We start from the raw sequence: 138,735 nt of genomic DNA on the forward strand, positions 1-138,735 counted from the left end.
CTTCTTTCTTTTGATTTGATATCCAAGTTTTCTTTTCCATTTCATTCTCATTACCATGTTTACGTTATCTTTTCTCACTCTAAGCTACTTTAAACTTCTTGTAGTAAGCAGATCACATAGCTTAAATAAATAAAAATATTTAGTTTCTTAACTATAAAATGCAAGTAGGTTGAAAGTTTTATATTTTTCAGGGAACTAAATAAAAATCACACATGATTTTTAAGTTTTCATGGGAAGGCATGCTCACTCTTGTGGCAGAGACTTTAATACATAGGTTTGATGATTTAATGACTTAGATGAGATAATATTATTACTGGACGCATTGATCAACCAAGGCTCTTCAACAAGGAATGAAATCTTCTCTAGATTAAATATTTAAATATAGGGCTTTCTATTTATGCCAGAACAGGAGAGAGAAAGATAAAGAAGGGACATCTTGTGTGAAAAGGATTAAAGGAGGCTGCAATGACCATTCTCTGGTAGCCTACCTTGTCATTTGAATGTTTATTAGAAAATGGAAAATAGGATGGTGAAATCTGAAAACAATATGGTGTGTTTTTTTCATTTTCAAGGACCATGGATTTCCATAAATTATTTTCAGATAAAGATGTTTTAAATTGATGACACAAAGCAGCGGCAGTCTTAGTGAGTCAGTAAATTGATGAGCAAGCTTTACTGAGTACACCGTGTACGCAGAACTCGACAGCGGCTATTTTAGGGAAAGCATTGTCAATATTAATGCTGATGACTCCCTTTGGGAATAAATTGGTGACAGTGAGTTTCCAAAATAAAGCCAAGCCTGTTTTAACATTTTCATGTTATATGTTCTTTTCAAATTATTACAATATTTGGAAATTAGGGTTTATATTTTAATAATGCAGTTGACCTTGGGGTCAGAAAAAAATAAACATTAATGTTATATTACTATCTGTTTTTCTCCACATAGGATTTAGAATAAAATAGGACATTTGGAGACCCTCTGCACACAGATATAGAGTTGGACTTGTTAAAATTGACTTTCATGGTCTTTTGCTTTGTTGGTTTATGACCATTAGAAAAAGAAAGAAAATCTGGTGTTTGGGGGCAAAGGTGCTTTGTAGCTTCATCCTTTATCCCAGAAATCAAGAATATTTTTTTTGAAATCTAACTGTAGTAGTCTGGCCATCAGGAAACCTTGAAAGCTATCCCGGAGGCTGTTTTCTGTGTCTTTGGCAAAAAGCAGGGAGTCTTGTTTGAGATGGCAAGAAAAGATTTACATAAGGCATCTGATTCTGAGAAAAGGGATTACTTAAAGGTACAAGAGAAGTGTTTGGAACCCAAACAGGAATTTAGAAGGCTTTTTCAGTGTTACCATTTGAAAAAACCTTGTTGTTTTCAGGTTGATAAGGTATCTAATCATTTGGACAGAGAGCTCAATCCCTTCTGCTCAGAGATTCAGAAATCTGACCTACAAAGAGCCTCGCTCCACCAATGGGAGGTAATGTTATGATTTCGTTCCCCTACAACCACCTCTGAAACTGTGCTGGCAGATTTCCCTCCTGTGCAATGAGGCTGCTGACCTTGATGGTCTCAAAGTCCTCTTTCAGCTCTAAGGGTCAGAAGGTTTTTCAGCTCACTTTTCATTTTCTCCCACATAGCCCATATTTACTAACATTTTTAAAACGGATATACATTATTCATTAGTGTAAGTGTTTGCACAGCTGCCTGAATGCTTGTATGTTTATTTGTGTTCCTATTGTCTAATTTATACTAGAACTTCTAGGGAAGCAGGGACCATGTCTTATTTGTTTGATCTCAGCACCCAATCCATTGAAACATGTGTTGTAGGAAAAACGATGAAAAAGTGTGTGTGTGTGTGTGTGTGCGTGTGTGTGTTTATAGATAGATCAATGGTATGGTTTCCAAGTTCGGAAACACATAAAATGTATATGAATGTGGTTATGGGAGACTGGCTAGAAGTACACAGAAACAGAGAATGGGGAAAGAGGGGACACTTATTCTAAATCAAGATTTCCATTTTCCTAGACTTTACAGTGTCTTGATGTTTTATCCAAATATGCCGAAGTAAAGGAAGCAGAGCATAAATCTTCTCCCTACTGACATATTCTGGATTTATGTCATTTGCTATTTTTCCAAAAAGTCTGAAAATTTCCAAGGGTAGAGCCATTAATCTGTGACTGAAGAGACAGATGGACTAAAGAAAAAGAAGCCCTGCTACATCTCCTAGAAAAACAATTATATAGGGGTACAGAGAAGGCCTTCAATTGAGAACATGTCCATTCACAAGTCCATGAAAGCAAAAGAATGTAGAATTCCAGTCTTAGCATACAAATTATTTTGTGGAGTTACCATTGCAGTACTTGAATTTGATTAAAAAGTCCGTGATTTACCACTAGGCTTAGAGTACCATGTTTGTTGGACTAAAAATCATGTGAGAGAAGATCAGAGGGTCAGGTCTAGTTAATTTCTCAGTTTTATGATTCCTTTTCCCTCCAACGTTGCTGTATTATCTATCACTGTCATGTTTGGTCAATACAGTTGTAACTGTAGTAATGATGCATTTGGCAACTGAGATAATTCTTATCTCATTTGAAGGGTAACTCAGATGACTGTCTTGCATTCTTATCATCAGTTACTTCATGTCTTACCCCAGGGGGCATGCCATCTATGAAGCATCTTCTGCCATCCTCCTTTCTATGGTCCCCCCTCCAGTCTGGAACAACTGCCAATCACCTGGCAATTGTCTGTCATTGTAGCACCTTCTATTTTCATATATCTCAGTGGAATGACCTCTTTGTCTATCTTTAAGTTTCTTGAGAGTTCAGCAGCGTGGTGTGTTCATTTGGGACACATCATCTGTCCCTGGTTCCAGGATGTTCATATGGAAGATGCTCAAAACATGGTACATAAATAACTGACAGTCTAGATGAAAGGATAAATTCTATGTGCTACCTCGATAGTGATCTAATTTGATGTAACTCATACTGGGATACTCTTAGAAATGATACCTTGGGATACCTTATGTTTTTATTTTTTTCTTCTTACACTATTTTGTTGACTCAAATCCCTGTCAAGATAACTGGGAAATTTACTCACAGAAACAAGCTATTTCCATTTATAAGAACTCTATCAGAAGAATATGTGGCTACAACCTAAAAGTAGCAACAAATTTCCAAACCCATAGAATGTACAACACCAAGAGTGAACCCTAAGGTAGACTATGGACTTTGGGTGATTATGATGTGTCAACGTAGGTTCATTAATTCTAACAAATGTACCACTCTGGTCAGGGATGTTGATAATGGGGGAGACTGTGCATGTGTGGGGGCAGGAAATCTCTGCACCTTCCTCTCAATTTTGCTATGAACCTGAAACTGCTCTTAAAAAGTAAAGTCTTCGAGACGTCCCTGGTGGTGCAGTGGTTAAGAATCCACATGCCAATGCAGGGGACAAGCGTTCAAGCCCTGGTCCGGGAAGATCCCACATGCTGTGGGCAGCTAAGCCCATGCACCGCAACTGCTGAACCTGTGTGTCACAACTACTGAAGCCCACACACCTAGAGCCTGTACTCTGCAACAAGAGAAGCCACCGCAATGAGAATCCTGTACGCCGCAACAAAGAGCAGCCCCCACTTGCTGCAACTAGAGAAATCCCGCATGCACCAACGAAGACCCAACACAACCAAAAAGAATAAATAAATTTAAAAAATAAAAAAAATAAAGTCTTCAAGCCTTTGGATGCCCACTGTACTCTAAGCTTTTGGAATCAATCCATCAAATCCATCAGTGTGTCTGAACTCCTCTAACACAGAGCTTGGTACATAATAGAAACTCAATAAATAACTGTAAAATGTGTGGCAAAGACTATGTAGCAATTGAATGAGTCTGGAGATTAAATATATACAGAAAAAAAGTTTTAAAAATATAGCAATAAACACTCTACTTAAGATAAGGCATATTCCACCATGCCTCCACCTCACAAAGTCCAATGTGGAGACTCATAGCTGTGCTTCCCAACCTCACTCACAATTCCCTGGGGTGTGTGTGGGTGTGGGTGTGTGTGTGCGTGTGTTTCCATGTTGACATCTAAGAGGTCTCTGCTGGCACATCCTGCCTCCTCCATTACTGAGTGATCTGCTCGACTCGAATACTGGCTGATTTTCTTTCCTTGTCATGATGATATCTCTCTGTCTCCCTGGGTGGGATCTCTTGTGTGTCCCTGAACTCCACTGTCCTCTATGCTGGGTGGCTGATTTCCCACCTGAAATGAATTCTTTCCCAGACATCTAGGACATTGGGGATACCCAGGTATCTATAGAAGTTTGGGAATTTTTTTCTAATCTGTCCTGTAATTTCTGTACACCTTATGACCACTTTCACTCATGTCAATGCCCCAGCTTCCATCACTCTGAGGTCCAGTATCTTGTATTCTCTGCTCTGTCACCATAAGGCAAAACTTCTGGCATCTATCAGCCATAGCTTATGAACATCTCTGCTACTGGGACATATTTGTAAAAGAAACCAGTTATTATCTTTTTGAGCACTTTATTCAACAAGTAAACAATGATGAAGTCTTTAGAAAAACAAAGAATTAACAGCAATCACATATCCTAGATTCTCTGATTCAGTTTATGTTTCAACTGTTTTATTCTTCTGTCCCACAAGTGAGCTGATACTTAGAATAAATGCATTGGTTTATTCCATGAACATGGTTACCAGATAATCATAGGTTATACCAACTTTGAACCTAATTGAGAAGTGAGGTAAAAATGAAGTAGCCAGATGTTTTCAGAAGGAAAAGATTATTGAATAGAAATATCCTCCAGATTTGGTTTCAAAGGCAGAGGGAAAGTAAGTGGGACAGTCATCATCATTACCAAATAATACATGATTGCCAGATTTCTCAAAGCTAGCCAAATATTGATTGGAAAAAAAGTTTTTTGAAGGGCAAAATCAAGTAAACTACTCTCAAATGTTTTAAGATATTCACGAGCTAAATTTTAATGCTAAGAACAGATAGTTGCATTTAATGTTTAAAACAGATATATTCTGGGGCGTGGGATGGTGTTTTTGAAAAATAATATCATCTTTGGAAGAAGAGATGTTAATATTTTCAAATTCTGTTCACCTACTCAATTAGTTTTGGCCATCACAACTATTTTATGAGCACCCACTGGAAACAAAGGGTCAACCAGGTCTTATGCAATTACAGTCCTTAAGCTATGGACGTGAAATAAGGAAAAACATTCTGTAGTTGATTATGCATCCTTGGTGTCCAGTGTTGCATTCGGGTGGTTTCAGTGGGCTCCATTTTAAACAAGCAGCAATTCGTACAACCTTAATATCATCTCCTGATACTCAATTGAGATAAGGTTGGGTTTGGAGATTGGCTTAAGGGAATTACCTAAATAGTTTATTTTGTTTTGCTGTCTTTCAGGTATCCTACTTCATGCTAAAAAATGTTAACATTATAACCTAAACTGAAGTAAGACACTAACCCATGTTTAGCTGCATTTGAGTCTTTGCTGTAATAAATCTGAGTCTATGGTGTGATAAATGATTCATAGTTTTGGTGGAAGGGATTTCCAGCTAGACTACAGAATATAAAAGCAAAATGTATGAATTCTGCCATCAGAAATCGTTATCATTTAGCCTATTTAACCATGCTATCATGATCTTTAAAGAAACTTTCTAAACCATAATCCCATGAAAACCTAAATCTTCCACAAACTACAAAAATTGGATATATGCCAAATGATATCCTGGATACTGGAAAAGCAAATTCCCATAAAATGTTGTATTTACTTCTGAATTTTAATTAAGTGATAAGGAAGCCACATAAATAAAAACAAGCTATCTCATAGGCTGATGCTTCAGGTATAACAAATATTTCATGGTTGGCTTCTCTGTCTTTTTGTTTTCATTGACCTAAATGCTAAGTCTATCCAATTCTTGTTTCTATCATTCAGTGTTAAATAATAACGACTTTCGTCAGAGTTGAAAAGATAACCGGCCCATAAATTAGAAAATCAATTTAAATTCTTTATAGCTGTATGTAATTCATTTATTCATTTAAAATATATTTATTTGGAAAATAGTTGTTTTGCTAACCGCCTGCCAGCCATTGTGTAAGGTATTCAGACAGAAGCGAGTGAAAGAGAAAGACTGCCTTCCCATATGGAGTATATAGATCAATGAGATATGGATTAGTGAGCATGTAGAAAAACTAAATAAGTAAACCAATAACAATAATAATAAATTCTCTGGGAGGGGGGAAACTGCTGACAGTATCAGTGAATATTTCTCTGAGGTAACAAACTGACACCTAAAGGAAGATTCAGCCATGCAAACAAATAGGTAAAGAGGTAAAGAGCATTCTGGACAGAAGGAATAGCATAAGCAAAATAATTCGATCATGGAAGAGCTTAGATAATTTCAAGAACTGAAAGGAGGCGGATTTGATTGGAGTAGAGAGAGTAGATGGGCCACAAGGTAAAATGATGGAGGACTTGCAGGACAAGACAAGGAGTCTGGAAACCAGTCCAATAATTTTAAGTTGGAGAGAGAGATCAGATGTGCTTTCACTTTATGGAACTGCTGTGTGAGAAATGAACTGAAGGAAGCAAGGTAAAAACAGAAACAAAGATAGCAGGGATCACATTTAGTAGGCTAAGAAAAGAGTCCGCTCAAAATGTGATAATGGCTTGGATGAAGATAATATAATAGAGAAGTAAATAAGAACAGATGTGAGATATATTTTGGACGGAGAACTGGTAGGATGTGCTGATTGATAGAACATGAAGCATGAGAAGAAGGGGAGGAAGGCATGAAGCATGTCTACTGGGAATATGGGTTGAACCATTGAGTAGATGGTGGTGCAGTTTACTAAAGACCTGGGAGGAACAGATTTGGGGATGAGGATCCAAGTCCACTTTTGGATTTGGTGGGTTTAGGATGCACTTCAGACATCCGTGGGCACTCTTATATATGTCTTGAGCTCAGTGGAGAAGTCTAGGTTGGAACTGTGTATTTGGGTAGTTAACGTTGCATGTTCAAGCCATAGAACTGAATGATGATACCTAGAGAAAAGGAAAAATGTAGGGTGAGAAAAAGAGCAGACCAGGAATTAAGCCCTGAAGAATTACATTTTAAAGCTGAGTCATGGAGTAGAATCTGGAAAAAGAGACTTAGGAGTCTACAAAGAGATAGTATGTTTAAAGAAGGAGGGAATGACTCATGATGTGGAATGCTGTTCATTGCTCTTTAAAAAAAAATTTTAAAAAGCCTTGGATTTGGATTTGGAAACAAGAAGGCTTTAGTGATCCTGATAAGAGCTGTTTCAGTGGCCTGCCTGGAACAGATGCAAGATAGTGGTAGGAGAGTGGGAAGTAAGTAAGTGGAGACAGAACACATTATAAACAAATTGTTTCTGGGAATAAAAACAATAGTTGCAGAGGTTTGCAGGGACAAGTCAGAGTATTTTGTTGTTTTATTTTAAATATTGGAGGTATAAGAGATTGCTTTGGAAGGATGGAAGGATGCAGTGGAAAAGGGGAGACTGGTAATGCCACAGAGAGAAGAGATACTGAAAGAATAACATTCTTGATGGACTGAGAAGTAGATGAGGGCTTTCTGGAATCTTTGACTAAGGAAATAACACTTTACTCAATTTTTTCTATCTTCCTTTTTTCTCGAGTGATTATTATTTTCATCTTTTTCTTCTCCTCCTCCTCCACCTTCTTCTTCTTCTCCTCCTCCTCCTCCTTCTCCTTCTCCTTCTCCCTCTCCTTCTCCTCCTCCTCCTCCTCCTCTTCCTCCTCCTCCCCTCCCCTCCCCTCCCCCTCCTCCTCCCCCTCCTCCTCCCCCTCCTCCTCCCCCTCCCCTCCCCCTCCCCTCCCCCTCCTCCTCCCCCTCCTCCTCCCCCTCCTCCTCCTCCTCCCCCTCCTCCTCCTCCTCCTCCTTCTTCTATATATATATTTTTTGGAAAGATTCTTCTCCCTGTATCTTTAAAGAACCTGGTAGCTTCTACCTTCCACTCCCCGAATGAGTATTTAAGAATGAGCAAATATATGTACATCTTACCTATATAAATATGTACATTCTTGTATGTCAGGTAACTTTTGAGTCTGTCTATTCTATTTCTTTATTTTCCCTTAAAATTTGCACTACAACATTATTTGTTTATGATGCCATTAATGTTAATACTCAGGAAAAGATAGTTGGTTTGCTACAAATAAAAAATAATCCTGAAGAATGCTGACTTGTTTCTCAAAAAATGTTTCAAGAATAATTCAGTTAACAATAAACATTCATTAATCTCTTTCTAAATATTAGGCATTGTGATAAATCATGGAAGAGATCCCAAATTATTTACCTATAGCAAACACTAGGAAATCATATGATATTTAATAGCATGTATTTCATTTACTTCTGCTACTCCTGACTTCTAATACTCTTATTCTTTTTTTAAAATTTTATCATATTTTATTATATACTTTTGTTTTTGTTTTTTTATTTTATTGTTTTATTGAAGTATAGTTGATTTACAATGTTGTGTTAGTTTCAAGTGTATGGCAAAGCGATTCAGTTATATATATATCTACTCTTTTTCAGATTCTTTTTCTTTATAGGTTATTACAAAATATTGAGTATAGTTCTCTGTGCTATACAGTAGGTCCTTGTTTGTTATCTACTTTCTATATAGTCGTGTGTAGATGTTAATCCCAAACTCCTAATTTATCGCTCCCCCACCCCTTTCCCCTTTGGTAACCGTAAGTTATTTTTTCTACGTTAAATCTACTCACTGAAATAGGATATGTGTCTCAATTTATTTGTATGCACTTTTTAATTTGTATGCTCATTTACTCACTCTTTCATTCACTTTTGTATATAGCACTAACCCATAAATGATTTAACATTGCTTACAGAGTGACTTAAAGTGTAATAATTCAAATAATATTAAAATATATAATAAAATATCTTATATTTTAATAAAATTAAAAATTGCGTACAAAAATAGAGACACATACCCTATTCCTATGGGTAGGTTTAAATTTGGTGTAGGGATTTTAATTTGGAGGTAGGGGAGTAGAGAACAGTAATAACTATAGCACAAGACAAAGCTTAGTATTTGAGAAGTATGTACAGTATTTTTAAAAAATGTCTAAAGAGGGAGAATACAATGTTTTTAATGGAAGGGGAAGTAGCATTTTGAGAGTTGAGATAAGCCTAAATTGACTTACAGGATTAAAACACGTTTTTAAAATTAGCACCATGCTCTAACCAACTGAGCTAACCAGCCAGCTGATAAAACCAAAAAATTTTAAACCTCATTGAAATAGTATGCAATCCCATGGTGGAGAAATTGTATTATGGAAAAAAAAAACATACAGATGAAAATAAAAATTCATATCATTTTATAAAATTATTAAAATTTTACCAACTGGAGGAAGAGCTGGGGAAGGAAAGACATTTTCAGGCTAAGAGAACATCGTGGCAAAGTCAAGAAGGGGGGAGAGAACAACAGGAGTTGGGAATAATGGGTGATTTAACAAATAGTGTGGTTGCTCATGACTGGAAATACAGATTTGGTTTTTAGCATGGAAGCCTTGAATGCTCATCTGAAGAATTTTAATGGACTTCTGAAGGATCAGGACAGGATATCCTGTATTTGGTTTTTCATTTTAGGATGCCTAGTGTGGTGATGGCACATGACAAATACAAGGGGGAATGGATGGTGGAATTAGGAAACCAGTTAGGCTTCTTCTTGCAAAAACCCAGACCTGAGCCATTGGCTTCATAGTGGGAATGAAAAAGTAGAGAAGACTGAGTGACACACTGCAGAATGAAAAATTTTCTAGATCTGGCAAGTGAATGTGGGAGAAAAATAAAAGGTTACTCCAAAGTTTTGAACTTGAGTGCCAGGCAGGTTGGTGAAATGGAGATAGGAAAGTCAGAAGAACTCATTGCAGTGACAGAAGAACAATGAGTTTCATTCTGAGCTTGTGGAGTTTCTGATGTCAGAGTCTGGCAGGGAGTTGATAATATGGTGAGAAGGGCAGGGCTAGAGATCATGAATTTGGGCACCTTGGTATCAAGGTGGTAGATAAAGCCATGGAAGGATTAGCATTATGAGGAAATTACACAGCTGGAGAAAGTAAAAAAAAAAAAAAAAGAATAGTAAACAAAAAGTTAATGTTTCATTGTATTTCTTCCCTTTCCTTTACAGTCCTAAAAATTGACATCTCGGGACAGACTGATTTTTTTAATAGGGGGAATTGATAATATGCATGGGTGGACAAAGAGATCTTGCATGTATGTATTAGTATTAAGAGTATTGACCGCAAATGTGGATCCTGGAAACAAGCTTAGAGTAGAAGACAGCTGTTATTTTTTTTTAATTTATTAGAAATAATTTCAATGTGTGTAACTGTTTGAATATAGTAAATTGTAGTTGAGGTTATGAGATGTATTGGGTTGGACAAAAAGTTCATTTGGGTTTTCCATAGCATCTTACAGAAAAGCCCAAACAAACTTTTTGGCCAACCCAATATTGTATAAGATTACTCTTATATTAAATACTAGTAGAACTTAGGTTTCTTTTTTAAAAACTAGCTAATGGGTTCTAAAAATGGGAATTGGGAGGGTCTGAACAGCTGGAAAGCAGATGGGGGTTAGGGTGGGGTGAATAGAAAAGTCATTACTAAGAGACATGTTTAATCTTATGGTCTTCTGTTTGATTTGGTGACTTTATAGTGGGATTTGAGACATCGTTTTGGCAGCCAGATGGATTTGGGTTCTGTTGTAAAATTTATGGGCAGTACAATGTGACTTTGCAGAGAATGATAGAGTCTGTTGTCATAAATTCTCTGCATAAGAACTTCTTTTACCAAATTGTACACACATAACAAGTTTAATAAAGGATGCTAAAGCATTTAAATTGTGGTATTCCTGCAGGGTCTTTTAAAGGTAACATTACAGAGAGAGCTTCCTGTGCATCTTGTAGAAAGTAGTCCCTATATCACCTGTTCCATTAGTTTCTATGCTCTTTGTCTTCTCCCTAGTACTTATCTACATACATAATATTATAGCACACATTGCTATGTCCATTTGTTCATTGACTGTCGACTGCCCTAGATCCTAAGATCACTGACATAGGCACCTGGCACTTCTTGTTCATTGTTGTGAGTGTCTCATGTTGTGCCTGATCCAAAGTAGAGCTCAATAAATACCTGTGCGCTGACTAACAGCTGACTGAAGGATAAGAGATGGTTGTTTTCTCTATTAGTAAGTATGGACCTTGAAAAGAGAGATTGTTCCTTGTTCTCTCCAATTTAACCCTTCCCCTATCCATCCCTTCTCCCTTCCTCATTCATTTACTTGCTCTTTTATGTGTGGGACAGGATTCCCAGCACCTTGAACAGTGCCTGAGACACAACACTGGCACTTGACAAGTATTTACTGAATTTGTGAATATATGTATTCATTCACTCCTTCACCTGTCAAGCCCTATGTGTATGTGTACATCTTCTTTATACTAGACATTCTTCTGGGTCCTAAGTGTGTAAGGAATATCTGTACTAAAAAAACCCAACTCAATTACAGGCTAAGGAGTAGAGTAACTGCTCTGTTAGAGGGGTGCCCTTCGGGCTTTATGAGCAGAGAAGAAGGTCACCTAATCAGACAATGGGGAGGAAAGGTGTATGGACAGAAGGGAGTATCAGTGAAGGCTTCCTTGAGCTGAGAATTTAAGGAGACTCACAGACCTCATAAAGGCCCATAAATATAAACCAAATTGAATTAAATGCATATTATCTCTGAGCAATTGAGGAAATTTTAATACTGTGGTTTTTTAAATGTGGGTGACATGGGCTGAAGTAGATATATCAGTATAAATTGGAGAGCTTTCTAAAAAGAAACATCTCCTTCCCTTTCTCATATCTGAGATTCTGTCATGCAGAAGGCATATATTTTGACAAAGCATCAAAGATAATTTTATACAGTCCCTTCCCCCCACCTCCCCCTGGTAAACCAACCCTAGCCTAATAGATTGGTATTAGCCTAATACTGCCATCTGAGATAGTGATTTTATATCCTGAAAGAATAAAAAATTTTTGTATTTTTTTCTGCGTTATTCTTTACTTAATAGTTTGAATATATTTATAGATTTTAAAGTGTTACTTTAAATACCTCTCAATTTACATGTCCTTTAAGAAGAACTATTCCTTTATTTAGAATAACTTTGACATAAGGCATTTTAAATGGTAGTACATATGAGTAAGATATAAAACATAAAGTTTCCTATTGGAATGATGTAAGAGGGAAATATAAGTGGGCCATGTGTATATTTACTTACATATATACATATGTTTAAGGTCCATCAACAACTAGCAAACAGATGTCTGTGTTGAAAACTCTTCAAGTTGATGTTATGTTTACTAGACTGATGGGTTCTGTTTTCATTCAAAGCTCTTAGCACATGTTTATTGAACCTTACAAAATGACACTGTACTTGTGTTTATTCTTTTCTCCTAAGATTCATTTTTGTTATTGTTCAAAGACTTTTTGATGTTCCAACAGCCCCTAATTGATGGCAGTTGAATACATTGTTGTTAACTAATTATGACTAATTCTGTCCAAATTTTAATTTACTAGCTAAAAGATTCAGAGGAACATATTTAACTTTCATATTGAAAAAGAACAGGGTCCTCAGTATTCCTAATGACTGGGAGAAAAGGAGCTCCCCTTAAACCTTTAGCATGAAACTTTTATGTATACAATTTTGAAGGTGGAACTTTTGGAGAAATATTTCATTCCTGTTGCTATTAAGATAATTATTTTCTCTGCTTTAAATTAAAATTTTTTCAGAGAAAGTGAAAAATGTGGAGTTTCCAAATCCAAACTTGATTTGAAATGTGTAATATATATAACTCACTGTGATATACACATGAATAAATGTTAATTATATTTTCATATCTAGACCCCCAACAGTATCTGTCTGCTAACCTTCTTTCTCAGTTGGTGGTGGAGAATGATATCTTGATTAGATTTTATAATTTCTTTCTTTTTAAATTTTTTAAATTAATTTTATTTATTTTTTTATGGAGCAGGTTCTTATTAGTCATCAATATTTTACACATCAGTATATACATGTCAATCCCAATCGCCCAATTCGTCACACCACCACCCCCAGCATCCCGCCTCTTTCCCCACTTGGTGTCCATATGTTTGTTCTCTACATCTGTGTCTCAATTTCTGCCCTGCAAACAGGTTCATCTGAACCATTTTTCTAGGTTTCACATATATGCATTAATATACAATATTTGTTTTTCTCTTTCTGACTTACTTCACTCTGTATGACAGTCTCTAGATCCATTCACATCTCAACAAATGACCAATTTTGTTCCTTTTATGGCTGAATAATATTCCATTGTGTATATGTACCACATCTTCTTTATCCATTCATCTGTCGATGGGCATTTAGGTTGCTTCCATGACCTGGCTATTGTAAATAGTGCTGCAATGAACATTGGGGTGCATGTGTCTTTTTGAATTATGGTTTTCTCTGGGTATATGCCCAGTAGAGGGATTGCTGAATCATATGGTAATTCTATTTTTAATTTTTTAAGAAACGTCCATACTGTTCTCCAGAGTGGCTATATCAATTTACATTCCCACCAACAGTGCAAGAGGGTTCCCTTTTCTCCACACCCTCTCCAGCATTTGTTGTTTGTAGATTTTCTGATGATGCCCATTCTAACTGGTGTGAGGTGATACCTCATTGTAGTTTTGATTTACATTTCTCTAATAATTAGTGATGCTGAGCAGCTTTTCATGTGCTTCTTGGCCATCTGGATGTCTTCTTTGGAGAAATGTCTATTTAGGTCTTCTGCCCATTTTTAGATTGGGTTGTTTGTTTTTTTAATATTGAGCTGCATGAGCTGTTTATATATTTTGGAGATTGATCCTTTGTCTCTTGATTCGTTTGCAAATATTTTCTCCAACTCTGACGGTTGTCTTTTTGTCTTGTTTATGGTTTCCTTTGCTGTGTAAAATCTTTTAAGTTTCATTAGGTCCCATTTGTTTATTTTTGTTTTTATTTCCATTACTCTAGGAGGTGGATCAAAAAAGATCTTGCTGTGATTTATGTCAAAGTGTGTTCTTCCTATGCTTTCCTCTAAGAGTTTTATAGTGTCTGGTCTTACATTTAGGTCTCTAATCCATTTTGAATTTATTTTTGTGTATGCTGTTAGGGAGTGTTATAATTTCATTCTTTTACACGTAGCTGTCCAGTTTTCCCAGCACCACTTATTAAGGAGGCTGTCTTTTCTCCATTGTATATGCTTGCCTCCTTTGTCATAGATAAGTTGACCATATGTGTGTGGGTTTATCTCTGGGCTTTCTATCCTTTTCCATTGACCTATATCTCTCTTTTTGTGCCAGTACCATATTGTCTTGATGACTGTAGCTTTGTAGTATAGTCTGAAGTCAGGGAGTCTGATTCCTCCAGCTCTGCTTTTTCCCCTCAAGACTGCTTTGGCTATTCGGGGTCTTTTGTGTCTCCATACAAATTTTAAGATTTTTTGTTCTAATTCCGTAAAAAATGCCATTGATAATTTGATAGGGATTGCATTGAATCTGTAGATTGCTTTGGGTAGTAGAGTCATTTTCACAATATTGATTCTTCCAGTCCAAGAACATGGTATATCTCTCCATCTGTTGGTATCATCTTTAATTTCTTTCATCAGTGTCTTATAGTTTTCTGCATACAGGTCTTTTTTCTCCCTAGGTAGGTTTATTCCTAGATATTTTATTCTTTTTGTTGCAGTGGTAAATGGGAGTGTTTCCTTAATTTCTCTTTCAGATTTTTCATCATTAGTGTACAGGAATGCAAGAGATTTCTCTGCATTAATTCTGTATCCTGCAACATTACCAAATTCATTGATTAGGTCTAGTAGTTTTCTGGTGGCATCTTTAGGATTCTCTATGTACAGTATCATGTCATCTGCAAACAGTGACAGTTTTACTTCTTCTTTTCCTATTTGTATTCCTTTTATTTCTTTTTCTTCTCCGCTTGCTGTGGCTACAACTTCCAAAACTATGTTGAATAATAGTGGTGAGAGTGGACATCCTTGTCTTTTTCCTGATCTTAGAGGGAATGCTTTCAGTTTTTCACCATTGAGAATGATGTTTGCTGCGGGTTTGTCATATATGGCATTTATGATGTTGAGGTAGGTTCCCTCTATGCCCACTTTCTGCACAGTTTTTATCATAAATCGGTGTTGAATTTTGTCAAAAGCTTTTTCTGTATCTATTGAGATGATCATATGGTTTTTATTCTTCAATTTGTTAATATGGTGTATCACATTGATTGATTTGCGTATATTGAAGAATCGTTGCATCCCTGGGATAAATCCCACTTGATCATGGTGTATGATCCTTTTAATGTGTTGTTGGATTCTCTTTGCTAGTATTTTGTTGAGGATTTCTGCATCAATATTCATCAGTGGTATTGGTCTCTAATTTTCTTTTTTTGTAGTATCTTTGTCTGGTTTTGGTATCAGGTTGATGGTGGCCTCATAGAATGAGTTTGGGAGTGTTCCTTCCTCCGCAATATTTTGGAAGAGTTTGAGAAGGATGGGTGTTAGCTCTTCTGTACATGTTTGATAGAATTCACCTGTGAAGCCATCTGGTCCTGGACTTCTGTTTGTTGGAAGATTTTTAATCACAGTTTCAATTTCATTACTTGTGATTCATCTGTTCATATTTTCTATTTGTTCCTGGTTCAGTCCTGGAAGGTTATACCTTTCTTAGAATTTGTCCATTTCTTTAGGTTGTCCATTTTATTGGCATAGAGTTGCTTATAGTAGTCTCTTAGGATGCTTTGTATTTCTGTGGTGTCTGTTGTAACTTCTTTTTCATTTCTAATTTTATTGATTTGAGTCCTCTCCCTCTTTTTCTTGATGAGTCTGGCTAAAGGTTTATCAATTTTGTTTATCTTCTCAAAGAACCAGTTCTTAGTTTTATTGATCTTTGCTGTTGTTTTCTTTGTTTCTATTTCATTTATTTCTGCTCTGATTTTTGTGATATCTTTCCTTCTGCTATGTTTGGGTTTTGTTTGTGCTTCTTTGTCTAGTTCCTTTAGGTGTAAGGTTAGATTGTTTATTTGAGTTTTTTATTGTTTCTTGAGGTAGGCTTGTATAGCTACAAACTTCCCTCTTAGAACTGCTTATGCTACATCCCATAGGTTTTGGATTGTTGTGTTTTCATTGTCATTTGTCTCTAGGTATTTTTTGATTTCCTCTTTGATTTCTTCAGCGATCTCTTGGTTATTTAGTAACGTATTGTTTAGCCTCCATGTGTTTGTATTTTTTACGTTTCTTTCCCTGTAATTGATTTCTAATTACAATTGTGGTGTTGTGGTCTGAAAACATGCTTGATATGATTTCAGATTTCTTAAATTTACTGTGGCTTGATTTGTGACCCAAGACCCTGGGGAATGTCCATGCTCACTTGAGAAGGAAGTGTAATCTGCTGTTTTTGGAAAGAATGTCCTATAAATATCAATTAAATCTATCTAGTCTATTGTGTCATTTAAAGTTTCTGTTTCCTTATTTATTTTCATTTTGGATGATCTGTCCATTGGTGTAAGTGACGTGTTAAAGTCCTCCAGTATTATTGTGTTACTGTTGATTTCCTCTTATATAGCCGTTGCCTTATGTATTGAGGTGCTCCTATGTTGGGTGCATATATATTTATAATTGTTATATCTTCTTCTTGGATTGATCCCTTGATCATTATGTTGTGTCCTCCTTGTCTCTTGTAACATTCTTTATTTTAAAGTCTATTTTATCAAATATGAGTGTTACTACTCCAGCTTTCTTTTGATTTCCATTTGCATGGAATATCTTTTTCCATCCCCTCACTTTCAGTCTGAATGTGTCCCTAGGTCTCAAGTGGGTCTCTTGTAGACAGCATATATATGGGTCTTGTTTTTGTATCCATGCAGCAAGCCTATGTCTTTTGGTTGGAGCATTTAATCCTTTCACGTTTAACGTAATTATCGATATGTATGTTCCTATGACCCTTTTCTTAATTGTTTTGGGTTTGTTTTTGTAGGTCCTTTTCTTCTCTTGTGTTTCCCACTTAGAGAAGTTCCTTTAGCATTTGTTGTAGAGCTGGTTTGGTGGTGCTGAGTTCTCTTAGCTTTTGCTTGTCTGTAAAACTTTTGATTTCCCCATCAAATCTGAATGAGATCCTTGCCGGGTAGAGTAATCTTGGTTGTTGGTTCTTCCCTTTCATCACTTTAAGTATATCATGCCACTCCCTTCTGGCTTGTAGAGTTTCTCCTGAGAAATCAGCTTTTAACCTTATGGGAGTTCCATTGTATGTTATTTGTCGTTTTTCCCTTGCTGCTTTCAATGATTTTTCTTTGTCTTTAATATTTGCCAGTTTGATCGCTATGTGTCCTGGCGTGTTTCTCCTTGGGATTTTCCTGTATGGGACTCTCTGCGCTTCCTGGACTTGGGTGGCTATTTCCTTTTCCATGTTATGGAAGTTTTCGACTATAATCTCTTCAAATATTTTCTCGGGTCCTTTCTCTCTCTCTTCTCTTTCTGGGGCCCCTATAATGCAAATGTTGTTGTGCTTAATGTTGTCCCAGAGGTCTCTTAAGCTGTATTCATGTCTTTTCATTCTTTTTTCTTTTGTTCTCTTCTGTGGCAGTGAATTCCACCAGGTCACTTATCCGTTCTTCTGCCTCAATTCTTCTGCTATTGATTCCTTTTAGTGTAGTTTTCATTTCAATTATTGTATTGTTCATCTCTGTTTGTTTGTTCTTTAATTCTTCTAGGTCTTTGTTAAACATTTCTTGCATCTTCTTGATCTTTGCCTCCATTCTTTTTCCGAGGTCCTGGATCATCTTCACTATCATTTTTCTGAATTCTTTTTCTGGAAGGTTGTCTATCTCCACTTAATTTAGTTGTTTTTCTGGAGTTTTATCTTGTTCCTTCATCTGGTACATAGCCCTCTGCCTTTTCTTTTTTTTTTTTTTTTGCGGTACGCGGGCCTCTCACTGTTGTGGCCTCTCCCGTTGTGGAGCACAGGCTCCAGACACGCAGGCTCAGTGGCCATGGCTCACAGGCCCAGCCACCCTGTGGCCTGTGGGATCTTCCCGGACCGGGGCATGAACCCATGTCCCCTGCATTGGCAGGCGGACTCTCAACCACTGCGCCACCAGGGAAACCCAGCCCTCTGCCTTTTCATCTTGTCTATCTTTCTGTGAATATGGTTTTTGTTCCACAGGCTGTTACTGTGGAGTGTCTCCTGCAGAGGTGGGAGGTGGCTCTGTCTCACCGTGAGGACAAGGACACTGGCAGCAGAAGTTCTGGGAAGTACTCCTTGGCATGAGCCATCCCCGACTCTGCCATTAGCCCTCAATTTCTTAATTTTTTTAACTTAAAAGTTTTGTTTCAATCCTGTTCATTTTGAATTTCCAAAGTCAAGTCTGACTTAAAGGCCCTCTTATCCTTTCCCTCTTTCACAAGCTCCATCTATTTTCTCCAATTGCTTCCTCTCTGCCCCTGCTCTGTGTGCGAGTGTGTGTTTAGAAGTAGATATGGTTAAGGATGTGGTGAAGGTGATATGGAGGGGAAGGCATTCTGGTCTTACCATAGAATCCCCTCTTCCATTTCAAGTTTATCTGCTATCCTGGGGCCTAGAGATTGCCAAAATTATGCTTAATCTAGTAATTGCTTTTAAGTAAAGCTCAATATATGGAAATGGTTTACTTGAACTTTTAAAGTTATAGAAATCCAACTTCAAAATACACCTCTTATTGTTTTTCTTTTGATATTTTTCATTCTTTTCCAATTCTTCACTTCATATTCTTTCCTTCAATGACTCAGCACTGTTTGTGCCATAAGAAGAATCATCTTGTTTTATGAACTATTTCATTTTGTGCTCTCCTCAATTCTGCCTTTAGTTGAAATAAGTCTTTCGGGAAACTCTTGTTTCTCCCTGGTAGATTCTACCAATTGTACAGAGTGAATTATGCAAGTAGCTATAGAAATTATTAGTAATAGCATGTCAGATTTTATGTGTCACAATAAGGATGACATTTTTCTTAGTAAAAGCCTTCAAATAGTGTATTTGATACAGCCTGTCAAAATGTTTGTGTCTGTGGAGACGTTTAGAACATGGCATACCTATTTCTGAGTGTATATTATTAGAAGAATCATCTGCTGAATGTGTGATGAAAATTTAGTCCCGCCAGGAAATTGTGTGTTAAGACTGACATGCCACCTCCAACTTACGTCACCATTGGATTCAAATCACATAGGTTTGGCACAGCTAAGTGACCGTCTTTAAAATATTCATGACATTCTCATCCTCTGGGTCATTGTGTTCCTATTCACATTCAAATAAATTCCTTATTAATTATATAGTTTGCTTCAATAGTATTTTTGGTGTACAGATGTATTCATGAATATTATGCAGTCTTTCCTAGAACAGCCAGATGGTAGAGTTAGCCAAATTCCCTTGGCTAATTAATGCTTAGATGTGGCTTTTATCACACTAGAGCAGAACTTCTGTGACTTTGGGGTAAGTCTCTTCAGCCCACAGTAGATTGGATGCTGTTGAAGAACACACCAGAAGTAGTTCTCTGCACGGATGGAGCTTCTACTCTGAAAGAAGTAGTACATACAGATATAAACAGAGATTCCAATTAGTACTAATAAAGTGAAAATTATATTGGTGTGGGCTAAGAGATGTTGAGTAATGAATTAACTTCAAAAGTAATAGGAGGTAATAACAGCATTTGAAGAACAGATTGTGTTGGATTAAGAGTTTTTTCATTGAAGGAAAAGTTATGGGTTGGGAGGAGGGAAGAAGGGCTTTGATAGACCAGTGACCTGTGATGTCATGGAGGTGAGGAAGGCAGAGTTAGAAAGCTGTGATCCTGGATACAAAGTGGAATCTGTGGGGTAGGGTGCTGTTGTACAAAGAGTGGAAACCAGCAAGGGTAAATGGCAGAGAAGTGAATCTGGGAAGATGCCGAGCAGTTGGAAGAGACCCATGAAACACACAATCGGTGGAGTTTTTTATTCTGTAAACAGGTGGGTTCTTGAGTCACAGAGCAACATGATCAAACCAATGTTGGCGCAAGATGAATGTCACATGAAGGAAAATAGAGATTCTAGAGGTAGGGGATCTCTTTACATGATGATGGTTGTTTTTCTTTTTTAAAAGCCTTTCATTTCTAACACATAATAGGAAAGTTTTACAGGTACATGTGGAAAATATGCATGATCACAACTGAGGGTGCAAAAAACCTAAACAGATAGTTCACTGTCTGTTAGCTGGTATATAAACCAAAATTAACTGGAAGTCACAGCTGTTGTTTTAGGATGTTTTACAGTTTTAGGCATTTAATTTTTTTGAAGTAGAATTTTAAATTATGTAAAATATTTACATAGTTCCAAGTCAAACTAGGAAAAAATTCACTATAGTCTTGTTTCTTTCCCTCATCTATTAATCCTTTCCCCCTATTCCCTGAATAAGCAAAATCTTATTGCTTTTTGTTACATGGTATCTATTTTGAAAATTTAATAAAAACATATATATGTGTATACATACACATATACAACCCCTTTTTCTTACACACATAGTGTCAGTCTATAAATAATATTTAGTCCTCTTTTCCACTTAAAATGTATTCTAGAGCTGTCTATATCTATCTATCTATCTTTCTATCTATCTATCTATCATCTATCTATCTAGGATATAGACATTTATCTTTTTTCTTTAGAGCTGCATAGTACTGCTTCAAGTGAATGTACAATAGATTTTTTAACCAGTTCCCTATTGATGGATCTTTAATTAATGCCACAACTAATAGCCTTGCTTATGGAATATTTTGTATATTTGACAGGACCTACAAGTGAGATCTGAAAGTCAAAGGTTAATACATAGATAAATTAGCTAAAGATTTTCAAATTCTTCTACATAGGAATGCATCATTTTGTATTACTGTAACAGTGAATGAGAGCATTTATTTTCTAAGAACTGCCTCTATAGAGCATTTTCTCAATCTTTTAGATTTTTACCAATTGGATAGTTAAACATGGTATTTCATTATAGTTTAATTTGCTTTCTATAATTTTAAGTGAAGGTGGGCATTATTCATATGTTTAAGAGTAATTTGCATTTTTGCATGTGAATCATGTTTTTATATAATTTCTCCATTTTTCTATTGGAGTATTGGTCTTTTAATTCCAAGTTTTGTAGTTTTTCATAAATAAGGTATTATCCATTTATAATTTAGTACACATATTTTTTTCCATTTTTATTTATATTTTTCATTGTTTTTGGGTTTTGCTATATTATTTGTCAATAATTTCTTGTTTTGCTCTGGCTTTTGAATATTTGCAGGTTATAAAGTAATTTACCTGTGCTTTCTTCTAATACTTGTATGGTTCTGCATTTGAATTCAGAGCTCTGATCCATTTGGAATTTATCTTGGTTTTGGTGTAAGATAAAGCTGATTTTTTATATAACCATACAATTGTTACCACATGAGTTATTAATAAGTCCATATTTTCCTCCACTGATTGATATGCTGCCTTCGTTGTCTACTAAGTGTTTGTATGTAAAAAGTCTATTGATTCTTCTTTTTGTTTCATTGACCTTTCTATTCGTGTACAAATACCACTATTTTTATTTTAGTGGCTTTACAATATGTTTGAAATTTTGGTATAGGTAGACTCTCTTTTCATCTCCTGTGTGTTTTGCTTTTTACTTGGGAGGTTTTCTGGCAATTTCTACTGGTTTATTATATCATATAATCTTTGTAATAAATTTTTCTTCTCTAAGAAAATTGATGGCATTTTTTTGTTGTGATCACTTTACATTTATAATTTTACCTATAGAAAATAAATGACATTTTTTATGATGTTGAATTTTTCTATTCAAGAGCATAGTATATCTTTCAAGTTGTTCTTTTGCATCTTTGAGAGAATCTTATATTTTTCCTGATATAAGCTTTAAATATTGTATTTAATTTATGCTTAGTTATCTCATTTTTATTTTCAATATATTAATGGGATCTTCCATTATATTTATGCACAATAATTATTTTTTGTAACTATGAAGGCTCTTAAATTCTCTGCACTAATTTTCTATTCTTCTAGTCTTGTGGCAGCTTTTCCATTGGTGCTTTTGTTGTTTTTAGATATCTCATCATGCCATGGACAAATGGAGATAGTTTTCTCTTCTTCTTAAAAATCTTATGCTTTTAATTGTTGTTTCTTTTCTAACTGCTTTGTCAAGTAAATCCAATACAATTAAATAGTTAAATAGTAGCAGAGGTAGGAGGGTTTTTTTGTTCCCTTTACATGAATGCTTCTAATTTCCTCATTGAGGTGCTAATTTAAAGCTGAAATGCACATCAGCCTTTAAGGAAACTACTTATTTTTTAAAAATCATAAATTAGTAGTTGATGTGTCAAATGCATTTTGCTAAAAATATCATCTCTATTCAGATGAGTATATGATTTTTTCTTTATATATCTTGATTTGATGAATTACATTAAAGGATTTCCTAATATTGGAACCCTCTTGCTTTCTTGAATAAACTTTACTTATTTCTCAAATGATTACTTTTTAATTTTCATCTTTCAGTTTTCTTTTAAAATCTTTCTGTTATTATTAACTTCATTTTTTATAGTAGTTTAAAGTTCACAGCAAAACTGAGGGACAGCTGCAAAGATTTCAAAGATTCTGCAAAGATTTCTGCAAAGAATTCAAAGATTCTCCTGCCCTTATACATGCACAGCCTCCCCATTATCAATATCCCCCACCAGAGTGGTAGATTTGCTACAACTGATGAACCTACACTGACACATCATAATCACCCAAAGTCAATAAGTTTACATTATGGTTTACTTTTGGTGTTATACATTCTATGAGTCTGAACAAATGAGTAATAACATGTATTCATCATTATGGTATCATACAGAGTATATTCACTGCCCTAAAAGTCCTCTGTGCTCTGCTGTACCCCCATCCCAAACTCTGACAACCACTGATCTTTTTACTGTCTCCATAGTTGTACATATTCCAGAATATCATATAGTTGGAATCAGAGAATTTGTATCCTTTTCAGATTGGCTTCTTTCACTTAGTAATATGCATTTAACATTCCTCCATGTCTTTTCAGACATGGTATGACCATAACAATTTTCCATTAGAGAAAGAATATAAACAATTTTGTCCTAGTGCCTAATATAGAGTAAATGCAGAAAGAGAAATAGTCTATTTGTACTATATACCCAATATTTTATAGTATTTGTATAAAAATTAAGCAAGAGAATATATTAAACCAAAATTTTATTTTAGAAATCATCAGAAAAATTGCTCAGTAATTTATGTAATGACTGAAAGCAACTTTCAAAGATACGAAATTAAATCCAAACTCTAGTGCTTTGTGTGTGTGTGTGTGTGTGTGTGTGTGTGCACACGTGTGTGCCTACGGTGTTAGTCTATTTATCTGCCACACATATGGGTTACTAATGTCCTAATGCTTTCCTATAATTTTGGGTTAAATGAAACTGATTTTCCCTTTGATACAGGAAGGATTGTTCAGTGATGCAGGGTGAAAAGTTTGGCAAAGAAATGAAAAAAAAACATTTGAAACATTTCAATGAAATGAAGAGTGAAATCAATCTACCACATCAACACTTTTTATTACTTTGAGTAATTTTTACGCTGTTGAAATGTTATTTTGAATGCACATCATTTGAGTTAGTAATAACTGCATTCCCACAATACATTTTGTGAGTAATTGTGTGTCCTTCTACTTTAGCTATTTCTTTACAAATGTGCAGTAGTCATTTTAAAAAAAGTTTGTAAAAAAGACTGCCACTAAAGTTAAAAAAATCTAAGTATTGAATTTATTGATATTCAAACAAAAATGATAAAATACATCTCTCTTGGATTGAAAAAGTGGGAAAAATATTTATTAATTTCATTCTCTCTGTATCATCTTGATAATATCAAAAGACTGGACCACTAAACTGAGGGCACATTTGATGTAGCAAGGTTAGGAGATCTATGAATCTATTTCTCAGAGGCATTCTTTGAAGAAAGATTCTGAAATATTTGGTTTTGTTTGTGTGAATTTTGAGTTTTCTGCCAAATCTCTACTCACTAATGAGCTGTCACCTTTCAACAGTGAGTTTCAAGTGTCATTTGTCATTTGAGTGGCAATGATTTCAATATTAATATTATTTAAAATGAATATTTTTTCTTAATTTGTACAGAAGTATAACCTTTATAGACCAACCTAACATTAGCATATTACATGCTAGCTTATCTATCTGTTTTTTCTTTAAATGCAAAATATGCTATTATTAAAAATTGTTTTTTGATAATGTAAACATACTAATTGTAATCAGGTTTTTATTCTGTGTGTGTGTGTGTGTGTGTGTGTGTGTGTGTGTGTGTGTATTTAAGATGCCCTTAATATGAATGAGAAAAAAATTGTATTGAAAGGAGACAAGTATTCTCTTAGAATAATTTCCTTGAAACTTTCATGATTCTGGTGCTGACAAGTGAATTTAAATATGAACATTCCTTTTCAGTGTAGTTACCTCTTAAGTCTAGTGTAATAGTACAGTGAAATCCACACTAATTAAACACTTTATTCCCAAAGGGATAATATGTCATTCCAAGCAAATACTAAAGGATCCTTCCTGATTTATTGTAATCCAATTATATGCTAAGTTTTAAAGCCTTTTTTCTTTAGCAGTGGTTTGAATAACCAACAATTTTGTTCACATTGTTCTTCTGGCTTGTTTTATATCCATTTTAATAAATATGCATTGTGGTGTCTAATTTAGAAAAAGTGTTGTTTGAAGTTTAAATCATCCTATAAAGAATTACATAGGAAATATAAAACCATACATTATAGTAGAATCTTGATATTAAGTAATTACTAAAACTTTATTCAGTAAGAGGAATTGAATATGAAGTAGATTGTTTTGGTTATCTGTCACCACATAATGAACTACTACAAAATTTACCAGCTTAAAATAACAACTTGTTTTCTCTCGTGGTTGTGTGGATTGATTGGGTGAGTTCAGTGGTGCTTGCTAAATGTCTCTCATGCAATTGCAGTCAGATATCAGCTAAGGCTACAATCATCTGAAGTCTTGACTGAACTGGACATACAAGATGGCTCACTTACATGGCTGGCAGTTGATGCTAGCTGTCTTCTGGTGCATGTACATGTGAGCTCTTCATGTGGCTTGGGATTCTTACACCATGGCAGCTGGGTTCTGAGATGGAGTGTTCCAAAGGTGAGCATTCCAAGACGCTCATCTTCAATAACTTTAATTTATATTTCAATCACACATCTTAATTTCTTATGAGATTAAGGCTATTGAAAGAAATGAATGTTATTGAAGATGGAGAAACCAAAAACTCTGAAGATAGGATTTGGGGTGGTTGTCCATAGGAACAATAAACTTATCTAGGAAAATGGGAGAAACTGGAATTGAAAGAAGGATATGGGTCAGTTGAAGATTCACAGATCTTTTGAACTCTAAAAGAGTTTACTATTTTACTTCTAAATACATCAAAACCACTTCTTAACACCTTGTTTTAACCTAGCATCCAATCTCCTTCCTTCCTTCCTTAATACTTGCTCTGTGGCTTCAGTGAGACATCAAGTACCTTAATCCCTTCATTCATTTTTCCTCAATTATGGCTTCTCATGTCTTTGTAAACCAGCTTAGACTTTGTGAATCAGTATAATATTTCAATGATTTCCTCACAAAACTCCTAATTTCCTGGCTGTCTTTTTTTTACTACCATTTCCTGCATCAAATAACCATAATCTTTTCCCTTCACAAAGAAAGTCACGCAAGCATGCAAGAGGTAGCCTTCAAAAATATTTTTTCTTCAACGTGAGCTGGACTTTTATTTCCATGGAGTAGACTACTATCTTATTGTTAAGCTTCCTGTCTCTCCTTACAGTAACCGTTCCAAATCTTTATTGTGTCAGCATTACCATTCAATTCATATTTCATAACTTTCAGAAAAGAATAGCCTCTTACATGAAACAAAACAGGCCATCCTACAGCCCGAACCTCACACCACCATATGCATAAACATCTGCATCCATCTTTCTCTTGTGTCTCAGAATAAGATTTTTCTAGTCAAGGAAAATTCTTCCATCTAGAACCAAGCCCCTCCCTTCTCCTCTGAAACTGCGATCTTTCTACTTTTCTCTCCTGGATTTTTCTTCTCTTATGGACTAAACTGCTTTCTTTCTCCCAAGGATTTCAGCATTAGCCCCTTTTTCTTCATACTCTTACTGGACTCCATGAACAACCGTAATTTCAATGACAATCCACTTGTATATAACTCTCTAATCTCTGCCTCTCTCCTGAATCCCTCTTCTTATTTCCAACTCATATCTGAATGCTTATTGGGCATTTGTACTTTGATCCCATTATCCTTCAAGCTCAAACTATCCTAAGCCTAACCTACATGACCTCCAACCTTTATTCCAAACCCATTCATTACTTTCATTCCCCCTTCTCAGTGACTAACATCATCCTCTAACAAGTGCCTAGATAAGAAACCTTCGAGTTATTCTACTTTCCTTAATCTTGCCCCTAACCATAAATCAATTAATAACCAAGTCCCAATATTTCTGCCTCCTTAATATACCTTATATTTGTTCTTTCCTTTCTAAACACACTGCCACTGCATTCTCTCAGGTCCCTGTCACTAGTTGCTTTCTGAAATTTCCTATTTTTTTCTACCTCCATCCTTGTTTGCTTCCAATCTATCTTCTACATGGTTGGGAGGATCTTAAAGGCCAATATAAAGGCATCTCTATTGCCTATAGGTTGGAGTCCAAGCTCTTTGGCATCTCATAGAAGGCCTTTCTTGTTGGAGCCTTCCCTTCCCTTCCTAGGATCACCTTCCACAGTCCCCGTTTAGCACCTGTACTCTGGTCCAATAAAATTGCTAGAATACTGAACATCTTTCTTAAAATTTTTAATATGCTTTGTTCTCTCCAATATGAGTGGCTTCCTTTCTCCTCTTTTATTCCTGAGTGAATACTGACCATTTAAGACTCATTTCAAAGGTTGTCTCCTTTCTGAAGGCTTTGTTCTTATTTTTCTTTTTTTTTTAATTTTATCTTTTTTTTTTACAGAAGGTTCTAATTAGTTATCTATTTTGTACATATCAGTGTATATATATCAATCCCACTCTCCCAATTCATCCCATCACCACTTCCTCCCCGCATTTCCATATGTTTGGTCTCTATATCTATGCCTCTATTTCTGCCTGGCAAACTGGTTCATTTGTACCATTTTTCTAGATTCCACATATATGCGTTAATATACGATATTTGTTTTTCTCTTTCTGACTTACTTCACTTTGGATGACAGTCTCTATGTCCATCCACGTCTCTACAAATGACCCAATTTCGTTCCTTTTTCTGGCTGACTAATACTCCATTGTATGTATGTGTGTGTATATATATATATATATGTATGTATATATATATATACACATATATATATGTACTCCATTGTATGTATGTATATATATATATATGTACTCCATTGTATGTATGTGTGTGTATATATATATATGTATGTATGTGTGTATATATATATATATATATATATATATATATATATATATATACCACATCTTCTTTATCCATTTGTCTGTCAGTGGGCATTTAGGTTGCTTCCATGACCTGGCTATTGTAAATAGTGCTGCATTGGACACTGGGGTGCATGTGTCTTTTTGAATTATGGTTTTCCCTGGGTATATGCCCAGTAGTGGGGTTGCTGGGTCATACGGTAATTCTATTTTTAGTTTTTTAAGGAAACTCCAGACTGTTTTCCATAGTGGCTGTATCAATTTACATTCCCACCAACAGTGCAAGAGGGTTCCCTTTTCTCCACACCCTTCCAGCATTTGCTGTTTGTAGATTTTCTGATGATGCCCATTCTAACCTGTGTGTGATGATACCTCATTGTAGTTTTGATTTGCATTTCTCTAATAATTAGTGATGTTGAGCAGCTTTTCATGTGCCTCTTGGCCATCTGTATGTCTTCTTTGGAGATATGTCTATTTAGGTCTTTTGATTAGGTTGGTTTTTTTTAAATATTGAACTGCATGAGCTGTTTATATATTTTTTATTAGGTTGTTTGTTTTTTTTAATATTGAACTGCATGAGCTTTTTATATATTTTGGAGATTAATCGTTTGTCCGTTGATTTGATTGCAAATATTTTCTCCCATTCTGAGGGTTGTCTTTTCGTCTTGTTTATAGTTTCCTTTGCTGTGCAAAAGCTTTTGAGTTTCATTAGGTCCCATTTGTTTATTTTTTTAATTTCCGTTACTCTAGGAGGTGGGTCAAAAAAGATCTTGCTGTGATTTAAGTCAAAGAGTGTTCTTCCTGTGTTTTCCTCTAAGAGTTTTATAGTGTCCAGTCTTACATTTAGGTCTTAAATTTGAGTTTATTTTTGTCTATGGTACTAGGTCATGTTCTACTTTCATTCTTTTACATGTAGCTGTTCAGTTTTCCCAGCACCCCTTATTGAAGAGACTGTGTTTTCTCCATTGCATATCCTTCCTTCCTTTATCATAGATTAATTGAGCATAGGTACATGGGTTTATCTCTGGGCTTTCTATCTTGTTCCATTGATCTATTTTTCTATTTTGGTGCCAGTACCATATTGTCTTGATTACTGTAGCTTTATAGTATAGTCTGAAGTCAGGGAGTCTGATTCCTCCAGCTCCATTTTTTTCCCTCAAGGGTCTTTTGTGTCTCCATATAAATTTTACGTTTTTTTGTTCTAGTTCTGTAAAAACTGCCATTGGTAATTTGGTAGGGATTGAATTGAATCTGTAGTTTGCTTTGAGTAGTAAAGTCATTTTCACAATATTGATTCTTCCAATCCAAGAACATGGTATATCTCTACATCTGTTTGTGTCATCTTAGATTTCTTTCATCATTTTCTGAGTACAGGTATTTTACCTACTTAGGTAGGTCTATTCCCAGGTATTTTATTCTTTCTGTTGCAGTGGTGAATGGGATTGTTTCCTTAATTTCTCTTTCTGATCTTTCATTGATGGTGTATTGGAATGCAAGAGATTTCTGTGCATTGATTTTGTATCCTGCAACCTTACCAAATTCATTGATTTGCTCTAGTAGTTTTCTGTTGGCATGTTTAAGATTCTCTATGTATAATATCATGTCATCTGCAAACAGTGACAGATTTACTTCTTCTTTTCCAATTTGTATTCCTTTTATTTCTTTTTCTTCTCCGATTGCTGTGGCTAGGACTTCCAATACTATCTTGAATAATAGTGGCGAGACTGGACATCCTTGTCTTTTTCCTGATCTTAGAGGAAATGCTTTCAGTTTTTCACCATTGAGAATGATGTTTGCTGTGGGTTTGTCATATATGGCATTTATGATGTTGAGGTAGGTTCCCTCTATGCCCACTTTCTGCACAGTTTTTATCATAAATCGGTGTTGAATTTTGTCAAAAGCTTTTTCTGTATCTATTGAGATGATCATATGGTTTTTATTCTTCAATTTGTTAATATGGTGTATCACATTGATTGATTTGCGTATATTGAAGAATCCTTGCATCCCTGGGATAAATTCCGCTTGATCATGGTGTGTGATCCTTTTAATGTGTTGTTGGATTCTCTTTGCTAGTATTTTGTTGAGGATTTTTGCATCTATATTCATCAGTGATATTGGTCTGCAATTTTCTTTTTTTGTAGTATATTTGTCTGGTTTTGGTATCAAGGTTATATTGGCTTTATAGACTGAGTTTGGGAGTGTTCCTTCCTCTGCAATTTTTTGGAAGAGTTTGAGAAGGGTGGGTGTTTGCTTTTCTCTCAGTGTTTGATAGAATTCACCTGTGAAGCCATCTGGCCCTGGACTTTCGTTTGTTGGAAGATTTTTAATCACAGCTTCAATTTCATTACTTGTGATTGGTCTGTTCATATTTTATATTTCTCCCTGGTTCAGTCTTGGATGGCTATACCTTTCTAAGAATTTGTCCATTTCTTCCAGGTTGTTCATTTTATTGGCATAGAATTGCTTGTAGTAGTCTCTTATGATGCTTTGTATTTCTGTGGTGTCCATTGTAACTTCTCCTTTTTCACTTCTGATTTTATTGATTTGAGCTTTTCTCAGAGCACCAGCTTTTAGTTTCATTCATCTATGCTATTGTTTTCTTTGTTTCTATTTCATTTCTTTCTGCCCTGATCTTTATGATTTCTTTCCTCCTACTAACTTTGAATTTTGTTTGTTCTTCTTTCTCTAGCTCCTTTAGGTGAGAGGTTAGACTGTTTATTTGAGATCTTTCTTGTTTCTTTTTTTAAAATTTTTTGCAATACGCGGGCCTCTCACTGTTGTGGCCTCTCCCTTTGCGGAGCACAGACTCTGGACACACAGGCTCAGCGGCCATGGATCATGGGCCCAGCCGCTCCGCAGCATGTGGGATCTTCCCGGACCGGGGCATGAACCCGTATCCCCTGCATTGGCAGGTGGACTCTCAACCACTGCGCCACCAGGGAAGCCCGAGACTTTTCTTGTTTCTTGAGGTAGGATTGTATTGCTGTAAACTTCCCTCTTAGAACTGCTTTTGCTGCATCCCATATGTGCTGTTATTTTTCTTTCATTATTCTATTCCTTGATTAGTACTTACCTCCTTGTCACACCAATAAGTCTGCTCATGTCCCACCAAAACAGGTCCTTGAGAGCAGAGATTTTGTTTTATTCATCTAGTACTGAGCCTGGTACAATATATACTTGTTGATTAAATGACCCTCAGATGCCCTGGAGTGATGTGAGTTTCAAGAAAATTTTACTTGAATAAAGTACAAGAAAAAGAGCTATGTTATATCAATATTGTTTTTCTAACCTTTTTCTCCTTGAGAAGATTCTGGCTCTTTGGGTTGGTAGATAAAGATTATGTAGTTTGATAAGTGAGTGGCAACATCAGTGAGATTTTTGTTAGAGCTGATTGGGATGATTTAAATGGAAAGGGATTTTGAAAATAAATTTCAAATCTACTTCTAAAGCTTAAAATAATAAGCATTCATTCTTTTTTCTTTAAACTCGCATCATTGCAAAGGTCAATAACTCAGTAACTTAGGAATCAAATACCTGAAAGTAGACAATAAATGTTATTGATTGTATTGATTTATCCTTTATAGAGAATTTTATTACCAAAGCATTGATTTCTACAGTGAAGTAGAAAGAGTTTTGTTATGGAACCATCTTCAATGAACAAGAAATAAACTTTACTAATCCAGATTTTAGCATCCGTCTGTAAGAGAAAACGCATTGGCTTTAGCAAAAAAACTCTGCATTGTCAAAACCACTGAGAGCTTCCATGAGAGAGGCCACATGTGGTTATGTAAACATGGAGAAAGCATTTTAAATTATGGGGATGACCCCAATTTCTGGCTAAGAGATATATAGTGTAGTGATTTTGTTTAGTATTTTTCAGCCATCTGTAAATCAGACTGCCTTTTCCTCCCTATGGGAACCAAGACTCTATCAAGTAAACAAACAAACAAACTTACTTCACTGAGAAAAATGGAAATTATTTCATGCTCTTTGTTGTTTATTTCTTTCGTTTCTCTTCTCTTCCCTCTTCCACTTTCTCTCCTTCCTCCCTCCTCTTCCTCCTCCTCCTCCATCTTGTTCTCCCTGTATTCTCCCTCTCCTTCTTCCTTCATTCCTCTCCTTCTCTTTTTTCCTTCTCCTTCTTTCTCCTCTTCCTCCTCCTTCTCCGCCTTCTTCTTCTTCTCTCCTTCTTCTCCTTCTTCCTTTTCTCCTTCTTCTTCTTCTTCCTCTTCCCCTTCCCCTTCCCCTTCTCCTTCTCCTTCCCCTTCTCCTTCTTCTTCTTCTTCTTCGTCTTCTTCTTCTTCTTCTTCTTCTTCATCAACTCCTAATACATACAAACTTACAATGTGTAGGCACCAACAGCCTTTCTTATTTAAATCAAGACTACAGTCTTACCCCCAAATTACATAGATATAATCCAGGAGTTGACATGATACTAGATTTTTAACATTATTGATTTTTATCTTCATTATTTGTCAAGTTCTTCAACTTTGCATTTGGCATAATTTCTGTTTCTCATTTGGGCACTAAACCCAAGAAATGACTCATTTGTGACAAAATATTACCTTTAGATGCTCTATCTTTGTTTCTTTCCAAAGCTCAACAACAAATTTCTGTTTCAAAACAACATACTAATATCAGGATTCTCTTAGAGCATATTTGTCCTATAAATTCAATTAATAAAATCAACCCTCATTTTCATACCTGTTTAAGCCATTTTAATGGCATTAAGAGAATAGCATATGTCAGAAGTGTCTCGGATCTGAGGAAGGGTATAGAATTACAATAATCTGCCTAGACCTATTGATCTAGTGAAGCCAGAAATGTTCCTTTAAAAAGAAGGGAGTACGGTGAGAAGACCACCTACAAGGAAGGAAGGAAAGAAATTGTGGACAAAGCCAAAGTATATGGTGGGAAGAGTAATATGTTGGTCACTCATGCAGCTCTCTTGGTTTTCCTTCTAGCTCCTTCATTCCTGGTTTATATTTGATATTCTATTCTTTTCCTTAGACCTATACTACTATCTTTATTTTTCTCAATTTTCTGACTTCTGTATTTCTCTCTTTGCCCAGTAAAAAGACAGTGGAAGTGTCCTGAGTCTGAGAGGAGTGGGTAAGCTTATGTCAGATGCTTTTGGAATGAAAACAAGCTGTAAGAATCTTGAGTTGTGACCTCTACAACGAAAGAGAATGAAAAATAGCCAAATCTCCACATGAGAGAGATGTTGGACTATTTTACAGTGATAACCCCGTCTGATTTGTATGAAGTAAGCAAGTTTTCTCTCCAAGAGTTCAAAAAAGCATATTCAAATATTGAATATGTTTTCCTGATAGTCTCAAAATTGAAATAATAAAAAATTATCAAGGTTTATTCTACCTTTTAACTATATAAAACTCATATATGGAGCATAAGCTTGCTAATAACCTATCTGTAATCATTTTGTGTTTTCCAGGAGCTTTCACAAACACAAGTGAAGAGGCAAAATCCGTCAGTTAGTGAGCTGTGTAAATCCCTTAGCTTCTTGGAAACCATAAAATAGAAATGATAAAATATCTACTTCATAAAATTGTTTTGATTATTGAGATAAAATTTATGAAACTTCTTTGGATTCTGTAAGGTTTTACACAGCTGTCAAATATTATTGTTTGATAATATCCCATTTGGAATTAATAATGTCCTCAATCCAAACCTATACATTTTAGTTGTTCTAATTCTTCTTTGCATCCTCAAATTGTTTGTTCATTAATTTTTAAAGATAGAATTTTACAGGGCAAGAGTCTTTCTACTCACTACTTTCACTGAGATGTAGTATCTGGGCCTTGGGGTCAGCTAGATGTTAGTTTTATATAATAATTTTGATTGAGTCCTAGTTCCACTGGGTCCTAGTTGATTACCATGGATATGTAACTCCTCTCTGAGATCTTCAACTTTTTAATTTGTAAAATGGAGACAATATTGCATTTCACAAAATAGGTTTCCTATGGCTCATGAGTGAAATAATGTATTTGAAGCCTGGTACAGTGGCCAGTAGTCAAGCTCCCAAAGCTCCCTTTCCACAATTTCTCATTTGTCCCTCAAAAAAAAAATCTTGGTACCTTGCTTGGAGGCTGAATCTATATCCCTATTATTATCATCTTCAGCATCTTGCCCTACTTCCCTTCTGTCACACCTATGTAAAAAAATCGCAACTCTAGATAAACCTAGCTGGGTATCTTACCCCTGTCCACGTCCAAGCTGATAAGTACCATAGAAATAAAAATGACACAATATCCCAAATTTGTCCTATTAAATTTATGGTCTCAACCTCAATGGAGTTGCAGTGCCAGGAGGCACTTACTAAGATCCCCTCTCGCCTTCCTTTCCCATTCCCACAACAGCAGTTTCAAACTTCTCTCACTTTCATCAAGCTTTCTCCTCTCTTGCCTCACCCCCCAACCTTAGCATAAGACTTCACAAGGAATAGAGAAGCCATGTCCTACCTTTCCTGCCTCCACCCTGCCTTTCTTCCTTCCCTCATCCTCTTGTAGAGAGGTGCCCCCCACCCCTTCCTTTCTATCTAAAGCTAAGCTTTCTTTTGGCCTTTGGATCCCCATCCATCATGGCTAACCAGAGAGTTTTATCTAGCTCCACTTTTCTCTCCCATATCTGCAACCACTGACTGACTACTGGTTCCTTGTCGCTATTATTTAAACATACTTAAGCCTTTAGCATCTTTACGATAAAATCTAGTCCTCCCTGGATCTCACACTCTCTTCTAGCTCCACCTGCTCTATCTCTCTTCCCTTTCAAAGGCAAACTTTTTTTTTACATCTTTATTGGAGTATAATTGCTTTACAATGGTGTGTTAGTTTCTGCTTTATAACAAAATGAATCAGTTATACATACACATATGTTCCCATATCTCCTCCCTCTTGCGTCTCCCTCCCTCCCATCCTCCCTATCCCATCCATCCAGGTGGTCACAAAACACCGAGCTGATCTCCCTGTGCTATGCAGCTCCTTCCCACTAGCTATCTATTTTACATTTGGTAGTGTATATATGTCCATGCCATTCTCTCACTTTGTCACATGGAATGTTACAAAGGCAAACTTTTTGAAGGAATTGTTCACAGGCATTATTTCCTCACTTTCTCACCTCCCACTTACTTTTCAGCTTACTGCTATCTGGCTCCCACACGAAGAACTCTACTGAAACTATTCTTACCAAGACTGCAGCCTGCTTCTTGCAAAATCAACAGTTAGGCATTTTCTTGATATCCTTTACTGACTGTGCCTCTTATTTTAATGCTTTCTATTACTTTCATAGCACAGAGCTTCCCCCACCACACTCTTTTTCTGGAGTCTCGCTCACCCCCTTGATTCCATCTTTAACAGTAACTCCTAAATCTATATTTGTATCTGACATTGCTTTCCTGAGTGCCAGAACCATATATCCAAATCTGCCTTCTAGACATGTCTTTTTGACATATGACATTTAATATATCTCTGCCTAGTGCAGTAAGGCACACCTTTGAAAAAAAAAAACAAATTAAAAACAAACCTTTTTCTTCTCCCATGTTCCATGTTCCAATTAACCTTTCAGGTAGTTGTCAAAGCTGTAAATCCATCCTTGCTTCCTCCCTCTCTTCTACTACCCAGCTTCAGTTACTTCATTAATCTCTAAGTCCTAGGGACCAATCTCCTCTACATCTCTCAAATATCTACGTATACTCATCTTCATTTTAGCTTCCTAATTCAAGCCTCTAGCATCTCTCTCTTTCTCTGCCTAGTAAAATGTTCTCTTAATTAGTCTCCTTCCATGGAATCTTGCTTCTTCCCTCTATCTTTCCTTCATACAATAGCCAGAGCGATATTTCTAAGAGGTAGATCTGATTATGTCATTCTGCAGCTAAAGACCTTTTAACGGTTTCCCATTGCCCTTTGAAGACTACCCAAATATTAAGAAAGCCTGTAAAGCCCTTCAGAGTCTTTTAGCTCTTGAATTCATTTGTTTCTTCATTAATGTAACAAATGTGTACTGAATGACCACTAAATGCCAAGTACTGCTCTAGGCATTGGATATTCATAGTGAAAACAATAATGTTCCTAACCTTTTGGGATGCATATACTCTTCTCAGTTCATCCTTGATCTCCTGGCTTCGCCTATGCAGAACTATTTTCAGTTTTTTAATGGAATATGCTGCCTTCCCAGCTTAGAGAGACCTTTGGAGGTGTTTTCTCAGTGAGAGACTGTTTCCTCAACATCCTTCCATCTGATGGCTGCTAAGTCACCATAGGACTCAGCTTACATGTCAGTTCCTCTGGGAGTTTGCAAGGCTATTGTGGAATTCAGGCAAGGGAAACTGAGAGCCTAAACATAGGATAGATTTGAGAGATCTAAATCAATATGGCTTTATTGAATATAGCAAGAAATGGAAAGAGAAGTTTAGGTTAACTCCAGGATTTCTGGTTTGGCTAGAAAAAGGTTACATTTATGGACATAAGGATATTGATGGATTGATGATAAGTTTTAGATACCATTGGACCTCTAACAGGAGGACTTTGATAAGTGAGTCTTGAAATGAGAAAAATAGCTTGAATTGAATATAAGATGTTAATCAAAGATATGAAATTGTTAAAATACTCAGAAAAAGTATAAAATAAGAAAAGAATATTTGAGTTTCCTTAAGGAATCATGAATTTATTATTAGAAATCAATACTTTTTGTCTCCTACTCATTTCATAATATAGCTACTAATCAGTTAAAATCAGCTTTTTAAAATTTCTGTAAGTTAATTTTAGCATCAATTCCAAGTGCATCCTGTTCTCTTTCTATGTAAGAAAAAGATCTTTTATATTCAATTGGTTGACTTTTCAACAGTATTTTACTTATCTGTTGAAAATTAAGAAAGAAAAATACAATACTTCCCAGATTACAATTAAATGAAGTTTTGTAATGCTTAAACCTGTTATGTATTTGTAAGAGCACCCCTATTTTAGAAAGTTTAGCACAATCTTCAGATTTAAATGTATCTACCTCTGTTAGAGGTATAGAATAGTTCTTTTGGCTCTAAATATGAAGGTGACTTCTACTAGTAGCATTTATTATCTGTAAGCTTTCAAAAAAGCACTTCTGTGTCCTGCTGCTGAATAAGGGCCAAAGCAGAGGAGTCAATCACTATGTGCTTTAAACTCAGAGCATTTCTTTCACATATTCTCACTATTATTGTTCTATATTACTTATACATTGAAAGCAGCAGTGGGACTTTAACAAACATTTTTTAAAGTCCTCACTAAATTCCAGTTGAGTGGCTCCATTGAAAGCTCTTAGGAGTTGATAATATAGTTTATAAATTTTCACCAGTAATATTCTGGTATCTGTGAAGTGCTGAATTCTATTTATAAAATTATTATATTACATACATTACATATTATCATTAAATTTTAAAAATACAAAGTCATTTATTTTTTAAACAGAACATAGCAATTGACTAAATAATCTTATCTATAGATTTCTTCATTGTAACAATTTACATTTATTAATTTTAAAAGATTAAAAATAGCAAAAAATAGAAAGTATGCCAGTAACTCATTTAATGCCATCCAAAGTTGTCACTGATTACTAAGACTGCTTCACTGTGTGTTTAAAAGACTTTGTTTTTTAGATCTTCAAGTTTTCAAATTAAAGCAAAAATATATTGCTGCTTTCCTGAGAATAGAATTTTTCAAATTCCATTTTTATGCCTTTTTTTCAAAAACTGCTCATAATTATGTGCTTTTCAAATGCCTTTTTCATTATGTAAAATGCTTTTAAATCATGAGCTTACAGAGAAAAGTGAGATTTGAAAAAAGCTGAGATGTTTTAAAAATTGCATATTTCTTAGAATATCTCAAAATAGGTACTTTAGATGTGTGTGGCACAGTGGTTTATGAATGGTTGGCAAAAAGTTACTATTTACTACACCAGTGGGAAGTGTAAAAGGAAAAGAAATTCTTCATCCTGCGGGTTTCTTGGAATAACAGCTACAAACTGTCCTTGTTTGGAATGAGCCAATCAGAGGCTGCATTTGGCCTGGAGCTGATGAGGCTCTCCCCCATTGGCTGCTCTGCCTCGTGTGTTACAGAGGGCTGGCTGGCTTATGAACTCAGCAATGCAAATTAACTGCTCACTAGCTAAAAAATCCAGTGGAGGTCTATGTTAATGGTTTGAGAACACTGTCTGCTTAAACAATGGAAACATGGATCTTCTATGGAGTATTTTCTAATTATACTATGAAACCATTATTACTGTATGCGTTTTACTGCCCTCTTTAACATTTCAAAAGCTTTTTATACCTATTAACTGTTTTAGTTCCACAGCAACTTAAGGAGGTAGGTGAGGAGGGGGCTGTTATATGAGATAGTGCATGAGAGAGTGATTTGTTAATGGTAAAACCATACTAGTTATGCCATTAAGATACTTGTTTTAGGGGCAAGTTCAAGATGGTGGTATAGGAACTTAACTTCTCCCATGGACACAACTACCTATAGATCAATTCCTTCTGAAATGAACATGAGAATTAGCTAAACACCTGCTACACAACAAAAGATAAAAAAAGACCACCCTACCATCAAGATGGGTAGGAGAGGCAGAGAAATGCTCTCACTAAAAACCCCTCCCATCCCCATGTGTCAGCACACAGTAGAGAGAAATCTCACTAGACAAGCACTGCTCCTGGAGGAGCAAGGGGTTTTCACCCCTCATCAGCTCCCCTGGCCCCTGAGATCAATACTGAAGCGATGAGCCCCCAAAACATCTGGCTTAGAAAACCAAGGTCCTGACACCTAAGGGTTCCAAAGTGCTAAAGGAAACTGAGACTCCCCTCTTAAAGGGCTTGCACGCGGTTTCACTCGCCCCAAGACCCAGTGAAATGACAGCAGTTCAAAAAGTGCCGAGACTGCATGTGAAGGACAGTCATTATCAAATCTGAAAGCATTGGCAGGAGGGGCAGAGGATGGTGGAGATGGAGGCACTGGTAGATGTCACTGTTATGCTCTCCAGCTAACCTGCTAGCATAGGAAGGCAAGCTCTGACGTTGGGGCGAGCAATCGCGCTGCATTGCTGAAGCTAGAGGGCTTTGGCAGTTGCAGCACTCAGGGGGGCATGTGTGAATGGTTGTGGCACTTTTCTGCTCCCTAGCTGAAGTCTGTGGGTGCCGACAGCTGCAACTCTCCCCTTCCCCCTGGCTGGCGCTGGCAAGCATGAGCAGTCATGGCATTCTCCCACTCCCAGCCTAAAGCGAACAGACACACAGGCAAGGCACTCTCATGCTGCATTACTTAGCCCACAGGCACGCATAGTCAAGTCATTTTCCTGGTGCCTTCCTGAAGCAAGAGAGCAAGCCCTGCCTCCTACATTCTCCAGCCACCTAGCTAAAGCCAGCAGGCATGCACAGTCCACAGAGGGGACACCCCTTGATCTCCTGGCCCTGGTGGCCAATGGGGCTGGAATTCCTGAGCTCCAATCAATCAGAAACAGAGTTCTTGCCAGGCTACCACCCTCAGAGCACTGCATGCACAGCAGAATGAAGCACAGCCCCAGTCTTCCCATGAAGAAGACCTATTTACTTGACATGGAACTTCACCCTGAAGGACAGGCTTCAGGTTTTCCACACATCTAGAGGCAAAGGAGGTGCTCCCAGGGAGTGTAAGCAGGAGACACCATCCATGTGCACCCCTTTGGCCTATTATAGCTTCATGAGCCTCCCCAGAAAGGAACTAATACACTCATCAGAAGCCCAGATTTTTGCAGTTGTTATCCAGGGGACACCTTCAGATCTGGTCCAGAAGCCAGCAAGAATTACAATTATGGCCTTACAGGACTATATTTATCTGCATACTCTAAAAGCTGCTGCCTGAGGATCTGGCATCTAATCAGCCCAAAACTGGCTGCTAAATGAGATTCTTCCTCTTGGAACACTGACATGTCTCAGCATACCTTCAACATCAGAGGCATATCAAGAATGAATCAGGCAATATAGGCCACCACAAAGATTTAAGAAACAATCAAGAGATAGAGCAGCGTTGAATGAGAAGAATCATCACCTACACAAAGCCGTTCCTTCAAGAAAGAGAGTGGTAGCAGTTTTACCTCATGCATAGAAACAAATACAGAGAAGCAAGCAAAATGAGGGGAAAAAGAGACATGTTCCAAATGAAAGAACAAGGCAAAACCTCAGAAAAAGACCATAATGATATGGAGATTAGTGATTGACCTGATAAAGAATTCAAAGTAATGGTTATAAAGATGCTTACAGAACTTGGGGAAAGAATGAATGTACACATTTGAGAACTTCAACAAAGAGTTAGAAAATATAAGAAAGAACCAATTAGGGACTTCCCTGGTGGCGCAGTGGTTAAGAATCCACCTGCCAATGCAGGGGACATGGGTTCAGTCCCTGGTCCGGGAAGATCCCACACACCATGGAGCAACTAAGCCCATGTGCCACAACTACTGAGCTTGTGCTCTAGATCCCACAAGCCACAACTACTGAGCCCATGTGCCACAACTACTGAAGCCCACGCACCTAGAGCCCATGCTTCGCAACAAGAGAAGCCACCACAGTGAGAAGCCTGTGCACCGCAAGGAGGAGTAGCCCCCACTCTCCGCAACTAGAGAAAGCCCACACATAGCAATGAAGACCCAAGGCAGCCATAAATAAATAAATTTATATATATATAAAAAGAACGAACCAATTAAATCTGAAGAATACAATAACTTAAATGAAAAATACATTAGAGAGAATCAATAGCAGATTGGATGATACAGAGGAATGGATCAGTGATCTGAAAGATGGGGTAGTGGAAATCACCCAATCGGAACAGCAAAAAGAAAAAAGAATTTTAAAAAATGAGAATAGTTTCAGGCACCTCTGAGACTACATTAAATGTATTAATATTTGCATTAAAGAGCTCTCAGAAGGAAATGAAACAGAGACAGGAGCAGAAAACTTATTTGAAGAAGTAATGGCTGAAAACTTCCCTAACCTGGGGAAGGAAACAGACACCCAGGTACAAGAAACACAGAGAATCCCCCAAAAGATAAACCCAAAGAGATCTGTACCAAGAAACATTATACTAAAAAATGTCAAAAGATAAAGAGAGAATTTTAAAAGTAGCAAAAGAAATACAAGTAGTTATATATAAGGAAACGCCCATAAGACTATCAGCTGATTTTTCAGCAGAAGCTTTTCATGTCAGAAGAGAGTGGCATGATATATTCAAAGTGCTGAAAGGAAAAAACTTACAACCAATAATACTCTATCCAACAAGGTTATCATTCAGAATTGAAGGGTAAGTAAGGAGTTTCCCAGACAAGAAAAAATGAAAGGAGTTCATCACCACTAAACCAGGCTTAAAAGAAATGTTAAAGGAGCTTCTGTAAGCAGAAATAAAATGGCATAACTAGAAATAAGGAAATATATGAAAGAAAAAAAATCTCATTGACAAAGGCAAACATATAGTAAAGACAGTGGATCAACCACTTATAAAGCTAGTATGAAGGCTAAAGACAAAAGTAGTAAAATCAACTATAACTACAATAAGTAATTAAGGGATACACAAAATAAAAAATGTAAAAATAACATCAACAACATAAAATATAGAGGGGGGAATAAGAATGTAGTGCTTTTCAAATACATATGAACTTAAGTGACTACCAACCTAAAACAGATGGCTTTATATATAGATCATTATATATGAACTTCATGGTAACCACAAGCCCAAAGCCTATAATAAATACACAAAAATCAAAGAGAAATAAATCTAAACATAACACTAAAGAAAATCATAAAATTACTAGGGAAGAGAACAAGAGAATAAGGAACAGAGAAGAACTACAAAAACAACCAAAAAACAATTAACAAAATGGAAATACGTAATACATATCAATAATTACTTTAAATATAAGTGGACTAAATGCTGCGATCAACAGACATAGGGTGGCTGAATGGATGAAAAGAACAAGACACATTTATATGCTGTCCTCAAGAGACTCACTTTGGATCTAAACACACCCACAGGCTGAAATGGAAAGGATGGGAAAAGATATTCCATGCAAATGGAAACAAAATGAAAGCTGGGATAGAAAAACTTGTATCAGATAAAGTAAACTTTAAAACAAGGACTGAAACGAAAGACAATGAAGGGCATTATATAATGATACAGGGGTCAATTTAACAAGAGGATATAACATATGTAAATGTTTATGCACCTAACATAGAAGCACTTAAATACATAAAGCAAATGTTAACAAACGTAAAGGGAGAAATTGACAGTAATACAAAAATAGTAGGGGACTTTAATATCACATTTACATCAATGGGTAGATCATGCAGACAGAAAATCAATGCATCTCAAAACTGTAGAATACACTTCTTTTCAAGTACACATGAAACATTCTCCAGGATAGATGACATGTTAGGCCACAAAACAAGTCTCGATACATTCAAGAAGACTGAAATCATTTCAAGCATTTTTCTAACAACAACAGTCATCAATCACTAGAATCAAACTAGAAATCACTCATCAAGAAAATAAGTGGAAAATAATCCACAAACACATGGAGACTAAACAACATGCTACTAAAAAAATCAATACGTCCACAAAGAAATCAAAGAGGAAGTCAAAAAATACCTTGAGACAAGCAAAAATGGAAACACAACATTTTAAAATCTCTGGGTCCCAGCAAAAGGTGTTCTAAGAGAAAAGTTCATAGTGATACTGGCCTACCTCAAAAAAAAAAAAAAAAAGAGAGAACAATTTCAATTAAACAACTTTGCATGTAAAGGAACTAGAAAAAGAAGAAAAAACAAAACCCAAAGTTAGTAGAAGAAAGGGAATAATAAAGATCAGAGCAAGAAGAAATGGAGACTTAAAAAAAGTAGAAAGGATCAATGAAACTAAGAACTTATTCCTTGAGAAAAAAAATAAACAAAATTGATAAATCTTTAGCAAGTCTTATCCAGAAAAAAGAGAAATGAAAAAGGTGTTACAGCTGATACCACAGAAATAAAGAAGGATGATGATAAGAGACTACTATGAACAATTATATGGCAATAAATTAGAAAACCTAGAAGAAATGCATAAATTCCTAGAAACACTCAATCTTCTAAGGCAATCATAAAAAAATAGAAAATCTAAACAGACCGATTACTAGTAATGAAATTGACTCAGTAATTTAAAAATTCTTCATGAAAAAAGTCCAGGACCAGGATTCACAGCTTCACTAGTGAAGTCTATAATTTAAAGAAGAGTTAATACCTATCTTTCTCAAATTATATCAAAAAACTGAAGGGAAATAATGCTTCCAAACTTTATGAGGCCAGCATTACCCTGATATCAAACCAGACAGAAACACCAAAAAAAAAAAAAAGAAAGAAAGAGAAAAAGAAAATTACAGGCCAATATCTCTGATGAACAGTGATACAAAAACTCTCAACAAAATATTAGCAAAACGAATTCAATAATACATTAAAATGATCATACACTGTGATCAAGTGGAATATATCCCAGGATGAAGGGTGGTTCAACATCTGAAAGTCCTTCAATGTGATGCAACAAATTAACAAAAGGAAACATAAAAATTAGATTGGGTTGGCCCAAAAGTTCTTTCGGGTTTTTCTGTAAGATCTTGGATTGGCCAAAAAGTTCGTTCCAACCTGAAGGAACTTTTTGGCCAACCCAATACAATCATCTCAATAGATGTGGAAAAAGCATTTGACAAAATTCAACATCTATTTATGATAAAAAATCTCTCAACAAAGTTTGTATAGAGGAAACATACAACAACATAATAAAAGCCATATATGAAAAACCCACAGCTAACATCATACTCAATGGGGAAAATCTGAAAGAATTTCCTCTAAGATCAGAAACAAGACAAGGATGCCCACTCTTGCCACTTTTATTCAATATAGTATAGGAAGTTCCAGCCACAGCAATCAGACAAGGAAAAGAAATGAAAGGAATCCAAACTGGAAAGGAAGAAGTAAAACCAGCACTATATGCAGATGAATGTGATGCTATATATAGAAAATCCTAAAGGTATCACTAAAAACTATTAAAGTTCATCAGTGAATTTAGTAATGTTGCAGGAGACAATGAATTTAATAAAGTGGCAGGATAAAAATTAATATACAGAAATATGCTGTGTTTCTGTACACTAATAATGACCTATCAGAGAACTTAAGAAAACAATCTCATTAAAATTGCATCAAAAATAATAAAATACTTAGGAATAAATTTAACCAGGAAGGTCAAAGACCTGTACTCTGAAAACTATAAGACACTGGTGAAAGAAATTGAAGACAACACGAATAAATAGAAACCTATCCTGTATTCATGGATTGGAAGAAGTAATATTGTTAAAATGTCCACACTACCCAAAGCGATCTACAGATTCAGCGCAATCCCTATCAAAATACCAATGGCATTTTTTGCAGAACTAGAACAAAGAGTTCTGAAATTTGTATAGAACCACAAAGGACCTCAAATAGCCAAAGAAATCTTGAGACAGAGAAACAAAGCTGGAGGTATGCTTCTTGATTTCAGTAAAAACAGTATGTTACTGGCATGAAAACAGACATACAGATCAATGGAACAGAGAGCCCAGAAAGAAACCCATACATATATGGTAGATTAATTTATGACAATGGAGGCAAGAATATAAACAGAGAAAAGACAGTCAATAAATGGTGTGGGGGAAACTGGACAGATACATGCAAAAGAATGAAACTGGATCACTATCTTATACCATATACAAAAATAAATTCAAAATTGGTTAAAGACTTGAAACCATAAAACTCCTAGAAGAAAACATAGGCAATATGCTCTTGGACATCAATCTTAGCAGTATTTTTTTGGGATCTGACTCCTCAGGTAAGGGCAACAAAAGCAAAAATAAACAAATGGGACTACATCAAACTAAAAAGCTTTCACACAGCAAAGGAAGCCATCAGCAAAACAAAAGGTAACCTACTGAGTGGGAGAAGATATTTGCAAATCATATATCTGATATGGGGTTAATATTTGAAATATGTAAAGCACTTATACAGCTAAATATCAAACAACTAGATTAAAAAATGGACAGAGGACCTGAATAGGCATTTTTCCCAAGAAGACATACAGATCACCAATGGGCACATGAAAAGATGCTCAACATCACTAATCATCAGGAAAATGCAAATTAAAACCACAATGTGATATCACCTCACACTTGTCAGAGTGGTGATCATCAAAAATAGAACTACCATACTATTAAGCAATTCTCTTGCTGGGTATTTATCTAAAGAAAATGAAAATACCAACTCAAAAAGATACATGCGCCCCTTGTTCACTGCAGCATTATTTACCATAGCCAAGATATGGAAACGACCTAAGTGTCCACTGATAGTTGAATGGATAAAGAAGATGTGGTGTATATATATATACAATGGAATATTTTTCAGCCGTAAAAAGATTGAAATCTTGCCATTCAGGACAACATGAATGAACCTACAGGGTATTATGCTAAGTCAGACATAGAAAGACAATTACCATATTTCACTTACATGTGGAATCTAAAAATCAAAACAAACAACAGAAAGAGACTTATGGATACAGGAAAAAATAAATAAATTGGTAGTGCCAGAGGGGAAGGGGTTTGGCAAACAGGTGAGCATGAAGAGGTACAAATTTCCAATTATAAAATAAATAAGTTGTGGACTTCCTTGGTGGTCCAGTGGTTAAGACTCTGTGCTTCCACTGCAGGGAGCGCAGGTTCCATACCTGGTCATGGTGACCATTTCAAAATGTACATATGGAGAAAGACAAATATAATATGATATCACTCATATGGAATCTAATTTAAGAAAAAAGAAAAGAAAATGAACATATTTACAAAACAGAAACAGACTTACAAGATATTGAAAACAAACTTATGGTTACCAAAGGGGAAACATGGAGGGGGAGGGAGAAATCAGAAGCTTGGGATGAACACACACACACACAGTGCTATATATAAAATAGATAACCAACAAGGACCTACTGTATAACACAGGGGACTCTACTCAATATTCAGTGATAACCTATATGAGAAAAGAATCGAAAAAAGAATGAATATATGTACATGTATAACAATCACTTTGCTGTACACCTGAAACCAGCACAACATTGTAAACCAGCTATACTCCAATAAAATTTTAATAAGTACATAATATCAAATCACTGTGATGTACACCTTAAACTAACATGATATTGTATGTCACTTATACTTTAATAAACAGAAAAGATGCTTGTTTTATGGAGGAGAAAACAGAGGTCAGAGACACTAAATGATCTGCTGCAGATCACATAATACTGGGATGATGGGAACGTAGCTCAACTGACTTGTACTTAAAATTGTTTATCAAATTTTTGTACTCACCATTCACTGATGAAGCTGTAGCAATCAATATGAGAAAAGAACTGGAGTTATAGATGAACAAATATAAGGATAAACACTTCAAGAGCTTATTTGGAGTTAGTCATTAAGAGGATATACACTCAAGTTTTTAAAACTACTTTTGAGCTAGTGTCTGCCTGAAAATCATGGAGTTCAGAGTGCCCCCAGAACTGTGGTTATAGCTATTACAGTAAGAAGTAGTATGACAACCTGGCCAGGTCTGTATCAGTGATCCAGTTGGAAAGTTTCTGCATTTCACTAGTAAATTCTGGCACACTTTCCATTCATTAATGTGGTTCCATGCAACCTCTGTACTATAACTCCACTAACTCTTTTCCTAGTTTCAAAGCATGACTTACTATAACAGATCAATTGAATTCTCAGAAAAGAACTGGAATGTGACCATCTTTTCCTCCTTCCTAAGATTTAAACCTTCCACCCCCTTTGTGTCTTCTTCTCTTGACAGGCAGTTGAGGACAGACTGTTGAAAAAAAAGAGAGAACTCATTTTCCCAAGTCTTAGATTTTTATGCCGCTTACTTTTATTTGCCCTACTCCCTGCTTGACCTCAGTTCAGAACACAGGATTGGGAGAGTGCACTGGAAGGACATTATAATAGATAATAATCATGAAGTAGTAGCACAGGAGTACACAGAGTTTATTGAGAACTTACTCTTCCTCCCTTCTCAGGTCCTGTGAAAAGCTCCACGTGCACAGTCTCATACAGATGCCAAGCAATTTGTCCCAGGGTACACACCAGTGAGTGCTGGTGTCAGAACTTGACTCCACATTTGTCTAGCCCCCGAATCTGTGTATTAACTACTATGCTGTTTCCTCTTCTGGCCAAATGAAAGTCAAGAAGTTCAGGAAGAACCTGTATAATATGGGTCCCAGTGAATGGCTGGTTCCAGGAAACTCTTGATTCATTTTAATAGCCCAGGTTTATTTAGAAAAAATAAATAAAGAACCACACGGGCAGTTCTTTCCACAAAGAAGTGAAGGAAAGCAAGCCAAGGATGAAGGCAAACATCCAACTACGAATGGTGTGTCATAGAAATAATTATGTTCAGTGGGGATGACGAGGCAGAAATTCCCCTGTGCACTGATGGTGTGCTTTTTCTAACAAGTTATATATGATTTCTGAGCCTCAGTTTTTTTCATTTGTAAGATGGGGCTAATGATCTTTATATCATAGTTTGTAATAAGGATTAAACACATGCAGACACACACACACACAGAATTTGTAATATCTAGTATAGCTTCTAAATTAGTAGTCACTCTGTAAATGTTAGTTCTAGCTCCTGTCTCTGATGTTCCCAAAGAGGCAAGTGTTGGGTATGATAATACCAGGACTGTGGATTGCAGGAACCCAGAGCTCAGGACCAAGTAAACCTGACCAAGAGGTTAGGCAAAGAAACACAGCTGACAGGGGAACAGCTGAAATCCAGACAGTAAACTCCAGATGTTTGAAACCAGTTGAGCTGGAGGACGCCAAGTACCTCCCTTAGGTCATCAAAGTAATAGGATTGAACCTAGGCAGCCAGGAAAAAACCAAGAGTCACATATTTACCAGTCAAAGTGGTGAGGTCTTCAGGCAAGGATTTAAAGCTCAGAACCCTATTGGCTGACCAGGTTTGCAGGTCAGGGTCAGGAATCCATGCAATACTAGATTATAGATCGGTAGCACCTGCCAAAACGAGATCTTGGGACAAAGGTAAAATTACCGCCTATCATGAATTGTTCTACACACTTTTTGCTCAGGTGCTATTCAGTCCCAGAGAAATATTGAACATTTAAGTAGGTATTCCTTGGTGGATAGGGAATAAAGAATTTGAGAATATAAGATTTCCTGAGGGAGGAAGGACAGCTGTGTTATGGTCTAGGACTACTGGGTGTCCCCAAACTGGGCTGTGGAGGGTCTATACTGTCTTGGGCAATTGAGAAAGAGGCTTCAGTCCTCTTGCCTTCAGACTCCCTAGAGAGATCACAGACTTAACTAGGGTTATTGCCCTACCTTTGTCCAATCAATATGATATAATAAATGCCTACTGGAGCTATATATTTGTTTAGTTAGTATAAATACATTAAAAAGTTTTAGTCTATTTCTATAGGACCTAAGATCACTAGTTAAAAACTGTAAGTTGTTCTACCAAATGTAAGGATGAGAAACTGAGGCACAGAGAGGTTAGTTTTCTAGGTCATTCAGCTAAATTTAGCAAAGCCATGATTTGAACCTAAGCAGTCTAGCTTCAGAGAAACCCACTTAACTGCCATATTGTGTTTCAGTTTAGAGAAACTTAAGTTCCATCTAACACCCAAATCTCTGGGAAAGCAAAACAAAGGGAAAAATTATTCTCCTTTTTCACCCCTCCCTTTTTTACACTTCCTAATTGCCCTCATTTGTTCATTTCCTGTGTGTTGGAGTTGCTGTCTCTTTTCATAGAAGTGGAGCATATTTAATTTTAATTTTTAACTTTCTTCTAAAAAGATAATTTTTCATAATGTGTATTTGTTCTGCTATGTATTTTAAGACATAGAAAATGGATGTGAAAAAAATTTTGATAAGGTTGTTAGCAACTGTTCTGGAATAGCCTCTTTGTTTACAAGGAACAGAAACCTACTCAAACTAGCTCAAATAAAATTTGAGCTTTCTTGTAAGTTTCCAGTGAAATCTCAAAAAATTCTGGAAATAAGGAGACCCTAGAGCTTAAGATGGCCAGACCCAGTACTGTTCTGGTGACCACAAGAGAAGAGTTCCATTCTGCTGTGGGACTGTCAACAATCCTGCTTGTCACATGCTATGTCAGCACAAGTCACATTTATCACAGGAGCCCTAAACCCTGGCATCAAAAAGTGATCTGGGTCAATTAGATCTGAAACTGAGCAGGACCTCAGTGGGGCTCCTGGGCATGGAAGCCTTTCCTATGTCCCCCATTTCTTATTTGTGGGATATAGACTCCAGCCTCCACGCCCTTCCCTGAGTTCTAAAGGGCAGGCACCAACACTTGCTAATCAGGAAAAGGAGGGGATGCAGAGACAAGGGAAGAGACCACCTGACGCCAGATTAAAGGAACCAGAGGAGCTCAACAGGAGACCACCTGAGGCCAGATTAAAGTAGTGCAGGCCATGCACACACCCTGATCCTTATTAGCAACTCTACCCTTGAACCATTGCTATAAAACTCCTCACTGAATCCTCCCAGATTGGGACACACAGTTTCTGAGGCATGAGCCTGCTGTGTCCCCCTTTGCCTGACAAAGCAATAAAGCTATTCTTTTCTACTGCATGCAAAACTCTGTCTCCAAGATTTGATCTGGCACCGGTGCAGAGGCCAAGTTTTTGACATCAAATCTATCTCTCAAAAATTTAAACTAAAACATTGGTATACGAGAGAATCCATGATACTCAATAGCTGGATAGAAACAGGCAGATGCAGAGACAGTATTGAAAATGGCAACTAACATAATAATGCTGATGGATTTTCATAACACACTAAAATATAATCTTACACTTTTTGTAACCTACCTATGTTCTATGTTGACTTTAAGCAAATTTGTTTAGCCCCATAGGGTTTATTTTCTAAACTGATATACAAAGAAACCTATTTGTCATCTCACAAAAATTTTATCGGTGGGATACATTTGAAGAGGAGTTCAAATTCTTTGCCTATCGTATAAAAATGTAAGATATGTAGAATACTTCATAGTTTCATGTCCCAGTGTTGTCAGACATAAAATGTGAAACTGAATTCTAAATAAATTTCATTATTCAGAAGTGATAGTAACAACCTTGTCAACATCTCTCACTCTACCTTGTTAGGTCTTAAATATGATCAAAACATAGTTACTGGGCCAAAATGAATCCTTATCATTAAAGGATTTTTCAGAATTATCTGTAGTACTGATACGATGCATATACCAATAAAGATTTATTACGTTATCCTTAGATTAATTCAAGAGTATAGTTCTTTTTAAAAAAATTTTATTGAAGTATAGTTGATTGACAATGTTGTGTTAGTTTCAGGTGTACAGCAAAGTGATTCAGTTATACATATATTCATTCTTTTTCATATTCTTCTCCCATATAGGTTATTACAGAATATTGAGTAAAGTTCCCTGTGCTATACCGTAGGTTCTTGCTGGTTATCTATTTTATATATAGTAGTGTGTGTATGTTAATCCCAAGCTCCTAATTTATTCCTCCTCCCCATGTTTCCCCGTTGGTAACCGTGAGTTTGTTTTTTAAGAGTATAGTTCTTATAATTTCTATCACTTTGCCTCCAAGAACTCGAGATATATCCATGAGCAGAATTAGAAAGTCACAGCATGTGGTTTCTGAAAGGAGACAATATAGCAAACTTGTAACTGATCTTTCTGAATTCAAGTCTCCAGGCTTATATTTTACAAATATTTATATATACTTCAGACTAGATGAAGCCCTGCATTCAAGAGGCTTAACATTTTATCAACCAAACCATTATGATTTTGTATTTTCATTTCAATGCACAAAGGAATTACTGAATGTTAAAAGATCTGATGACAACTTAGTGCTCATATCTGTCATAGGATGTCCTCAGTATGCTGAGTCTGGACAGATATGACTGTAAGCATAATGTATGTTTTACTATATGTCTAGTAAAACTTCTGTAATTTGAAATATCACTTGGAGACACCATAGAAGTTAAGGCTCAGTCAAAAGAACTATGCGAATAATTGTAGAAATTCTTTCTGAATTATGGGAGGCATAAAATGTACTAGATAAAAATGAATTTCAGAAACAGATGAACCATGATCTAAAAATGTATTTGCCACCTAACCACTTTAAGACTCCATTTCTGCATCTGTGAAATGGAGATAATAACAATCCCTAACCCACAAAAATATTTGTTACTGTGAGGATTAAATGAGCTAATGCAGATACATCTCTTAACTACTACTGTAAATGGTAGGAACAGATAACAGGACAGGAAATATTAAATGAGAAGGTAAAGAGTTAATCATAGAAAAAGTGGAAACACTGGGAATAATTATTTTTAGGGTGCAAAACTCGTTTGTAGCCCTAAAGTTCAAGTCAAGGATTTATCATTATTCCCTTTTTGATGTTTCAAATTGTTACCTCTTGAATTTTTGCCCTACTACTTTAGGGCAAAAATACGTGAACTAAGAACAACTATTAACATATGTACAACCTGAAATAGAAACGTATCTTCAGCCCTGGTAATTTCCAAGGCTGAATGACTAAGACTATGTTCCTCGAATCCAAGGTGAATCAGTGAATTATGATTTGGTAAATTAGTTACTAACCACTGTTTAGAAAACATTGTACATCAGATATTTAGAAGAGAATGGAAAACGTGAATTCCAGGACACAACTGATAGAAAAGTGAGGCAGTTTGTTTAATCTTTGATCTTCCAGTTAATAATGTGTTTATAGAAACATGTAGTGAGGCTGCTTTGCATCTGGAGCGCCAGAGAACGGGAAGCCCAGCTGCAGGAAATCACTAGTGGGAAAGGCCTATTAAAAGAGTTGCACCTCTTCTTCAAAGAACTAACTGGTTTTAGGAGAAAGTTCTAGTACTTTTTTTAAAAATAAACTTATTTATTTATTTTTGGCTGCATTGGGTCTTCATCGCTGCGCGCGGGCTTTCTCTAGTTGCAGCGAGCGGGGGCTACTCTTCGTTGTGGTGCACAGGCTCTAGGTGCGCGGGCTTCAGTAGTTGTGGTACGCAGGCTCAGTAGTTGTGGCTCACGGGCTCTAGAGCGCAGGCTCAGTACTTGTGGCGCACAGGCTTAGTTGCTCCGCTGCGTGTGGGATCTTCCCGGACCAGGGCTCGAACCCGTGTCCCCTGCACTGGCAGGTGGATTCTTAACCACTGTGCCACCAGGGAAGCCCCTCTAGTACTTTTCACACTTGAGTCAGCTTGAACAATTTTCTGGTTGGGTAATCAGAAAACATCTTGAAACAGTAGGGTGGGGGTGAATTTGCATTGATGGCACCAGCCTGAGTTGCTGGTCTTGGCTGCCCGCAGGCCTCTAGTTTTTCTGAGATTCTGCTTCCTCCTCCTCTAAAACCCTGGGAAGCTGGGTAAGAAGTAGTGGTTTTCAAAGTGACTTTACTTGGCCCTTCAAATAAATCTTAAGGAGAAGTCAAATAAATAAAACCTCCAAGTTGTTCTTTTTGAAACAAAGTGTATGTGTGTGTGTGTGTGGGGGGGGTGTGTTGGTGTGTGTGTGTTGGTGTGTTGGTGTGTGTGTGTGTGTGTGTGCTATCTGCTTACCTTTCCCTCCCCCACAGCATGGCTCCTCCCTCCCCACGATGGCTCCCTCCCACCAACCCCTAAAGCTTTTCTGTACCAGAGCATAGGAATATTCAGAGAACAGTTGCCAACACTGTACCAGATGAACTTCATTGTTCTTCTCAATTGTTGTATTGTTGTTGGTGTTTCCAAAGAATTTAGATAGTCAACTTACAAAACAAAAACATAAATAGCCATTAGAAGATTTAAAGTTCAGAATATTTAAAATAAAAAAAGGAAATGCCTTTTTATTTTACCATATAAGCAAAAAGTACCATGAAAAACTTTACAAAAGTTGGGATGGTCCTGGGGGTACAGTGGCTCTCATTCACTGCTAGTGGAATTGTAAACTGATGTAGCATTTCTGGAACATATTTGATAATATATACCAAAGCTTTGAAGACAGATGTATCATTTGCCCACAAAATTCCTCTTCCGGTAATTTAACACAATGAAACAGATGGGAAAGAAGAAAGATGTACAGTTTAATTAATCTGAGTTATTTATAATGAGGAAAAGTGGAAACACCCTTCGTTATGCCATTATTACAGAATTTAAATATCTATTTAACACATGTTAAAAAGGAATTTTTTTCATTATAAAATTTGAAGAAGTTTGAAGAAAGTGGTAAGTATAGGGAAAATGAAATCTCCTGGTTCTTGTTGGGTGCTATTGGAAAAACCAATGAAAAACAGAAGCCAAAGGTTTTTTTAACCAGCAGGTATATAAAGAGACTCTCATTTCCAGCAATGAGAGGGCAAAAAATAGCTGAGAATAAGATGTAGGACCTAATTCTAAGTGCAGAAAAGTGGCAGCTAATGTTGAATCCTGAAGTCTGGCAAGACTGCTATGTTCAGGACCTTGATTGCTAAGGTGTCTGACCCTGAGATGTGGGATGGAGACATCTGAGTCCATGTACTTGGAAATCTTGAATCTCTAGCTTCCCTTGGGCACTGGACCTAGAGAAGTAGCTCAGTTTTTCTCCTGTTAAAGTCAAGCATTCCTGCCCTGCTTTAAGACAATGCAGAGACAATGTCTGCCTTACAAGACAATACACACCCTTTCAGGATCTATCCTTACCTCTCCTACTGGCCATCAGAAAATCAAGTCACAATATTGCCCTGCCAGACACATGCTGGCACTAAATAGAAAAGGCTGTGGGACTAGCCCACGTGTACCAGCCAGAGCCTGGGGAGTATATATGGGACTGAATTCTGAGGGTGATGGATCTGGGCAGGCAGGTGGAACATAACCTGGGATAAGAGAGAGTTGGTCAGTAGGGGAGGGCTGTCTCACGAGCTAAGATTTATTACCCTCTTGAGAACCTTAGGAAATGGTGGTAACGTGCTAACACTCTTGGAAGCTGGAAAAAGTGATGGCCCTCAATAAGTAAATGAGAGATGCTGGAACTACTATGGCAGACGGTGGAGCAAAATGTTCAGAGAAGTGAGTGTGTTGGAAGAGGTAAATGATGTAAGGCTGCAAAACCTTAACCCGCTGTGGGAGAACCGAGAGGAAACTCCACCTACCAAACTGATAAGAGATGCTCTGATGAGTACCAGGTTGCAGCACTTCTGAGTAGCTCAGTGATGAAGTCTCTTACAGGCCAAGGGTGACATAGGAGATGCTGTTACAGAATTGGGTTTCCTGATAGCAATGAGGATGAGGGGTTCCGGAATAGTACTGACCAGGTGGCAGAACTTAAACTTTAGAAGCAGTGTAGGTACAATCATGATTGATAGCAAGTCTGAAAGATGGCCGAGGGGAGCTGGCCTGTAGAGAACTACAGAGAGATTCTAGGACATGTTATTCCTGGGTGCAAGATAAACGGACAGCCACTAAAAGTATTGCTCAAGTTATAAAAATTATACAGCCAGAGGAATCAAAGATTTGTTGGATAGCCACCCCCAATAAAACTTCATGATCCTTTGTCCAATTTTTGGACTTCTTAGATCCTTAGATCCTGGATCTAATCTTCTTAGATTCTTAGATCCTGGATCCTCATGAGAAAGCATCTTATGATACCATAGCAGATATATCTAACAATCCCCCTAGAGCAACCTATGACCATTTATACCAGTAAGGAGAATACACAGATATTTTGGGGACAGTTAGACATGGGGTATAGGTTGAGGTTGATACCCTGGGATCCAACATATCACCAAGAATCCCTCTTTTGGGGTGGGGACACATGTAGATTAGATTAAAAAGTGGAATCCTGGCCTAGGTCCAGCTCACTGGGTCCACATATCCATCTGGTAGTCATTTTTCCAGTCCCCAGATATACAATTGGAATGAATACACTTGGTGGTTGGCAGAAGGTCTGCACTGGTTTCTTGTCCTGAGGGGTAGGAGCTAAGACAGTAGGAAAGACCAAATGGGAGCTCTGAAGTGGGCTTCTCTCCCACCCCTGCCACTCCCCAGCCAAGATAATAATTAAAAAAAATAAAATCACATCCCAGAAGAAACATCAGAGAACACTGCCCTTAAAAAGCTAAAGAATTCAAGGATGGTGGGTCCCATCATATCTTTATTTAATTCACCAGTCTGATCTTTAAAGAATAGATAGACCTTGGCAGATGCTAACAGCTTACTACAAACCTAGGCAAATAGTAACCCTGATAGCAACTGCTGTATTAGATGTGGCATCTCTTCTGAAGCAGATCAACACAGACTTAAGTACACCAGTGTGGTGAATCTGTGTGTGTGTGTGTGTGTGTGTGTGTGTGTGTGTGTGTGTGTTTTCCATAGCAAGAAGGAGCAACAGAAGCAATATGGATTAACGTGGGACAACTGAGTATGCGTTTATGCTTTGCTCCAGGGTTATGTTATCCCTCCTACTCTCTGTCATCATTTAGGCTGAAAGGGCCTGCACCATCTATCTGGATATTCCAGAGATGGTCCATTACACTGATGACATCAGGTTCATCAGACAAGCAAGTAGTGGCAAGGATGAGGCTTTTGGTAAGACATAGCTGATCCAGAGGGTAGAAGATAAACCCTATGAGAATTCAGGCTTCCTGTTTTGACCAGTGTACCTGGTAATCCAAGTTCAGTGGAGAGAATTATCTTGAGGTGTAACATATATCAACTCATGGGCAGTGATAGGTAGCTTGGTTGATTTTGTTGAGGGTCTTCAAAGGATAAAGCCTGAAAACTCAGAGACCAAGAGGTATGGGGGAAAGGTATAGGTATTTGTGTTACTCATGTCTTATTATTCTGTATTTTTGACCTTTGGACATCTTGGGGCTGACACTGGCAGGACTGTTTGTCCCAGGGCTAGCTAATTTCTAAAGATAGCAAACAACTCACCTGCAATTGCACCTTTCATATCTAAAACCACCACCAACTTTATCAGGCTGTTATGCTCTGGGTGTCTCTTCCTCTGCCCTAATCATCCAGGTCCAGGTAGCAGACACCCCGAAGCCTGAAGAAGTTATTCAGACTAGCCAGTCCTAAACTTGCATATCCTGTCTAAGCTACTCCTTCCCACAGAAGCCATAGTAAAAGTTCTTGCCACAGATTCCCCTCCCCTTCTGCCTTCTGACTGGCTTCCCTGTGTGACTCCCTGTGGTGTAGCCTTCCTCCTTCTCTTAGGATCTGTGACGATAACAAACTACTTTTTCAGTGGCAGTTGTCTTCTGATCTGTTGGCCTCACGGTATCTGAAAAAATAAGAAAACCTATACTCAGAAGCAGGATGGACTTAGGGGAACTTGCATGAAGGGTGTCGAATTTGGTATCACATGCCCACAAGAGAGCATCCACCAAAAAAGAAGCATGAAACAACCAAATAGAATGAGTCAGCTATCAGATGATACTCAGCCAGGACTATCTTTGGCCAACTCCAGGCTACTCAGTGAGCTCATGGACACATTAATCATGGCGGCAGGAGGGGAGGCTGTGCAAGTGCATGGCAGCATGGACTTCTGCTCACCACAACTGGTCTACCTGCCATGCTGCTGGACATCCATTTGTCCTCCTCTTATAAACAGCACCGCTATAAATATCTTTGTACTCCTCTCTCACTATTCATATACAAGTCTCATAGTTTGTTTTTGTTTTTGTTATTGAAAACAAGTGTGCCCTTTGCATGGCTCACTGCATGCCCAGGGCTGAATGTAATCTTAGCATGATGTCTCTGCCTTCTTATATAAATATAAAGAAATGTTGAAGCTTCTCTTTGCTATTTGTGAAAGGTGAACATCTGCAGTGAAATCCATCCACGATACTTAGTGAATGGGCAGGGAGCTTGCAGCACCAATGGGACTGGAGATAGAAGGAAACAGTTGATTTACTCCGTGCCATCATGTAACTTACAATCTTACTGCAAATTCCTGTCTCACGAAAAGACAAATCTTACATGATAGAAAAGAAGTGTAAAACTAAAAAGAACTTAAGGCCTAAACATCTAAATGTAAGAAAAATTATTTAATAAATAATTAAAACCTACGAGCTTGAAATGATTAAATATCAAGATCTTGGTACTGTGTCCATGTACAAAACAAGCTGAAAGAGAATGAAATATTATGTTCATAGTCTTATTTTCCTTTTGGTTTAATTTAAAAAGTAAATCTCATTGATTAACAGATGACTTTTGCACTTAATCCAGAAAATTTCTACTGAATGGAAAAGCAATTTACAAGAACCTTTACAAAGAAATGTCATGTTGATAATAATGTTTTCAAATTTGAATTTTTTTCTTTAATTGATCTTTTCAATGCTGACTCAGACTAATTTCCATCAGGATTTCTTGATTATTCATTTTCCCTGAAGCCTTTAATTAAAAGTTTAAAAATTGGGATTCTCCTTTTGCTAGTTTGATTGTAAGTCTTAAGTTGAGAGAGCTGAAACTACCTGGCTTTCTTCTGCCATAATTCCAATGCCAAACAAATTTCCCAAATGCCACACTATATTTCAGGATATATTTGGTACATGGTTGCCATGTTAGCAAAAACAAAATGAAACTAAACTAAACTAAAAGCAAAAAATAGGATGCCCAGTTAAATTTCAAAGATCAGATTGATTTGAGATGGAAAGATGAAGATTTTAGAGTTTCTGGGTTAGATCTGACAGAACAGAGGCAATGACCTGACAGAGATGAGACATTCATGCTTACAACTGCTCATTATTATTAGCAATTGGGGCAATGCATGTTACAAATATCATAAAAACATACCCCTCTAGCTTCAGTCTTAGACAGTGTGATCAGCATAGATCAGAGCTCCAGCCTGTCTGGAAAAATCTTAGAACAGAAGAGAATATACTTTTTTGAGGTTGGAAAAAAATGAATAAAAAATCCCAGAACACTGAAATAAGAGAGAATTAATATTATAAATAGATAAGAGGACCACCTGTTTTGCTTGAGTTCAGAGACTCCCAGGAGGTTCTACTATTGTCAAAATTATGTTTTTCTTTTCCCTCTGTTCACTTTCTTTTTCTTCGGGTCATAATCGATGCCTGAAACATCATTTCTCTGGCTTTGAACAATATTAAAATGCCAATATCTCATGATGCTTTGTTTTGTTCAAGGCAATGGTGAGCCAAGTTGGTGGGTTATCACTGGGAATCTCAAACTTCACTGCACCTTAGAATTCCCTAGAGAGTTAAAAACAAAAAAACTACCAGATGTCTTGGTTCCATCCTGAGAGACTGATTCAGCTTTTCAGGGTAGGGCCCACCATTGGACATTATCAAAAAAGTTCCCTAGGTAAATTTTATATGCATCCAGGATTGAGCATTAGTTTGTTGTAGTGTGGGTTGGATTACACGTGGGCAGCAAGGTCAAAGGAAGTTTTTCAGTCGTGTCAACGGACTGTGTAGGATTGAGCTGAGGGGTGCTCCAGGCAACACACACAGGACAGGTTTGGTTGCTGTGTCATCAATCATGGGGAGATCCCTGGGTGGTTTCTGCTCAAGAAAGGTTTCATCTTAGTTGAAGTTGTCCTTACACCTTAGGTCTGGACTGCAACTTGTAGCCATCTTCTGAGAGGGTGAGTCCTTGTGCCCCCTCCAAATATGCTTAGAAAGACCCATTTTTCTACTAAAAGAACCTACTGAGTTCTCACCCACCCACATATTTTTGTGTATGTCTTGCAGGTGGATCTAAGACTCAAGGGCAGTGTTGATGGTTTCTCTGTAAGTTTGGTTACTCAGGGAACATTTGTTCTATTTTGTTAGATGAATTCTTAGTGGATGAGGGCAAAGATTTTGAATAGACTTTGACCCTGGTGAATGGAAGGACTTTTACTTAAATATTACAAATAAATTTGCCATGGTTTGAGGGACTTCACCTTGTTAGATCCTATTTTATGATGAATCACATGCTTTTATTATTAATTTTTAAAAATATTAAACTGACCTGCATCTCTGGAGTAAATATAACTTGATCATGATGTATGGTCATGATATATGATGTATGATCATACTCATGAAAAATAGATGCAAAAATCATAAGCAACATAGCAACAAACATATATATGATCTATTTTTCATGAATGTGATTGCCCTGTAATTTCCTGAACAAGGAAGAAATTGGGGTTATCAAATATAACTTTATTAGTTTCACAGTTGTCAATATTCAATCCTCTTGAAGTTTGAGATATATTTTTTCTTTTACTTTTTCAACAAATCTAAGAAGGTACTACTCTGCATTTTCACAGTGAATAATGTACACTAGGACTTCATCATGAATTGTAAAAAAGAAATATATCAATAGATACAAAGAAAATTTTGATAAAGTTAGGGCATCTCAGGGTTAAACTAATGGAATTAAGTCTGGTAGATGTCCCTTGATACAAATGTCAGAAATAAACGTATGATCTGATACATTACAATATTTTTCTTAGCCTTTCTTTTGAAACTTATTATAAAGGTAAAACATATTAATTAGATAAAATTAAAAATCCTGAAAATATAAATACACTAAAGTTGCAAAACCTGTCATCATCACAGTTAACATACTGGATTACTTTCTTTCAGTCTATTTCCATCCATTTGGAAGTAATTGGGATACTCTTGTATAGTTTATATTTTATATTTTACTCTTTTCATTGTGTATTTTATTGATTTTTCAATAAAATTAAAAACTCCTTGAAAAAACAGATTGAATATTACCCCTTCATACTTGCTCTGTTATTAGACATTTAGGTTATTTCTAAATTTTCACTATTATAAATAACTGTGTGTTGTACACTTTTGTATCTGCATTACATTTCGATAGCTTTTGAAAAAAACCTCAACCCCATTTTTACATTATGGGGCCGTATTTATCCTAAATACTTGCTACTCAAAGTGTAGTCTGTGGAATAGCAGCTATAGCATCCCCTGGAAGCATTTTAGAAATGTAGAATCTCCGGCCCCATGCAGACCTACTAAATCGGAATCTGCACTTTAGCAGATGTTGAGGTGATTCCCCGTGCACAGTCAAGTTAAGGGAACAGTGTGTTAGAGTCTATTTCATCTACACCAAGCCGATTGGTTCACTGAGAGTCTTGGATTATCCTGATTGGTTCACTGAAAGGAGGCTCAGAGCATCCTGATTGGTTACCAGCAAGACACTCAGCCATGTTTCCTGCCCTACTTCGGCTTTCCATCCTAACTCCCTGTGAACAGGATCTTCTCAATTCTGATTACACGTTAGAACTACCTGGAAAGTTACTTAAAAATATTGATATTTGGACCCCACCCCAGACCTATTAAATAAAAGTCTCTCGGGAAAGGACAGGGGTTTTAAAAAGGTGTCTAATAGACAACCAGGATTGGCGATCGTTGTAAATGAAACGAGTGAAGAGAGGAAAATAGTTTTCATGCGATAGAAGATGATTGTTTTTCGTCGACCTGTCCTGCTGTCAAAAGCCGTACTCTTCTGTGCCATCAGTACCAAATCTGCAGAGCCCCGGAGAAAAGGAGAGAAGGCAGGAAATGTGGTTTATCTGGCTAGTGTTTGGAGATTGAAGGAGTTCCTTTAACTGAATTTCCAGTAAAAGGATTATACTCCAACGGACTCAGCCAAATTTAAAAGCCCAAACAATCAAATGACTGCATGTGTGCTTTGTTTTGTAAGTGAAAGAAAGGCAGGCAGGTTGAGAGGATAGTTGCGGTTTAAGGCGGGCCTTCCAAGAAGGGTTGAGTGTAAGTAAAACAATCAAATGAGTTTTTTTCTGGAAACGCTCTCCCCATAACTAATTTTATTTGCTATGATTAATGTTTCAAGGCCTTTCAATATTTATCAGATTATTTGGAAAGCCAAAATATATTTTGGTAATTCCAATTTAATTACAAATTACGAAATAAAACAACTGGATGTATCACTGTGTCTCAAGCCACGGAATTTTCAACACCATTGCATTCTTTTTAATAGGGTTTGAAATTTTGGTGCTGGCTATCACCTCAGTTTATGTTTGCTTTGGCCTCCATTCACACTAAGGCTTTGTGAAATGCCTAACGTGTTATTATATTATTTCTAATGGCATAATCTTCTTGATTTTAGCTATAGCAAGATTAAGAAGAATTTAAAATGTTAATCTTGGGACTAATATCAATATATCATCTTTTAATTCTATGCCAACCAGTTATTTGGTTTTATTTGTAATATATATCTCATACTTCTAAAAAAGATAAGGGATAGTTTTCAATAAAACCAAACACATATACACGCACGCATGTGACTATACACCCAATTATCAATGCTTTATTATTTTAATTACCCAACTACAGTCTGCAACTCACAAACTTATTTCTTCCTTTCCTATCCGTTTGCTTGGCATTGCTTTTTTTAAAGAGCAAAAACAAGGACAAAATATATATTTAACCTGTAACCTTTCTCTTTTCCAAGATTTCATAAATTTAAGATATCCTTATTAACAAACTGTGTCTAAATTATGCTGTTCTTTTCTTGGAATATCGTGGAAATGAGTTTCTTACCTCCCCCCTCCCTCATCCTCCCTTTAGTGCCTTCAGGCCACTATAACAAACTGTCATAAACTGGGTGGCTTACAAAGAACAGAAATTTATTTCTCACCATTCTAGAGGCTGGAAGTCTGAGATCAAGGTGCTGACAGATTTGGTGTCTGGTGAGAGGTAGTTTCCTGGTTTATAGACATTTGCCTTTTCTCCATGTCCTCACAAGTTGGAAGAGGCAATGAATCTCTTGGGGCCTCTTTATAAGAGCACTAGTGACTGGACCACCGCTCTCATACCCAGCTGTCTCCCAAAGGCCCCACTTCCTCACACCATCACAATGAGGCTTAGGGTCCAACATATGATTGGGGGGGCACAATCATTCAGTCTATGGCATCCTCTTATTTTAAGTTCTAGATCCATGAAGTGTTGAATTAATAAATATAATAAAATTTAATATAATTAATAAGTATATAAATATAATTTATACTGCTGTATGGTACATATGAAAGGTAAGAGAGTAAATCCTAAGAGTTTTCATCACAAGGAAGATTTTTTTCTCTATCTCTTTACTTTTGTATCTCTAAGAGATGATGGATGTTCACTAAACTTACTGTGGTAATCATTTCATGATGTATGCAAGTCAAATTTTTGTGCTGTATGCCTTAAACTTACAGTGCTGTGTGTCTGTTATACCTCAATAAAACTGGAAGATAAAAACTTGCAACGAAATTCAGAAATTGTTATTAATGAAAGGGCCTTTGATGCAGACTGAATGTGTGCATTCCCTTCACTGGGGATGAACCCTAGAAATCACTAATGAAATTTTAGTGTGGAATACACTCCTTTTCAACCAGAAAAAGTTCTTCAAGTCTATGGTCAATGATTAAAAACAACAACAACAACAGTATTTTCTTTCATTTAAAAAAACCTGCTCATGCTACCAGATAATTTACTGATTTTGGCCAACAGTTGTACAGGTTACACTTGGAATTAACCAGAGTTAAATCGAATGAAGAATTTTACTTTCACTTTCTGAAGGACCTTCATGAAGCATCTTGATTCTCTTAAAATCAGCAGGGAGTGAAATGAGCTACCTTGACACTGTATTTCTCTTGCCCTGGCCTGAGACATTATCCATCCTGGACTCACAGGGTGGTTTTTGTGTTTTTTTTTCTCTCCAGAAATGTTGAGTAGAAGGTATTCTCCTTCTTTATTATCAATAAAAATGTTTTTTTCTTCATAAACATGCAGAGAAGTATCATTTCCAACCTCTTCCAGGAGTCCTCTCTTCAAAGTTGTAACAGATTCTCCAAATAACCCCATAGAACTCAATTCAGTATTTTGTGGTTCATACTATATTGAAAGTGTCATTTGTCCTTCTATACATAAAAATAGGTGCCAACCTGTGTTCCTTGTTTATCACAGTATTCTAGGAAAATGAGAAAAGACCAAAAGGATCCTCTCGAATTATCAGAAATTTTCTGTAGATTTGCCAGGATTAGAACCCACAGCTCTTTCCAAAACTTTTTGGATTAAGCAATTGTAAAATATGATTTTGACCTTTATTTTTATAAACAATACCATGGGCATGAAAAAGGTCTTTTAGATGGTGGGAAAATGACAAAATAAGTTGTGTGAGTGTGATGGCAAAAATTATTAGATAATCCAATTGAACCAAAATTATCCAAGACAAACTAATGTGATCAGAATGATCTGAGCCTCAACCAAGAATATGGGGCCATTTTAGAAGAAGAATTTCATGGGTCTCTAAGGTGATTTTGGCTTATAGCTCTATTTTAGAAGAACAGTTCTATGCTTTAAAAACAAACAGCTGTACAAACTGAAGTTGAAGATCTGTGTATTTCCATGTCTAAATACTTGATTCCTTTCTGTATTTCTTTATTTTAATGCTAGTTTTTAATCTACTGCATCCTTTTGTTTGTTACAAAGTTAGCCTTGTGAGACCAGTGAAATAAACATCAAAATGTGTTTTTCATTTTGCCCAACTACAGTCTTTGTTGTTTTCCTTCATGTATTTTAATTTTACTTTTAGTCTTCAAAAAAGGAACAATAATACCAAATGGTACAAGCCTGATGCCATTCTTTGCCTCTTTATGTAAAGTCAGGTGGTCAGCAACGTAAGTTATTCATGCCAAAGTTGCACTGAAGTTCCATAGATGGGGTAGTCCCAGAAAAGTTCATGGAGTAGGTGAAGTGGTCTTTGGTCCTTTCCTGCTTTTCATAATAGCACCTCTTTCTTCCTTAGCCTCTTCTAGGCCCCCAATCATATAAACATTTTTTCTTTTTTTACAGGAGTTCTAAAGTATTCACTGAAGGTGCTAACTGATAACTAAGAGGCTAATTAAGAGGGTAATTAATGGATGATTATTAATGGAGTCCATTCAGTCTCCACTGCCTGTAGACCGTGGATTGGCTTCTGAATCAGTGGGGAGTGGCCTAGGCCACCCCCAAACTATGGATCCTCAGTGAGGTAAGCTATATTGGAGAGTCAATTCCCCAATGATGAAACACAATGTCACCTCCCTCAGAGATCCCATGCCACAGTAAAGAAATCTATGAATGAAAATTTCTCACCACAAATGACAGGTGCTAAGAATTTTGAGCTTCCTAAGCTTTATGGGTTTTTCCATAGTGATTTAAAGAACTATTAAACATTTAAATGTGTTGCCTAGATAGTGGAATAGGAACGTTTTAGGGATGAAAGCTAGATGGACCTGCAGATCAGAAAAACTAAAAAGCTATAACAGTTCTAATTTAGGTAATTAATAGGACATATAAATGATAAATTATCTGTTGCTTACTGTACCCACGGTAATCAAGTATGGTAATATCCATGAACCTAGTCTTGTCATTGAATGAAGTTTTAGTATTAAAATGTTAATTTTAACTCCTTAATGATGAAAGATTATTAAGGATAAAGTAGCCATCATACAAGGTGATAAAACTCCTGGTCAGTTTCACTATGATATCAAAATCTAATCACATAAGTTTATTTTCTTTTCTGCTCTTACAAATGTGTAGAAATAGAATCAAACTTATAGATAAATGAACTACAGACCTGATATGTAGGTGTTATTCAGAGCTATCACTGTTGGATTGGTCACTATGAGGAAACCACATAGTGAAGCTGAATCAGGCCTCTGTACCCTGACATGGAATTAAATCTTGGAGACATAGTTTTTGGTGAAGTAGAAAAGAATAGCTTCATTGCTTTGCCAGGCAAAGGGGGTTGCAGCGAGCTAACACCCTCAAAATTGTGTGTCCAAACCTGGAGGGGGTAGTGAGAAGTTTTATAATAATGGTTCAAAGAGGACATGATCAGCTCATCAGCTCATGGATATTCTCCTGATTGGTTGGTGGTGAGGTAATCGGGAGTCAGCATCATCAACCTTCTGGTTCCATCCGGTCTGGGGTGTACGTGCTGGTGGGCAGCATACAGTTAACTTCTCCCACCTGCTGGGGGTTTCAGTATCTGCAGAACAGCGCAAAGATATCGTTTTGTGTTGGTACATCCCTTGAGGGGGAACCAGGACCCTGTCCCAAGGCCACACTATTATTTTTTGACCGCCCCTCCCTTGTCTCCGCATCCCCTCCCTTCCCTAATTAGCAACTGTTTGAACTTGCCTGTTGGAACTCAGGGAAGGTCATGGAAGCTGAATGAAGCCTATTTCCTGTATTCAAGAAATGGGGGACACAGAAAGGCTTTTGTGCCCAGGAGCCCCACAGGGTCCTGCTGGGTATCAATAGTGCTAGGTAGCAGGTGCCCCAGTAAGAAGCAGAGGGGGCTGTACATGGTGAAGGGAGGGAGACAATAAATGGGCTGCTGACAAAGCTTCAGTCAGACTTCCCAGGTTCAAACCCTGACGTCGTTCCTTGGATAGTGTTGTGATTTGGGGCAAATTACTTGGTCTGTTAAAACCTTCAATGTCCTCATCTGTGTAATGGGGGTACTAACAGCATCAACCTTATAAGATTGTTTTGAGAATTAAATAAGCATGGCCATGCGTGAGCATTTAGCTCACTGCCAGGCAGCCCTATGTTAAATTCTGAGCCTTATAAGAGAAAGGCTTCTAGAATTCTCTCTGGTGAAATAAATCACTGCCAGTAAATGGATTAGAAGTTTCAGCATCGACAACTTCTTTTCTCTCCATATAGTAATAGAAGGAAATGGCAAAGAAGTAAACAAGGATAGTTAGACTGCCATAGTGCCCAATTATTCTCAAGCATAAAGTTACTATGTCTGGATAAATGGCTTCTGAAGAGAAGAGACTGTTCCAAGTGCTACTCTAAGGTAGGACTAACAATCGGCAATTAGGTATTGACACATAAGCAGCTCATAATTTTATGACTTATCAGAAAGAGGCGAGATAGAACATGTGGGCAGAATAAGAGTATGTGACTGGGTAGGAGGGGTACTTTCTCAAAGAATGAGGCTATTTGGATCTGTTTCAGCTCTAAAGTTGAAAAGTCCCTACAATTTAGGTAAATCTACTCTCTTGCTCTCTCAAACTCCTTATTTCTCTATGATAGGTATGTTGGTAAGACCAGAGCAATGACTCTAAAAAACAATCTTGTTGAGCCCAGACACTGCTCTCAGTTGTTGAGGGAGCCTGAGGCACTTCCTGTAACACCTCTGAGGTTGGCTTCAACCTGGGGGTGATGCTGTCATGATTTATTCGTGATGTTTGTCAGGCAGAGAAGAGTAAGTGCCTATAAACATACCAGGAAAATGGCATCCTTGGTAACGTACACCTGAATTTAAATGGAAGCTTCTCCACTTATGAGGTCCTCGTGACTTTGAGTGAAATATTTAAGATATCTATCTTTATGATAAGTTATATGGAAAACTGGAATAATTACCATCCACTTCTTCTTTAATTATGAGATTAAGTGAAATAGCAAGGGCACCGAGTGGAGTTGGGTGCCTATTCGTTGCTCAGCCCATGTTAGGTCCACGGAACCCTCCAGAGGAGCCTCCAGGTTCACAAACTGTCTGTAGACATGAGCAGCCTTAGGCTGGATCTGACAGCTGTCCACCCAAGACTCAGTTCTATGCCCAAGAGAGGCTCCGGGCATCTGTGGAAACAGCTCTGGGGATGTGCGGGGCAGCATCCTCTCCCTCTTTTCTAACGCGCCACTTAGATGGCAAGAGAAACTGTTAACAGCATCTGAGCAGGGTGGCCTTTCACTTAAACTGGCATGCATTTTTCTTTTCGGAATGACCAGATGAGTCCTTCAATGACAATGATGAATTAGGATGAATCATGTAACGTAATACCAGGAAAACTTATTTACCGGAAGGCCTCTCAGGGTGAGTGTATGAGGAGGAGGGTTTAATGAATAGTGAGACCCCAGCCCCATCCCCGTGGTGTGTTCCAGCGGAAGGATGGAAGTAGGGGGGTGATTAAGTGCACTGCACACTGCAGTGAGGGAAGCACGGGAGAGTGAGGGGAGGAGAGGTGCTCAGCCCACTGGACAAACATGGTGGGAAGAAAAGAGAGAGAAGGGGGTGGCAGGTCATGGGACAAAAGAGACAGACAGTGCGAGAACTAACATGTCTGACAATACTTGAGAAAGGAGATAAAATTATATTTTATTTTTTTACTGAAGTATAGTTGATTTACAATGTTTTGGTAGTTTCTGGTGTACAGCAAAGTGATTCAGTTATACATCTATCTATCTATCTACCCTTTTTCATATATTTTTCCATTACGTTTTATTACATGATATTGAATATAGTTCCCTGTGCTCTACAGTAGGACCTTGTTGTTTATCTATTTTATATATAGTAGGTTGTATCTGCTAACCCCAGACTCCTAATTTATCCCTCCCTCTCCCCTTTCCCCTTTGGTAACCATAAGTTTGTTTTCTTTGTCTATGAGTCTGTTTTGTTTTGTAAATAAGTTAATTTGTATCATATTTCAGATTTCACATATAAGTGATATCATATGATATTTGTCTTTCTCTGTCTGGCTTACTTCACTTAATGGGATAATCTCTAGGTCCATCCATGTTGCTGCAAATGGCATTATTTCATTCTTTTTATGGCTGAGTAATATTCCATTGTACATATGTACCACATCTTCTTTGTCCATTCGTCTGTTGATCGACATTTAGGTTGCTTCCATGTCCTGGCTACTGTAAACTGTGCTGCTCGGAGCATTGGGGTTCATGTATCTTTTCGAAAAAACTGTATTTTAATATCTTTCTACCTCCAAGCCCTGATAGCAACAAAGGAAGAGCATTTAGCTAAATGCAGTCATTTCAAAGTCTCTGCCGTTCCCCAGGATGCCCTGGTCCTCTCTCTGGAATGCATTTCCTCCCTTTCCATCCGTGGTACCTTTCTACTCATCCTTTTTGGCCTTTTGAAACCTCCATGAACCACGCTGCTCTCTGAATGTTTTGCTACTCCCTCTTCTGTACTGTGTGTACTTTGGTCAAGCACCAATGAAATGTATGTCTGAATGTCTCCTTGAGGGAACTGTGAGAGCCTCGGGGCAGAGACTGAAATATTCTTTTTTATATCCCCTCCCTTTATGAGCACAGTACCTGGCATCGGTGATTAATGCAGCGTTCCACATGGAATTATTGAAATGAGAAGAAATTATAAAAACTGCCAAACTCATTTAATTCACTCAGTCTTCTTCAATTTAGGTTATACCAGCTGACGTGGCTTTTGCTTTCTCTCTCCCTCTTTCTTCTCAGACTTTTGGAAGAATTTCTTTTGTTTGTTTTTAGAGGAAGGAGAAGCTGTCTCTTTCTTCCTTAGTTCTTTCTTTTCCTTTCTTTCTTCCTTTTCCCTTCCTTCCTTCCTTCCTTCCTTCCTTCCTTCTTCAAATGGTCTATCGGTTTCTACAATGTACCAGGCACTGTGCCAGGCATAGAAAATAGAGGTATGAGAGACACCATCCTTGCCTTAGGAAGATAATATTTTAGTTAGAATTAAAAAAAAGTAAGCCTACAAATTAGAGTTTTCCACTCTGGGGCAAACTACAATCAGCTGTCTGAACACATGGGAGAGCCACGGAGGGAATCTAGGGAAAATATCCTACAGGAGACGATGACTGAAGTTTTGAAAAAGGATAAAATTTATCAGGCAACAAAAGGATGACAAAGTTAACATAGCTAGAGGTAACACCACTTACAAAGGGAGGGAGGGAGGGCAAAGTCTCATTCAAGAAATGAAAAGATTACTGGTGTGACTGCAGGGAAAACTACAAGCTGCCCAAGGAGAGAGAAAAAGAAGAAGAGAGGGGCAGGGGACACATCATAAAAGACCTCTTGTCCTAGCAAATCAATCTGCCCTTCATCGTGAAGGTTTGAGAGAGTCAATTAAGGATTTTAAGCAGAGGAGAGGTATGATTATATCTTAATTAGAAAGGAGGCTGCTGGGTGAGTATGAAATGGTAACAGGAGATTAGAGGCAGGGAGGCCCAGAGGGGAGGCTGTTTTCAATGATCTGGGTAAGCAAATCAGGATGGTCGGGATGAAGCAACACTGTATAGGGGCAGAGAGTGTTTTAGGGACTCATTCAAATGACTGGATATTCAGTAGAGCTATTAAAAAATTAAAAATAGTAAAGCTAGAGGCATTCTACAGAGGAGAGAGAAAATAGCAATAGTAAAAATAATAGTGCAATAGTACTAGTCAATAGTAAACAGTAATAGTAAATAGGGGAGGATTTCAGCAATTGCCAAAAATATAATGATAAAAAGAAGGGAGTTGTCAAGAGCATCCGTACAATGGAACACTCTAGAAAGATAAGGGATTCTAGAAAACTCCCTTTGGGATTTATTGCTATTCCCTCCAGCACCCTGATAACCTGGGTATCTCTTCAAGTTTCAGAGATCTTGGTCATGTGGTAACTGAGGTTTTCTTATTCTCCAACCCCTTTTTCATGTCCTGTAATGCTCCCTGCATAAAGGATAAGCTTCCTTAAATGTCACACCATGACTCCATGCTAAGAAGGCAGGTCATGATTTCCTCTGGCTCTCAGACTTCTCTGCCTGTGGATTTCTCCATCCTATTTTGCAGCATGTAGCCTTTGGGTCTCTCAATTAGTATCTTCACTGATTCTCTTCCCTCTTCCTCTATGAAACTTTGTCCACATCTTATTGATACTTTCCTAGGACCCCTTCCCTTCCTCCAGTCAACAGCTGTTATCCTATTTCTACCCGGGTGCGTCAAACTTTTTGTGAAACTGGGTAGGACATACCCAAATAAAATAGAGCACCCATTTTGATTCCTAATGGCACTGCAATTTGATTGCTGCAGCCTCCTGGCTGGTTTCATGTATCTTTAGTCCTGTGCCTTCATTCAGTCCTACACAAAGAGCATGAGTCATCCCCTGAGAGGTCTGTTTTGATCATCTCTCTCCTTCTCTGAACCCTGCAGGATCTCTGAGTTTCTGCTGACGTCAAATCAAAACTGATCATGAGTCACTCTTTATCTAACTGTCCTCCACTTTCATCATAGGCTGATTGTTCTCTGCTTAATTCAAGCTGCCTGGCTGGTTCGGAGCGCACACGCGCTGTCTCTCTTCTCCAGGGCATTCGCAGAGCCTTCCACCCACCTGGCATATTTCCGCTCCTCCGGCAATGCCAGTTCCCTGGCTGCTTGCTTCAGAGCCGGGCACAATCCTTGCCTCCCTCTGGAAGGCTTTCTGGCGTTGCCCAAGTTCATCTCTGTTCCCCCCAGCAGGTCTCTCCCCACTACCTTGCTCCATCTTTACATGCTGCCACCGAGCACTTTTATTCATTTATGTATTCCTTTACTTATGCATGCATTGCTGTTGTAAAATACCGGAGAAAAAGCTGTGAACATGTAAGACATGCTCTACTCCACGGGGGCTTATCATCTAGTGTAGGAAAACATTATCACCAGAGATAGATAACCCAAAACATTAGTGACTACCATGAAGTAAAGTAAAAGGTGCAAAGAGATTTTAATAGGGCACCTGATTTAGCTGAGCAGAGCTGGGGAGGCCTTTCTGAGAAAATGGCAAAGGATGAATAGGATCCCATCTGTTGAAGAACTGGGGTAGGGAGTTTCCAAACTGGTAAACAGCAGATACAAAGTCTCTGATGTGGGAAAGATCAAGGAACTGTGAGACGTCCGAGTGACTGCAGTCCAGACTGTGGGAGAGCTTCACACTTGCATGCGCCTCTCATAATGTGCTCACAGGCCCCGTATCATAAACAAAGTCCACCTAAAGTGTTCAGTACCCAGATCAGTGTTTTCCAAACATCCTTGATGATAAGAATCACCTGGAATATTTGCTAAAATTCAGCTTCGCAGGCTCTTTCCTTGGAACGTCTGATTCAGTGGGACTGGGATAGGGCCCTGGAATGTGCTTTTTTTTTTTTTTTTTGCGATATGCGGGCCTCTCACTGCTGTGTCCTCTCCCGTTGCAGAGCACAGGCTCCAGACGCGCAGGCTCAGCGGCCATGGCTCATGGGCCCAGCCGCTCCGCGGCATGTGGGATCTTCCCGGACCGGGGCACGAACCCGTGTCCCCTGCCTCGGCAGGTGGACTCTCAACCACTGCGCCACCAGGGAAGCCCTAGAATGTGCATTTTTAAAGAGACCTCCAGGTGTTTTTTATCATCAGGGTTGTTTGGGATTCATCGATTTTTCACAAGGTTTGGATAATTCTGAAACGATACGAAAAACAGGAAGTGGAGAAATGGCAAACTGTAACATAGTAGAATTTCTTAAAATCCTACTATCTTTGGTTTATCTTTGTTAAAAGCAAACATTGCTAGCTGCTGTGCATATTAACCTGTCTTTAGATGTTGATTCCATAAATCTTTGCCTGCTCCCCCATTTGACCCTACAGCAGTGGATTCCAACATTGGCTTCTTATCAGAATTCCCCCTCCACCCCAGGGGTGGAGCCTGGGGTTCTCTTGTTTTTAAAAGCTTCCCAGCTGTTCCTGACCTTCACCAGGGTTGTCAACCACTGTTCTTGGATATGTGTGGAAGTAGGCAGTGTATTTTTCTTCCTTGCCACTCCCTTAGCGCTACTATCAGTTCTTCAGATAGTGCAGGTTCAGGAATTTGGTTGAGCAACGGATCCACCCTCACTCCCTGCTGTGTGATCACATACTTATAAAACTCATGTGATCAATTATTGTCCACCTCTGCATGGTAAGTATGGACTGGCCCCAGAAACTCAAGTGCAGTGACCCTCCTGGCACTGATAGAAGCAAGGTGCCATCAGTGGCGGTGTCCCGAATACCTAAGTTTCTGATTCTTTACTGAGGAATCATATACAACTGCTTGCATGTCTCAACTACTTCTTTTTTTAAGGTAATGGTTATATTAGTGCCTATACCACAAATGGCAAGGGGTTCATGAAGAAGCCTTGAGAAAAGGTACAGTGTGTTGGTTATATTTTACAAAATTCAAAAAGTCAGAATGAGGGGAAAAGAAATGTATCATCTGTCAGTTCCTGGCTGGGAATGACCTTAGTAAAAGGTTAGGACGGTAGGACCTAGTATAGGAGTCAGTTAATTGTGTGATCACGAGGAAAAAGACCAGATCAACAGGAAGAACATTTTCCCCCCAGGGGCAAGCAATAGTCACACTGACCAAGCAAGTGAGCTCAATTGGGGGTCTAATAAGTGGACAGAGGAAAGCGATGGGAAACTAAGAGTCTGGTGATAGTTAGAGATCCTTGGGTACAAAAAGGCAGCTAGTACTGGAAATAAGTTGATTCACATGGAAAGATCTTTAACCACTGGGCTGGACAAAAGGGAAAATATGACTCTATTCCAAAATGGTTTGGAACACTAGTCAAGTTGTAATAGGCAAGTAATTCAAAACATGGCTGGCCAGGAAATAAGACAAGTCCGTGTTACCATAATTGAGACCCACTTAGCAGGGACCAAATCAGAATCCCCAAATTAAAATGTACATTTTTGACTAGTTTACAAATAGCAAGTGTTTATGCCTGAACAGCAACTATAACTTGTTGTCAGCCTCAGCGTTTTGGACTTGAGTTCCCTAAATTCTTCCTGCTCAGATTAAGAGTTGTATCTCAAGATTGAGAGTGGAGTGCAGAGCATACATTTGATGGTCAAGTGTCTTTAGCTGTGGAAAAAGAAAACAGGTAGGGAAAATTGAGAACAATGGTTACAAAAAGATAGGTTGAGTGTTTGATATCTTGCTTAATATTTTGCAACGATTTCTAATTTCCCAACTATGATCTTCCACTGCCTTTCAGAAGGCGTCACCTTCTCTAGTCAGGAACAGTGATTGCCCATTCCTCGCATAAGCCCCGGCTTTTGATCAAGTTCTAGAATGTCCTTCTCATCTTTATAAGTTCAGATTCTAGTTCTCTTTGAAACTAAGCAATTATCCTTCCATCTAGAAATTTCTTTCTCCTGCCAATTTCCACAGCACTTTTCTATCAGTTTTCTCCTACACATAATGCATTCCTGAAAACTTGTTGAAGAATTAAAGGTATTAGAAGCCAAATAACATGCTCAAATATTTTTGTGTGTTAAAAATACTACTATAAATGGTAAAATCCAAATACTTACCCCACCCTTTAGTACAAGGTAGTCTTTGATAATACTCTCCAAGACTTCTTCTTCTTCACTTATCAATTGAACATATAGTCTGATGTCTTAATTTTAAGATACTTAATTTCATAAGTGTCTAAGCTATAATTTGAAAAATTTGACTCACTCAATAATATCTTTTTTTCAACTTTATTAAAAGTGAGATCTATAATTCTTAATATTAGGTTCTCTACACTAAAAAAATAATCTTTACCACTTGTTATGAAACAATAAGTTAAAACACAATTAAATATCACAATAATCATAATAATAAACATACCAGGTGGGTTAATATATAATTTACATAGATTATATTTATCCAACTTGCATCATATGCATATTCAGTATTTATATATGCATATGAATATGTAAAACTCAAATATTTCTTCTTAGTATAACAGTTATTCCTTTAAATTGATCACTTTTTCTGATTTCGTTTCAGTAGATACCTGGAAGACTGTTATTTACCTCTTTGGGTGTTAATCCAGGCACAAGCCTTGCCACAGTTTCCCAGTTGATGGTCTGGTGGATTCCACTTAATGGGTAAGGATCATGTCCAACACCATTTGGTTGTTTAGGAAATTGTTGTTTTCTGAATATCCATGACTGATCTTTTGGAACTAGAGACAGAGAAGACAAATAGATTTATTTGCATCTGAAATCCAAATGTTTGCAGAACATTATAAATCAGTTATAATTCATTCCTAAGAATTATCTACTACTACATAAAGGAAAAATAAAACTCACCTAAAATCAAAACAGAATATATAGCTCAAATCTCTTCAAATATAACAGAATTTGAATATTATGGATTGGTGGATAGATAGATAGAAGGATGGACAGATGGGTAAATATGCGATTAAAAAGTATGATAAAATGTTAAGGATAGGGGACTTCCCTGGTGGCACGGTGGTTGAGAATCTGCCTGCCAATGCAGGGGACACGGGTTCGAGCCCTGTTCCGGGAAGATCCCACATGCCGCGGAGCATCTAAGCCCGTGCGCCACGACTGCTGAGCCTGCGCTCTAGAGCCCGCCAGCCACAACTACTGAAGCCCACGCGCCTAGAGCCCGTGCTCCACAACAAGAGAAGCCACCGCAATGAGAGGCACGTGCACCGCAATGAAGAGTAGCCCCCTCTTGCCACAACTAGGGAAAGCCCATGCACAGCAAGGAAGACCCAACACAGCCAGAAGTAAATAACTAAATACACAAACAAACAAATAAATAAATAAATTTATTTTAAAAAAATGTTAAGGGTAGAATATAAGTGACGGGTATACAAGTGTTCACTATAAAATTCTTTTGATTTTGCTGTACGTTTAAAATTTTTCATAATAAAATGTTGAGAGAAAAAGTTGAATACAATATATCTTCCTTAAAAAAAATCATAATAATTGAACAAATAGGCATTGCTATACAAAGATGTGACGCTACTGAATTGGACCACTGACTAGCATGCGTTAGCTGCAAATGCTAATTGTTTACCCTTCATCCGAAACTTTGAATTTAGCCACTATAATATGGGAGTGACAATGTACACTGTATAAAAGAGCAGGTTGCCCTGAAAATCAAGACCTTCCGTGATTTATAATACGTTGCTATGATTTTTCATTTAGGGCTGATATTTTCCTGGTATATTCTGGCACTGTCCCCCTGGTTGGTACCATTGTAGTGCTAATTGCTGTGCATCACCCTTGAATACATGCATTATCTCCCTTATGGGGTAGGGATTCCTTATACCCACTGTAGCATCTAGAACAGTGATTTGTGCAAAGCAATCCCGCATTCACTGGTACTGCACCTAATATTTTCCAAATACTTTCTGGAACATGGTCTTCTTTTAAGCTAACAACATTACAGGGGCCTGGGTATGCTGGATGTTTGTGAGGTCTCAGGCGGAACGCATGTCTTTGCCACAGCAAAAAAATGGAAGGATGGACAGAGGTGACTTGCTCATGTTCATGAACTTGCTCATGAATTAGTAAGAGGTAAAACTGGGGCCCAAATCCCGATTGTCAAGTCCTTTTGTTCCAGAGGGCTTCAATAATAATTGATTGAATGTATGTGTGAATATATAGGTGGTTCCTGTGGCCTGTCTGTACTCTGGTTAGTTAACAACTTTTTCTGATGTTTAGAACCATATCAGAACTGTGCCTCCCCTAACGTTCAGGATTTTCAGAATCCATCCAGGGACATGGAAAACTGGCCTAGGGTCTGATGCCAGAGCCTTCTCACTCACACTAGAAGGGAGAAAAAGGAATTACGACAGTGGAAGAGAAGTCATTTGCTGAGGAGTAAAGGAAAATCATAGTTTGGTGTCAGTACATACACATATATAAATTACTAATAGGACCCAACTAAAGTTTGGAACTAGAGAAAAAGAGTTGGAGCTACAGCATTTTGTATTGAATGGTGGGAATTTACCATTATACAAAGCGAATTGAGAAGGTAGGAAACCTAACACTTTGGTGGGGGACGGTGGAAGGATGTCATTAAATCTTACTGCTGTAAAAAGCTCTAAGGGTGTAACATTGGTCATACGTAGACATTTTCTGTCATTCCAGTTCTTTATCTATGAAATAGTTTAATCTCCTTTTTGGTTTTCATGGAGTCTTTGAGTAGAGAACAATAAGGTCTAATCTCATTGAGTAACTACGAAGTGATACAAGGGCCCCAGAACTGTTTGCCTTTCTGTGTACGTTGAGGAGGGCCCATGAGAACTGATGTCAAAATATGTAAGTCTTGATAAGAAACAAAAGCGCTTAGATTTTCTCAAATTTCTCCCCATGAAAGTCTGTACCTAAGTAAATACAGATACTCTCTGATACATTAATTTCTTCCCAAACCTGGACCTATTCCAATATAGATGTTTTTTAGCCAATGTTCTACTCAAAGAGTATTTATTCTGTTTTTTCTCAGTAAAGTAAATATTTGTCAATATTTTGATCAACTATGTCTTGATATATTTTGCATGTAGTGATATGTAAGTGAAAGATAAGGGCATTATCTAAAGCTACATGGGTTGGTCTTTGATAATTTGGTGACATTAGATGCAAATACTCATTTACTGACATTTCTTCTTCAGTCAGAGACTTTAGAGAAACAATAAGTTTTCCTTTTGAATTTGTATCAGTGAAGACAGAGTAATCAGAAATCCTAAAATGAGAACACTCTAGCATTAGAAAATGAAATTCTGCAGTTAGGGATGTTGAAAAATATTTATCGGACCCTATTTTAGAAGTTTAAAAGACAGGGTTTGGCTACTGCAGACCAAGTAGGAATAAATCTGACTGAATCTTTAAAGTTATTAAGAATACATCCTTTTTAGGATGGATTGAAATCCGTGTAGAATTAGATAATGATAACGACTTGGGAATTCCTGAGTTTGTTTTTCTCTTGGTAGAGAATACATTCCTCATACATCTGGCATGAAGGGAAACTCCATCTCAGTCCTGAAAGAGAGCTTGTTTTGTTTTGTTTTGTTGATAATAGTCTTTAGTATGAGTTTCTCTCAGTGGATGCCGAGTAGAACTCATCATATAAGAATGGTTGGTTTACAAACTTTGATGGCTTTCTATGTCTTTTCTTTCCTCTCTTGTAAATAAAGGTTCTCAGCACTGTTTTCATCATGAAAGACTGAAGAATTACCATTGGTTCATTTTATAGGAAAGCCAGACCTCCATGAAATAGCAGGTATATACTTACTTTGGAAATATGCAGTATCTTGTAAGAGCTGGCTTAGACTGTAAAGAAACTTGACCATATGGTTGACCAATCAAAACCATAATGACCTAATGAGAAAACACTCGCTCTTTGCCATAAAGTATATCAACTGCATAGACACTTCACAGATGGATTTTGTTTCTTTGGTTTTTTAGGACCTATAATTTCTTGATGCAAGTCTTGTGGGAAAACACCTGTCCTAAAATGTTTAAACATTTCTAGCTTGACTTAAGATGTCATTTGGTCTGAAATAGGATATGCGGTATGAAACCAATCCACAACTGAAAGAGATCTGAACGGCAATATTGGTGATTGAAACATATCAGAATGACAACATGCTCATTGGTCTCATTGACCTGAAATAATTTTCTCTGTTCAGTGTATATTTGCTTAACATTAAATTTATGGCCTTTTGCAGAGTGCGTGAAATCATCAGTGTTTGCCCTGACAACGGTAGTAGTAAAACAAGGACCACCAACTGGGTAAGATTTCTTGCATATATCTCTGGGCTCTGTATCACTGTAGATTTAAAACGTCAAACATTTGTGCTTTGTCTGACTCAACTAAAGCAAGTGCGGCACTGTACTCTTTGTCACCCAATAATCCGTGATTAATTTTTGGGAGAACCCTATCTACTTTTCTTGGTACACGGTTTGCCAAATCAATATTAAAACCACATTTACTTGATCTTTCATGGATATTAGCATTCAAATAATCAGAACTTAACTGATTATTTGAGAGTCAGACAAATGATTTGAAGGAAAATGACAGATGGTCCTGGGCAGGGTATATGGGTGCAAGAAAGTGGTTGGGTGGGAATTTAGTTGCAATTTGTCCTCGATTCTTCTAAGTTCTTAGCCTTCGCCCATGTTGGCAGGATATAATAGAATATTATAGCTGGAAGTATCCACCGTGTCGATTTTCTTGGCCACAACATCAGCAGAGTATTAGCTTCTGTGCTTTAGTAATCAACTTTCAAATTGTCAATGAATTCCAAGGTCTACAGCACCATGACTTTGCATGCATCTCCTTTCAGTGTTGACTCATCCTACATCAGGAAATTCCTCCTGAAAAAACCTTGAAAAATAACTGTCAAGAATGGTAAATATAAGGAAAAAGATGTTTTCCTTATATCTGACTGAATTCTCTGCAACTAATACTCCTTCTTATCTAAGTTTTGATAAAGTAAACAATCAGTGGATTATTGTTTTCTTCAAAATAATCCTTCCTCTTCCAAGAAATGGTCATGAAACTATCAATAAAAACGTATACATCTCTGTTCCTCAAAGAATCAGAATTTTTGTTTTTGTTTATTAGTCCATGTACCTGTTTTTATTCCTTTAATAAGCGCTATTTATTCATCTTTATGAACCCTTTCTAATCACTATCTGTATTTTTTTTGCACAGGCTCCCGACGCACAGGCTCAGCGGCCATGGCTCACAGGCCTAGCCGCTCCGCGGCATGTGGGATCTTCCCGGACCAGGGCACGAACCCATGTCCCCTGCATCGGCAGGTGGACTCTCAACCACTGTGCCACCAGGGAAGCCCTATCTGTATTCTTAAATGTTGAAGATTGAACCCATTTCCATCCAGTTCTTAGTGTCAGTTGGTTTTTACTGCTTGTGATGCAACTTAGTTACCTGTAACTTTTCCTAAGTATAAAATGTTAATGTAATGAGAGTCTTACTTTTGATCACCTCATTTCAATGCATCCCCAAACTGTCCTCATTCCAAGAATAGGAAGCTGAAAACGTGAAGCCAGGTTCATCTTTGTCCCTGCTGAAATAGCTGTCATTTTATCTTAAGACAATTGTCCTTTTCTATAAGTATGGAACATTGGGGAATAATTCTCTTGTTTCTAGGAGTCAGAAAGGGCAATAAAATGTGCAGAATGACATTTGTTCAAGCAAAATAATAGAGTTATTCATCTAGTCAGCAAATATATACTTTATGCTCACTGAATATAAAAAAATGCTTTCGGGCTTCCCTGGTGGTGCAGTGGTTGGGAGTCCGCCTGCCGATGCAGGGTACACGGGTTCGTGCCCTGGTCCGGGAAGATCCCACGTGCCGCGGAGCGGCTGGGCCCGTGAGCCATGGCCGCTGAGCCTGCGCATCTGGAGCCTGTGCTCCGCAGCGGGAGAGGCCACAATAGTGAGAGGCCCGCGTACCGCAAAAAAAAAAAAAAAAAAAAAATGCTTTCAAAATACCATAAGTTATTTAAATTCTGCTCTTCTTTTGGAGAGATAAATTGTATTTTAGGGAAGTATTTATATTTGTTTTTTTCTATTACTTTCTACAGTCTTTGAAAATGTTGTTATGATAGATATATCTTCGTATAGAAAATCTGAAAAAAATACAGACATGGATAAAGGTAAAAATGAAAATCAATTAAAATTCCACAAAAAGTAGAGATTGTTGTATATCCTTTCAATTTTTTTGAAGAAGATGTACACATTCATAATTTTTTTAAAATAATTTATCGACAAATGTTCACTGTATGCCTGTATGAGCCAGGTACTACCATCAGAATATCTACTCTACTGAATAAAAGTGTTTCTCTCCTAACAGAGTTTGCAATGTAGTTGGGAACACAGATGGCCAAAGTGTAAACCAAGATGCATTTAGTATTACTGATTGTAATACTGATATGAAACAAACAAATAAACAAAAAAAAAGTGCCATGATTGAGAATAACAGAGTTAGGGCAAGACATACTTAGCTGGGGTGGTTAAGGGAGGTGTTACAGGGCAGCTAACAGTTCAGATGAAGGCAAGAGGATGAGAGATGACAGCCATAAGACTTACAGGAAGAACAGCATTCCAACCCACAACCTGGTTCTATAAAGATAGTTGAATATCTTCCTTTGATGCTGTTAATTCTGTTATGCCTCGTAATAGCTATTTGAGTCCTTAGACCTGATCTTCCAAATGTGTCCCTGCTAACTTGCTAGCTGGCTGGTACACAGCTGACAGAGTTGATCATGTTTTAATCACTTGGTCACCTGATCCAGTTTCAGTCTCTTCCTGTGAAAAATACCTGTCATCACAAAGGTGAACACTAACAGAATTCAGACAATGTTGCAGAGGTGGTAGAAAATCAAGTCATAAATTTTGAAGTTGAGAGAAGAAATATTCTGAAGTCACCCCAGCTCTTTAGTTCAGCTAGTTACTATGAATGCTGATGATATAAAAGCTGTATTTTTAAAATCAATTAAAACTAGTGTGTAGATTCAGTTGGTTCTAATGCATCAATGGAAATGTATTCTTATTCTTTAATTCATTGAGGAGGATATGATGACCAGAGTAAAATAGGCTTTCTCAAAAAATGAAAACTATAGTTGTGGGAAATAAGTTGAAGTAGAGAGAACAGTACAACTGTTTACCTTGCCTTTTGCATCTGAAGAGACAAGGCATACCCAGCCGTATCTATATCCCCTTTTAAAATTAGATCAAAAAAGAGCAAACACTTCATATTTCATCCTAGGGAAACACAATTCATACTCTTTGTTTCATGAGGACCCACCCCTTAAAACATAAGGCCTGCATTTCTCAAGGTCCTAGGAAGTTTTCTGAAGTGACATGACAATTAAGTCAATTGAAAACCAAACTTCCAGATGCTTCACAAGGGGCCTGCTGTGTGAAGACATCCATACTCAGTGTTTAAGCTTCGGCTTAGGAGGTGGTTTACTCAGCATAAACATTTTCTGTGGGTCAGAGCAATTGCTGTTTTAATGCTTCAAATCAAACACACTCGGAGGTTTAGAGATGAAAAAATAAATATTTGCAAACAGCGGTTGAATTGGGCAGACTGTTCACTCTAGTTCTCTTTGAGGATTTTCAAATCTTCTATTTTATTACTATTTCTGAATTTACCAATAAAAACAGTCACCTTGGCCACCAAGAAGGGACTTTAGAAGGAGCTATTATGCAGTTCCATGAATGTTAACAGATGAGGCTTCAAGCCTGAGAGGGTCCTTCAGAGGCCCCGCATCTTAAAACACATGGTCCCTTACAGTTGACTGTCAGCCATCAGAAAGGCTATTGTTCCTATTGCCCAGTAGAAAGGGCATATTGAATAATAGAGAAATTGCTTACAATTCTTAATAAAGTTTGTACATCATTTAAATATTATAAAAGAATGTATTACCCAAGGTTCTTGGAAAATTTGAAATATATGTCTAATTTAGAGTTATGTAACTTTTTATGTATGGTAAGGCGTTTTTAGAACAGATTAGACGAATACAAAGGCTTCCTTGTTTATTTTACATATTTTGAGCTAAATATACGTATGCCTCACAACTAATGCTGATTCTTTTGTGTGGACTATTTTATGATGTATTTTGTTATGACTCTTACTTCTTTCCTAGAGCCTATTTCAGGATAAAGCCACTCATAAAGGGAGAAAGGGAACAATATACAAACTTATCTGAGACTGGGAATTTTCCCTCACAGTGTGTGTGAAGTAGGTGGATAGAGATGGGGGTACAGGAAACAGAAAACATCAGCCAGTTTATCAGTGTATTGTAGAGCCTAAAATTGTGACCCTGAAATTCTTTTTACTGACTCTGCTAAAGGCAAATCTGCCCTGTCCAAAATACTTACATTTCTGAATTAAAATTATCCTAAGTTTATGGCTTATTTCCAAGGAATAGACCAGGTCTAACATGCAGATGAATGAAGGTTGCTCATTCTTTTGCTTTTAGAGCTTTCTGTTCATATTATTCAAGGTTCTATTTTCTCAGTGTTTGTACCAAAGAATATCAAATGCATAATATGAAAATTCCTTGTGGATGGAGGCCTCAGAACATTCTAGCCACTGATTTTCAATTGGTGTAATGTGTCATACGCTAATAGGCTCTCCAGACCTCTCCAGAGGGCCTGGTCCACATATTAGCATTCTCCAAAGAAACAGAAACAATTTTATATATACATATATATGAATATCTAGAAGATGTACATTTGTATAAAGATATAGAGATAACGCATATGCATATTGTATACATATATATGTACGTATGGAAATTTACTATAAGGAATTAACTCATGCAGTTATGGAGACTGAGAAGATCCTCCCAGATCAGCAGGCAAACTCAAGAGCCAGGACAGCCAATGGTTTAGTTCCAGTTCAAGTCCAAATCCAAAGGCAGGAGAAGACCAGTGTCACTGCTCAAAGACAGTCAGGCAGAGAGAGAGAGCGAATTCTTCTTATTCAGCCTTCCGTTCTAGTCTGGATGTTAATAGATTGGTGATGTCCACCCACATTGGGGAAGGCAATCTACTTTACTCTCTGTGGATTCAAATGCTAATCTCATCCAGAAATACACTCATGGACACACCCTGAATAGTGTTTAACCAAATATCATGGTCCGGTCAAGTTAATACACAGAATTAACCATCACACTCAGGACTTTTAAACAGTTTAAATGGACTCAGGCTTCACTTAGGCACCAGCATTATACATTTATCTTTTAAACTGGTAAAGCTGGGCTGGGGAAATTAGCTTAGGTCTGAGGCCAAAATCAGGATTCTTATACTCAACCCTAAGTCTAAATCTTCCACACATGAGGGGACAGACTAAAGAGCACACTCACCTGGCCAGCAGAAGACAGAATTGTCACCTGAATTTTGCCAGACAAGACCCAAGCAGGGTGCCAGGCAGAGCTGCGTTTATGGATGTAACGCTGCAGGTTATCCCCTGGGCTCTAGATCCCAGCTCGAGGGATTGTATAAAATATTCATTGGGAGGTTTAGGAGGCTCTGTTGGTCCATTTTTATATGTATTCAAAATCGATCTGAGTTTTATGTTTCCCACCTCCTCACTGTTTTAAAAAGAAACTCCATTGAGGTACAACTTATGTACAATAACCTGCACCCATTTTAAGTGTGTGGTCCAATGAGCCTTGACAAAGGTAACCAGGTAACCACCATCACAGTCAAGATACAGATGTCTCATCCCCAAAACTCTCATGTGAGCCTTGGTCATCAATGTCCCTCCATCCCACCCCCGAGCTCTGTGCTTCCAGTGACCCACTTTGTTCCAGTGGGTCCAAATCCTTGGTAACATTTGGCATTGCAAGTCTTTCATTGCCTTGTGTTTTAACTTTTATTTTCCTGATGAATAATAATGTGCATCTTTTCATGTGCTAATGACTCCAGTTTATCAAATATTTCTTTTATAGTTCATGCTTTCTTTGTTCTATCTATGAAGTCTTTGAACTTTGCCTCCTGCCACGTTGAGCTAGTAAGGTTGCAGCTTTCCATGAGGAGCACCTTTGAGAAAAAAGGCCACACCCAATTCTTACCTGTCACAATAGCAGTTTCTTAAGAGTGAACTTATCCCCTGGTTCTGTCTGCTTTGGGATGCTTTTCATTGCCTTTAAATAGCTGTTTTTAATTTTGTCCAGTTTTTGTAAACATAAACAATGTGCTACTATGATTGGATTGGTACAAAGATAAATAAGCTAGTCATTGGAGAATTATTTTTTATTAGTGTGTGAGCAAGAGAAGAAACAGGAATTATTCTTTACTGTGAGTAGCAGTTAGGACCAGATGCTTTAGAGAAAAAAAACTGGACATTTTCTTCCTTCAATTAATATCTTGCTTATTGGGCCAATATCCAAAGGAGGGAGAGAAATAGAGTTGTCATTAAATTAATAGTTTTAGGGGTTCTGGGAAGCATGTTTTCTGCCTTCCCCCTCTATCAGAATGCTACCCCTACACAAATGTGTGCGTGCACACATGCACACACACACACACACAACACACTCTGTCCTGGCCTTGTTGTAATAGCACATCATGATGTTTTAGGAGGTATTGAATAATTCACACAACTCAAGAAAAATGATAGTACATTAAACTATCTGTATAATTAGAATAATTTTTTGCCTTAGTTTGTTTGGTGATTAAAAATGGTATTTTTCTCCTTAAGGGAGAAACTTTTAAAAAATAGAAAGAACTGTGAGTGCCATGTCATAGCTGTGGACACCAGCTCCCCCCCACCATATCTACTTTAAATGACCATCTTCCACTCCCACCCCCATTTTTGTTACAACATCCTTCTTGTTCTCACAGCCATAAGGTTCAAGGATCTTTAGATAAGCTATGAGTAGAACTTGCACCATACAAATGTAGTATTGGAGTGGCCTTAAATTCAATGAGTGATTTTCTTTTGTTCAGTAAGAGATTTAGCAGATGCCTTGGGGACAGAAAAAACATGTTTGTCTAGTGCTGGGAAGGTTCACAGAAGTGGTGTTCCTTAATTATAGAACGGGGCACCAGACACCATTGCAACTGTTCCAAGAATAAGGAATAGCTTTAAAGCTATTCCTAACTTTACAAGTAATTCTTTGAACAACCGGAATCACTCGGGGCCTTAATGACCTGGGAGAGCATGTAACGGGGCAGAGCAGGCCAAGGAGGAACATGAGGAATGCCAGCATTTACATTCTGGGTACAGGAGTCACTCTTGTGGGACTAAGAAAGTGAATCCCTCACTCTGGACGAGTGTCCCTCGACAAGAACCACCCTCAACCTTACTTTCAGTTCCATTTTGTCCATTGTGAAATGTGCCTCTCCCACAGTTCAACATCCTCTTTTGCATCTGACTTTTCTGCTGGCTATTTACAATACACATTTGACATCCTAGAAAAGGTACATGGTTGCTAGCTTTACTTCAACCTGGTGTTCGTGATATTACCTGCCTCAATTTTGAATAAATGGTGATATAATGAGGCATGAGTGTTTTAATGAAGTTTAAATGGAACAAATAAACAGGACTTTTGGAAGACATGTCTTTCTTCTACATTAAGAGAAACATCATAAAGGCTAATATGTAATTTGGCATTTAACGTCTCAAATGTTGTGTGGACACCTCTAAGTCTTGTCAGACAAAAAGCAAATAACTTTTATTGACATGAGTCAAAAAAAAAAAGGCTCAAACTTTGAGTCCTCTCCATATGTGTCAAGCAGAGAATTGTTTTTATTGTAAAATGCTAATAATGTTAATAAAATATTCAATATTTGATCACTTATGCTACTCAATGCTCTAAGTAATTATTAAGAAGTAATAATATACACAAATATTGGTTAACTAGTCTCTTACAATAACCGTAAGAGGTAACTGTTACTTTTCCAGAAACAAGGTTCATCTAACATTTCTTTGTGAATTAGATTGTTTTTTATAACCTAATTTCTTGATCATTTTTTTTTTTCTAGCATAAAAGAACACACACCTTTGTATGTAGCATATGTGTACATTTTAAAGGTGCTTCATCATAGATATACATAGTCATAAATCCCAGTTGGACTTGCCATTACACATACAAAACAAGTAGAAAATAAATAAAATTTTCATTTCTTTTTTTGGAAAATTCCAAAAACTCATCCTGCTATATATACAGAGCTGTCAGTACAGTTGCAAATAAACTTTTCATTAAATGATGGGTTAAATACTTTGAAAGATCATTGTCATCATCTATAAGCAGCTTACAGAACCAAGCAAATATATTATATGTAAACTCTGTCTAAATCCAGAAAAAATAGGGGAATGTTTGGTCTGATTGGCTTAAGGAGGACCCAAACCATCACATACTCTAAATATTTTTACCGGGACCTAAACATTTGACATCATGTCAATTATGGGGTCATGTCTTTTGAAAGCTTCTGTTATCTCTGAGCTTTCTAAAGAACTTGCTTGGTGGCATCACTTCACATCTTGATGTAGTCACTAGTCAGATTTGGTAGCTGTTTTCAAGCAGAGGGCCGATCCTTGAGCTCATGAGCCACACAGTTTGTTCATTTTACAAACATTTATTGAACACCTGGTATATTCTAGACATATTCCTCAATGAGCTTATAACCATATAAATAAAATCTTGGAGTATGAGAAAACAAAATTACAAGATGGGTAAAGAAAAGTCACATTTTATACGGGGTTAGAATATAAAGTAAACATTTAAGGCAAAACATTTAACGTAGTCAAAATTATCCTTGAAAATCCCAAAAGAAGCTATCAGCCTGGAGGCTTCCATACTATTTCTCAATGACTCTAAACCAGCCTGCTTTTCTTCAAGCATTTAGAAAAGATTGTTGTTTTTTTTTTTCAGTTGGGTATCAGATGAAGCAGTTGGCTTGCATCAACCACTAGGTTTTATGAAATAAGCCTGTTTTAAAAGTTTCATAAGCAATGCAGGTTGCCCTTCCTAGGATAGACACATAGGAGCAGACCAACAAAGGAGAGCAGATTCAAGTCTTCCCTGTCACTGTCGCTGTGGGGATTATACCTGTAGACAGAATGGCTGGTGGTTCACTTACTTGCATTATCTCAACTTTCTCATTTGATTGAATGCATGTAACAGAATGTGGGTAAATTAAATACATAGATGAGGCACTGTCCAGTGCAAACTCATAGTGGATAATCTAGGAAGCTTCTTAATCAGAGGGGATGCTTGACCTGCACTTTGAAAGATAAGTAGCAATTTAATAGATTGCTAATGTGGAAATTCCAGACAGCAAATAGCATGAGCAAGGTCATGAAAGACAGTTTCTGGTGCATTGAGGAAACTTGAAGTAGTTCTCTGTGGCAAGAGGATGTAGCTACAAAGAAGCCAGATTCTGAGGAAGTTTCTTCTTTGGTGAAGTCAGAGAAACCTTTTAACAGCAGAATGAAGGGTGAGTGGTGGGAAGAACAAAAGCAGAGAAGAGCGGCCAAGGGGACATTAGGCAGCGACAGCTGAGGGAACTAACTGGGCTGCAGAGATTTTCCCAGGAAATTTCCTAGTCCTAGAATGGGGGCCAGACGCCCACCCCAGTGTCCTTTCCAATTCACCACACTGCCTCTTCCATTGCATTTCCTTTTATGTCAGCCCCAGTTCTTCCTAATGAAGTATTATATATACATATATATGTGTGTATATATATATATATATATATATATATATATATTCTCTATACATATGTATTGTTTTTCCTTTTTTTCTTTTTCCTCAACTGATTTCCACAGATTCTTTTTGGTCCTTCGAGGTTGCAATGAGAACGACTATTTTCTATCACTTATATAAAGCCTCTTAGGATCAGTTGATTTTTTTTTTTTTTTTTTTGCGGTACAGGGGCCTCTCACTGTTGTGGCCTCTCCCGTTGCGGAGCGCAGGCTCCGGACGCGCAGGCTCAGCGGCCATGGCTCGCAGGCCCAGCCGCTCCGCGACATGTGGGACCTTCCCGGACCGGAGCACGAACCCGTGTCCCCTGCATCGGCAGGCGGACTCTCAACCACTGAGCCACCAGGGAAGCCCGATCTTTTTTTTTTAGGTCACTAGGATCTCCCTCATTGTCCAAACATATACTCTAAACTTCAAGTTTATTTATTTTTCAAATGAGTATTATTTATTATTGTGGGTTTTTTTTTTCCAGCTGCACCACGTGGCATGCAGGATCTTAGGGACCAGGGATCCAACCCTGGCCGCCTGCAGTGTAAGCACAGAGTCTTAACCACTGGACCGCCAGGGAAGTCTCCTATTTATTATTAAGTTAGCTTTTTATAATTATTTATTATTTTAAAAAATGTTTTAGTCAAGGAGAGGTCATTAGCTCTCACTCAGGCTATTAGCGTGACTCTCCGTAAACACATTTTGTTATGAACAAAGAGTGACGTTTTAGTTTGGGTACGTTATCACCCAAAAAAACAATGTTTAAATGATATTTAATGAAATGAAAACAAGTTTTCATTTTTGCCATCTTTGCCAGCTCTGGGTGTTATGATGCCAGTCTGGTAGGAAAAAGGTGCCTTCTTAGTCTAATTTGCATTCTCTTATTATGATAAGAGATAATCATATTTCAGTGTTGATCACCTTTGCCTTTCTACTTGCACAGCATATTCATCTTCTTAGCCATTTTTATTGGAGTATTTATCTTTTTTTCGCACTGAGTTGTAACAACTCCTTATGCAAAATAAATGACCATTATCTTTAAACTTTGTTTCGATTATCTTGGTCAAACTTATCATTTGCCTTTAAGTTTTTATGTTGTTTTAAGATATACGGGGTTGTGGGTTTTATGTAATTCATTTATTATTTTTCCCTTTTTACTTCTGTCTTTTATGTTATACCTTTCCCCAGCTGAAGATTATACAACTCTAGAAAAAAATTGTTTCTTTTCTTGTTTTGTATTTCACACTTAATTCTTTAATCCTTTGGAATTGATTTCAGCCTGGAGAGTGAGGTAGAAATGTAACCTTTTCTTTTCATTGGCTGTGACAGACACAGAGACACAGCATGAGCATCCACCTTGAAAAGGAAACTTGATGCTCTGCTGTGAGGGCTGTGGTTAGCTGCCAGCCTCCAGCTGTTAGGCCCTCCAGAGTCCACCTCTGCTTTCAAGCCAAGGTCACAGTTTTCTTGGGCTGGCCCCTGGCCAGTAACCAGGCCAAGCAGCTGTAGAAGGCCTGGTTTTTTCCAGTCAATGAGGGACTCCCCCAGTGCTATGGAGCTCCATCCCTCCCCTTTGGACGTCATCAGGTCAGGTCTGCTTCAAGCTCTGACAGCTCACCCCGCCCAACCTGCTTCCTCCCTTTTACCTTCCCAAGTGTCAGTCTCCAAGAAACTTCTGTGCTTCCAAAGATCCATCTCAGTGTCTGCTTCCCGGAGAGTCCAACCAATACTCTGGTTTACCAGTTAACTATTTCCACATCCTTAGTTAGAAATAACTCCTAACAAGTCAGGAGACATGTCTCCTCCTTGGTTTTTATTCAATGGCACTGATCTATTAATGTGCTCTTTGGCTGGTTTTACAGTTTAAATTACTAATTAATTAATTAGGAAATTAGCATAGCATATAAGAATATATATATATACCATCTGTGTATGAATATGTATGTGTATATGTGTATATATTCAGAGAGAAAGAAAGAAAAAGAGAAACTCAGTCTGAAGCAAGTTCTTTATGAATATTTCCCTACGTTGCCTATTTTCCTTCCAAATAACATTTAGACTCAATCTAATTCAAAAATATTTTTGAGCTTTTGCTTTCTCTATCCAGGAAAACTTGTGTTTCCTTTACTCACACCTACCTTCTATTTCACCTCAGTAAAATGTTGCAGACTGTAAATACACATACCCTGCATAGTTATCATTGAATTGATACCTAAGTCTTTTGTAGTTGTTTATGGCTATGGAATTTTTTTTTTTATGGTTTGTTACCAACATTAGAAAACCTACTGATTATGAATGTTAAGTTTTTAAATCATCCACATTGCAGAACTTCCCAAAGAATCCTAACAGCTTTTCTTGATTTTTGTAGGTTTTCCACGTAGCGAAAGTCTTACCTACACATATTATCAGTTAAGACACCAGGGTTTATGTAGCCCCTGGGAAGCAGGACCACTGCAGCTAACAGCAAAGCGATGCCCATGCAGAGGAGAGGGTGACGGTGATGGGAATGGAGGTGATGTGTGGGTCAGTGTAGCTATGTGCAGATTGGGCAGGCTGGCAGTGGGGAGTTGGGGGGACAGCACAGGTGACTTTAAAGCAGTAGACAGGTGACATTAGGCATAGTTTGGGAGAAACAAGTGAGAGAGACACCTGGAACAGAAAGAAGGCAGAAATATGGGCAAAAGCATTAATTAGCTTTTTTTTTTTTTAAAGAGAAACTCTTTGGAGATCAAGAGACCTCTCGTAAGAGGGGCAGGGCTGCTGTGCTGCCATTTGGAATGTGGAGTAATTGATCAGCAAGTCCTCAATGTGGTGTTTTGTTTTGGTTTTGGTTTTTGGTGCAGTGCGTGGCTAGCGGGATCTTAATTCCCTGACCCAGGGATTGAACCCGGGCCCTGGCAGTGAGAGCACCGAGTCCTAACCACTGGACCACCAGGGAGTTCCCCTCAGTGTGGTACTAAGACCGTACATGATCTGGCACCGGGATCTCTCTCAAATCTCTTCACTGTCACTCTTCCCCTCATTCATCCCAAAAGAGCCTGTGCTGTGCAGTTGCCTGAAATGTTTGTACCCTAGGTAATCACATGGCACACCCACTCCTCAAGTGTCCCTGCTTCAGCAAATCAGACCCTCATCAATTCATCTGAAATAGAAACCTCAGTGCCTCTCTCTCTGTTTTAGGTATTTTATTTTAAATTTAGCACAACCAGCAATTATGTTACTTAATGGTTTGCCACCTTACTCACTAGAAGGTAAATTCCCCAAGTTCAAGGATTTAGTCTGTTTCCTTCACTGTTAAATCACCACCACAGGATGGTACTATACTCAATTGTATCTTTTTTTCATAATGTAACATTTTATTTATTTATTTATTTTTAAACAATTAGACATTGGATTTTTTAAAATTATTATTGGAGTATACTTGCTTTACAACGTTGTGAACCTATTTGCAGGGCAGGAATAGAGACACAGATGTACAGAACAGACATGTGGACATGGGGTGGGGGGAAAGGGGAGGGTGGGAAGAATTGGGAGGTTAAGATTGACACATATACACTACCATGTGTAAATAGATAGCTAGGGGGAGCCTGCTGTGTAGCACAAGGAGCTCAGCTCGGGGCTCTGTGATCTAGATGGGTGGGATTGAGGGATTGGGGGAGAATGGGAGGGAGGTCCAAGCGGGCGGGAACTAACACAAAATTGTATTTTTTGAATAAGGAAATGAAAGGGCACATGATTAACCTGAGCTAGGTGATATTGTAGTTGCTCTATTATCCTGAGAGATCTTTTGTTTATCAAAAAAGTTATTTAATATTATCGAATACCATTTTGTAATCTTGCAAGATGACCTGCTCTTTTTTCTCTTTTGCCCTCTTTATATGATACACTGTGTTAATATATTCTCAAATATTAAATCAACCATGCATTTCAAGAAGAAACCATGTTTGCTCACACTATATTAATTTTTAAAATACTATTTTGAGTCCCAATTTAGCAATACTATATTTTATTTAGGATTTCCTCATCTATATTCATAAGTGTACTGGCTGGAAATTTAAATATTACTTCATCTTTATCAATGTCAGGGTTATTCTAGCTTCAAAAAGGTACTGCAAAACTTCCTAACTTGTTTAATGTTTCTTAAATAGGTTTTCAAATATTGCATTTTTATCAAACTAACTCAAGGGCACAGACACAAATTTAGGGCTTTTAATAAAATTTGCCCATTTCCTTTTTCATTCCTCCTCTTCCTGAGTCTTCTTTCCCAGAGGCAACCTCTTTTATCCATTTCTGTTTCAGTTTCTCAAAGTTTCCTCCATATTGCTGAATAATATTCCTCATTCATTAACGTAGACATTATCTATTGACTGTTGAGGACTTTGCACTTACATGACCTTCTATAGGGAATCTATAGAAGAACTTGATTTTGAGAATTTTTTTTCTCTCCCGTTCTCCAAACTACTGCTCTTTCCTCTGCTATAATTTTTCAGTTTGTGTCTCTCGGTCTTTCTCTTTCATGTTGTTGAAACATCTCTTTTTTCAGATTCTGATGATTGTGGATTATCCATTCATACTTTAGGAATAAAGCCACTGAGAGCTGAATGAGGCCTCATGGATCTTGCTGTGGTTTATGTCAAAGAGTGTTTTCCCTATGTTTTCTTCTAAGAGTTTTATAGTGTCTGGTCTTACATGTAAGTCTTTAATCCATTTGGAGTTTATTTTTGTGTATGGTGTTAGAGAGTGTTCTAATTTCATTCTTTTACATGTAGCTGTCCAGTTTTCCCAGCACCACTTATTGAAGAGGCTCTTCTTTCTCTATTGTATGTTCTTGCCTCCCTTGTCAAAAATTAGGTGACCATATGTGTGTGGGTTTATCTCTGGGCATTCTATCCTGTACCATTCATCTATATTTCTGTTTTTGTGCCAGTACCATACTCTCTTGATTACTGTATCTTTGTGGTATAGTTTGAAGTCAGGGAGCCTGATTCCTCTAGCTCTGTTTTTCTTTCTCAACATTGCTTTGGCTATTCGGGGTTTTTTGTGTTTCCAAACAAACTAAAATTTTTTTGTTCTAATTCTGTGAAGAATGCCATTGGTAGTTTGATAGGGATTTCATTGAATCTGTAGATTGCTTTGGATAGTACAGTCATTTTCACAATATTGATTCTTCTAATCCAAGAACATGGTATATTTCTCCATCTGTTTATGTCATCTTTGATTTCTTTCATCAGTGTTTTATAGTTTTCTGAGTACACGTCTTTTGCCTCCTTAGGCAGGTTTATTCCTAGGTATGTTATTCTTTTTGTTGAGATGGTAAATGGGATTGTTTCCTTAATTTCTCTTTCTGATTTTTTGTTGTTGGTGTATAAGAATGCCAGAGATTTCTGTGCATTAATTTTGTATCCTGCAACATTACCAAATTCATTGATTAGCTCTAGTAGTTTTCTGGTGGCATCTTTAGGATTCTCTATGTATAGTATCATGTCATCTGCAAACAGTGACAGTTTTACTTCTTCTTTTCTAATTTGTATTCCGTTTCTTTCTTTTTCTTCTCTGATTGCTGTGGCTGGGACTTCCAAAGCTATGTTCAATAAGAGTGGCAAGATTGGATGTCCTTGTGTTGTTCCTGGAAATGCTTTCAGTTTTTCACCATTGAGTATGATGCTTGCTGTGGGTTTGTCATATATGGCTTTTATTTTGTTGAGGTAGGTTCCCTCTATGCCCATTTTCTAGAGTTTTTATCATAAATGGATGTTGAGTTTTGTCAAAAGCTTTTTCTGCATCTATTGAGATGATCATATGGTTTTTATTTCTTAATTTGTTAATATGGTGTATCACATTGATTGATTTGCATATATTGAAGAATCCTTGCATTCCTGGGATAAATCCCACATGATCATGGTGTATGATCCTTTTAATGTGTTGTTGGATTCTGTTTGCTAGTATTTTGTTCAGGATTTTTGCATCTATATTCATCAGTGACATTGGCCTATAATTTTCTTTTTTTGTGATATCTTTTTCTGGTTTTGGTATCAGGGTGATGATGGCTTCCTAGAATTAATTTGGGAGTGTTTCTCCCTCTGCAATTTTTTGGAAGAGTTTGAGAAGGATGGGTGTTAGCTCTTCTCTAAATGTTTGATAGAATTCACCTGTGAAGCCATCTGGTCCTTGACTTTTGTTTGTTGGAAGATTTTTAATTATGCTTTCAATTTCATTAGTTTCTGATTCTTCCTTGTTCAGTCTAGGAAAACTGTACCTTTCCAAGAATTTGTCCATTTCTTTGTGGTTGTCCATTTTATTGGCATATAGTTGTTTGTAGAGGTCTCTTATAATCCTTTATATTTCTGTGGTGTCAGTTGTGATTTCTCCTTTTTCATTTCTAATTTCATTTCTAATTTTCATTTCTGATTTCTAATTTCATTTCATTTCATTTTGTTTTATTGATTTGCATACTTTCCTTTTTTTTCTTGATGAGTCTGGGTAAGGCTTTATCAATGTTCATGTTCTCAAAGAACCAGCTTTTAGTTTTATTGATCTTTGCTATTGTTTTTTTCATTTGTATTTCATTTATTTCTGCTGTGATTTTTATTATTTCTTTCCTTCTACTGACTTTGGGTTTTCTTTGTTCTTCCTTCTCTAGTTGTTTTAAATGTAGGGTTAGATTGTTTATTTGAGATTTTTCTTGTTTCTTGAGGTGAGATTGAATTGCTATAAATTTCCCCCTTAGAACTGCTTTTGCTGCATCCCATAGGTTTTGGGTCATCGTGTTTTTGTTGTCAATTGTTTCTATGTATTTTTTAATTTTTTCTTTGATTTCTTCAGTGATCTCTTTGTTATTTAGTAGCGCACTGTTTAGCCTCCATGTATTTGTGTTTTTTTCCTGTAATTGATTTCCAATCTCATAGTGTTGTGGTCAGAAAAGATGCTTGATGCGATTTCAATTTTCTTAAATTTTCCAAGGCTTGATTTGTCACCCAAGATGTGATCTATTGAGGAGAATGTTCCATGTGCACTTGAGAAGAAAGTGTATTCTGCCACTTTCGGGTGGAAACTCCTATAAATATCAATTAAATCTATCTGGTCTATTGTGTCATTTAAAGCTTGTGTTTCCTTATTTATTTTCTGTTCAGATGATCTGTCCATTGTTGTAAGTGGCATGTTAAAGTCTCCTACTGTTATTTTGTTACTGTTGATTTCTCCTTTCATGGTTGTTAGCATTTGCCTATGTATTGAGGGCTCAAGTGGGTGGAGGAATCACCATCTCCTCCTCTCCCACTCCTCCCATAGGGCCCCTCCTGCCTGCCTATACTGAACTCCCCTCGACCTCCTTCCTCTGCCCCTAGGGCCAATGTGGCTGGGGGGGGAGGGTGGAGCCTTGAAGGCAGGTGACTGGCCTGGAAGCTCAGCAGGATCCTGGGGCCGAGTGGGTGGGGTAAGCACCCTCTGCTCCTCTCCCGCTTCTCCCAGAGGGCCCTTTCCATCTACCTCTCCTGATCTCCCTGGCCTCAAGGGAACTGATCCTGTCTGGCCTCCACTTCACCTCCCCCCTCTATCTCCCCACATCCTACCAGTTCACTTGGGGGTCCTTCCGTCTCCTTGGACGTCAGGGTCCCCCACCAGTGGACGGCAGGCGCCCTAGTTGTGGGGAGACGCTAACTCGGTGTCTTCCCACACCACCATCTTGACTATGCCCTCTAAACATAATATCCTCTTAAAATTTATAGATATCTTTTAAAACTTTATTTTATTGAAGTATAGTTGATTTACAATGTTGTGTTAATTTCTGCTGTACAGTAAAAGTGATTCAGTTATACATATATATATATGAATACTTTGTCATATTCTTTTCCATTATGGTTTATCACAGGATATTGAATATAGTCCCCTGTGCTCTACATTAGGACCTTGTTATTTATCCATTCTATACATAATCGTTTGCATCTGCTAATCCCAAACTCCCAATCCATCCCTCCCTGACCCCTCTCCCCCTTGGCAACAACAAGTCTGTTCTCTATGTCTGTGAGTCTGTTTCTGTTTTGTAGGTAAGTTCATTTGTGTCATATTTTAGATTCCACATATAAGTCATATCATATGTATTTGTCTTTCTCTTTCTGACTTATGTCACTTAGTATGATAATCTCTACACCCATCCATGTTGCTGCCAATGGCATTATTTCATTCTTTTTTTATGGCTGAGTAGTATTCTATTGTACATGTGTACCACATCTTTAAAATTTTATGAATAGCTTTGTATCTGTAATTGTATCATCTTTTGTATTACTAATAATGGGTATCTATAATTTCTATTTCTGTGTTTATTTTTACTAATAACTAAGTATTTTTATTTATTGATTATTCCACTTCTGCATTTTTAAAATTTGGCTCTGAGCATCTCAGTTTCCTCATCTTTAACATAATGTTATTAGTATCTATTTTCTTGGGTGGTAGGGAAGATTAACTGAAATCCTATATACAAAAACTAGAAGAATAAACTCAAATATTAGCTGCTATTTATTTCTCCTGCATATCCTGAGTTTATTTTCTTGTTCCAGTCCTAATTTATTGAGTTGGATATTTAGTTAATTTTTTTTTTATTCCTCCTTGTTTAACCATGAAAATAGTGTGTGTTAGTTAGTTTGGCTGAGAGTAAGTTTGGTTGCCTCTCAACATTTTTATGTGGAACATTTTTCATTGTTGTTATTTTCTAAATATTCCCTGATTATAAGTTTTAGCTCTTTCTGTTTTAGGAAATGGCTTCATCCAACAGTAAAATCCATTGACAAACCAGCAAGGAGCTGGCTTTCCTTGAGGCATAGCTGGGCTTGCCTGGGCATTTCCTCACTCAGCTGATGCTGATTTACAGCAGTGACAGGAATTCTTCCTTCTCTAAGGGCTCCTTGACCTTTGCCTCTTAAAAATAGGAAAATTAATTGGGCTTCTCCTGGTCTGCCTGCTGTTTGCTTGTGAGGCTATACTGCTTTCGTAGGAAAGTGAGTTTTGAGTTGCTTCTAAATATCTTCATTCCATCTGGTTCCACTTACACTATATAAAGCAGAAATTTCTTGAATTCTGTGGCCTATAGGTGGCACCTTCCCTAGTTTTCAGTGCCACTGGAGTTTTAAAAATTATAATTATAGTATGTTTTTACCATTTTGGTTATTTCTGTTAGTTATCATCAAAGGAGGTTGAATATTTGTGCCTATCTACCATACTTTTCAAAAGTCTAAATAGAGATTTAAAAACCATTTAACTGCCACCTTTTTATTTTGTATGCCTTTTCAAACTCAATTGGTAAGTTGTGACCACAAGTTAGGGCTGTTTGATTTTATGTAATTCTCTACGGACATGTGAGATGTTTTGGTATGTGAAGTCTACAAAATAGAAAGGTTAGTTTGATAAAGAATATATCAGATTGCATTTACATATTTTTAAAAATAAATTTAGTCTATATTACCTATTTTATACTTTTGACAATGCTATAAAGAATCCTTCATTTCTTTAACACAATCCCTTGGTTGATTTTGAAAATATGTTTAAAAGTTAACAAATTTTAAAGATTTGTTTGGCCAAGTGAATTATATACTAACTTTCTATATGTTTAGATTGTGTTCAAACTGGGAAGAATCATTAATTGTGCTAGAAAAAAATACGCTGTCGTATAGATATCTCAGGTTTTTACCAATGGGGTTCACTAAATCAGCTATACCCTGGTTTTCATGTTTGTAAAAACCATTTGCAGAGGCAAGCTAGAAACTATCTGGTAATCAAACCCCTGCAATTAGTTTACAAGCCAAACAAAACCATTTGCATGAAAAAGCTTTAAAGAAAAAAAAAAAAAACTAAAATAATTAGAGATCCTGGCCTTAAGTACCTGAAAACTAGAGGTCTGAAGTCTTATCCCTTTCTGCAAAAGACATGCTAGATTTCTTTGCAGAATTCCTTGGTTTTCTATGTATGTATTTTTCTTAATTTGGATTTACTGATAAGCAACTCATTTTTGTGCGAGTTTTACACATTTCCACAGCAGTTCTTTTTGTGTGTTTATTCCTTCCCTCTGGTCATCTGTTACCTCATCATCTTTCTTACCTGTTTGGACAAAAAAAAAAAAAAAAAAAGACTGTATATGTGTGCATGAATATTTCAAATCAGTCATATTGTTTTGATTAGGAAAAAATAAAGAACAATCCTCTAACATTACTAAGAGACCAATCAGAACCACTTAGAAATGGTTCAAACTCAGGAGTACATAATAACCTGAGTTTTTATGAAACATAAGATGCAAAGGGAGAATGGCATTACATCTTAAGGCATGAGGCCTGTTTGAATAAAATGCACATTACTATTTCCCTTTTGAGAACTACTATATCAGAATCTCTGGGGTGTGGTTCAGGGACCTGTGTTTTTCAAAGGCCTTCTAGGTAACTTTGAGACAGATAATCTATAGATCTCAGGTATGAGTAACAGTGGAAAGGGAGAAGGAGAGAGAGCTAGTCCATTATAACAGGAGTTTAAAATGGCTTTGTTACTGTGGCTGCACAGTGAATTTGGAAGCCAGTTTCAAAAGAGAAGCAGATTGGTTTATTTAATTTCTCTCTGCCCCATAAAAATAGTATTAAGATCTATCTGAAGAAAAATAATTCCTGACTGAAGCCTAGGAGGAACTTATCATGGGGATTCTTACAAAGGAGACAATGAGTAGGCAGTTAATTACCCAAGGTTTTAATTCCACCTCTACAAAAGCCGAGGGCATCACGTTAAATCTTAACCTTCAGAAGACGGTTCCGCAAGAAGCTAAGGTAATCTAGGAACATTGCTCTCTTCTGATAGAACTTGAAACAGAGGTAAAGCTGGAGAAATGGATATTTAACTATCCTTTCAACCAACGCTTTCAGATATCAAATGTTTCAACCAAGTTTTAGGCAAAGACCAAATAGCAAACAGTATTTAAACTCTCCTCCCAGGGCCAACAGCACCAAAATTCTTTGTCGTGGGTAAAAGTAGGTGCCACACATCTTGGGTCCCAGAAGTACACATGGCAAAGTTGACATCATGAATATTTGCAGGTCGACTTTGGGTCTAGAAAGCACCGCCCTCCCCCCCCAAAAAAGACCCCTACCATCTGCCATCTCCATTTTGTAGCTCGATCTGCCCTTATCCTATTTTCAGTTATTTTTGAAGACATGCCCCAGGGCTCTGATGTTCCGCTAGGCTGTGGAGGTGAGGCTAAATGCAGCCCCTTCCCTCCCTGTGACTTTCATCTGTCAAGGTTGTTCCCTACTGAGACTTGCTCCCAGTAGCGCTGAAGAACTGGGAGGACCCACGTTCCTTATTCCGGGTTTATCAGATGCCCGAGAGCCTGAGGCACACGCCCAACTCATTTTGAAGTACAGTTGAACTTGAACTTGACCGTCACCTTCATTTCTTTTTATTTTTTTGTGACCTCCTCTCTCAAGCTTCGTATCACGGGAAAGCAACCAAACTTTCATACTAAGAAGGAAATAAAATACGATCCTGAATTTGATAAAGAAAATCAGCAGTTTGCCTGGGCTCTCCTATAATTTGGGCCATGAATTCATTTTCTCCATGTGAATGATGATAGGTAGGGTCAGTGTTGGTGATGACTGACTGTCCAGCTGCAAGTAAAACATTAAAATGCAGAGGGAGAATTGTCTTACACCTAGAGAGTTAAAGCACCAACAGGCTATCTTTCGTTCATTATAAATTTAGAGTTATAAATTCTTTAAGAGATTATAAAATGTTTAAGTAGCCTGTAGAAGTTTTATATATTTGGCTCAAGGCTTTCCTTGAAACTCACTAACTGGAAGGGGTGGGGGGTGGAAACTGGCTTCATTATAAGGAAGAAGGCGTTGCCAGCTCAAATTGCTTCTTAAAATTGAAACAAGGTTTTAGTTTGTTTTATTTTCCAGTTATAGTTACCATTCAAACATAGACTATATAATGGAATAGTTCCTTATGTTTTCCTAATACATAAAACATCTTTCTGGAGATTTATAAGTTTAAAGTCTTCATGTAAATTTGATTTTTTCCCTAATTTTTCTGTTACTGCCATCTGAAATACTTGTTAAAGTGCAGACTCATAAACACAATCCCCAAGAGATTATCTTTCTTTCATTTAAAAATCATTTACCTGTTTTTAAAGTCACCCAGAAGAAATACGTTTTACTTACTTTTTCTTTGAAGTTCCTTAAAGCTGGACAAAAGCCCCAGAGAAGTAATTTTAGAAACGCTCTAGATAACACCCTGTGTCTGGCCATGCATATCCTATAAAAGGATAAATGAATCATGCAAATACATTCCATTAGTGACCTTGTTATAAATTCCATTTTTACCACATTCACGAGAAAGTCCTAATTTTCAAATGCCTTAAGATGGATGCTACCCTCAAAAATGCACCCAGAAAGCACACACGAGACTAATAATCTGATATATACAGGGTTTATTTGGTTCAACCAAGGGTTTTCTATGTCTATTTTCAGTGTATCAAGTGCAAAAAGAAAAAAGAAATTTGTGCAGCAGCCAAAACCCCTTTTCAGCAATGCTCACTTTCTCAACAAAGTTTTTTGCCAAGTTCAAGTTGCGGGGGTTTGACTGTTAGCAATATTGACGTTCACTGCTTACTTCAAAAACTTTGTCCAGGCACTTTTTTTTTTTTTCTAGCTTTTAGAAGAAGGTGCTGTTATGAAATCTTAGAAGCTCTTTCACAAGGGGTTAAATCGGATTTTTCCATCAGTTTGAGTTCAGATGTGAATCTGTCGAATCAGCTGGTGCTGATGCCTTGGTCCTAAGCCCCATTCTGAGATCTGCTGATTTGTCACTATTTGAAATTGCTATAGGGGTTTGCGGCCACCGTGTTGAGGTATGTAGGCTCCAGCAGAACACAATCCCAAGCTCTTCGTCTTGGCTTTTCTGTAACAGAAATGAGGCAGGACGCCTGGTTTCAGCACAGACAAGTCCTGAATATGTCACCTGGTCCCAGGTGCAGGTTCATCGACCCTATTGGATTAATCTGAATGTTGTCACATACTGTCTTGTTTTTGGCCCCTTTGGTGACATTTGAAATCAATGTAATTCATCAGTGCAACAGAATTTTGTTGCATTATCCTTGTGTTCACGTTTGATTCTTAATTGGTATGAATCTGAGAAATTATCAAGAGAATCAGAGTCAAGGCAAATAGGAACACTGCAGGATTTAACTCATTCCACACAGATAATCCATTTAGGGGATCTGGCTACCATGTACAGATAAATAGGGACATAAAGCAAAAGAAACCTTTACCGTACTTTGAGGCATTTTTTCTATATTGGTAGAAGTTGCTCTTTGATCATTAACAGATATATTTTTTTCTGATTTGTCATCAAGGCTTCTGGTGTCAATAGCTACTGGTAGTTTTTGCTTTTCCCGTATGCTAAGGTGACAAAAGTCAATATAAATAAATTCAGTTCAAATAAATTCTCAGTTCAACTGACTCAGTGCTTGAGGGGTAGCAATCTTTCAGGGCTGCGAAAATAGAGGCCAGACACAGACACCAAGGAAGGGTGAGAATGGCATTTCATAATTTCAGAAGATAAGAGGCCTAGTACTTCTCATTTTCTTCAAGGGAATAGTAGTTGTATGTATGCTGTTAGCAACATTTGAAATAGTTAATAATTCCTATGACATTTTGCATTTTAAAAAAGTAAATAGATGCCTTTAGTTCAATTCTTGTTAGTGTAAGCATTTTCTGTAGTGACTGTGTTTGTGTATTCTGTGTGTATTTCTATGCTAAATCCATTTATATAACTAGAAAAAGGGCAAAAATGGGTTTGTTGTAAAGTAATAGACATAGGGAGCCCAAGTCCTCTAGCTGTTTAAGGCACATGCATAGGAAAATAAGTATTTTTCAAAAAATTAATAAAACAGGGAAAAATTAAGAAATAGGTCGATAAATAAATAAAATCAATACCAAGTGTTAGTGTCCTCAAAGGATTTTGCTGGATAATATGCTACATTCCATTATATTTGTTCTTAGAACATAAGCTACTTCCAGAAGGTCTTTTTCCCTCTCATTTTTAATAGGCACCAGATTCTTAAACTTTAGGTGAGAAGGTGGTATATGTCAATGGTAATGATTTGAAGGCATTTACTGATTAATTTTATCATCATGGAAGTGTTAAGTGAGAATTCACATTCATCTGAGATAAAAGAATGCAGACACTCCTGTCTGCCCATGTAAAATTTCCTAAGTGTATTTGCTTTCTCTCTACTTCACTGAGCAAACTTAATCTCAAATTTAAACTCGTATTATGGTTGTGCCTATCTTTAAAAGAACTTTTAAAAACAAAAACATCTAAATCTTTGAAGCCACTCATTTAAAGTACAGCTTGCTACATAAAAAAGCAATCTGTATCAGAGTATGATTAAGCTACACAAGTCCTGTAAATACAGTAAATGTCAGTAATTTGGACCGATTTGAGTAGTCTGAATTCAGGACAAATTTTAATTGCAGAGTCCTTTGAAAAAACATCCAATCATATTATTTTCAAGTAACTATACAGAAAGGAAGCAAACATATACATTCTTTCTGTATAGGAGATTTTAGGAAAATTGCTATAAAGGACATATGTGGGATTTGTAACTAGACTGTCTATATTTATAGATATGTTAAATGATGGAGAGTTTTCACAAAATGCTAGTTTTAGGAGTTTACCCAATTTCTCCTTTATAGATTTGTTTACTCAGAAAACGCATTCCAAGGTGGGAGGGGAGGTATACAAGTAATACTAAGTGCCTGACAAATGATTGCAGTATCAAAATTCATGCAAGATTCTGTCCAGTAAACAGGCTCTTAGGAAAGGCTGTTCTCCAGAAGGTCCTTATTAATTCAAAATGATAACCCAAGAGATGAAACAATAAGTTATGTGGTACCAGTGCCTGCAACATCTGCATTACAGTATAAAATGACTGCTAAAAAGTCAAAATTGTCATTCCAAAGGTAATATGTAAAAAGAATGGTGACTGTGAAAGAATTGACTAAACACAATTACTTGCAGTAGAAAATAAATATAAATTAATTCTAAAACAATATGTAAATATGTTTCTGGTCTTTTAGCAAGCAATTACTATACGTAGTGTTGTGTTAGGTAAATAATGCTTGTCCTTTTGCTGTAACATTATATCATTTATTTATTTATTCACTCATTTAACAAATATTTTTTGAGCCCTGACCACATGTCCAGGCATTGATGGAAAATTTAAAATAAACAAACAAGGAAACAAATATCACCCCTCCAAAAAAAAAAAACCACATTCCTGCTGTAAATTAGGATAAAAGAAGATAAGCAAGTGATTATAATACAATGTTATACACCTACAGGAGATGTTCATTTATTTATTCACGTAACAAATATTTTATTGAGCTCCTACTGTGTGACAAGTACTGGTCTAGGTATTGGGCATGCAGTGGTCATCAGGACTCTGCCTTCGTGGACCTCCCATGAAATATCAAAAAATTTGATCTTTAAATGAAGACCTGAAGCACCAGGATGTGTTTAAATAGCATATTGCAAATCACATTCTGGGCGGAAGAAAAATCCTGTGCACAGAACAGTGGTATTACTGCTCAGACATAAAGAGGAGAATGTGGACGAGATATTCTGTGCAGCTGGAGTGTGAAGAAGGAGGTTAGAGCCACAGAGTGAGCCATCGTGATAAATTGAAGTGGGGTAGCCAGTAGGGACCAGCGATGGTTGTTAAGCCTGCAAACAACAGGATTTATTTTAATTTTTGTGCAGATGACTTTCTCACCTATGGGGTCGATGTATTGGAGGAACTGAGGAGACCAGTTAGAAAGGTGTTACAGTAGTCAACTATACGATCCAGCAAGCCCACTCCTGGGCATATATCTGGAGAAAAACATGGTTCGAAAGGATACACGCACCCCAGTATTCATTGCACAGCTGTTTGCAATAGCCAAGACATGGAAGCAACCTAAATGTCCATCGACAGAGGAGTGGATAAAGAAGACGTGGTACATATATACAATGGAATATTACCCAGCCATTAGATAGAATGAAATAATTCCATTTGCAGCAACGTGTATGGACCCAGAGATTATCATACTAAGTGAAGTAAGCCAGACAAAGACGAATATCATATGATATCACTTATATGCAGAATCTAAAAAAGAAAAAGAAAGTTACAAATGAATTTATTTACAAAACAGAAACAGACTCAGACTTAGAGAACGAATTTATGGTTACCGGGGGGAGGGGTGGAGGGGAGGAATATATTGGGAGTTTGGGATTGACATGTACACACTGCTGTATTTAAAATAAAATGCCTTTCCATGAAAAAAAATAGTCGACTGAGACATGGTGGATGCCTGAGCTGTGGCAGCAGCAATAACAGCCATGACCCATCCCTATGTACTATCCCTAAGTGCCATGTACTTATAATCTGGTGAGTCAATAATGCCTGAAATTCTCATTTTCTACATGCTATATCTTTGGTCACTTTGTTTCAATATTTTTGAATCATTTAGATAAACTTTCATCGATAATATGTTTTTAATAAACAAAACATAAGTATAAAATATATGAACTATTACTAAATATCAAAATTCGAGCAGCCATAAAAAGCAATATGACTGCCCAGTATCTTTTAATACCTGTGCGCAAGTTCCCCCTTAGCTATCATCTTTTTAAAAATGTTTTAGAACATTTTATGTGTTATCGGGCATATGAACTTTAGAATAATTCCATCAAGTTCCAAAAACAATCTCATTGGAATTTTTATTAGACTCATGAAACCTAAAATTAATTTGCTTAGATGATATCTTCAAAATATTCAACCTTATTTTCTAGAAATTTGGCATATTCTTCCTATTATTAAAGTGTTCTCTTAAAGTAGAGTTTTATAGTTTTTCCCCTACAGGCCTCTGAAGAAAGCTTATCTTAGATATTTTAGGATTATGGTCGCTATTGTGAGATGGGTCTTACAGATTCCTGCTGAAATAGAAGATAGCTGTTGATGTTTGTATATTATATAACCAACGAATTTACTAAATTATCTTATTAATTCTAAAAGCTTTTACTTGATTTGGTGGGTGATGGTGAGGTTCTAGCACCTTTATGTCTATAGTTTTCAAAAGTTATATGACTAGTTTCTGTTTCATATCATGATGGGCATCTTTAATTGTTTCCTAATTTTAATACAATCTCAAGTGTTCATCACACTTCTGGTATTTTCACTGTTAGCAATGAGACTGGTTATTGGTTTTCACTATAGATTCTTAGCAATAAAATATCACAGTAAAAGATGTCTGAATTTTGATCCAGACTTCCATATCTGAAATAAATGCTACTTAGTCATGATGGAGAGCTATTTTTCCTCAAATATTTAGTCTTTTTCTTTAAGGCTGAACTTTGAATACCTTGTCTTCATTTGTTAAATTTTCTCTGAATCTTTAGTTTAGTTGAATATTTTCATTCTCAAAGGCTAAAATATTCTGTATTATTTCTTTAAATAAGAGAACAATCCCTAATTATTATTTTCACAAGCACTCTTTTAATCTCAGAACTTGCAGTAAAGTACAGTAGTGATATCAAATTATTTCCCTTTTTATATTGGCAAATATAGTCATACAGATCATGTTCTCATTCTGATATAGAACTTTGTAAAATTTCTTAATGACATTTACTTTAATGTGTTTATTTTAATTCTTGAGTTTTGCTTTGTAGAATTAAGCTTCTAATTCAGTTATTTTTCAAAGCAGAATAGTAAGGGGTAGTGTTAAAGGTCTTGGGCTCACTAGATTATCTGATTTTCAAGTCCTGGCTCTGCCTCTTACAAGCTGTGTGACTTTAGAAAACTTACTTAACTGTTCCGGGCTCAGCTCCCTTATATGAAACGGGAATAAGATACTATGTATAAGGTTATTGTGAGTGAAATAAATTAACACATATGAGGTTGATTGAACAGTACCTTGTTATTGTAAGTGTGGTTAATTTTATAACTTTCCCTTCAAAACCTAGGCATGTCAAATCTTATGAAACATCTGAAATAGCCTGCAACAACCATACTATCCTCCTTTCACCGCCTTTTCTCACCTAGAATTATTCTCTTAACCAGCTATTCCCTAAGAGTACCTTGTACTGAAATTCCTTTTTCTTTCACTTGTTCATCCAGCCTCTTTCTTTCACTTGTTCGTTCTTTCTGCTATACTTCAAATATGTTTAGTTTCAAAACTAAGGGTCAAACAATATGGTCAAATGCAAGATTTGACAATGGCTAGGAGACTGGAAATGAGATAACCTAAGGCCCTATTTGTCTTTCCTGCAGGGTTATTCAAATGGGAGAAATTAAGAACTGGAACCAGTAAGAGAGAAAACTGGGGGGAATACAAGGAGCAAAACAAAACAGAACAAACATCAGCTTCTGTTTATTCTTACTCCCCAGTTTCTCATTCTGGGCAGAGGCGAGAGCAAACGAGACATCTGTTTCACATCCTTATTGTCTACTTCCCCTTCTTATTCTTTCAGTTAACTTCCAGTGGACACTTTAGCACCCAGACTTTCATAGGCTCTCAGGGGTGTCTCAAGGTTGCTATAACTCAGAGAGCTATATGCAAGGCATTTGCTATCTGCAAAACAGTGGCCTAACTATCTGGAATGGCTCTGTAAAAATTCTAGAGCACAGGGCCTTCATAGAATCTTTTTTTACAAAATGGCGCTTTAATATTTCTAATTTAATTAGGTGGTAAAGGTTACTGTGGTTTTGGTACCTTCATTTTTTAATGGACTATTTTGGGAAAATCTTCTTCATTTGCCTTATTTTCTTAATTAACGGCTATGGAAAAAGCTTTCAGGGTGACCTTACAATACAAATAATACCTAACACTTGGAGAATGTTTACCAGGCCAGGCACTGTTCTGTGTGTTTTACACAAGGCAGTTCATTCAATCTTTGCAGCAACTCAATGAAGTAGGTACTATTTTCATCCCCATTTCCTATATTAACAAACAGACACAGAAAGATTAAATAATTTCTCCAAGGGGAAAAAAAAGCTAGTAATTGGCAGCACCAAGTTCAAAGGCAAGCTTGATGCCATTGAAAACCATGATTAGAGAAGAGAGAGAGGAAACAGACATGCAGAAAGAAGCAGACATCCTCAGGACCAGACCGAAATTGTCCTTGGATTGTTTGAGACACTCAGATATGATAAATCTCTCTGCCCCGCCTTCTTTTTTTAAACCTGTAGGAAGTCTGACCTATGTTCTTATTACTGGCAGCTAAAAGTCCAAGCTAATACACAAGTCATAGAAAAAACATGAAATGCTTTTATGAGTGTAATTTTTTTTCTAATAATCAATTCCAGAATAAGCTCTTTGATATTTGTTATAAAATACTACATATAAACACAGAGTAATTATTGTTTGCTTTTTATACTGAAATATTGTAACTCAATCTTGGTCTTTAAGAGGAGGTTGGGAATTTTAGTCAGCCCTGCTTTTCCTGACTTTCTCCCCGAAAACTGTAAAGGTAACATGCAATGGTATATAAATACTAGCATAGCAGCACAGTCTAAAGCCTTTAGAATTAAGCCAATTATATATGTTTAGTAATTATGGAAACTCTTCTGCTAGAGAAAAATGATGTAGTGAAAATGAAACCTTGTTCATTGTAAAGAAAACTGTTCATGTAAAGAAATACTGTGCTTGGCATCAAATATTTCTCTTTGATGTTTGATATTGATCTTTCTCCTTAAAAGTAAAAGCTGACTTTAACATGCAGATTTTTTCTACTATCTAGATCATTCACCCAAGCAGCACCCAAAGTAGCCTTTCTATTGAAATAAGCTGGATGGGCATGAATAAATATTCTATTTATCAGCATATTTGGGGAAAGGAGATGAAGCAAAGATTGACTCTGAGCCCTCTGAATAGGCTTAATGAAAAAGCAGTTTCCTCATATTTCTAGTTCTGGTTTGAAATTGATTAATCTCAAATAGATGCTCCTGATGAAAGCTAGTAAGACTGTGAAAGTCATGAAGAAAACTACTTTTTGGCCTTAGAATCTAAAGGGATGAATATCTTCATGACCAGTCCATCAAACAGTAAACCTCCATTCAACACTGTATCCATACTACCTAGCAGAGTAGCTGAAACATTACAGATGCTTAATAAATATTAGTTGTATGAGAAATTCAAGTATTTACAACATGTCTGCCCTTTATTTTATGTACTATTACAATGAGGTCCTCTTCAGCATGGTGTGTCTTGGGGGGCTTCAATACCTGTTTTGAATTTGCATAGACACTTAGTCTACAAAGCATTCAGGGAACAACCTACGTTTTATTTTTATCCATATACCAACATCAGGGTAAACACTCAGAATATTTGAGATGATATTTTTAGTGCAGCAGGTACTAAAAAATTCTCCAATTTTGAGTACAATCTTAGTTCCATTGTTAAATGAGATTGTGAAAAATTTATTCATTAGCACCAGGCATCAATTAAGGAGAAATCAGCAAGAAAAAGAACTGGATATTTTAACTTTCTATTTTGGAAAAATGTTATATTTATAGCAAAATTGTAAAGGTAGTACAGAGAGTTCCCATATGCCCTTCATCCAGCTTCCCCTAATGTGGTTACATTTTACATAACCACACTGTGTTTGTCGAAACTAAGAATTTACCATTAATACAATATTATTGACTAAACTGCAGACTTTACTCAGATTTCACCATTTTTCCACTGAAGTCCACTGTTTATCTAGGATTTAACCCAAATCCAAGGTAGCACATTGCATTTAGTCTTTGTATCTTCTTGAGCTCCTACAATATGTGACAGTTTCTCAGTCTTTCCTTTATTTTTTTATGATCTTGATTTTTGATGAGTAATGATCAGGTGTTTTGTGTAATTTCCCTCAATCTGTTTGATCAATTTCATGACTAAACTGGAATTGTGGGGTTTAGGGTAGAATAACACAGAGGTGAGGTGCCTTTCTCATTGCATCATATCAAGGGATGTATGATATCGAGATGACTTAACACTAGTGAGGTTAACCTTGACCACTTAATTAAAGCGGTGTCTTCCATGTTTCTCCACCCTCAAGTTACTATTTTTTCTATTTTTATTTTTTGGGAACAAGTCACTAAGTCCAGTCCACATTCAAGAGGATTGGAATTAGGCTCCACTTTCTACAGGCAGGGAATATATGCAATTTGGGATTCCTCTGTAAGGATCATTTATTCTTTCTCTTCCATCTTTTTTTACATTAATGTGGACTCATCGATATTTGTTTCATTCTTTGGGTAATAGTAATTCAATACCATGGTTATTTATTTTGTTGCTCAAATTGTTCCACCTCTGGCCATTGGAAACTTGGGTGGATTCCTGTGTCTTTTGAATCCACCTTTTAATTTTTTTCCACATCCTTAATTCCTGGAGTTGTAAGCTGCTCCAGGAACATCTTGTACTTTCCCTACCTTAGTTCTAGGATCAGTCATTTCCCAAGGAGCACTGGTTCCTTTTACTGGAGACTAGTATTTAGAAACCAAGATCTGGGTATAGATGTGCTCCTGGGATGTCACTGCTTCTAAATTCTATTGGTGAACAGAACTAAAAAATATAAGTGTGTGTGTGTGTATATATATATATATATATATATATATGTGTGTGTGTGTGTGTGTGTGTGTGTTTATATATATATATACACATACACATATATATAGTAACCCATGTACACACACACACACACACATATATATATATATATATATTTGTTTTTATATCTATCTATTTGTATGCATGTTTAAATAAACATAAGTTCCTACTGGTATCTCTGACTCTAATTCATTCCAGGTTCCCCCCTTGTTTATTTGTAACTTTTTTGACTGTCTGTAAGAAACCTGGCTCCCTTAAAAGCAATTTATTTAGTTATTCAATGCTAGTATGCATATAAAGTGGTTTCAGAATTACTAATTTGTACCCTGTGAGAAGGAAATTTACCAACCAGAGCACAATGTTTATGTATAGTTCTTTTTGTCTTTATCCTTTCAGTATTCAGTCAAAACACCATTTTTCCAAGTTGCTTGTATCAGGGGACTCTGGATAATTTAAGGCAAAATTAATTGAAAAGACAGATAGAATATGAAATGACATAGATTCAGGTAAAGAACTGAAGAAATGCCAAACTCTCAGGGGTATAAATGAGAGTTGAAGTAAACCGCCAGTCTGACCAGGCTAATATATATGTATTGGTCTTTTGGTGACATCTCTCTCTCCTTCCTTTCTTCAACAGGCTTATAATAGGTGACATCATAAGATTACTTTCCATTTTGTAGTTCTCTTGCTATTTGAAGATCTCATTTGAGAAGAAAAGACAGAGAGATGAAGGGAAAGGTAAGATTTTTATAGCGCCTGATAATACAGTACTCCTAAAAATTGTTATTTGCTCTTTTTTTAAATTCTTTTAAAATTGCATACTATCATTGTAAATATATTTGAATAAGTTTCAGCAACATCTAGCTATTACCATTTCTTAGGCCATAGGGGGTTCCCTGTACCTACTTAGGTTCTTGCTCTGATCCTTCTTATTATAGCAAGAAAATGACCAGATTTAGTATAGTTTAAAAGATCAAAAGAGGGAAGACAGCAGAAGCAATAAGAACTACAATTCTGCAGCCTGTGGAAGGAAAACCACATTCACAGAAAGATAAACAAAATGAAAAGGCATAGACCTATGTATCAGATGAATGAACAAGATAAAACCCCAGAAAAACAACTAAATGAAGTGGAGATAGGCAACCTTCCAGGAAAAGAATTCAGAATAATGATAGTGAAGATGATCCAGGACCTCGGAAAAAGAATGGAGGCAAAGATCGAGAAGATGCAAGAAATGTTTAACAAAGACCTAGAAGAATTAAAGAACAAACAAACAGAGATGAAGAATACAATAACTGAAATGAAAAATACACTAGAAGGAATCAATAGCAGAATAACTGAGGCAGAAGAATGGATAAGTGACTTGGAAGACAGAATGGTGGAATTCACTACCATGGAACAGAATAAAGAAAAAAGAATGAAAAGAATGAAGACAGCCTAAGAGGCTTCTGGGACAACATTAAATGAAACAACAGTTGCATTATAGGGGTCCCAGAAGGAGAAGAGAGAGAGAAAGGACCCGAGAAAATATTTGAAGAGATTATAGTTGAAAATTTCCCTAATGTGGGAAAGGAAATAGCTATCCAAGTTCAGGAAACACAGAGAGTCCCAGGCAGGATAAACCCAAGGAGAAACACACTAAGACACGTAGTAATCAAATGGACAAAAATTAAAGACAAAGAAAAATTATTAAAAGCAACCAGGGAAAAATGACAAATAACAAAGTTTCTGATTTCTCAGCAGAAACTCTACAAGCCAGAAGGGAGTGGCATAATATTTTTAAAGTGATGAAAGGAAGGAACCTACAACCAAGATTGCTCTACCTGGCAAGGATCACATTCAGATTTGACAGAGGAATCAAAAGCTTTACAGACAAGCAAAAGCTAAGAGAATTCAGCACCACCAAACCAGCTCTACCACAAATGCTAAAGGAACTTCTCTAAGTGGGAAACACAAGAGAAGAAAAGGACCTACAAAAACAAATCCAAAACAATTAAGAAAATGGTAATAGGAACATACATGTCAATAATTACCTTAAATGTGATTGGATTAAATGCTTCAACCAAAAGACACAGGCTTGCTGAATGGATACCAAAACAAGACCCATATATCTGCTGTCTACAAGAGACCCACTTCACACCTAGGGACACATACAAACTGAAACTGAGGAGATAGAAAAAGATGTTCCAAATGGAAATCAAAAGAAAGTTGGAGCAGCAATACTCATATCAGATAAAATAGACTTTAAAATAAAGAATGCTACAAGAGACAAGGAAGGACACTACATAATGATCAAGGGATCAATCCAAGAAGAACATATAACAAATATGAATATATATGCACCCAACATAGGAGCACCTCAATACATAAGGCAAATGCTAACAGCTCTAAAAGTGGAAATGGACAGTAACACAATAATAGTGGGGGACTTTAACACCTCACTTACACCAATGGACAGACCATCCAAACAGAAAATTAATAAGGAAACACAAGCTTTAAGTCACACAATAGATCAGATAGATTTAATTGATATTTATAGGACTGTCCATCCGAAAACAGCAGATTACACTTTCTTCTCAAGTGCACACAGAACATTCTCCAGGATAGATCACATCTTGGGTCACAAATCAAGCCTCAGTAAATTTAAGAAAACTGAAACCATATGAAGCATCTTATCTGACCACAACGCTATGAAATCACAAATCAATTACAGGGAAAAAAAACTGTAAAAAACACAAACATATGGAGGCGAAACAATACGTTACTAATTAACCAAGACATCACTGAAGAAATCAAAGAGGAAATCAAAAAATATCGAGAGACAAATGACAATGAAAACATGACGATCCAAAACCTATGGGATGCAGCAAAAGCAGTCCTAAGAGGGAAATTTATAGAAATACAATCCTACCTCAAGAAATAAGAAAAAGCTCAAATAATCTAACCTTACACCTAAAGAAACTAGATAAAGAAAAACAAACAAAACCTAAAGTTAGTAGAAGGAAAGAAATCATAAAGATCAGAGCAGAAATAAATGAAATAGAAACAAAGGAAACAATAGCAAAGATCAATAAAATTAAAAGTTGTTGTTTGAGAAGCTAAATAAAATTGATAAACCTTTAGCCAGACTCATCAAGAAAAAGAGGGAGAGGACTCAAATCAACAAAATTAGAAATGAAAAAGGAGGAGTGACAACGGACACCGCAGAAATACAAAGCATCATAATAGACTACTACAAGCAACTCTATGCCAATAAAATAGACAACCTGGAAGAAATGGACAAGTTCCTAGAAATGCACAACCTTCCAAGACTGAACCAGGAAGAAAGAGAAAATATGAACAGACCAATCACAAGTAATGAAATTGAAAATGTGATTAAAAATCTTCCAACAAAAAAAAGTCCTGGACCAGACAGCTTCACAGGTGAATTTTATCAAACATTTAGAGAAGAGCTAACACCCATCCTTCTCAAACTTTTCCAAAAAATTGCAGAGGAAGGAACAGTCCCAAACTCATTCTACGAGGCCACATCACCCTAATACCAAAACCAGACAGAGATACTACAGAAAAAGAAAATTACAGACCAATATCACTGATGAATATAGATGCAAAAATCCTCAACAAAATACTAGCAAAGAGAATTCAACAGCACATTAAAAGGATCATACACCATGATCAAGTGGGATTTATCCCAGGGATGCAAGGATTCTTCAATATACTCAAATCAATGTGACACACCATATTAACAAACTGAAGATTAAAAACCATATGATCATCTCAATAGATGAAAAAACAGCTTTTTAAAATTTAACACCCATTTATGATAAAAACTCTCCAGAAAGTGGGCAGAGAGGGAACTTACCTCAATATCATAAAGGCCATATATGACAAAACCACATCTTTCTCAATGGTGAAAAACTGAAAGCATTTCCTCTAAGGTCAGGAACAAGTCAAGGATGTCCACTCTTGCCACTGTTATTCAACATGGTATTGGTAGTCCTAGCCATGGCATTCAGAGGAGAAAAAGAAATAAAAGGAATACAAATTGGAAAAGAAGTAAAACTCACTGTTAGCAGATGACATGATACTATACATAGATAATCCTGAAGATGCCATGAGAAAACTACTAGAGCTAATCAATGAATTTGGTAAAGTTGCAGGATACAAAATTAATGCACAGAAATCTCTGACATTTCTATACACTAACAATGAAAGATCAGACAGAGAAATTAAGGAAACAATCCTATTTACCATTACAACAAAAAGAATAAAATACCTAGGAATAAACATACCTAAGTAGGTAAAATACCTACCTGTACTCAGAAAACTATAATACCCTGATGAAAGAAATCAAAGATGACAGAAACAAATGGAGAGATATACCATGTTCTAGGATTGTAAGAATCAATACTGTGAAAATGACTATACTACCCAAAGCAATCTACAGATCCAATGAAATCCCTGTCAAATTACCGATGGCATTTTTTACAGAACTAGAACAAAAAATCTGAAAATTTGTATGGAGACACAAAAGAACCCGAATAGCCAAAGCAATCTTGAGGGAAAAAAACAGAGCTGGAGGAATCAGGCTCCCTGACTTCACACTATACTAGAAAGCTACAGTGATCAAGACAATATGGTACTGGCACAGAGACAGAAATACAGATCAATGGAACAGAATAGAAAGCCCAGAGATAAACCCACGTACCTATGGTCAACTAATCTGTGACAAAGGAGGCAAGGATATACAATGGAGAAAAGACAGTCTCTTCAATAAGTGGTGCTGAGATAATTGGACAGCTACACATAGAAGAATGAAATTAGAACACTCCCTAACACCATACACAAAAATACACTCCAAATGGATTAAAGACCTAAGTGTAAAACCAGATACTATAAAACTCTTAGAGGAAAACATAGGAAGAACACTCTTTGACATAAATCACAGCAAAATCTTTTTTGATCCACCTCCGAGATTAATGGAATGAAAACAAAAATAAACAAATGGGACCTAATGAAATTTAAAACTTTTTCACAACAAAGTAAACTATAAACAAGACAAAAAGACAGCCCTAAGAATGGGAGGAAATGTTTGCCAATGAATCAACGACAAAGGATTAAGCTCCAAAATATATAAACAGCCCATGCAGCTCAATATTAAGAAGCAAACAACCCAATCGAAAAATGGGCAGGAACTTCCCTGGTGGCGCAGTGGTTGAGAGTCCGCCTGCTGATGCAGGGGACACGGGTTCGTGCCCCGGTCCGGGAAGATCCCACATGCTGCAGAGCAGCTGGGCCCGTGAGCCATGCCCACTGAGCCTGCGCATCCGGAGCCTGTGCTCCGCAACGGGAGAGGCCACAACAGTGAGAGGCCTGCGTACCACAAAAAAAAAAAAAAAAAATGGGCAGAAGACCTAAATAGACATTTCTCCAAAGAAGACATACAGATGGCCAAGAAGCACATGAAAAGCTGCTCAACATCATTAATCATTAGAGAAATGCAAATCAAAACTACAGTGAGCTATCACCTCACACAGGTTAGAATGGGCATCATCAGAACATCTACAAACAACAAATGCTGGAGAGGGTGTGGAGAAAAGGGAACCCTCTTGCACTGTTGGTAGGAATGTAAATTGATACAGCCACTATGGAGAACAGTATAGAGGTTCCTTAAAAAACTAAAAATAGAATTACTATATGACCCAGCAGTCCCACTACTGGGCATATACCCAGAGAAAACCATAATTCAAAAAGACACATGCACCCCAATGTTCATTGCAGCTCTATTTACCATAGCCAGGTCATGGAAGCAACCTAAATGCTCAACAACAGATGAATGGATAAAGAAGATGTGGTACATATATACAATGGGATATTAGCCATAAAAAGGAACGAAATTGGGTCATTTGTAGAGATGTAAATGGACCTAGAGACTGTCATACAGAGTGACGTAAGTCAGAAAGAGAAAAACAAATATCGTATATTAACGCATATATATGGAATCTAGAAAAATGGTACAGATGAACCGGTTTGCAAGGCAGATATAGAGACACAGATGTAGAGAACAAAAGTATGGACACCAAGGTGGAAAAGCGAGCAGGGGGTTGTTGGTGGTGGTATGAATTGGGAGTTTGGAATTGACATATATACACTAATATGTATAAAATGGATAACTAATAAGAACCTGCTGTATAAAAAATAAATTAATTAAATTAAATTAAAAATTTTAAGAAGATCATATTAGCACCTTCTACATGAAGGGTCAGTAAAGACACTGATTATATTTAGTAATAACTTCAATATCATTTTCCCGGAGACCAATTTAATAGTGTACTTCTCTCTTGTGATTTTATGACTTAATAGTTGGAAGAATTGTTTCAGTTTAGATGTGTCACTAAAGTATAGATTGTTGACTAGCTATGAAAATTTTTTTTAAAAACTCGTGATGTGATTTAAGATGTTTAAAATTATACTCAATTTGAAAGCAGCAATTATATTTGCATTTTTATTTCAAAATATTGATAATTTAGAAAAATCAAGTCCTGTATCAAGTGTCATGAATCCAGTATTATTGTGATTGCTGTTTGGAGTGGAGCAATCTTGTGGCCCTGAAAGAGCCTATAAGAAACATCAGCTAAATTTTAGAATAGATTTTAGAGCCATTTTAAACCATGCTTGGAAATTCCTATAGGAATATCCCCTTTCTCTTCAAAAATGTCTATCAAACTCATTTTTTTTGTGTGTCTCTAGGTTAAAGTAATGTAGTCCAATAGATACAAGCCAGGGGAAATGTTATGGCATTTTTTTGTTGATGTACATCAAACTATCCTAGTTCAATTTTAATGCTCTACTAGCAGATATTGTTTTTGTAGAACAAGGAAGATAACTGATTAATACTTAACAGACTTCATTTTTATTAACTAAGGTCAAGTTTGGATATATCCAAATCCATATTCAAAGCAATTGATCCAAGATATCTGACAAAACTTCAACAGATTAAGACAACCACAACAGCACTGATAATTTATGTTGTCTGTAATTAAATATAATCCCTTGAATCTCTTGGAGGCATGCAATGGAATAGCATGTGCTTGGAATTCAAGTTCTAAGCAGTAAACAGAGATGAGGGACTAGCCAGGATAAATTTATCAGAATTAGATTTGGCTGGCCATGGTCAAATGTGTCCAATATATCAACTCTTACTGTAACATCAGCAGATAACTCTAAAGCCACAGAAAATGCTGCATTTGCAAGGATGGAGGAGGAAAAAACAATTGATGTCGACGTGCCAATTTTCTCACTCTACAAACATATACATAGGAGAACAGATGATTCGACCGATTGAGGAATACACACCTCTCATATCATTCAAACAAATGCAGTAACTTTTCTAGATTCTTTGAAAAGAATCTGGGTGAGTCTGGCCTTACTTTCTCAACCAGATTTTGGTTTAACCACTGATAGAAGTGAGGGATATGAAAAGGAAGGGAAAGGAAATTGTTTAGCCATGTGTCAGGTACTAGGCTAGGTCCTTTATAGATTATTAAAACAATAACTCCTCCCACCTACACTGTAATGTAGGTATTTAAACCCCCATCGGAGAGATGAAAAACAGACTGAAGTTGAAAATGGAAACATGCAACCCATAAATGCTGGGATGGGTGCCCTAATACAATATCAGACTATCTCCAAAGTCTTTGCTCTATATACACTATCATGTTTTTGGGAAAATATATTTTGTTTACATTAATTGAGGAAAGAACTCTTCTGGGCTTCCCTGGTGGCGCAGTGCTTGGGAGTCCGCCTGCCGATGCAGGGGACACGGGTTCGTGCCCAGGTCCGGGAAGATCCCACATGCCGTGGAGCTGCTGGGCCCCTGAGCCATGGCCGCTGAGCCTGCGCATCTGGAGCCTGCGCGTCCGGAGCCTGTGCTCCGCAGCGGGAGAGGCCACAACAGTGAGAGGCCCGCGTACCGCAAAAAACAAAACAAAACAAAACAAAACAAAAAAAAGGAAGGAACTCTTCCGCCAAAAGATATTAAATGATTTATGTTAAAATCCAAGAGGAATGATTCTTTCCAAGTACTCTCTGGTTTGGATTTTACCAGTAAGTATTAAATGCAGCCTCCAATTCATGGTTTTTATAACAAATGACATAATTAGATTATCTCTTCATGGACAATCTATGTAAATATCCTTTTTCAGTTCTTTATTGATCGCATCAAAAAGACCAGCATGGTTTGAATTTTGGAAAACAGTCAGCAAGGGGGCTTGCCACTTATGACACACAAAATTAATTTGATGAGGTGCAGATGTTATGGTTTTATGTCTATCAATTACACACCTGCCTGAAAATGTAAAAACCAAGTAACAAACAAGATCACATCACATAAACATACTGATTTTATTTATAACAATATCTAAAATAAAATTCACTTAATCAATAAATATTTTTTGAGTGGCTAATATTGCATTATTCCATACCCTGAAAACCAAATACATTCCTTGATCTTACAGAACAGTTATTCTATTTTAGGGAGACAGCAACTAAACATATAAGTAATGTAATATCAGACAGTGGTTTGAAAGAAATAAAGCAAAATAGAAGATAGAATGAAGATAGAATGACTATAGGGTGTTCTTATAAGGCCATTGGTCAGTCTCCCTCTTCAAGAAGTTGATTTTTGGCAAATACCCTAAAAAAGTGATGGGGTAATCATGTCCATATCTGGAGGAAGAGAATACCAGGCAGAGAGAATGACAGGTGCAAATGCCCCAGGGGAGTCTGCTTTGTTTGTGTCAAAGGCACAGCAAATGCAACTGGAACAGAGTGAGTAAGAAGGAATGTTGTAGGAGATGAATTTGTTGTGTGATGGGAAACTATGGCGAGGTTCTGAGTAGGAAAATCACTTAATCTGAGATATATTTTTAAAAATTACACTCCGGCTAGTCGAAAACAGTCAGGAGGAGGACACGTGGGGAAACCAGCCAGGAAACTGTTGGAATCGTCAAGGTTTCACAAAAACTTCCACCTGCCCCCACTGAAACACTCATCATGTGGAAACTAGTATTTTAAATCATCCAAATCCTTTCTAAACAGTATGTAAAATTTTGAAATTCCTCAGTTTTTTTTTGTTTTATTTTTTTATTTTTAACTCTGTAGATTTTACTCAGAACAGGGAAGAATTTATTAAAGAGCTTAAAGTGAGGTTTCACAATGAATTTTCAAAGTACTTGCTCACCAAGTGCTGTGAGGACGGTGGCATTTATTTATACATGTTAAAGAATGAAGTGAGAGAGTGGCATGGACATATATACACTACCAAATGTAAAACAGATAGCTAGTGGGAAGCAGCTGCATAGCACAGGGAGATCAGCTCAGTGCTTTGTGACCGCCTGGAGGGGTGGGATAGGGAGGATGGAGGGAGATGCAAGAGGGAGGAGATATGGGGATATATGTATATGTATAGATGATTCACTTTGTTATACAGTAGAAACTAACACACCATTGTAAAGCAATTATACTCCAATAAAGATTTAAATTAAAAAAAAAAGAACCTTGTCAAGAAATAGCACTGCAAAGGGAGATGTAGCATTTTTGAGTGCTTGGGAGTGTGGCCTTTGCCTCTAGGAAGCCAAGGAGCTCTCATTCTCTTCTTGGTAAACTTCAGTTTGTACATCCCTCCCAGGGCTGTTGCTGGCAAGGGTTTCTCCTAGGTCCCTAACGTCCAGATGTAAAGTGATGTGACTCCTGCCCTCCTGGGGCGTTCACTGAGTCGTCAGGTTTGAGAGGGTAGCTGATGAACTACAGGTGCTTGTATACATCCTAGTGAATTCAAGGGGCTACTGGCTCTGAATGCCATTTCTCATTATGCCTCTGACTAACAATCTCAAGGCAGATGAGGGCATGTGTGCTTTCGAGAAAACGGAAGGATCCCTGCCCAGAAAGAGTTGGCTTTGAGTGCAGAAAGCACCAGAGAGTGACCCAGGAGGACTCTAGATTGGACACCCCTTCCTCTTCAGTATTGCTGAGATAAGGATAAACATCTGGTTGGTAGAGAGAGTGAGGTGATGAGAAGGGAGATGTTGTTGAACCATCACCAAGCCCAGATTTGCCCGTTTGGGTTGAAATTCTGTGACCCTGAGCTAGCAGGTCAATAAAAATCAAACCAACACATGATAGATAAATAACAACAAATAAATACAAAATACAACTTGTGACATGGTATATCTATGTAGGAAACAGAGAGAATTTCGGTGTCCCATGCATGCCACAAGGGAATTGAAGAGAGCCTAGAAAGGTTAGTTCAGATTTTACAAGTACCTACCTAACCGTATCTCTGAGTGTGCTTTAATATTCTTCCTCCTGCCTGAACTCTAGCTGGTGAAGAGGCAGCTCATGAGGCCATCTCCTGCCTGTGTCACACATTCACAGCAGACCAACGTCCTCCTTCCCACTCTCCCCCACCCCTACTGTGCTCCTCTAAACATAGCTACTAGAGGCGTAATTAGGTGATCCAGTAAGAAATATCTCATCCCTGACTCTTTTCCCTTTTAGCTTCTTCTCCCATAATCTCCCTAACCCAGAGGGATGGAATTTTCTCTTACTTCTCTTGTCAACTCCATTATAGTTCTACCCTCCTGACTAGAGAGTCATTGTTATGCTTTCATGACAGTGAGGAAAGAGCTTTGCTTATCAATAAGCAGACCTATCAGTACTGTACCTGTAATCAACCTCTCTCATTTCTTCCAGTTTCCATAGGTTAGTGACTATAAAGTGATGATTCTGCCTCACACTCCCAATTTTGGTTGTGGTCTATTTGATCTAATATTTGTGTTAATAGATTCTGGGTACTAATTCTGGAGTAGGACGTTGTTTCAATAGAATAGGAAACAGAAAAGAAACAGCACAAAAAAGAATAAAGATTAACTTGCTTGCATGTGTGTCTTGCTATTTCAGTAGAAAACTGCAACTGGTAGAACTCCAGAGCTCAGAAGGTCACCTAAATGTATGCTAGCTGGGCCAATGCTGTGAAGTAAATATTTAGTAAGTGTGTCAATCAATAGTAATCTTTTGTACCATATTTTTCTTTCATGAGATACCATGGCTGGCTAGAGTTCGACTGATTTTATGCCTGAAAAAGAGTAATTGGGATACTTATGAATCTTGGGGGGGGGAAAGGGCAGCAGATGAGAATTTGGTACTGAATTGTAACATAATCTCACTTTGAAAGACTGCATTTTTAATTGGGTATTCCCCAAATGCAAATGAAGCTAGTTTTCGGACCCCTAGTTCTCAACTCCTGAAGAGGGATGGGGTGAGGTAGGGTTGAAGGTCAGGGAGAAACGCACGAGGGAAAAACATATTGAATTTGAGGAAGCTCAATAAATTCCACTGCTTTCGGCCCACACAGCTTTTCCACCAATTGATACATGAGGCCAAAAATTAACTTCATCCTGATAAAGGTGACATGAGAGAATGTGACTTAGCTCCTGATAGCATTAGGTTCTTACCATCCACCCTGCCCCTGATGACGCATGGTGTCCAGCTGGCAGACCACACATCTCGGAGGATCCCAGCTCTCTATTGGCAGGCTGGCTTCCAGGAGAAAGCACAGAAAGCCTCCAAGTGCTGTTTCTTCGTCTAAAGGTACAGCTTCGGTTAAGTTCCTTCTCCTCTACTGGAATTTCCTTCACGTGAAAGGAAATATTAGAAGACTGGAAAATTGCTCCCCACCCCCAATAACTACACTGTTGTTAGTGATTTTGCCCTTGTTGTAGAAACGTCTACCTTAACACCAAAGTTTACTCAGGGACCTAACCCCATGAAGATCACATCATATCAGAAAAGGAAAAAAAAAAAAAAAGGCCAGCGGGTAATAGGTGAAAAGACAGAGAAAGAAGGTGGCTAGGACAAAGACAGATAAAGTGCTACAGTTGGATTCAGAGACATCTGTTTTTCTTTTGTATTTCTAATGATTAGCATGACCTCTGGTCATTATGAACTCATGATTCTAAGGAAGAAAATGAACGTTGAAAAGAAAAATGAAGAAGAAAATAAATTTTTATGACACCTTGATTATATTTCTTGAAATGTATTCCTCTGGAGAAGCTGGGACGCTATTCTGGCAATACTTGCTTTCTTCAGGACATTGCAAGAATAAATCCTATTAAATGTAATCAAAATGTGAGGAGATTTCTTCTTGCCAAAACGATTGAGGTGTGACGTGTTCTGATAACCAGCTGTTGGGAACAGACTCAGTTTTCCTAAAAGGGTGGTCCACAAACACCAGGAATTCTTTTCAGCATTCTTCAAGTATTTAAAAGTCTACCAATATACACATTCCAATATTTTATATAGAAAATGGATTGATGTAGAGGTCATTCATTATACAAACTCTCATAGTCATAGCCTTAATTTTTTTTTTAATTAATTTATTCTATTTTTGGCTGCATTGGGTCTTCCTTGCTGCACGCAGGCTTTCTCTAGCTGCCATGAACGGGGTCCACTCTTCGCTGCGGTGCGCGGGCTTCTCATTGCGGTAGCTTCTCTTATTGCAGAGCACAGGCTTTAGGTGCATGGGCTTCAGTAGCTGTGGCTTACGGGTTCTACAGCACAGGCTCAGTAGTTGTGGATCACGGGCCCAGTTGCTCCACGGCATGCGGGATCTTCCCGGACCAGTGCTCGAACCCGTGTCCCCTGCATTGACAGGCGGATTCTTAACCACTGCGCCACCAGGGAAGCCTAGCCTTGATCTTCATGCAGTTCAATACAAGAAAACTACAGACTTTTTGGTTGTTCCTATTTTTTTTTAATAAAAGGGAAGTTACAAAATGGACTTATGCCATTATCTTGAACACATTTTAGAAAGTCTGGAGAACACAGTGTTAATATTGAAACCATAAATAGAACCAGTGAAGCGTAATAGCCCATACGCTTTGGTTTCTTAATTGGAGATGGATTAACTTACCACTTAAAATGACATTTCCTAGTTTTAGGTTTTTGTTTAAAGTTAGATTTACATGGAAATATATTATTCAACACAAATTGTGAATAAGAAGAATTATAGTAATTATAAAAAAATCAATAACAAATTCCATTGGAAATCAAACTAATAATTTCTAGAGGATGAGTAACAGATTGAAATCAGAGTTTGGTTTAGAGGATATGTTGAAGAATAAAACAGAACTGACGTGTAAAGGTGATTTTGTGGCTCATCTTTATGGCGTGACCCTTGGTTCACTGCTATTGATCAGGTGAAATTAAACTCAGAGCAAGGGATTTGCTCCTCCACAGTAACAGACACAATAAGAACGGACACAATGCATCTATTTTCATTAATGAAAATAGATGAAATTACTTAATACTATTTCTTTCATCTTATTTTACTGGGAGCAAGCTCTATGTGAGACAGCCAAATGATGGCTTTACAGAGTTTCAGAAAACTGCTATTGCTTACAGCCTGGAAATTCCTAGCAAACCTAATACTATCAAAGGATGTAACTCTGAACACATAATTGCACAGCCCTCTTTTCAAGACTTTGTAATGCATTTCCTAAATGGATATCATTTGGCAATAGCTCTACATTTTTGACAAACCAAAAAGGATTACAATTATGGTTTGTTCCTAAGAATTCCACACAAAAACTGAAAATTCAGAATCCAACTTAAGGCAGTAGAATAATTTCAACCATCATTTTTTCCCCATTTTTCAAACCAAATACATTGTGTGGCTCAAAACTGTATAATAGTGGTGTTTTAAAGCTTACTCAAATCGCCATAAAAACCTTTGAATAGATACATTGTTCCAAATAGCCTTTATAAACTATGACAGAAATGGAGTTCATTTTTTTTATTGGTAATGAATACTTGGTACAGAGTTGGTTAAAAAAGTTGTAGAGACCACCCTACTTAAATAGGTCATCCATCCTGCTTTTTTCTATCTGTTCCTTTCCATTAATACATTTATCACACATTGTAATTATACATATATTTGTTTGCATATATGCTGATTTTCTGTCTTCACCACTAGATTGTAACTTATGTGCTCCATGAGACCAGATACCAAGACTATTTAATCACCAGTATGTGCTCAACACCTATGCCTGTCACTGTGTTAGGTGCTGAATAAGTATTTGTTAAGTAGATTAACTACAAGCATTCATAAGTATTTAATTGTGATAGACTTAAATTGGATTATATAAACTTGCTCTCTAGATATGATAGATATAGCTAATTGAATATATATACCATATAAATTTTATATATATAATATGTAAAATAATATATATTATATGTAATTATATATAATATGTAATTGTATAATATATGTAATTATATGTAATATATGTAATGTATATATATGTAATATATATACATTACATATATATGTATGTAATGTGTATATATTATTTATATATTATATATAAATACCTATATATAATATTATATATAAAATAATATATAATTATATTAATAATAATATATTAATATATATAACATATAATGTAATTTCTACTTGTCCTTATACATAGCATAGACATTCTACAATTCATATATATATGTACATGTACAGATGATTTGATAAATAACACCTTGGTCTATTTATTTTTTAGTAATAGGTCTTGAAAATATTTTTAAAATCTAGAAATTTGCCAATAACATTACTTTACATAATATATTCCTCCAAAGGAACAAGTCTATTACATTTGAGGATGACATGGTACTTGGAAGAAGAGTTTAAATACGGGACAAATAATCTATGTTCATTCTGTGAAATGAATTATTCAAGAAAAAAAGATAAGATTTTATCAGAAAATGCATTTGGTTCTGCATTAAACATTAAAAAATAGAAACGAGTATCAAATCTGGGAGGTTTGGCTAAATACCAGCATGGAGGTGGCATGTAGTGAAGAAGAGACTTAAAAGTTTTAGCTGATTCTAAGTTCTATGTGAATATATTATTGTGATAATTGCAAAAATAAATAAATAATGAAATTTTAAGTTGTACTATAAAAACATAGCGTCCAGTACAAATTATATGATAAACTAGCTGTCCAGCCACACCTAGGGTATCCTGTTCAGTTCAGAGGACTGCATTCGAAGAGACATGGGTAAACATGCATTTCTCCACAGGCAAACGCAGTGAAGATCCAGGGAACTTGAAAATGTCCCCGGGGAAGGAATGATTGCTGTGTTCAAGGATGTGGTCATGAGCTTGTCTTCATTATATAAAGGGCTTATCCTACAGGTCTAGGATTGGGATTGATAATGGGGCACCGGAGAGCAGATCCAGAACCCTCTGTGGAAATTAGAAAGTGCAAGAATTTGGTTCAACCGAAGGAAGAACTTTCTGGCAAAATAATTAAAGTATTGGAATGTGGTACTTTTTAATATGAGCTTCATGAATCCTGAGATCTTCAAAGAGAGGGGTAGAAGTCAGTGAAGAAATTCATTTAATTACCTAGGAGACTCTTTCAACTATAATGTTCTAAAATTGACTAAACAGGTAACATAATGAATCCTTTAAGCCGTAAGTGGTTTCTATTAAAAACCATGGGCTTTCTCCCTTAACCTCTGCTCAATGCATCTTATTATTTTAGTAATTTTCTCCCCACCCACTAGAGCGTGTGAGTTTATCTTTCCTTTTATTGAGTTTAGTGAAAGCATGAGCGATAATCTCAATGATAGGTAATTAAACAAGAGGAGAATCATGACTTTTAATGAAAAGGGTAACATGTTGACCCAAGGGATGCTGTGGACTCTCTCTGTTACTTACCAGGACTTCCCAGCCTCCAACCTCTGCCTCTCTTTACAGGAGTCATACAAGCTGCAAGCTGATGGCCTGAGTGAAGTGGGATGATGGAATGAACACCTGGTGATGAAGCTTGTGAGACACCTATGGTCTATTCTTCCAGTGACTATGTGGGGTGGGGGAGATCACTTATCTTTACTACGCAAGGGAATGGCTTTCACTCCCAGTGGCCCCTGGCCACGGAGTCAAGTAAAAGTGCACCTTTAGTGGCTAGCAGCAAGATGGTGTGTCAGGGCTTAGTGAGTACTGCTGGAGACATCTGTGGGCCAGACTTCAGGAAGTAGGAGAGTGTGAAATTTGATGCTGCCCCGTGTGTGCAACCTTGGTTAGTTTCATAAAGAGACATGAGAGGAAACAGAGAATGAAGATTTCTTGTTTACATTTTTCAGTGTCTCTCAAAATGTAATTCATGGAAGAATCACCCAAAGAAATTGACTTATCAAAAACTGCAGATTCCTTAGCACCACCTCCAGCAATTTCAATTCGGTGAAATTGAAGGCTCTGGCTTAGGGAATCTACCTTTTTATAAGCACCCCAGGCGAAGCCAAGGCACATAGTCCACAGACCTCACATTGCAAACTACTGGTTGAGGCAAAAGTGACAACCTCGTTCTTTATATGTTTCAGGTGTATCTCTTGGAACTGAGAAGCAGTCAATAGGGCAAGGGGCTACAGCAAATGTCAATGTGTATGAGTTTGTGTGTGTGTGTGTGTGTGTGTGTGTGTGTGTGTGTGTGCGCGCGCGCATGTGCACACATTGCAGGGGACATGAACATTTAAGCATTTGAAATACGCTTTGTGGACTACTATGGGTAAAAGAAATTATTAGACACTGAGAAATCGTCAGGGGAAAACAGAAAAAAAAGGTAACATAGTGTTGAATTCTGAACTTCAGTAAAAAATAACAGTAGGATATAGTTACAGAGTTTGGTTAGGGGTTGAGTGTCAAACTTCTATGTAATAACTCACAGCAGGACGGACTGAATGATTTGCTTAGGGGTTAACAGCATCTATAAGCTGGAATGGCAGACCATTATCCTTGCCATTGCACTGCCAGCCTTACCACGACAAGGGGATGCATTGCTATTCAAGCCACTTACCGCTCTAAACGCTACGAGCGAGCTTAGCAAGTAGAAGATATTGAGGGGGAAGTGATCACATAACATTTGACAAAGCCTTTCTGCACTGATTGCATCTACAGATTTTGATGAGGTGTTTACTCACCTCCTCTCAACCTTTCCTGGAATAGCTACATTTAATAGTGCAAGATCACAAAGGTGAGTTGCCTCCTTTCTTTTTTTTTTTTCATTTGCATGTAAGTGAGAAGGCTGTCGATGGAATCATGGTCAGTAACCACTATTTGCTTCATGTTGCTATGCTTCTGGCTTTCAAGTCTGAGAAGAAAATCACACGAGAACTTCAGCCTGAATCACGTCACTCCAGGTAATCTGGATACTAAGAACCAAACAAAATGGACTGAATAAAAGCAGCCTGAAGTCCATCGGGTTTATTTTGCCTCTGCCTGCTCTCAGAGAGACGTGAATTTGCAGTGATCGACTGCAGTTTCATATTAACGGAACAGATTGGAGACAGAAATCATCCCCAGGCCTTAATCCTAGGGATATCAGAAAAACAACTTCTTCTAAAGCTATTTACAGGGTAGCAGATGTGAAGGTATGTCTTGGATTGGACACAACGTAACAAACAACTTTTTGAAATAAGGTATTTCATTAAACAACTCAACATGAGCATGGGAAGTTTTACGAACTCTTTCTAAAGTGAGATACTGAGAATAATGAGCATGTTCACCATTGCCTCATTCATTCATTTCTTCTTTTCCCTTATTGCATAGGATTCCTATAGTATCAACTGCACTGGAGGAGTTCTCAGGCTGCTTAGAGGAGAGCCATGCACAGTGCCCTGCAGTGGGCATGCTGGTAGCTGTAGTCACAGGGAGACTCCTCGCCAGCTGCAGTCACTACTTTTCCATAAGAGCGCACACTGTCTACTCCTTGGGAAAGACCTGCTGAAATACTCCTAACCATGTACTGTTTCAGAAATGGGAGTCATTTTGCAAATTATTTGAATCTTAACTTTCTTTATTTTGCTTATCCGATTATTCCTTGGTTTCTTTCCTTCTGTCTGTAATATTCCTTCCTTTGGAATATATAATTGCTATTTTAGCTCTTTTGTTTCCACTCCATATGTCATCGTTTCTCATCTTTTATGAGAAAATAGTTAGCTTCTTTGAAAAAGCTCCTCTATTTTGTCCTAAAATAATAATGTTATAAAACATGAAAGACCTGTTACTATCACTACTAGAGCTTTGATTGGTTTTGTAAAAGAGATAGAAATGAGACCACTGGCAGGATCGAAAGAACCTTAACAGGTGAGGAGGTACTTGAGCTTTGAAAAAGGAGGTGGCATCCCAAAAGTCAGAGATGGACCCCGAATGGCTTTGCAAGGCAACCTCTTAGCAATAATGAAACAACAAATGAAGAAACTGTCTGGTTTAAGAAAGGCCAGGCAAACAAGTGTTTTCATTTATAAATTCCTAGGATTAGACCCATCCAATGGAGAATTAAATGTTGATCTGGTAGCTTATCATTTACACTGTTCTTACTTTATTCCCCAATTTCTCTAAAAAAGAGAAAAAATAATTTTATTGTCCATCCCTTCTCTTCTGTTTCCATTCTACCTTAAAACTTGTCTCCCATTTTGTGAGAATTTGTCTACTTACTAGATAGAGGTAGTACAAAATTATTAATATATTATGACCAAGTACAAAGTGTACAAGACCTCAGACAAATGAACTTGGTGATTTTATTGAGCTAAAGGAAGCAGCAGTCATGCCATTTTGTCCCAGTGAAACAGCAGCATAGGAAGGTATTTATCACCCCTTGCTCCCGTAAAGGAATTGGTCCCACTGATATCCTTGGCTTGATGGTCATGTTTCTTCCCCAAGGAAATGCTGATTTCCATTCACCTCTTCCCTGCTTCCACTTTTTCTAGCTTGATTTAGAATGAACAGAATTTGCATTATGGACTAAAAAGTATTCTTTGTCAATAAGGACTTTGGATTCTTGTCAGGACTTTCCCAGGATTAGAATGACATTTGTCTATATTCAAAGATGCCTTAGAAGAAACTCAGCAGGCAACCACCTTTGATAGGTAATACAAACATTGCTTTTTCTGTGTCTAAGATAACTTTTAGATATTTTCTCTGGTCAATTGTCTAAAATGATTCGAGATTGAAGAGAACTTACAGAATAATTTATTCGAGATATTCAAGCTTAAAAAATATGAATCCTTAAGTCACATGAAATTTTCCATGGAATTTTAATATATAAAACAAAAAGCAATATTATTAGTATCACTTTTTTTTACTAGTTCAATTTCTGTAATTTTTGTGAGGTCAGTAAAAACAAAGAGCCAGTTTTGATAAAATGAATATTTGAAATCAAACAATTCATTTTCACATGGCTCATAAAAGTATTTGTTGGAACATATATTTAAAGCCAAATTCCAAAAATCTCAGGATATTCTCCCATTAAATAGAAATGCCAGGATGTGTTTTCTTTGGGGGTCAATATATATAAAACAAAGTAATGTAACAGCACTAATCAATGGGTTGATGGGCTCCATCATATTATAATTAGAAAGAAATACATAATGAGGCAGCCATGTTGCTTTATTATTCTTTTCAACCATTATATATGCAGGGGTGTGTGTGTGTGTTTTTGCATGAAGCGCCTACGTGAAATCCTAGAGTTATGTAGAATTTCATTGGAAAAGCATCATTCTTGTCCTCCAGATCCAAAAAAAAAGAAAGTAACAAGAAAAATAAGCTAAGGTTATTTCTAGGTTATTTCACAATCTACCGACAAAGAAGTAATTAGAATGTACATTGCCTGACTCCCATTGTTTTGTTCTCCCAACTATTCCCCAATGCCTCTCTCATCTTACTATTGTTGTTATTATTGATATTGTTGCTATTATTGATATTGTTGCTGTTAATATTGTTATTATGATAAAGATGAAACATCCAAGAGATAATATGATCATTAAACACTAGCACTGCAAGAGGCTTTGGAGATAAATGCTAACATCATCATTTCCTGAGGTTGTAAGGTGAAGTGAGTGACCTGCCTGAAATCACATCAGTTGTTAGTAGAGGGACCTGAGATTTCTGACTCTTTCCGGTGTTTCTCTTTGTCTTGCTGCTTCTCAGTTCAACAAGAGTGTTTTTGAGAAATAGATGAAAGAAGAAAACTTGTACCACTGGAAGCAATTGCAGTATTTTTTGGTGGTCAGTATTCTTTCATTCCATTGAGATACAATATAGTCTGTGGATCTGGTTAAGCTTTAAATGCAACGATGAGAAGTTTTGATTTAAAATCTTTTAAAAAAGATTACTTTTTAAAAATTACTTATTAATTATTAATTACTTATTATTATTAATTATTAATTACTTATTACTTTATTTTGAGAATTAGAAAAGAATGCGACCATTGCAAAACATGTATTCTCCAAATTGGACCTAATTCTTATCATAACTTTATAGCCCAATTTACTATACACCTGTTGCTTAGAGGACTAGACATTATGTTAAATGTTGGACAAACAAGAGTTCCCTGATTGCCTAGTGGTAAGGATTCCAGGCTTTCACTGCCATGGCCCAGGTTCAATCCCTGGTCAGGGAACTGAGATCCCTCAAGCTGCACAGTGTGGCCAAAAAAAGATGTTGGATGGATGAATTATTGCTTTATAGACACAGATGAATCAACATTATATCTATTTATTTTCTGTGTTCCTTAAGATATCGTTCCTCTTAATAGGAAAAATGCACACCATATGTAAAGCATTTTCCATTGTACTTGAAGATGTTTGTTTTGTGACTCACCCAAGACTTTAACTTTCTTTGAATTTACCCCGAAAACACCACAGCACCTATTAAGTATCCTTCAGCACTACTGAATTTGCAGTCAAAGTGGAAATACGATGCCGTCTCTGGGTTTGAATACCAAAAGGAAAATTCATAAAGTAAAAATAACATTGCAGTTTGGCTTCTTTAATGAATGTAAGCGATGTATACTGAGTTTATAATTAAAATACTTTCTGTCATTTTGGGGACCCTAAATACTGAATGATGTCTGTGCTATATTTATATTCACTCTCCTCCCCATTAATAATAGTGTTTCCAGTTGGGAATGAGTGTGGCCATAACTTTTGCTTGGTTTCATTTGGGATTCCAGGATCTAAGGCTTTTCTCCCTGGCTCTCTGTGTGTCCCATATTACAATTGCATTACTGTTCTGTCTGCTTTGGGAAAATATTTTTACCAACAGTCTTGTTCATATATATGTATATTTAACTTTTAGAAAAAGATGTGAACTATGAAAAAGTGTATCAGAAAGAAATATTGTAATGTTTTGGAGGCATTTACAAATTTTAAAGAATACATGCAGGGTTTTTTTGTGTGACAAAAAGTTATAAATGAAAGGACTCCATTGTTTTCAGCTACTACATTGATTTGTCACTTTTAAACTAAGCCTCCTCTGGGCCCAGCATTCCATGAAACATCTCTAGTAGACTTTGAAAGACATAACCAACAGAATTTTTTCTACTCTGTTCACTTCTAAGTCTGTTATCTCTATAGGTTAGTATTCTGATGCATGAGAAATAACCCCCAAAGTTTCCATGACCACATAGCATTTCGCCTTCTGTACAAATAAAACATGAGCCTGAACACAATGTCCTAGGGAAGGTCTGAAGTCTCAAAAGGAAGTGAAATGGCTTCCTTTTTCTTAATGTCTTTTCCTGTAAGTCAAGGATGAGACTGCATATCCCATGCAGAAAATATGAAAGTCCAAAACTGTATTTAGGAAAAGATATATATATATAAAATAAAAATATATATATACATATATATTAGAACTTTCCTCTTCTCTTCTTTTATAACTCTTACTGGTGAATTCTTACTTAAACTGGTGTATCAGTTATGCTGCATTCCATTTTACCCAATGGATTGTGTTTTTTGTTTCTTTATTAAATAGACAATTCAGTTAAGCTCATTGGGATCTTTATTCAAAATCAGATTTTTTTTTCTCTACTGGGATTAAATAAAAATTTAAGATATCTTTGATTATATTTTTTCATAGAGAAGAGAATAAAAAAACTGGCATCTGCCATCAGATGATGGATTTTGTGACCCCTCCCTGTTTGCATTACTTATTTCTATAGTCTTTATACCTACTGTTCTGAGGGTTGTCATCAGGTAAAGGATGGTGCCTTGCTTATAAATGTGTTGAAAAGAGAATGAATGGATAAAGATGTTTATTTCTTCCCCAAATGTGGTTACACAAAAATTTAGAGAAAAAGTCTTTTTTTCCCCACTTTTTTCTATAAAATATGTAACTCTTTATCCAAAACAAAAGCATTGATTGATTGCATTCCTTGCCTCACTGTAGGTAGAACATAGGCAAAGAGAGGTTACCAGAAGCAAGGATAAAACCTAAGTACAATGGTCATCACTTCCATTTTAAACTTCAAGTGATATCAGTCTTTGTTAATTAATCTTTAACACTCACCTGTGTTGTTTCCAGGAGCTGCTGTAATTCACCTGACCATTGAGAACCTGGAAATCCTGCTATCCACAGCCAGACTTCTTGAGCACAACTTCTTGTTTCAGAGGCAAGAAAATGGTTTCGTGCCTACCATAGCCTCACTGGATGCACAAACTGGGGATCCTAGGTGACACACTTTTATAATTTTCCTAATTGTATTTGAAGCAGTTTCAATAGTGACCTATAATCATAACTTTCCTACTCGTTGGGACGTCATAGGCAAGTTTTTCTTTACACCGTAAAACATAGAGTAAAATAGCTAAAGCATTATTTCTGGACAAAGAAGGGATTCAGGAACTTGGTGTACATTGCATGATTCTACCTTTGTTGCAATCTGTATAATTATATTTTCTGTGAAGGGACATGCCTTGCTTAAGAATAATGGTCATAGATCATTAATCCCATTTGTTTCCTGTGGAAAGAAAGGAATGTCCCACGTCAAAGCTCAATAGTCTCTGCTCCAATAAGGGCCCTCTTAAGATATCCCATAATAGCAGGAACATCCTTGCCTTGGGGACTTAATGCGCACTAGTCTTGATGTCCCTGAATAAGACCTCATCAAAGTCTGCACTGACATTTTATTTCATTGCCTAATGCTTCCTGTTAAGAAGACGGCCTTATTAGTCTGACATCTGTTGAGAAAAGTTAGTATTCGCATTTAGGTTCAGGACAAAAAGCAGAGCTTGGAAGTTAGCCAGGTTCATATCCTAGTTCTGCCACCTACTAGACACATACCTGGGTGAGTCACTAAACCCTTCCAAGCCTTCATTTCCTAGTCTTTCAAATGAGGATAGTGCCTGTCTGTGGTACAGTAAAGGTGAATTGTGACCCAGTGTTTTGCAAGTGTCAATTTGCGTAAGAGTCACTTGGTAGATTTTAACAAGCTCACAGTTGATCCCTAACGTAGCTGGTTTGTGGATCACACTCTGAGTGGTAGAAGATTGTAAGTGGTGCCTGAATATACAAATAGATAATAGCCAACCATATATAAAAATAGAACTTAGACCCATAACTTCCAGCAACCTCCCCAGGAAGCCAACCCCTTATCTTTAATAAGTAGCCCAGAAAGCCAGCCAACAATAAGTCAGACCTGCAGGAAGTCAGACTGCTATCTGTTGTAATAATTCAGGCAATAACTTCTGTAGCAATCAGACCAAAATCGGGACTTGACTGGTAACCGACAGCTTCCCTAATTTTTGTCTAGCCTTCCAAGTTAGGACCTACTAGACAAAGCCAAATATGCATCCCTAACCAATCATATAGGGCGCTCCGTTTCTAATTAGCCTGCCCCCTGCATCCCCATGCCAAGAGCCTCCAATCAGGGCACACCCGAAGCCTTCCCTGTTTTCCACTAAAAACTATTCCACTACTCTGCCTACTTTTGAGTCTCTGCCAAAATGCAAGTGATGGTGGCTGACTCCCTTGCTATAGCAAACTCTGCGTAGAAAGCCCTTGCTTGTTATTCTTTGGTTGGCCTTTGTTTGTTTCTACATAAGTGGCTTATGAAAAGTGCCTGTTATTTAGTGAGGGCTTAGTGAATGGCAGCCTCAGACCTCTAGAAGACAGAAGAGCTAGACGCTTCTCTCCTCACCTTGGAGGAGGTCTTCATCTTCCAGCTTTCTACCTCCAGTCCCCCAGAGAGGTGGTTTACTGCCTTCATTAAAATTCACACACACGCTGCTTAGTTCATCTTTCCTTGGTAATATCTTCTCTTAAATTAGAAGGAGCTTGTCTATTTGTCTTTTTTCTTTTTCTTTTTCTTTATCCTCTCCTTTCATTTAGTCACAAAGAAGCCCAGACAATCACCAATTAACTTCTTTCCCCTTCCTCTAAGGACTGTGGTTATTGGTGGATGATATCTTCCATCCAGGGAAAGGCCAGGTCATTTCTCACTTGTAAGCCCATCACTCTCATCCCTTATACTGTTCTGTCCCATACGTCCTCAAAAAAACTCGTGACGTTTTGCTTTAATCTACTACCACTTTCCCTGTATGTATGTCTCCCTTGGGGAACTCACTTGGAGGAGAGATTGCTGGGCCAAGGGAGGATTTGGACCCTCTTGGCTTTCCCAGCCTAGAGTCCCCCCAACAGCCTTCCAATCTCACTCCCTTTTCCCCACCGATCATTACTGTGTATAAACATGATTACCCTAGAGTTACCTTAACGGAAGGAATAGAGAGAGCATCCTCCAAGGAGGAAGAGAAGGAAAAGAGTGACTCAGATTTCTAACAGTCCAAGTCCAAATGCAAATTCCATGACCCGAATTGACATTTGAAAATCTATCTGATGCAGCAAAAAGAACAATATACAAATGGCTGTGCGACAGGAGTGTTTCAAACATAGATATAACTGGAAATCATTGCCAAGTATTGGGATTGTTAGAAGTGTGTTTACTTTTAAACCCTTTCACAAAAAAGGAGAAAATATATTTTAGAATGTGTGTCTTTATCAAGCATTTTCCCCACATCTTTGAATAATTTAAGGCTTCTGTCTCGATAGCAGCTTTTTAGTAGACTTTGATATAGTCAAAAATACATGATAGCTCAGTGCCTTTGTTTTGTGAATGCTTTTCAAGTCACCCCACTTTCTTGCAGGTTGCCCTATGAGATAGAAAAGGATCTGAGATATTCCCAAGGAGTATCTCCCGTTTTCTTAATAGTACAATGAAATTAAAAGGTTCTACTAAAAGCTGTGGTTGAGAAGAGGATTGGCATTGCTGTAGAACTTTTTCAAAATACTGTTCCTCAGGCTTCTCTGCAGCAGATCCTGATTCAGTAGCTCTGGAGCGGGTCCTTTAATCCATATTTCTAAACGGTCTCTAAGTGATTTTGGTGCCTGTCAGGTTTGGCTTAGCAGCTGCAATTAGACGGATGCCAGTTGGTGTGATTAAAATACTTCTGGGTTGGAAAATCCTGCGGTCCTTTGTAAAGCAAAGCAATTTAATTCAATTGCACAATACTTATTGGATACCCACTCTGTGTCAGACACTTCGGTGTTTGCTGCAGATACCAAGGTGAACACACCTTGTTCTTGTCCTCAGTTGGCACAGAGACTAGGGAGAGAAGAATAGGGAGTGAGAGAGAGAAACAGAGAGAGGGAGTGAGAGGGAGGGAAGGAGAGAGAGAGAAAAAGAGGAAGCAAGAGGGAGGGGAAAAAGGAAGAGAGAAAAAGAATGAATCAAACACCCTGCAGAGTGTGGCAAGAAAGATGCCGATACATCCTACTGGATTTAACAGAGGAACAAGGAGGAAAGAAAAACCTACAGAAGAGAAAATAATTTTGGATCTGCCTTGCGAGGGTCACAAGAAATATGGTAGCGTGATTCCCAGCCACTGTGTTGAGCAATGTGGGGACCATGGAGTGCTCCCATGTAAAGTGTCCACAGCCCTCCTGTAAGAAATCCTGTATGAGTTGATGAAATGGAAGGGGAGTTAAGATCTTTGGCAATCACAGGGTCAAGGGAACGTGAGACAAGAATGCTGGCTTGGATCCCTACTGTGGTACCCTTTTTAACAAGAACAATTAATGGAAAATACAAGTTGTATGGAGGGTTTTAGATGACAAATTTTTACTGGTCTGATAATTGAATACATATCACTGTTTCAATTTGGGAGTTTAAAATGGATACTAGTGGCAGTGAAAACACTAAAATTTAATCAGTTTGTATTTATTAGGGAGCAGTGTAGAATGATACCTTGCTCTTAGGTCCTCAAAAACTAAGCATTAACCAATTGCTTTATTGCTCTAGCATTTACTATTTCATGAACAAGAGTAAGTCCTCTTGGGAATGTCCTTAAAACTTATTGATTTTTCATTTTCTTCCCAAATCAATGGCATTTCTGAAATATGCTTTCTCTGCCCAGCTATGTATGATACTATTGTTCGCCTTTTGATGGTCAACCCTATTTCCAGGATCCTTGAGCAAAGCAGTTAACTGGTAGTTTTCCTACTAAACTGGAAATCACAATGGTAGGGTCAGAACCTTTGCAGCCATCTACATGGTGAGTATGTATATTCCATTAGAAACAAACTTCAGAGAACACAGGAAAGCATTACCTAAATATTTACTAAGAATAAATTCATAGAACATAGAGCAAGTCCTTCGAAAACTGTACCTGGCCAGGTTCTTGAATATCACTTCTTACATTCCTCTTGAAAAGATTACTTTAATTTCTGTTCCTCTATATTCAAGAAGTCCTGTCACTTATAGTTGCCTTGATATGCTCACATGAATGAAACTCTGAAAGTCTTACTTTTCTTTAAAGTTTCAAATAAACTGTCCTAAATAGAACTAAATAAGTGATATTAAACATTTTGCAGCTATTGACATTTTCCTATATTACATTACTATTACGCCTACTGCAGAAGGAAAATTTCCCTGTGATACTACATGAACGGCAAGCCCATTTTCTACTAAAGAAACTATAAGAACATTTCCAAGACATTCAGTTACAGTCAAAGGTCGCAGATGGAATTAGGAGCTCTGGTCTCCTGATTTTGAGCTAGCGACCCACACTTCCAAGAAACGGGCCTTTTCCTCAACATTCCACTTAGATTCTCTACCAGGATGCAGTCTAATACCAAATATTTGTGTTTCACAAACAGCCCCAGCTACATATTACTTTGAGTCTTGCCTAAGTTTGTTAGGATGTCTTGAGCACTGGTTTTGATGGTGGGCATGACCCTTGACCCTTTGGTCTCAGTTGATACGAGGCTATGTATGGGGACTAACTAAAATGATATTATGAATAAAATAAATTTGTTTGGAAATATTCACCATCTAAATCCTGACCCAGGATCCAACTTTTAAAACCAAACCTCTTTTCTTTTAATTATTTCACACCTATGATAAACTTTGGAATATACCATTGTCTTCCTTTACCGTGCCAACCACTTAATGTATAGAAATTCTTTATTCATTCCAAGGGTGAGGCAAAAGACATGCATTGAATCCTGGTCTGGCCAATTAGATTTGTACAAACAGAAACATCAGTGGCTGGGAGGGGACATTAGAGACCAGCTATCCATCCTTCACGTCATAGCTGAGGAAAGAAAGATCCAGAGAGGCCAGCTGGTCTGATTCGTCCAAATTTGAATCGAGGTCATGTGATGGAAACAGGTGTAGAACTTGGAGACTCTGACGTCTCATTATTCTTTCCCCTAAGTTACAAGTAATTCTGCTCCAATGTGACAGACACCACCTCCAAATCTGAGCTTTGGATGGCTAGTGGCTAGCAGGAAGTAAGTTGAGACCGTGCATGGTCACGGAGAGGTCATTTTCATTCATGTGACATGACATGACATAACATGACATAACTGTTGGAAGAGCAGAAGTATGACCATCCTGCATCAGCATCCTTTTCTTTTTTTGGCACATTTTGGGGGTGGGGATCAGATATTAAGATTTAAACTCTGAACTAATATATACACTTAGAGCCAATATAATGACTCTGTCTATAGATATGTGATGTTGGGACAAAGCATTTATTTTTTCCTAGTTCTCACTTTTCTTGACTATAAAGTAGGGTCAGTTATATATTACTATGTGGGATTTGCAGAGTACATGAAATAAATGGTCCACCTTAAATGTTATATAAGTAAATTGTCCTGCTATTAATAATGAAGTTTTTCTCTATGAAGTTTCTTATGGCTATTAGTAATAAGAATAGGAAACAGACTAAGAATCTTAGACATAATGTAATTTAATATGTAACATTTCTTTCTAGATATACACACTAAGAGAGATGCATAAATTGTATACATAGGAATTAACTATCCTTACATATAATTTCCTTCTTTTGACAGGCAACTAATATCATTTAACTATTTGTATTACAATTATGTTTGCATTATTTAATGATACATTTGGTATCAAAGCAATGAATCAATATATAAATGGGAAGAAAAGCACACTTTATATTCTATTAATTTATAATGTAACGTCATACAGAATTAATGAAATCCTTTCACTAATTCTCATCAGTCAAAAAAGATTTTCAGAATGCATTTGTGTTATGAGTCTTTTCACAATGAACAAGAAATAGCAAAATCTTTTTCTTAGCTCAAAGAGTAGGGAACTGCTAGGAACTGCTTTCATTTATAAAACAGGTTTTCATGGAGTTTCTTTTAATATGACTTTATAAAGCACAGTCAGTTCTTTAATTTGTATGGATTATTTAATTATATAATGATTATTAAATGAACTAAACAGAATTATATTTTATCCTAATGAAAAGCTATATATAAGTACTTTTTCCATTCACCTTACACAGGAGCTACACATCATTAGAACCCTAACAAAGTATTAACTCAAATATTGGACACATATACCTCTCCTTGTCCCAGGCCCATGGTTGAATGGTTTCTCACCACCACATCTCTCTCTTTTACATATGATGTCTTTCATGATTACATCCAAATGAAAGATTTTCTAATTTGAGCGTAGCAGTTAAACATTTATCAGAATGAAGTGAAAGTAAGCTTTTTAAAATCATGCCAAAGGAAAGTGGAAACCCAAAAGGGACTCTATCAAGAAGACAATTCAGAGCCTTTTTCTCTCTCCTTGCACTGTTGATTTTAGTCTCGGGAACAAGTATGGTATGTAGCATAGAATTTAACACTGGCTGCTGGGCTAGGAGACAGAATGTATTATCCAATGCATAAATAATATGTGATGTAATTGGAACAGTTTTCTTTGAAGAGTTAAAGCATATTGCAAGTGGCCAAATTAGGCTGGCTTAATTTCATTTCACTTAAGATATTGCAATTCAAAAAATATTTATTGAATGCCTATTTTCTGCCAAGTATTCAGGTCTTACACGTATTTCAAGTTGCTTATGAGATAGTTAAATCTAAGAGATCCATATAGAATTTAGTAGGTCCAGAATCAACCTGACTCTTTCCCACCCTCATACTTCTTTTTCTCTGCTTATTATATTAATAAATGTCCAGCCATAAAACTAGAGGCCCAAGAGAGGCCCTAGGTATCGTTGAAGTTCCTTCCTCTCCCTTACTTTCCTACATAGAATTTATCACCAAATCCAATTGATTTAGTCTCTGATATGCTTCTGGAAATCATCCCCTACTTCTCAATACAACTACTCCTGGTCTAATGCAATCCTTTCTTTCTGTCCTGGACTCTTCCAGGACAGAAAAAACTGGATAATCTACTCTCCAGTTTTCCTTCCTCTTTGTGTCACCAAATTTCTTTTCTCCCTAAGCACTGCCATTAAGCAGCTTTCTCTAGTACAGACCTAAGCACATTATAACCACACTTAATATCTTTCACTGGATCTCCATTGCCTATAAAACTGTCCAAATTGCATGGAATTATTGCCCTTGTCTCAAGCTCTCATCCCCCTTTCTATACCTATGCCCTGGGCTCCAGTCACCTTTGCCATCCTCTAATCTACCATGTTCTTTCAGGTCTCTGTGCCTTGGATGCTCTCCCTGCCTGGAATTCCTCTCTATCCTGTATGACTGAAAAACATCTACGGATTTCTCAAGATCCAGTTTAAGGACTCCTTTCTCAATTAAGCCATTTTTTAAAGAGTTATTCAGTTCAATTTATTTATTTGTTTATTGTTCATTTATTTTAAAAAATTTATTTTATATTGGAGTATAGTTGATTTACAACGTTGTGTTAGTTTCAGGTGTACAGCAAAGTGATTCATTTTTACATATACATGCATCTATTATTTTTCAGATTCCTTTTCCCATGTAGGTTATTACAGAATATTGAGTAGAGTTCCCTGGACTATACAGCAGGTCCTTGTTGATTATCTTTTTTTTTTTTTTTTTTTTTTTTTTTTTTTGCAGTACGCGGGCCCCTCACTGCTGTGGCCTCTCCCGTTGCGGAGCACAGGCTCCAGACGCGCAGGCTCAGCGGCCATGGCTCACGGGCCCAGCCGCTCCGCGGAATGTGGGATCTTCCCGGACGCGGGCACGAACCCGTGTCCCCTGCATCGGCAGGCTGACTCTCAACCATGCGCCACCAGGGAAGCCCTGATTATCTATTTTATTTATTTTATTATTATTTTTTTACATCTTTATTGGAGTATAATTGCTTTACAATGG

The 138,735-nt window shown here is 37.1% G+C and overlaps 2 long non-coding RNA genes across 3 annotated transcripts; one reads left to right on the top strand and one right to left on the bottom strand.

Annotated features, from left to right (window-relative positions):
• The first annotated feature begins 63,649 nt into the window (after positions 1 to 63,649).
• LOC137205062 (uncharacterized) lies at positions 63,650 to 109,752 on the top strand. 2 transcript variants are annotated; one of them, XR_010933985.1, is made up of 5 exons: positions 63,650 to 63,814; positions 73,352 to 73,452; positions 76,518 to 76,603; positions 77,052 to 77,115; positions 108,859 to 109,752. It is a non-coding gene; the product is annotated as an uncharacterized lncRNA (long non-coding RNA). The 2 variants fall into 2 exon arrangements; XR_010933984.1 differs by lacking the exon at positions 108,859 to 109,752 and having other exon boundaries at positions 77,052 to 77,207.
• Positions 72,345 to 98,816, bottom strand: LOC137205063 (uncharacterized). The gene is made up of 3 exons (XR_010933986.1): positions 98,745 to 98,816; positions 73,378 to 73,529; positions 72,345 to 72,436 (listed from the first exon to the last, which is right to left on the bottom strand). It is a non-coding gene; the product is annotated as an uncharacterized lncRNA (long non-coding RNA).
• Positions 109,753 to 138,735: the final 28,983 nt, after the last annotated feature.

This window comes from Pseudorca crassidens, chromosome 13 (genome assembly GCF_039906515.1).
Source record: "Pseudorca crassidens isolate mPseCra1 chromosome 13, mPseCra1.hap1, whole genome shotgun sequence".
In the NCBI taxonomy this organism is placed as follows: Eukaryota; Metazoa; Chordata; class Mammalia; order Artiodactyla; family Delphinidae; genus Pseudorca; species Pseudorca crassidens.